This window comes from Pseudopipra pipra, chromosome 14 (genome assembly GCF_036250125.1).
Source record: "Pseudopipra pipra isolate bDixPip1 chromosome 14, bDixPip1.hap1, whole genome shotgun sequence".
NCBI lineage: Eukaryota > Metazoa > Chordata > Aves > Passeriformes > Pipridae > Pseudopipra > Pseudopipra pipra.
In genome coordinates, this window is record NC_087562.1 from 7,578,891 (window position 1) to 7,705,415 (window position 126,525).

General features: G+C 41.8%; 1 protein-coding gene across 3 annotated transcripts; it reads left to right on the plus strand.

The window, feature by feature from the left end:
• The first annotated feature begins 6,130 nt into the window (after positions 1-6,130).
• On the plus strand, positions 6,131-121,536 carry BANP (BTG3 associated nuclear protein). Of its 3 annotated transcripts, XM_064671014.1 has the most exons (14): positions 6,163-6,253; positions 8,957-9,145; positions 17,669-17,810; positions 18,721-18,815; positions 20,087-20,286; positions 32,470-32,592; positions 33,442-33,617; positions 40,633-40,872; positions 56,901-57,068; positions 63,825-63,962; positions 66,338-66,402; positions 68,341-68,385; positions 118,182-118,325; positions 120,803-121,536. In XM_064671014.1, exons 3-14 carry the CDS (start codon positions 17,741-17,743, stop codon positions 120,872-120,874), a joined length of 1,536 nt encoding a protein of 511 aa, XP_064527084.1. In that variant the 5' UTR covers positions 6,163-6,253; positions 8,957-9,145; positions 17,669-17,740; the 3' UTR covers positions 120,875-121,536. The 3 variants fall into 3 exon arrangements, with proteins under 3 accessions (XP_064527083.1, XP_064527085.1, XP_064527084.1); XM_064671013.1 differs by lacking the exon at positions 8,957-9,145 and having other exon boundaries at positions 6,131-6,253; XM_064671015.1 differs by lacking the exon at positions 8,957-9,145 and having other exon boundaries at positions 6,131-6,253; positions 63,825-63,955; positions 66,340-66,402.
• The last annotated feature ends 4,989 nt before the right edge of the window (positions 121,537-126,525 follow it).

Sequence of the window (126,525 nt, forward strand, 5' to 3'; positions counted from 1 at the left end):
TTGGGGGAGTTGTGTGGGTTTCTTGTTTATTTTGTTTAACAAACTGTTGTTTTGAATTAGAAACTTCTTTGCTTGGTGATATTTTCCTGAAACACCTGCCTGTCTGTAAACTCTTATCACAGAGGGAAATCTTCCCATGGAAGATTTTACTTCAGCCTAAGGGAAGCTCTTCTTTGATGCCCAGACTTTGCTGGGACACCTTGTGAGACTCAGTTCAGCAGCCTGGCAACCACCTGTGCTCCCTCTGGTTATTCATTCTCCCTCATTGGGGTCCCCAAACAGGACAGAACATTCCATATGTGTCCATACAAGTGCTGGGGAATGGGGAATAGTCCCTTGATGTGCTGGAAAGCTCTAATACACCCCACTATGCCATGAACCTTCCTCACTGTGAGGGTGCACTGCTGACACATGTTCCTCAGGATCTACTGGAGAACACCTGGAACTGCAGAACTGGAGAAAAGCTCTGTCTCCAGAACTTTTCAGTCCCCAGGTTGTAGGGAAGCTCAGGATTACACCATCCCAAAGTGCAGGGCTTGAAATTTGCCCCTGTTGCGCTTCCTGCAGTTCCGGCTGAGCCCGGATGGCTCCGAAGGGCAACTCTGACACGTGGGGCTGTGTGGAAAGGTGCTGAGGGGACATTCTGTCAATCTGGCACTTTATTTTACCCTCCACACCTGAAAACATAGGGTTACATTGCAAATAATTTTGAACACGTGTCTAAATAGATGCAGGTCCAGAACTAGGAGATGGTCAAATTCTGCTTAGAGTAATAGAAGGATAAAATCCTCTAAAATCAGTAGGTGTAATGAGCTCCCCTTCAGACTTTATTAATCTAGTGGATCAAAAAAGAGTCATGATGATGGTGGTACCTGACCAAGTAAACATGCTCTGGGGCAGACCTGAACAAAGCTGGGCAAACATCAGCTATGTAAGGGAGGGAAAAGGGCACAGAACCAGCTGGAAGTGGGATTCGGGGAAGATCACAGTCAGGCAAAGTGTAAATACAGGCCTGGGGCCAGTGGGAGATTTCTCAGAAGGGAAATAGCCTCCCATCATTATTTTTCCATGAGGTATTCAGGGAGATGGGAGAGTATGTAAATAAATAAGAGAACACTGAGATCATGCCTGACCCTTCTTGCCTTGTTTCTCAGACTGACAGAAATGACCCTGCAAGACCATGAACTTTGACCAGCCAGATGACAAAATGTGTAACAACATTTTTCTGTCTGCTGAGGGAATTCAAGGCCTTTTCCTTCATCCTCATCAATGAAAATTAGGAATATCCTCATCAAATAAAATGGAGTTTACTCAGCATAAACCAGAAGTGGAACAGAGAATGTTACAGAGATAGGTGAAGTAGGTTCAGGAGCAAAACCCACTTGATCCTGACATTTTTCTGTTATAAATCAAAGACCAATTCTGAGAGGACTGCAAATGGATGTGGTGTCCGAAAAATAAGCGATGAGGTACTTCTTTTTGGAGGTGGAAAACACACAAGATTTCAACAGCAGAGAAGTCTTCTGTTGATAAAAGGAGAAATCACAGAATCACAGAGTCACTGAGGTTGGAAAGCCCAACCTGTGCTCGATCTCCCCCCTGTCACCCAGCCCAGAGCACTGAGTGTCACATCCAGGCCTTCCTTGGACACCTCCAGGCATGGGGACTCCACCACCTCCCTGGGCAGCCCCTTCCAAGGCCTGACCACCCTTTCCATGGAGAAATTCCTCCTGATGTCCAACCTGAACCTCCTCTGGCACAGCTGGAGGCTGTTTCCTCTGGTCCTGTCCCTTGTTCCCCGGGAGCAGAGCCTGACCCCCACCTGGCTCCATCCTCCTGTCAGGGAGTTGTGGAGAGGGAGAAGGTCCCCCCTGAGCCTCCTTTTCTCCAGGCTGAGCCCCCCCAGCTCCCTCAGTTGCTCCTCATATGCTGCTACAGCACATTTACAAATAATATTAGTATTGTCTTGTTTTAAAAATGTATTTTATGTAACTTTTCATTAAAAATCACTGTCCCAGTATAGGACCTGCTGTGTTCACCAGGCTGGGTTTGTGTCCCTCTCCAGTTACAAGAGATGTTGTGCAGAATATGAATAAACTCAAATAAAAGCTGAATAAACAGAGGAACTTCAAGTACTCTTTTTGCTTTTAATAGCACAGGGTGTGGTTGAGGATTTTATCCATAGGAACCAAAATTATTCCTACAGAGTTCTTACAGCAAATCCTCTGGAGTTACTTCTGTGCCCTGCTCACATCTTGTGTGTTCTTCATCCCTTTGTTCCTGTATCCTCTTGCTCAGCAGTGAGGATAATTAGGAATGCCTGTCACTTGTTTAAACAAATGCTTTGTTTGGCAACCTTTGTTTTCCTGCTGCTGCTGCAGCTGCAAAATCGTGTGCACAGTGTGTTAATTTTTTACCTTTGATGCTATGAAAGGTTTTTTTTTCCTAACAACAAAAAAAAAGGAAACCAATGAATGAGATACCAATCTCTCCTGATCGACACAAAACATGTGAAAGCAGCAACTTCCTCAGAAAACAATAGTAAATGAATGCTGATACAAGGGTAAAATAAGCTGGATATTTCCTGGAACCAAATGATTCTTCTTAACATGGCAGAGAAATGGTAGCACAGAAATAAAATGCAAAAGAGAGACTAGGAAAAAAAAAAAGAGGATGGAAAGAGTGAGGAAATAAAACCAAAAAAATACCTTGTTTTCTTTGGGAACACAAACTAACAGGGCAACAAAATGTATTTTCTTCTTTAAAATTAAAAAACTAAATTGATATATTACACTCTGAAGTTTTTGCTCATTTTTATATGGGGGAAGGAAAATAAGAATGGATTTGATGTAGGCACTTGAGCAAGTTACCATGATTTAAATCAGAATATAACTTCCAGTGTGTCCTAGTTAGGACAGCTGGGACCAGTTCATCACTGGATGGCTGTAACCCAAAACTGTGTATTCTATAGCCTTCCATGCCATTTCCCAGAAACTGTTTTCATTAGACTATTTACACCCTCTGCCCAGAGCAGCCTGACTCCTCAGGCTGCAAACTAGGTGTTGAGGCCTGCGAGCAACAGCACTCTCACCAACAGGTTTTCCCCTCTCCTTTTCCTTTGGACTCAGGGGGCCCAACAAACACCACTCTGTTCATGCCCCAGGGTGCTGGGTTATACATTTGGGTTTTGTGGGTTAAAACCAATTGTTTGTCTGTATAATCGTACTTATTGTGTTATTTTATTAAATTGTTATTCTGATTTATAATCTCTCTTTTAGGTTGAGTTCATTTTCTCCTGCTGGTTTACTTTTAAACCAGCACACAGTGTATCAACTTCTTGCTGGTGTTTGCTCATGGACAGGCTCTTATCCCGTGGTGAAATGAAGCCCTCGTTCACTGAAGGGGGATTATACTGAATTTCATTCAATTATTGCAGAAAGAGTAAGGTGAGCTCATTTTTTGAAAGCTCCTAAAGCTCAGGAGATTGTGAAGCACAGAAAACAATTCTCCTGAGCTCAGTCATTCATGTGTTCATGTGAATTAAAGACTGAAAGCCAAATTTGGGCCTTCTGATTAAGCACAGTGTAGGTCTCCACTGGAGGTTGGGAACAGAAAGTTCCTCTTTCTCCTGCTGTTTCCCAAGATTTGCAATCAGACTTTCTGAAGTGTTTGTCAGGTCTGGCTGTGTCCATCTCCATGGCACAAGAGATAATGTGATAATGGAGTCTTATCATGATTTATTGGTGTAATTCAAAATTTTAAAAGGAAGCATCCCCTGCTTTGAGAAAATGATAGGAAAAAAAATCCAAAATCATTGCTGTGGTAAAGAGGTAAAAACAAGCAGTAAGTTAATTGTAGATTCCATCTTGCTGGATCAGAGTGGACTTCCTTCCTGGCACAAGGTCCCACAGCCTTTCTTAGTGATAAACTGTTATATTATTGGTTTATTGTGCTGTTATCTCTGATCAAAGTTGCAGAGATCAGTTGGATCCTGCCAGTATTTCCAGTTAATTTGACCCCCTTAGATAAATACTATAATTGGTTTATGACAAGCATAGTTTTTCTGTTTGTGTTGTGTTGAGAAATGATTCCCGGGCTCTGCAGAGGAACAGGATCTCACACCTTCAGCAGAACAGGAGTTAATAATCTCTGGGAGGGGATTAGAAATCAGGACAGCTTTTATATCAGGCTGGTTTAGGATGACAAAGGTTTTTACCAGCAGCTTCCCACCGCAGGTAGAACATCGATATTTCTATCCCTGTTTTCCAAGCTGAGACCTGGCAATTGCTTGAGTCCAGTAGACACTCTATAGCAAAACTATCACAGGGCAAATTCCTGCAGCAAAGAGTGAAATAATCCTGTGTGAAAAGTCAGTTTATAAGTAGTTTAACCTTTGAACTGCCTAATCTGCTTGTGAAGGGAGAGAACACAGTAAGTAAATCAACAGACTCGGCTGAGCAGTTACAAATCTGGATACAGGAGCCAGGCTTTTTCTGACACACCAGTTGTTAATTCCCAAGCTCATGAAAACTCTTTTAATACTGAAAACTTTGACTTGAGAAGGGACTAAAGCACTTTTGAACAAAGCTACAGCACCTGAGAACAGCATTTTGACCCAGGAACAGCCCCATTAGGTCTGGAGTTGTATCTGTAGGATAACCAGTTACAGCTGAACTAGAGTGGATTAAGCATCTTATTTAAGGAATATTTTTATACAAAAGTCTGAAGGTCACCACTGAAGCTGAAAAATGACGTATGGTGATGGTCTTTATTGGGCAACACTGTGATATATAAAGATATAAAACAGTCTAATCTCTGTCTTTTTTCAGAGCCACTTGCATACTTCCTCCATGCTTCTTTTTTGTGCTGTTGCATATTTTTATCCTTCCCAGGAGGTGAACAGACCGTTTCCCACCTTCTCCCTGCCCTTCTGTTCCCACAGCACATGGAGGAGCAGAGCAGCAGCAGGATCAGGCTGCTGAGTTCATTTAGCAAATTCCCACTCACTGCCTCTCTTCAGCTGTGCTCTGAGCACGGGGACATTATCCTTCTTAACATGACAGCTCTCACCCAGCTCATCCCACTTCAGGTGTTCAGGAGCTCTGGGAGGAATTTGATGGAAGGAGCAGAGAAAGGAGTAAGGGATGGGAATGTGTGTGAGTGGCTTTTGAGGTGCAGATACACTTTGATCTGCTGGGCGACAACTTGCTGGCCAAGGACTGTGGCAGGTCTGGAAGCAGTAAAAAAGACATGGAATAATGGGGTTTGCAGTGGTCCTGAGAGCGCTGTTGGGGGAGGAACAGCAGGCCGTGACCACAGGCTGGAGGATCAGTGCACACAACACTGGGCTGCGTTGTCCAAAATGTCCTGGGGAGCACAGGGGGGCTCCTCTGAGCCAGAGGGTTGTGTGGAACTCTCAGGGCTCTGTGTGCGCTCAGGGTGGGCAGAGGGTGAGGGGGCAGCTGTGTGGGTGAGGGTGTGGGGTGGTGAGGTGTGGACTTCAGGAAGGACATGGATGGGCTGGAGTGTGTCCAGGAAAGTGAACAGAGCTGGGGAAGGGGCTGGAGCACCAGGAGCAGCTGAGGGAGCTGGGGGGGCTCAGCCTGGAGAAATAGGAGGCTCAGGGGGGACCTTCTCCCTCTCCACAACTCCCTGACAGGAGGGGGGAGCCAGGTGGAGGTCGGGCTCTGCTCCCGGGGAACAAGGGACAGGACCAGAGGAAACGGCCTCAAGCTGTGCCAGGGGAAGTTCAGGTTGGACATCAGGAGGAATTTCTTCCTGGAAAGGGTGGTCAGGCTTTGGAAGGGGCTGCCCAGGGAGGTGGTGGAGTCCCCATGCCTGGAGGTGTCCAAGGGAGGCCTGGACATGGCACTCAGTGCTCTGGGCTGGGTGACAAGGTGGGGATCGGTCACAGGTTGGACTCGCTGATCCCGGAGCCTTTTTCCCACCCTCAGTGACTCCCTTATTCCGTGATTCCGTGACTACACTTCCCGGCACGCCCCGCGTCCCCCGCGCGTACTACAGGTCCCGGCGTGCTCCTGCGGGGGCGCGCGCGGTGCCCTCTGGGAGCTGTAGTCCGGTTCTGCCCCTCGCGGCGCCTCGGCGGCGCAGGGCGGGGTGGGGGTGATGCGCCCGGCGCGCGGGCGCGGCGCGTGCGCGGCGCGGGCAGCGCGGCGGATCTCTCGCGAGGAAGGACGCCATTATCGCAGCCGCCGCACAAAACACCACGAGAACTCGGCACCCGCCTCACACGGTAACGCGGCGCCCCCGCGGGCGGGCGGCTCCGCGCCCCGGGCCGCCCCACGGCCCCGCACGGCCCCGCACGGCCGCACCCGCCGCACACCCGGGCACACGCACCGCGCACCCGCCGCGCCCCCCGGGCCGCGAGCCCGGCGAGGAGGGAGCGGCCGAGGCGGGGGGGCCGCGAGCACCCCCCACCCCCCGTGGCTTCCCTGTCAACCCGTGGTTTGATATTGGGGAGAAATCCTTCGCAAGGCCCTGGCACAGGTTGCCCAGAGGAGCTGTGGCTGTCCCATGCCTGGAAGTGTCCAAGGCCAGGTTGGACCGGGATTGGAGCAGCCTGGTCTAGTGGAAGGTGTCCCTGCCCGTGGCAGGGGATTAGAATTAAATGGTCTTTAAGGTCCCTTCCCCGGGGCTGGAGGTCACCCCCTGCAGGGTCAGTGCTGGGGTCGGTGTCCCCCCAGGGGTGTTTGGGGCACGGGCAGGTCGGAGCCGGCGCTGCAGGTTCGGGTTGGGATGGATGGGATGGGGTGGGAGCGCTCCCTCCATCCCTTCTCCTGGGGCAGGACGCGCTCGGTGCTGCCGCTGCTCCGGAGTGGTCACGGACAGGGAATATCCCTGGGATCCCTCACATCCCTCAGCGGGAGGAAAACCGCGTCCTGCCGTGCTTTAGTGTGTGGTCATGTAGTGCGAGAGGGGGTTTTTTGCATCCATATCGGGGTTGGTTTCTTCTACCCTCTTCATACCAGTGAGCTGTTCGACTAAAGAGAGTAGGATTAGATGGGATATTGGGAAGAAATCCTTCCCTGTGAGGAGGGTGAGGCCCTGGCACGGGTTGCCCAGAGAAGCTGTGGCTGCCCCATCCCTGGAAGTGTCCAAGGCCGGGCTGGACGGGGCTTGGAGCAACCTGGGCTAGTGGAATGTACAGGGGATGGACCTGGATGGTCTTCCAGGTGCCTTCCAACCCAAACCATTCAGCATTCTCTGAACATACTCAGTCTTCCCTTTGCCCTTATTTGCAATTCAAGTGTTGCCTTTTTTGTTTTTTGTTTTATTTTTAAATCCTTGCACAGTGGGAAGCTGTGTACTTCACCAAATATAGCCATTTTATCCTGCTATGGCACGGATAGTTTATGGATCAGTTTATTTTTGGAGCTCTCCAGGGAAGATTTTTTGAAGTAAACAAGTGTTATTCGCAACTGAGCAATTGCTACAGTGGAAGTGGCTTTAAATCATTATTAAATTAAATTGGGAGTGGTTTTTTTGCTATTTTTTTGCCTTCTCTATGAGGTATAGTGCCCTGTCCATGGCAGGATTTCAAGAAGCAGAAATTTTGAATGTTTAAATTAAGAATTTAAAATATCAAGCAAAAAAGTGTCTTTGTCTGAATTTCGTAGTGTAGTCACTGAATTTCAAGTGATTCTTGAAACTGTGGGATTTTCTCTGTTAGAAACTATTTATATGTATATAAATATATTGATATAAAACAGATGTTCTTAGAAATGGACCAGAATATGAGGGATTTGATTACTGTGAGCACCTTGGCAGTAGTTCAGTTTTCACTACCAGCTGTTAGGAAGAAAGATTATATATTTATTGAGAGAATAAAATGATTGAGGTTGGATTTGGGAAACATTTTGTCTCCTTCAGAGGAGGAAAACACTTTGGGTTTTTTTGTTGTTGTTGTTTTTTGATTTTTCATCTGTTTTACAGTAACTGTGGCCTTATCATTTTCATTACCCAGCCATGTGTAAGTTTTGTAGTTCCAGGACAGGTGTTAATTATGGGTTTTTTTAAGGGCTAATTGATTAATAACACCCAGAATAATTGAGTAATACCATTAAGAGGGGTACTAATTCTCAATGTCCACAGCTGCAGGGGCTCCACCAGCACTTGTTCCACTAAATGTGTTTGGCAAAGGCTCATTTCCTGCCTGTGCTGGTTGTAACAGGGACAGCATCCTTGTTCTGGAGTTTTGGGGTGATGAGGAGAGGAAAGATGAGCTTTTACTCCCAGCTCCTGTCACCAGAAACTCTAATTACAGATTTGCTTTGACTTTGCAAGGAGTTGGGCTGTCCCTGGGATTCAGATCCACGAGAATTTTGGGAAGAAACTCCCATTTGCAAGGACTTGAGGTGTCTCTTTCTTGAGCTTTTCCCTAAATTGGTAGAACACCATTTGTGCAGGAACGACACATGTTTTTATTTTGTCAGAACTTGAAGGTTTTCCTCTTTTTTCATTGGAGAAATCCTTGAATTGGAGTTGCTGGGATTGAGAAAAGATTAGAATTAGAACCACAAAAGGTCTTTGTAGATGAAACTTTGCCAATAAAATTTTGGTCACAGATTTATTTCCTTTAGTTTGGAACTTGATACTTAGTTATTAACAGTAATTGAAGTAACTTTATTTTCTGTTGTTTGTTTTTTTTTTTTTTGCTTATTCATTTAAAGACTAATCTTTTTTTCCCCCCCAAGTAAAAATAAAAAGAATCAACTGTCTTCAAAGTCACATCAAACACTTGTTTCCTTGCAGTTTTAGGTTTTTAAAGCTGCTGTTCAGTGCTGAGTTTTCCCTACCAGTTGTTGGACTGCAAAATACACAGAAGGTTTAACTTCGTCACATCCTTTGCCTTTAGGACTTGAATAAAATAATTTGTAATGTTGTCTGTTGAACAAAATCATTTTATCTTGTTTCCTGTTTGTAACTCCTGACTTAGAGCACTTAAGGGAAAAAATCCGTGAAGTTCAAGTTCTCCTGTGAAAATGGGAGCCTGTGTTATGGTGGAAAGGAATGGAGGGAACTCCTGGCAACTGGGAAGTTACTCACCCTTTATGTCCCTGCTTCTCAGGCACAAATGTGTTACATGTGCCAACCTACCTCCCATATCCTGGGAATTTATAATGTTGTAAGTTTAAAGCTGAGTTTAGTTTGTTTTTTTTTTTAACTAGAGGGGGGGGGAATGACAAACCAGGATCAAAAAAATGAAAAATTGTGAGGCAAGGTGGGGGTCAGGCTCTGCTCCCAGGGACAGGACAGGAGGAAATGGGCTCCAGCTCTGCCAGGGGAGGTTCACATTGGACAGAAGGAGGAATTTCTTCCTTGAAAGGGCTGTCAGGCATTGGAAGGGGCTGCCCAGGGAGGTTTGGAGTCCCCATCCCTGGAGGTGTCCAAGGAAGGCCTGGCCGTGGCACTCGGTGCTCTGGGCTGGGTGACAAGGGGGGGATTGGTCACAGGTTGGACTCGATGGGCTGGGAGGGCTTTTCCAACCTCAGTGATTATGAAACTATTTCAGAACATGAAGAATTCACTCTACGTTTTCCTACTAAAGTGATCTCCAGTTTATAAGTATTTTTGGAAGAATGTTAAAATCCTGGTATCCCTGTTTTAAAGCAGTGCTCAGGTCTGTTTGGGCAGCGGGAAAGGCTTCTTTTTCTAGGTGGCTACAGGACAAAAATCTGTTAGAAGACTGGAGTAAGCAGGTTACTTGTGTGTTTGATATTGGCCATCCTGCTTTTTGTAGTAGCAGCCTGTGCCAATGCTGGGGTCTGTCCTTGACACCCCTGGAATTGCTGGATCAGGAAGTTTTCCCAGTGTATAGAAGATGAGCAGTGCATTTATCAGGAAAGATATAAAATGATAAAAAAAAAATTATTCCCTTTTTTTACTAAAGTTTCTGTTTTAAGTAAGCTGACAGAGGGAATTGCAGGGTTAGATGGAATATTGGGAAGAAATCCTTCCCTGTGAGGGTGGGGAGGCCCTGGCACAGGTTGCCCAGAGAAGCTGTGGCTGCCTCATCCCTGGAAGTGTCCCAGGCCAGGTTGGATGGGGCTTGGAGCAACCTGGGCTAGTGGAAGGTGTCTCTGCTCATGGAATGAGATGAACTTTAAGGTCCCTTCCATCCAATTCCATGATTTTAAGGGATGCTTTGAGTCTGATGTTGTGGACCTGCCTTCACTATTGGGATACACTCTGTCAGCATTGCTGTCATGCTGATCATCTTCCAGAAAATGGGTCTTTCCCCAACAGCTGTAGGATGGTTTGGAGTTTACTGAGGTGGAAAAGAAAAATACTTTTATATAAACAACATGAAACTAATTCTGGAAGTTTGTTCTTTGATTCATGGAATCATGGAATACCCGGAGTTGGAAGGGACCCACAGGGATGGATCATCAGTCCAACTCCTGGCCCTGTCCAGGATGCTCTAACAATCCCCCCCTGTCCTGAGAGCATTGTCCAAACATTCCTTGAGCTCTGGCAGCCCTGGTGCTGTGCCCACTGCCCTGGGGAGCCTGTTCAGTGCCCAACCACCCTCTGGGGGAAGAACCTTTCCCTGTTATCCAGCCTCACCCTCCCTTTAAGCAGTTGCAGGTTTTTTGGAGCTGCTATCAATAAAATTCTCCATTTAGTGGATGAAACCAAGAAAACAACAGGACAGACTTTGCTGTCTGGGCAGGTCTTGTCTCCTATTTGCTGGTTTTCAGCAAACTGTACAAACTGTACCCGCAGTGAACGACCTGTGTCTGGAATAATTCCAGCAGGATGGTGAGAGCTGAGCTCTGCCTTAAGGCCCCCAGTCTGGAAACACTTAGGTCCAGTCCCTGGGCTCGACTCATGGAGTTCAACGGGGTTAAATGGCTGTAAAATTAAATTCAGCCCTTTCTGTGTGTCCAGGCACCTGAAAGTGCTGCTGCAACAGGTGTGAACAAATCCTTCCCAGCTCCCTTGGGAATAATTCCATCCAAGCTGTGGCAGTGCAGGTGTTGGCACGTGACATCAGCAGGACTGTTTGTGCAAGATCCACAGGGAATTTGGGCTGGAATTGCTGGTGTGTGACCACCCACCGACATTCCTTGTTACAGAGCATGTCCAGCACCTGGGAGGACACTGGGAAGCAGGGAAGTGTATTCCTGGAGTGCTTGTTGTATGTTGTGTTGGGATTGTGGCCAATGGCAGTGTGGTAGAAGAGTTGGGAAAAGGCATCCAAGCAAAACAGCAGCTTGTACCAGGTGGAATGAAAAAAACACCATCCTAAAAAGCTGAATATTTTAAGAGCAAACCAATAAAACAGTACTAATGATGTGAGCTGTCCTGGTAATACTTGAGAATTTCTGCCTCCCTCTGAGATTTTGTACACTAAAAGTTTTCAGCTCCTTTGTTCCTGGAGCAGCCATTACATTTTTTGGGTTGCTCTCTGAATTTAAGGACTTGCAGTGGAGTCCATGAGCACAGTATCCCTGGGAGTGAGATTTATTTTATTTATCTATCTCCAGGATGTTGTGGCTGTTGTCTGGGCTTTCCCAGATAAGGAATGTTTCTGTCATTTTTGGGGACAACAGATATTTTTTTCTGATCTTTGGCTGAACCAAAGCTGCCTTTATATTGTTGCACTCGTTTTCAAACTGTTAAACTGAAATGCTTGTGCAGTTTTACTATGAAATTTGAAACACTGTTTTTACTTGCCCTTTAAGGTGGATTGAGCATAAGGATGAAAGCTAAACAGATGCTAAGGAAGATAATTCTCCTTTGTAGTTTTTGATAGTAATAAAGAAGTGTAAATCTGATCTCTTATCCCCTAAAAACTGATTTTCAACCTCCCAGAAAAAGGAGCTTCTCTTCAGAGAGCTGGGGCACAAGGGAGGCTGGCAGCTCTTGTATTTACAATGCACTGAACACTGTATACTCTTAAATTGTTGCTTTTTATCCTGTTATTCCTCCTTTGTTACAGTAACATTTGCACTGGTGAGGCTTTTTTGAGAACCAGGAATTAGTGTAGGAAGGCTCGGTTCCAGCTGCCAACCCAAGTGACTTTATCCTGGGGGAAAAGCCAGGCTTTGGGGTATTTAATTGTTGCAAGTCTGAGAGCAAGAGTAACAGAGCCTTGTTGGGTTCTGAGCTGTGTAACACCCAGGAATGACTTCAGATTATCCCAGTTCTGTCCCTGGGACTGCTCATGGAGGTGGTTCCTCTGAAGACACCACAGGGTGGTCAGAGGAGACCCATGTCCAGGTTAGGGGGTTATTCTTCAGGAAGACCTTCACCTGAACAATTTTTCCTGTCCTTGGGGTGCTTTTTGCTGGGATTCCATAGTTTGCTTCCCGAGTGGATTTAACTGAGCTGGGGATTGTTCCTTGCACAGAGACTTAAAGCTCAGAGGCCCCTTGGGCTGGTTCCCTGCAGGGATGAGTCTTCAGGGAAGCTGGGCTGACTTAAATAAAGTTAATGAGTGTTTTGTCCTCTGAATCCGCCCTGTCAGGGGGTGGATGATCTTTCCACTGGAATCCCTTTATGGCATAAGGTCATTTTACTTCCTCACTTCTCACAGAGCACTAATCCACTGCCATGTGTTGAATATATTCCCATCACTGAGCTTGGCTTCCCAGTCACCTGCTTTGGAAAACTTTTGTAAGTGCCAGGAGATCAGAGTTCTTGGAGGATGAGGAACTTTGTCCCATCCACGGTATATATTGGGCTCAGAAAAATGGGCTGCTGGGCTAAATTCATTGGGTGAATTCATTCAAGGGGAATAGTTTTCCACTGCCAGAGGGCAGGGTTAGGAGGGATATTGGGAAGAAATGCTTCCCTGTGAGGGAGTGAGGCCCTGGCACAGAGAAGCTGTGGCTGCCCCATCCCTGGAAGTGTCCAAGGCCAGGTTGGACAGGGCTTGGAGCAACCTGGGCTAGTGGAAGGTGTCCCTGCCCATGGCAGGGGATTAGAACTCAATGATCTTTAAGGTCCCTTCCAACCCAAACCATTCCAGATTCCAAATGTGTTTGTATAATGAGGAATATATTTGTGACAAAAATGACATTTGAAAGTTGACTTTAACTGATTTAAAGGAAGAGTGGAATGAAAAAGGGGAAAAACATTTGGGGCTGTGGGGTTGGGCAAAGGCAAATGACATCCTTCCCCTTTTCTCTCACAATCAGCACTAGATATTGGCATTGTTGGAGTATGACAGAAGTTTGTTTATTTATCAATAGCACTGAGAAATGTTATCCAGGAAAATGATCAGCTGCTCCATAAGAGAAGTCCAATAAACACTCCAAGTAGACCAAAGCTTTGGAAAAAATGTATTTTTTTAAAAAGATAATATTTACCCTCCCTAATTAGTATGAGAGACAAGATTTGTGTTTTGTGCATGTTTTTCTGTGTTAACAAGGCATTGGATGATTTTGATTATCCACTTTGGAATGCTGCCCCAGGACTTTGTAAAGCCATCAGATATTGCAGTAAATAGGTTTGTTTACAAGGCACTGCTCAGAAGAATTATTCTGAATTACTGTTTTAAAATAGATTAATTAAATTAAATTAAACTTGTGTGTGGAAAAGCTAATCTGGAATTCAGGTGAATTTAATTTAGTTGCTTACTAATATTAATTTGCTTAATTAAACAAAGGCTGATTTAATTCTGTGTTAAATGTATCAATTCTGAGTAAGAGTATTGGCAGATATTTAGTGCAGTTTATCTAATCTGCTTTAGATTTATACCTTTAGTTGTCTGCGATGAGTTCTTCTGAGTGTTCCAGTACTGGAGCCACCTCCAAGCAAGTGATTGTAGGGAGGGATTTAAGCTTTTTGCTCTGCTTTTTGAGGCAACATGAGATAATTTTAACTTTGTGCTTATTTATCCCACAGGAACAGGGATCTGGTGGGTTTGTTAGGGGAGGGGATCAAAGTAGGATCTGGGGTGGGGAAAGGGGGACAGTGAGAGCTGCTCTGGGAATGGGCTGAGTGATGCCAGAGGTCTGAGGGGTTGCTGAGATTTCACAGAATCCCAGAATCACTGAGGGTGGAAAAGGGCTCCAGGATCATCGAGTCCAACCTGTGACCAATTGCCCCCCTTGTCCCCCAGCCCAGAGCACTGAGTGCCATGGCCAGTGGTTTCTTGGACACATCCGGGGATGGGGACTCCACTATCGCCCTGGGCAGCCCCTTCCAGTGCCTGACAGCCCTTTCCAGGAAGAAATTCCTCCTTTTGTCCAACCTGAACCTCCCCTGGCACAGCTGGAGGCCGTTTCCTCTGGTCCTGTCCCTTGTTCCCTGGGAGCAGAGCCCGACCCCCACCTGGCTCCCCCCTCCTGTCAGGGAGTTGTGGAGAGGGAGAAGGTCCCCCCTGGGCCTCCTTTTCTCCAGGCTGAACCCCCCCAGCTCCCTCAGCTTCTGCTGGTGCTCCAGCCCCTTCCCCAGCTCCGTTCCCTTCCCTGGACATGCTCCAGCCCCTCAGTGTCTCTCTTGAAGGGGCCCAGAACTGGACACAGCACTTGAGGTGCCTCAGCAGTGCCCAGCACAGAGGGACAGTCACTGCCCTGCTCCTGTGGCCGCACCATGGCTGGTACAATCCGGGTGCCATTGGCCTTCTAGACCACCTGGGCTCATCATGCTCACTCTGTCACCAGCACCCCCAGGGCCTTTCCCAGCGTTCCAGCCGCTCTGCCCCAAGCCTGGAGCGTTCCCTTGTTGCCACCCAAGGACAGGACCCAGCACATCCCCTTGCTGACCTCCTGCCGTTGGCCTCAGCCCGTGGATCCAGCCTGTCCAATTGGAAGGCACCCACGGCTGGAGTGGGAATGGAGGTGGAAGGAGATCCCCCCAGTACACACCATAACCTGGTTTTGGTGTTTTCACTGAGTGAGAGTCGAAGGAGCCTTTTCCAGCCCCAGAACCCCCGGGAGAAGCGCTGAGTTCAGTGGAGATCCATCCGGAGTGCTCGGCTGGTCAGTGTGAGCTTGGCTGGCCAAGGCCTCCAGAGCCAGTGCATTAATGGGATATTTTCTATTGCCTGGGAGAACCTGCCTCTCACACCCTCCCCCAGATAAGATAATTGACTGTAAAATATCTCTCTGTTGATCCAACTGCCACATGCTGGCTGTGGGAGGAAGAGTGGGCACGTTCCATGTCCCTGGTGTAGTTTATCCTCAGCTTCCCGGCTTTCTGCTAATATTTCTGTTTTATAACTTAATATTTGTTCCAGGTAATAGTTCAGCACTGGCAACTCAGTGCCAATGTACATATACTTAATTTAGAATTAATAGGCACTAGAGCTTCAGCCAGAAGAAAAAAAAGTAGGGGAAAAAAAAAAGAGAATATAGAGCAAATTTCAAGAAGAGAGGTGTTTTACGTGGAGCAATGCTGGTAAATACTTCACTGACTAAATATATGGAAACTGTATTGGGAAAGTTATTCTGAATTTGTTAACTGAAGCTTTTTGCAGCTGATAAACTGATCTAACTCTCATCCTGTTAAATTTTATCTGGCTTTTACCCTTGGTTCTGAAAGCAAGGTCAGCCCACTGCTAAAATTTACTACTATATATTCAAATTGTGAATTTGGAAGAGGGGCATTCTATTCACGGTGTGATAACTGCTGTGGTTGCAGTTTCCTTGGACACTGCTTTTCTAATCCACACATCCAGTGTTGATACCAAATTTATTTGGTTTTCCCTTATGTTTTGATCCAGGAGCTCACTGTGACAGCACAGGGGAATTTTGTTCTGCCTGTCGAGAAGGCAGGATTGTGTCCATCAGGAGGTGGCTGATGGCTACGAGATGTCTCTAATTTAGTGAAATTGTACTAAATTTGTTTAAATGGCAGTAAATTTTGATGTTATGGAGACTCATTGCTGTGTTGTAGCTGTTCCAGTTGTAGTTGGTGGTTGTGCCCTTGTTTCAGGGCTCTGGGCCAGAATATTTCAGTATTTCTGGTGTGAGGTTGAACACTTTCAGACCATGACCCGTGAGAGGGGGAGAACAGGTGTTGGAAGTGTGAAATTATTTTATGTTTGTGTTGAAAAAAGGTTTAATTCAGTGATATTTTATAATTAATTTTGAAGGCACATGGTCTGATTCTTGGGGTATCCTGTGCAGGGCCAGGAGTTGAGCTTTAATCCTTCTGGGTCCCTTCAAACTCAGAATATTCCATGATAAATATGTGCAGCACATGAAATATTAAAACCATTGCAACACCTTCAGAATGCTTTAAAAAATACTGGTATATTTGTAGCTCTGACTGATTTAAATGCAGCACATCAGTGAAATCTTGAATCCTGTAAATAACAAAGTGTTCAACAGTTGGGTTTTGCTCTAGTTTGTCCTTTTTTAGTGAATGTCTTCCCTCAGGTTGAGGAGTTCTGACTCTTCCAGGCACTGTGTGACATGAGGAGCCAGCTGCTTTGTTCTGTCCAGCCTGGCTGGGCACCAGGATTTCTCAGAAATGGCAAATGGAATTTGCCAAAATGGCATCCATGTGCACAACTGGATTGCCAGGGATTTTTGGGAGTCCTGCCACAATCTGTGCTGGCCCAAGAGTTTTCACCATGAGCAGAATTTCAAATGACTCAGTATTGGCAGTGCTGGTGCCTTGAGTGAACACTTTGGAGTCCTCTGAGATGGGCTTGCTCAAGATTCTTCTCCTAAAAATTTATCCTCCACCTGTCTGGCTTAATGGATTTCTTGTGCTCAAGTGGAAGAAGGGAAGAGGAAAATCTGTGTCAGCGTTAAGGGATGAATTATCATTTCCATTGGTAAACCTCAAATTATATCCAGTGTTTTTTACTTAAGGTTAAAAAGGGAAAAAATCCACTGATCCCTTGGTATTCCTTGTCCATCCCTTCATAAACTGTGGGAAGGCACAGATATGAGTGATTCCAGTGATTTAAATTCAATTTTACAGGCTGAAGGTTTCTCTTAAAACACTCATAAATAACCTTGACAGAGAATTCCAAGGGAGCAGGGCTGAGAAATATTTTGGCTTTAAAAGCAGGACCATATTCTGAAAATGAATTAATCAGAGTTGAGCTGCAGAAAAACCAGGCAACTTCATACTCAAGAAAAAAGGTCAAGTTTTGCTTCAAGTCTAGTTTAATTTGCTGTGAGGAACTCCTTGTTCTCACTGAATTTGGGAAGATTTTAGAGACCTGTAAAGATTCATATGTGAATGTGCAGTAATTGCAAATCTTAAGGGGCTTGGGAGCTTCATGTGCTTTTGTGAAATAAGACTAAAGTCTGATCACTTCTGAGAACTAAGGAATAATTCATAAGTTAAAACTTTGCAGTCCAGGAATGGTCTTGTATGTTCTTAGACCTTCTAAAAGAAAAAAAAACTAATTTAAAAGAAAACATTTCATTTTGGATGTTGTACTAATGAGCTGCCAGGTCTGTGAACCTGAATGTTCTCTTAATCCGTTGGGAAAGTGCAGAAAGGTGGATCAGCAAGGAAAGCTTGAGCTCAGTCCTGGAGGTGCTGCAGGTTGTGCAGTGCTTTGCTCTTTGAGGTGGCTGGGTAAAATATCCATGGATACCACTGGATAATCACTTTGTAGGTTGGTCATTTCTTTGGGAATCAACTTTAATAGCAGAAGAATGGAAAATAAAGGCAGTGTTGTTGTATCGTGGGTATCTGTGTTAACATTCTCCCTGCTGCTGTTTTCCAGGGTTGCATGACGTGTCCAATTCCTGCCTTGGGGCCCTGCAGTGGTGTGTGAGGGATTTGCTGCTGCTTCTGAATGATGTCAGAGCAGGATTTGTCAGATGTTGTTCAAATTGCAGTTGAGGACCTGACTCCAGATGACCCAGGTACCACTTACAGCTCTGCCCTCAACGAGGTGGAAATCACTGCTGGGCTTTACTTAGAAATACAAACCAGGCTGCAGAGTTTTTTCCCAAATGTGCTTCTAAAGACCACATCCCACATTTTCAGTACCTTCACCTGTGTATGTTCAAACCCTTTAGATGAGATTATTTGATTTATTTTGCTTTCCTTTTAAAGGCTTTATTGCCTGGGGCTTCTTTTTGTGCAGGGGTAGATTAGTCCCAAAAACTGAATGAAATATGACCTCCTGCAGTCTTTTGTTTTTTTCCTTTCCCTCAAATGGGAGCTGTCACCCATCTATTAGGGATTGTTGTTTTACTTGTAAAATAGTTTCTCTCCTACCTTATTAAAATTCTTTGTACAGTAAAATTGAAACACACTTCTGAAAGCAAATATTATGATATCCCTTACTTAGAACTTGACCTACTAAGCAAAAATATATTGAGATCAGCTCTAGATCTTGATCCTTTGTGATGAATGATCAACGTGGCCTTTGAAGTAAGTGAAAGAACAGTAACTGCCGTTATGGAAAACAGAAACACAGACCAAAACCTGCTTTTCTGATACAAAATTAAAAAGTTCCTTCAGAAATATTCCCAAATATTCGGAGGAGAAGCCTGTCCCTGCCTTGCTGATGACTTGGGGTTCAGGATTGTCTGGTGGGGCGTGGACAACCTTCAACAAGTCTTTGCTCTGTTGGTACAGGAACAAACCTGGTCAGATCCCCATTGTCAGATATTTAAGAGAAAAGCCAAGTAAATGTAAGAGAATCCCTGCAATATGTTAATTAGATACATTCTACATTCTTTTTTCTTTCTTCTTTTAATGTATTTTTGATTTCAGCCTTGTCCTCTTGTGTTGTGAACTCTGGCAATGCTCTTTTTTTCTTTGCAGTTGTGTTGGAGAACCATGAGGTGGCAGATGATGATGTGGAACCTGCTCTGAAACGTCAGCGCATCGAAATCAACTGCCAGGACCCCTCCATTAAGGTGACAATGCCTTTGGTGTCATTGCTAATACCAATTAAGTTCACTTTCTTAGGAAAATATGTTAAAAGAATGTAAAACAAATTGTTTATACAGAATGCTGGAATTATTCATGGCCTTCTTGTAAGTGCTTGTTCGTTTTTATGCATGAATTTTAAAATCTGGATGACTGTCTAAAGAATTTTATATGTAATATAAAATATCTGAATAATTCCAGCGACTCAAACATCACTGTTGGTGCATTTTGTCATGAAGCCAGTGAAGTTGACTGAAAAGATAAACTTGAGCATGTATTTATAGTACAATTTGTAGATAATTTCAGCGTGTTTTAAATTATTATTTGAAGCCACCAACGTTCTCCTGACAGATAATTCATATTTGGTTCAGGCTCAGTAGCTCAGAACTTCCCCCGCTGTTCTCACTGGTTTGCTTTAAGGTTGTTTCTTGTCTTGGAGCATGAGTTTATGACTAATATTTTGTGCCACTGTCACGGTTTGAGATAGTCCCAAAATCCAATCCCCTCGCTTCATTAAATAGTGGGTAATTCTGTATTTTTGGAATGTTCATGGAATCTGAAGCTCTGTTGAAAGAGCAGCAGCTCCGTGAGCCAGTGTGGTTTGGGGTGTTCAGTGAGTGCAGGGCCACAAGATGGCACAGCTGCTGCTTGCAAAGCACAGTGTGTGTGACTTTTCCCTTTAAGGGCCTGCTTTCCCAAGAGAACCCGAGTAGAATATGTTTTCTTTTGCAAAAGATTGCATAGGAAAACAGATTTTATTTATTTGCTTTCCTTGATTTGCTGTTGAGGAGAAAACTGAAGTGAGCAGCATTAATTGTCTCGAAGGTTATTGGTGTTGATACAATTTCCACTGCGATCATCTGAATTTATCTGTTTGGACAGGGAAAAAACTTAGTTAACTTCATCCAGGAGGATGCATTCATAGATTTATAATCCTTCTGTTTTAACATGTGGAATGGAAGGCTTTGGCACATCACTGGAAATGATTTTTGTGGTGTATGAAATCATCCCTACAAAGTGCTTAGGTGAAAATGCTTTTGGCTCGTGTGCTTTTGGCTTCTGAATAAAAATCTGGATGAATCTGAGAATGCAAAAATGCTCCTGAATGTCATCAGGTTTGAACAGGTCTGAGTTTTGTCACTGCTAATTCCTTTAGAATTGTTTCCCAGTCACGTTTATCCGGAGTTTCCTCCCGCGTGCGTCGCCGGAGATAAATCCGTGTTTCAAATGAGCTTCTTCTGCCTCCTCCCCTCTGCAGTCATTCCTGTATTCCATCAATCAGACAATATGCCTGAGGTTGGACAGCATTGAGGCCAAGCTGCTGGCACTGGAGGCCACCTGTAAATCCCTGGAGGAGAAGCTGGACCTGGTCATGAACAAGCAGCACAGCCCCATCCAGGTGCCCATGGTGGCCGGGTCCCCGCTCGGCGCCACCCAGACCTGCAACAAAGTGCGATGGTAAGGACACGTCACTCACCACCGAGCTCTTAAAATAACAGCAATCCACTCTTTGGGCCTTTCCTTCTGTCTGCAGAGCTGTCAAGAGGCTGTTCGTGGAGGTAAAATTAATTTATCTTGGAGGTAATTTCTGTACCAGTTTCATGATGTTACTCAGAACGAGTCCGTGGACACTTTGCAACTCTCACATTTCATTTTGACTTAAACCAGGCTCATTCATCCATCCTCTGGAAAAGCCTCAGACAGGTTTTTCAGGCTTGCTTTGCTTTTATTTATGTAGCTGTTTTGACTTAATGAGTTCATCATCATTCTAATTGCTTCTCATTTTACTTCTATTCACCAGAAGTACAATGGAGTTTGTTTTATGGGCTTGTTTTCTAAAGGCTCCTGCTAGAAAAATATCTGTGCTTATTTTGGAGTTAGAATTTGGAGATGGAAAATCTGGTGTATAATCTAATGCACTTTGATGAAAGAGCAGGCTTGACCTGCAGTCCCTTGTTGTATGAGCTGCCTAATATGGTTTTAAATATCTGAATCTTGATGTTCCTGTCATTTTACTGTGGAGATGAATCCAGACACAGGAAGCTGCTTATGAAAATACTCTTTTCTCTAATAACTTTTTCCTCCTCATTCATATTTTTATGGATAGAAAATACTTAATGCTTCTCTAAATACCTACTTTTTATTCTCCATTACAAAAGTGTTTAGGCATTTAATTTTTCTTTAAAATAGGTGCTGTGTCTACCTTTTCCTCTGCCCTTGAAAGCTTCACAGTCATACATTGAAAAGGTCAATCATGGCCAAGTTCTATAAGAAAAGAAATAAAGTGCATGGAATAACTACTTGGATCACACAGCAAGTAACTGGAGTATCACACCAGTGTTTTTGCTAAATACTCTTTTATCAGTATTTCTTAAAGAACCTTCTTTAAACCTGGGGTGGGTTTTTTGTCATTATTTTGGAGATCTTCAAGTTCTTGTGCATTAGCTGAACTTACTGTTTGTGCACAAAAGACTTGAGAAGCCTTTTTAGAAATGGCCCCTTTGGGACTCTATTAATTCTTGTTCAGTGAATGCTTTCCTCTGTAAATTGTACTATTTTGAGTTTCTTAAGGGATTTGTCAGACCTGAGCTGTTTTGGTTTGGTTTGTTTTTTTTTAATCTCTGTAACCATCAGAAAGCTGTCCTGTGTAACGGGGAACTTGGCATTTAATCTTTTGCTTTGGGTGTACAAATTTTTGCTGACAGCTTCTCAGACAGTCTGAAAGTAAATTTAGATAGAATTCTTGAAGACTCTGAGATTCTCTGCCCCAAATATTTGTTGGTGTTGGTCTGAAGTTGCACATTATCAAACCTGTGGTGCCAGTAAAGCACTGAGGGCTTTTTGTTCCTGAGCAGGCTGTGGCCTCTGTGACTCAAAGAAAATAGGGCTGGATGTGTTTAACTTGGCATAGATGACACTCCAGTTTCACAGGGACAGAATGTTTCCCTGAATTCCCTGTGTCTCATTCATAAAAACCTTTATCACTTGTTGATTGTTGCCAATTAAAGCCTGGTCTGGTTTATCAACTCTCTGTATCCTTCCCTCTTCCCCTTCCAGCTCAGAAGGCAGAGCTTCCACTGAGAGTCAGTGTGGTCATGGAATCATGGAATGCTTTGGGTTGGAAGGGACCTTAAAGATCATTGAGTTCTAATCCCCTGCCATGGGCAGGGACACCTTCCACTAGCCCAGGTTGCTCCAAGCTCCATCCAACCTGGCCTTGGACACTTCCAGGGATGGGGCAGCCACAGCTTCTCTTTTCCTGCATAAAACCTTTAGGAAAACAAACAAACCTAAAGAAATATTATAAAGGTATTGGTATAAAACCTAAAATACCCAGAATTCTATTTTTAAATTTTTTTATATATTTCTTTTTTCTGTGAGTTACAAAATCCTTTACCAACCTAATTGCATTTTTATCAGAAGCATTTTTATAGATTATAGTAAACTATCCTCCTCTGCTAATCCAGACTTTTAGAAAGAATAGTAATTCCTCAGCCCTTATCACAGAGTAGTTCAGTCTCTGGTGGATATTGTTCACCGCTTTCCTGTGTTCACTGCAGTTGATACTATAACTCATTAGGTGATTTAAACCACTTTCCAAGTTTAATTTATGGCTAATTTTTCTTTCCTTTTATTTCATTCAGTGATGAATAAATTAACATTGTAAACCTTGAGGATTCTTACTGCCTTTAACTGAAGTTAAGAGCTAATTCTCCCTTCCTGGAAATACCCGAGGACCCTCAATTTTCAGGAATATTTTACTTTATGTATTTGAAGTAGCCAGTTTGAAACAAAGCATGGCTTGAGGAGCAGAGTATCCTGCAAGATGTAAGGTTTATTTTCAAGTTGCAGGTACATTACTCAGCCTGCTGTGAGCCTGAGCTCATACACTCAACTCAATGCCTGAAAAAATATTTCCCTGGAAGCAGATTCAGCCCTGGAGATAACTCATGGATATATTTTGGGGGTGAGAGGGAGTGGAGTGCTCCAGATAATTGAGTCAGCAATTTGGGGTGTTAATCAGAAGGTATTGTAAAGGTTTTATTTGGAGAAGCTTTGGAGTTCATCAGGTTTTCAGAAGTTCCTGCCATTCTCTAAGCAATCCAGGTTTATTTATCCTGTCTTAGGTCAGAGCCTTTCCTGGGGCCTCATCCAGCAGCGTTTTTAGTGTAAAAATTGAAGTTTGAAACAAAACCACAAATAGACTTTTGTCATTGCTTTGGATAGATCCTTTGGGATCAATAAATTCTCAACCTTTTCCTTTCTGTCATCACTCAACTGGGAGCAAACATTTATTTAAATTCCCAGTTCAGGTGTCCCATCTGGAGCTTCCCACAGTGAGGGTTCTGTGTAACGGGGTTTTTCCTCAAGGACTGAGGAGGAAGGGGCTGAAGGAAAATGGCACAATTGTCTGGGCTCTGTTTTCACAACGTTCCCTTTGGTTACACTCACAACTGGGGAACAGAGTCAATATTTACACGATGTAAGATCTTCACTGAAACTTCATGACTTTGGAGGATTTTACCCCTTTTTATGTATTTACAAATTCTGTTTAAATCGCAAGGTTTTTAAAGAGCGCAGAAATAGAAGCCAAATTTTGATATTTTTGATAAATTTTGGCAAAGTGGGATTTTGAGTGAGGGAGTCAGAACTTGAAGTGATAATTGCATTTATTGGGCTGCAAAGGTGTTACTTTCCAGGCCCTTTGGGGCCTCTGTTTTCACTTCTACTGATAAAGAAATAAAGGGGTTTCTTACACTTGCATTAATATATGAACACACCCACTCTGTTTTCAAGCTGAATGTATGAAACATGTTTTGAATGGTTTTCTTCCCTAAAGGAAGTCGGTGACCATCACCTTAACGCCAGCAATGAGCAGCATTTCATCCTGGAGGAATTGTTGGGGCTTGAAATATGTAAGTGGATGGATGAACCCCCCAGATTTCTTCCTGAGGTGCAGAAGACACATTTATCTGAAAACTACAGTGCTGACTTGCATTCAAAAATTCAATTTCTGAAACAGAACTGATGAAAAAAGGAATTATTTGGTTGTCTGTCAGCCCCTCTTATCCTGCTTATTTTAGTTTCTTTGGCTTTGGTATGAAAAAAACCCAAATCCAAATTTGACATACTTAATTCCCTGAAAACCATGACAATGCTTTCCAAAGTCTCCTAATTTGTCACGAAACTTGTCAGCCTCAATCTCTGGACATTTACAGATTTTTATTTTACCCACAGAAGAACATGGTTTTAACTCCCTGCTGGGAGTTAAATGAACTTCTGTGATCTGTTATATTTATGGTCAATACAACCTTATATTGAAAATAGTGGCTGTGATTTTTATATATTTAAAATTCCCACAGGACTAAGAAGTGGCATCTTGGATGTGTCCAGCAGTGTTTGCATTGGAATGTCACATTCCATTTTTGTTGCACTAAGATATTGGGGAGCCAAGTGTTTAGTAATTTGGTGTTGGGATTTGATAAATTGAGAAGCAATGTCTGACTTCCAGACAGCATTAGGGGGAGAGTGCAAGGTCAGGCATGGAATTAAAATAACAATTTAATACCAGCAGTTCATCTGTGTCTTGGAGAGTGCAATAATTCCTGCGTGGATGGGGTGGAACTCAATGTATAAAACTTTGCAAACTGACCAAGATTTGAACTGTGGGCTCATTCTCCCAAGTCCAATTTTTCTGACGTGAATGGTTTCTCCAGAAATATCATTTATAATAATCCAGTGACTCAAGTGAGAGCTGAGCAGAGTCTGAGAAATGGGTGCAAAATGTGTGGCTTGAGTGTTTTCAGTTGTGATGGTGGTGTTTAAAATGGGCTTGTGAGGCTTAAAATGCTAGAAACGAGCTTTTAGAAAGATATAATTTTGAATTCTTAAATAGAATATACACTGAAAATCAAGTTTTAGGTAATAAAGTTCCTTCAGGTTTTAGACAAAGGTGTCAGATGTATTGCAAGGTTTGGTATTTTGCTCTTTGCCAGGTAATCCTACAGTAAGTTTTCCTGGTTGTTACTCTTAGCCCATGATCAATGTGAAATCCTTTAATTTGGGAGGTTTGAAGGATCAGAAATAATCCATGATCACTCTGAACCACATGTGGAAAAACAGTTTATTTATTCCCACTCAGCTGAAATCCAGGAACTTTGGGTCTGAGACCTCTGTGAGTCCTTTTAGTTTCATTTTAGAACCAATATCCTTTAATTGTGAGGGTTTCTGGGAAGGGAAGGAGAGGAATAGCTGGAATCAAACAGGATTTGAGTTTATACACAGATTAGGGGGACATTTACTGGTCTAATTAGTGTCTAAGAACATTTAAACCCAATTACAGTATTAAAATGGGGGTTAACCTGACCCCTTGCCAAATCCCATAGGATGATATTAGCTGAATTCCAGGGAAAGCAGAACATTTAATTCCATGGCTCCATGAGCACAGGCAGCTCTTGCTTTCCAGGAATAAATATAAAGGTGCATGACTTGGAATTTGGTTCATATGGCTCGTGCTTTTCCTTCTGCCTAAATAAACAATTAAAAAAATTCTTGTATTTAATGAAATTGGAGAGTTTTTACCTCTTGAATATTGTAAAATGGGATTAGAATTTAGTGAAACTCTAAAAATCTTAATATATATGTGAAAGTACGTGTTACATTCCGTATATTTTAAGAAGTAATTTATTAAGCATATAATAAACAGAAGGGGGCAGAAAAGCCCTATATATTCTTTCAGGTTCCAGTCTTGAAAACTTAAATATTTTGGCTGTTCCAGTCTCTGGGAGTTTGAAAATCCGACGGTAAGAAACTTTTCCTGTAAATTGGGTATTTAATTCTGCAAGTGCAACAAATGAAAGGAGTGAAGAGGAAAGCAGATAATCAAATACTGATTAAAGGGCAAGGTTTCATCTGCCTTTGGAAATGGAACATTTAGAAATTAGATTATGAAAATTTAGAAATGCAGGTTGTCTTTTGAACTAATTTGCATACCAGTTTATAGCAGATTGAAGTACCAGTAATTCTGTTTTTAAAAATTGCAAACTCAACTGCTTTTCTCTTGGAAAATAATCCACAGTAGTATAGTTTAAAAAGAAATAATCTCCAGTGTTTTTGGAGAGTCCCAGTTTTACTTTAAGCAAGAGGGAAAAGAGCAGTAGAGGGATGCAGAGCTTCCCAGGCGTGGAATGACCTCAGCAGCTGGACTTGATGATCTTAAAGGTCTTTTCCAACCTTTTTTGGTTCTGTAACATCTCTCAAGGTTGGTAATGTGGCAAAGAGCCAGAGTTCCATCTGCTTTCTTTGGCAGCAGGTGCCATTTAACTGATACATTTCCAAACTAAAAAACACACTGGTTGGAGTCCGAGTGTCTTTCCAAACAGGATTTTTTCCTTTTTGGGGAACTGTACATTTTTGCATATCTTTAGCTCAATCTCTTTGTTCCATAGCACAGGGTGGAGTATGAGGCAGGAAATCTGCTCCTAATAACCTTTTAAATTGGATTCTTCAGACAAAGTGAAGAGTGGCATTTCTTTAAATGCCTTCAGGGCATCTGGAAATTCCAGATTCCGTCCCAGCTCTCAGAGCAGCATCCTTGGCCTTCCTAGAAAAATGTGTGTGTGGTGGCAAGTGGACAGAACTGGCTGGGGAATGAGGAAAAGCAGGAAAACCAGAGGTACCTGATGGAAATTATTTACAAACCACTCTGTTTGCAGAAACCTGCTGTTGGATTTATTGGCAGTTTATCTGATGATCGTCAGGGCTTCACTTATTATGATTAGTGTCTTGAAAGCCAGTTCATAACACTGCCTCTTTTCCCCTGAGCTTTTAGTGCCTAAATCAGACTTATGCTGATCTTAGAATTTGTAAGAAAATTATAAAAATAATGTAGAAGTAGTTAATTGTATAATAAAGTATTCCAAGTCTTTTGTTTCACACAGACTTTTCTAAACATGAAGCAATTTGTATTTTAGTAAATAATTCCATTCATAGTGCTCAGGATCAGTCCAGCCTCTCTCATTTTATACTCAATTCAATCTCCAGTTGCTGCACTGCTCCTACTTATCTGGCTCAGGAAGTTAAGCCTCAAAGAAGGGTAATAACTGCAAATTTCTTTCCATACTGTCTGCAAACAAGATCTCTTTGCTGTTGTATTTTTATGAGTTTATCTTCAAAAAGGCTGCTATTAACCTGTGAGTTTTTTCATGACCTGGCCTTTTCTTGTCCATAAGCAAAAGCAGAGGACTAATAATTAATGTAATTTCTAGTATAGTATTTTTCAATCCTGGTTATGTCACATAAGGCCTGGATGTTCTATTTTTGCTGGTTTTGTGTATTTGTTTAAGGCAAGAGGTTCATTAATGTGTCACCACATTAAATTTTTGCAGAGTTTCAGTTGTGTTCAAAAGAAGAGATTTTTAAATTTAGTTGCATTTTTTGAAAAACGAGGTATACATTTACTTGTGTACCCAGAGAGGTGGTGGAAAATGCCTGAAGAAATGAGCCTGGCTTTGTAAGAGGTGGTTTCTGGGGAGTTTTGGGTCACTTGAGGTGTTACCTGGTTGTTGGGGAGTTGTTGAACTCGTTGGGTGTTGTCATTTATGACTGATCCCACTCGGTTGTCCAGGTGGGTTTAGCTTTTCTCAGGGCAGAATAATCCACAACAGATTTTTAACAATTTTTAAAATTGGTGAATAAAGTTGATCTTAAAGCTGGTAATTGATGTTTTTCTAACTGAGCCAACTCAGAGGCTCCTCTGTAGGTAAGGCTGAGTGCAATGAACTACAGAGATGTATCTGTAACGTGGAAAATGTCTGGCTTGTACTTAGTTGAGTTCAAAATTTGATGTTGACTGTTCTTAAATTGTTAACAGTATGTTTTAATAAATCCTCATTTGCTTTATCATTATTATTAATTGAGTGCAACTCTCCCAGGTCTCAGATCCATGAATCTCTCCAACCATGGCTGGTGTACTTTGGCTTGTCTTTTCCCCTCATCCTTGGGGCTGGCTTTGCAATGTCTGCTCTGGGCTAATGTTCCACATGCAGGGAATCCAAAGATAATTCTTGATGGCTGAACTCTCCCTGACAATGATGGATAACGCTGCTGCTTTTTTGGCAGTTGGCTGTAACGAGGCAAACGGATGGGCTGGGACTTTAAAATTTTAACTGCTCTTGGTTTCCCACCTGCTTGGGGAACAGTTTGCTTGTTGACAAGTTTGCTCTTTAGAGGAGCTGCATTAATTTTTAGGGCATAAATCCAGTATAATTTCATGTATTCTTTGCCAGTTTGTGGTTTTGTTCGTGTAGTGCAAGTTCATAAGTGGGTTTTCTCATTCCTCTTTGGATAGGGATCCTTAACTGTGTGTGCAGAAGGCAAAGGAAGCAGGTGGCCATCAGGAGGAAGGAGCATTTTAACTTTATCTTCCTAAATAGAGATGAAAAGATGCAAAGAGTGGCCGTTCTTCCAGATGAACACAAGTGTTACTGAAAGATAAATCAGAAAAAAAAAAAGGAGGAAAACACCACACTTTTAAAAAAGATATTTGTCTATATAATTTGAAAAATATTTAGATTTAATATAATAACTGTAATATTCCTCCAGAGCTCCGACACATGCACGAACTATACATTTAAGTCTTCATGTTCATCTGGAAAATACCAAAGTTCAAGGTCTCATTCCCAGACTTGCTTTCCTTAAGGCTGTGTTTGGCTGGAGGCTCTGCCAGCAGGAACTCCAAGTCCTGCATCCTGAGCTCCTCTGCTCCTCCATTAACTGCTCCTTGTGATGTGTCTCGGAGAACGAGGAGAACAACTTGTCTGAAAAGTTCAATCCAAGTTTTTCCAAGTAATTTTCATCCATTTGGAGAAACACTTTTGATCTTGCACCTTGTGGAAGATTTTTCCCTCTCTCCAAATGAAAACCTCAGCTGGGAAGAGGAGGAGATGATGGGCCTGGTACTGCCAAAAGTTCTTTTCTGTCACTGGCTGCACTCTCTGTGATTGGCAGGTTATTGGCAATGGAAACCCAGCCAGGAAGATTAATGAGCATTTCTGCCTCACACGTTTTCCATACTCAAAATGACCTTTGGCAGCAATTTTCTTATGCAAAATATAGAAGGGCCTTTTAAAAAAAAATATCAGAGCCTAAATTGAAAACTACACTTGAAAATCATTAGTTGGTATGTTAATTTTTTTAGAAATATTTTCACCTGTAATTTTGCAGATTATTCAGTAATCAGTAAAAAATCCCCAAATATTATTATATCTGTACATTTCATGCATTTATAACTTTTTACTAAGTTGGGTCCAAGAACAGGCAAATTGCAGAGCCAGTCTCTCCAAGTCCTAATGCTTATGGGGAAAGGAATATGTGAGCACAAGTGGAAAGTTGTGCAGCCTGTGCAGACACGCTGGGCTTGGGAAACACTCCCCCTGACCCCCTGAATATTTTCTTTCCATCTTCTCCAGTAGTCCTGGCAGCACTCAGAGAAAGAATTGCTTCACTTGGGATCTCAGTGAATATCAAAAGCTTTCCTCCTCCTCCTTGGTGTTTTCTGTATTTCAGTACATAAGGAGTGATTTAAAGTTACTTCATCTTCAGAGATGGACAGAGTGAAAAAAGAAATTGGAATATTAAGTGAGGATGCACTTGTCTGTAATGAGTTTTAATGAATTCCTCTGATGGATTTTTGTCAGCTTGGCCTGATATTTTGATTTTATGTAGAATTCTGTGTTTATTTTGTGTATATTTGGTAGATTTCTAAATAGATCTGAAAACAGAGATTAGAACATCTCACAGGGAAGTCAATGGGAAGCAAATTCCCGTATCCCTCTCTGCAACTCCCTGACAGGAGGGGGGAGCCAGGTGGGGGTCAGGCTCTGCTCCCGGGGATCAAGGGACAGGACAAGAGGAAATGGCCTCAAGCTGTGCCAGGGGAGGTTCAGGTTGGACATGAGGAGGAATTTCTTCCTGGAAAGGGCTGTCAGGCATTGGAAGGGGCTGCCCAGGGAGGTGCTGGAGTCCCCATCCCTGGGGTGTCCAAGGAAGGCCTGGACATGGCACTCAGTGTTCGGGGCTGGGAGACAAGGTGGGGGTCATTCACAGGTTGGACTTGATGATCTGGGAGCCCTTTTCCAACCTCAGTGATTCCATAAATCTGTGATCTGCAGGGAATGTTGTGGATCTGTGGATCTCCATTTCTCACATGTACAAATTGGAGTCCAGGAGAACCCTATGGAACCTTCCTTTTCAAATTTAGTGGGGCCTTTATGTACTGGTCCCAATGATTTCCTTTTCTCCCAGCTCAGGTTTCACAGCATCAGTTGTGACAAATTTCTGCCTCGATGGTGCCTCATTGTCACAATTTGTCAGCGAATTCCGGGGCTGTTTTTGTTCCACGTAGAACACGGACCGGAATCGTAGTTTCTTGATTAACATTTAGGATGTTTTCAATGGAAATGTTCCCTCCTCCTCCTTCTCCTCCTCATGCAGACTTTTGACAGCATCATTCTTCAGGAGTTAAACACAAGAAATTCCTTCTCCTTTAAGACTGAGAAAGAATTGAGCGACTTCATAAAAATGAACATTCCTAAAAAAAGGCACCACCCCCGCAACTACTTCCTTTTTTATGCCAGTTTTTAGTGCTAAGGCTTTTTTTCAAATATAAACTTAATAAGAGCAAAATGCTAAGGACTTTCTAAATGTAATTTTTATTGCATTTATCTCTACAGTTGAAATTAATTATTCAGAGTCTTCATTAAAAATAAGCTTTGGTAAGTGACATTTTAAACAGGCAGCCAGAAGTGATTGCAGGGAAGATGGTGATAAAGAACAGTGTCTAAAAGGAAGTGTAAAATGCTTGAACATTTTAAACTGGCCTGTAAAAACTTCCAGTGGAGCTGTTTGGGCAATTTGGGAAATGTAATGGGAGCACACATTGCTGCTGGACAGCATTGCCACGTATTGCTGTGCTGCCAAGTGTTTGATGGGGTTTTTCATTCAAATGTTCAGTGCTGGCATTGAGAAAATGGAAACAAGTTTCCTTTTTTTAAAAAAAAAATACAAAATATGTGAGTGTTTTTCCCCTTGATAATGGAGAAAATTTTGCACAGGTGACTATGAAAGTCATTTTAGACGATATTTTAGATGGCAACGAAAGGAAACCAACAGAACACCCCATTTATTGCTTGCTAAAATTTGAGCTTCACGTGCACATGAAGAGCTCTAGTACAGTCTGTACTTGTCTGTGATCAGCCAAACATCTTCCAGAGCATCTGCAGGTTTCAATCCAGCAGCTCATTGGCAGTCCATGAGGAATCCCATATGTTGTTAGGAACAGATGCAGTTACTGTAAGGGGGAGGCAGGGCATTAGAACCCGGGGCTTTTTGGAGCCAGAAAACCTGTGGTCAGCCCTCTTACCTGTGCCAAAGTTGGGCTGCATTCATTGTTTGCTCCTGTGACAGGTTCTTATCTTTGCTTTAGATCTTGATGATGGATAATGTAGTGCTTCAAGTCTTGTGTAGACACATGAGTGTTCAAGTGAGGGTGTGCTCTGTTACAGCTGAAGTAAACACAGTTCTGTCATCAGATTTGTTTAATTTGTGTTTCAGCTGTTTGCCAAAGGAAAATAAATGACCGTCAGTCATGTTTGAGATGCTGGACCAGTAAAAACAAGAGTGGACTGTTTACTGAGGGAAGCAGAGGGAGAGAGGAAAAGCTCCCCTGTCACTGAAACACAAGTTTTCTTCCAAGTCCTTTCCTTAAGTTCACCATGAGCAGAAACAGTCTTAGCTATCAAACCCTCAGAATATTGAGTAATGGTGTGGGAATAATGTCCATAATCTCTGAAAACAGATTAGATGCTGGTCTGCATGTGGAGACAATTGTTTACTTCATATTTCCTTTTGCAGTACAATGTAGACAACATTTCTTTAGTTGTTTCCTTCTATGTTGTCATCAGGAGTGATAGAGGTGTTCTGATTTCTCACACACTAAATGCTTTTCTGTTGTTTAAGATTTTTTTGTTTATATGTGTGAAATGCACACAAGAAACAGTTTAGTCCTGTTGTTATTTAAAGCTCCAGCCTGGCCTTGTTTGCCCTGATGCCCCTCGTGTCGCTCTCGTCTCCCTGCCCTGGAAGAAAACACACGCTCTTTAATCGAGCTCATCATCCAGTTTTGCAATAAGTCCTTTCAAATCTTTTTCCTGAGAATTACCCTACTAAAACTGGTGCATTCCCATGTAAATTGGCTGTGGTACCTCTGAAAACGCTCACTCAGACTCTCCAAAGAAGAATTTGGTGGCTCTTCAGAGCTGTGATTTACAGACTTCCCCCTGCCTATCTCGAATTGATGAATTCTTTATTGCTTTGCCAGGGGTAATGGACTTTTCTATAATTCCATTGAAGCCATCCATCCCTCCCTCCATCCCCTGTGAAGAAGGGAGTGCTTGGAATGGTGCAGGTGTCAGGCTCGATGGATGAGCAGCTTTAGCGTCTGATCTGTGGCCACGATGCTGGAGAAGGAGCCGGGCCTGGAGGCCGTGTCAGGACTGTTTAAACCACAAAGCTGTGCCAGTGTTTTATGTATCAGGTTTGCTCCTTTCCATTCTCATTTCCTCTCTGATCTCTGTCTTGCAGTGTTGTCCCTCAGACCACAGTGATCCTCAACAATGACCGGCAGAATTCCATCGTGGCCAAGATGGTTGGGCAGGAAGAGCCGTTGAGCAGAGCAGCGGATTCCCTGGAAAACATCCTTAGCAAGTTAGTAGCATGCCCAGGAATCCTCCCCTTCATTCCCTGCTTTGACAGAGCAGTATCAGTTTAAAGTTTGAAGTGCAATTTGAAGTGCAAAATGAGGAATACTCGAGGTAATAGTGATGGAAATGATGGAAACATTGAACCTAGACTTGGATGTTTTCTCAGGCTGACAGTAAAGGGAAAGCAATGCTTCACTCTTGATGGGAAAGACCGTCCTGGAGGATCTGGGGTTGGTCCCATGTTATTTGACAGCTGACAGTTAAAGACAGAGTGCCCACAGCCACGTGTTTCTGCACGATCACTTGAGAAGATGCCAAAATCCTGTATTTAACCAGCTGAAGGAAGAATGAGGAGCAGCCCAGGAAGGCTTGTACTATCTTAAGCAAATTTTCAATAAGTAAAACTGGGGATTCTGCATAGAAAATGGTCTTCAAGAATATGTTTTCATAAATAATTTAAATACTTTATTTGTTTTGCACACTGGGCTGAGGCTTTTCCATTAATGCAAATTTAGACAGTGTATCTAAGACTTTTTGATTTCTTCTTCTATTTTCCTTCCATTTTTATTTTGCTGGATAGCTCTGGGTTATAAACAGGATTAAGGAGTTTAAAGGAGTTCGTTTAATAAATTATTTAATAATTTATTTAATAATACATTTAATTTTGTCAGTTAGGGTTTTTAATTCCCTTGTAATGATGTACCAGGGCCATAAGTTGGACTCGATGATCCTCCAGTGCCCAGTCATTCCTTGAACAAGTTGTGTCCTTTCCAACTCGGGTTATCCTGTGATTCTATGCTATTCCCAATGAAGGTTATGTTTTCCCAAAGTTCCATCCCCTCCTTCCCCACAGTGCCGTTCCGGGCCGTCGGCAGAACACCATCGTGGTGAAGGTGCCGGGGCACGACGACAGTCACAACGAGGACGGCGAGAGCGGCTCCGAGGCCAGCGACTCCGTGTCCAACAGCGGCCAGATGGGGAGCCAGAGCATCGGGAACAACGTCACCCTCATCACCCTCAACTCCGAAGGTACCTTGGCTGTGAGGCCGCTGAGCAAAGTAAATGTGGTGGTGCAATGAACTGAGAATCAACTGGCAACTTCCAAGATCATATCGTGGGTCTTCCTTGGAATTTTTAGGAAGCGCAGTGAGATCAGATAAGGGTGGATGTATTTGAATCATTTGCTTGCTGAAAATATGTTCTAAGACACCTGAGCTCAGGATGCTTCAAGTTTTATAGGTATTCAACCAACACACGTGTGTTGTAAAGAGCTTCTAGGTTCTGTTTGTATGTTGTGAAACAGAGTTGCTTTGAAGGTGTTTTATAGAATCATGGAATGGTTTGGGTTGAAAGGGACCTTAAAGATCCTCTTGTTCTAACCCCTTAAGTGGGCAGGGACATCTTGCACTATCCCAGGTTGCTCCAAGCCCCATCCAGCCTGGCTTTTAACACTTCCAAGGATGGGGTATTTCTGTTTAGGTCAACGGGGAATCAAAAGCAGATTGAGACTGAGAAGTTCCTCTCAAAAAATGTTCAGATTGCAGATAGTGCTAGTATTTCAATGTGAAAAAAAATATAAAATGTTCTTTCTGTGGAGTCTGTTAATAGTTCTATATCAAGCATAGTGTGGCCAGCAGGACTAGGGAAGTGATTGTCCGTCTGTGCTGGGCACTGGTGAGGTCACACCTTGAGTTCTGTGTCCAGTTCTGGGCCCATCACTGCAAGACAGGCATGCCAGGAGCAAAATTGCCAACATCAGGAGGATATTCATTGTCTAATTCCCTTTTTGACTTGCTTTGGCACAGATTTGCACACACAAACGTGACATTGGCTCTTTATGCCATTGTTGTACATGTAAATTTTGAAGGAACGCCTAATCCATTAATGTCTTCAGATCTGATTTCCTTCAGACCTTTAGAACACTCATCCATTAAAAATCTCCCTGAGATGGATGAATGCTCTGAGAATCAGATCAGTGATCCCCACCTCCCTCTCCTTGCCCTTGCACAGGAGGGCTGCTGAGTGACCTCTCCTGCAGGGTGTCACAAATGAAATTATTAATAAAGCAAGGGATGAAGAATGGTAGGGCTGCTGTGCAGACTTGTTTTTTTCAGCAGTAAAAGGCAAAAGTCACAGCAAAAGGAAAAAAATCATCAGCTTTCAGACTATGACAGTTTTGTGAATCAATTCTTTAGGCCTTCATATCTCTGGAGATATTGAATCAAAGAATGGTTTGGGTTGGAAGGGACCTTAAAGCTCATCTCATTCCAGCCCCTGCCATGGGCAGGGACACCTTCCACTAGACCAGGTCCAACCAGCCCCATCCAACCTGGTCTTAGCACTAATTTAAGTAAGGTCTGATGAACAGTCTCTTTTCACAACAGTTGTCATCCTAACATTGTGTTCTTTTGGATTTTGCCTTCCATTGGAAAAAAATAACACTGGGAAGAACATTAGATCCACACTAGCTTTAAATTAGAGGAGTTTTAAACCCATTCTGTTCAGTACCTGTGTTGTTTCCTGACTGCAGTGAGCTCTCCCGTGCTGGAATGTGTCCATAATCCTGCCAAGGGCTGGTGTTCAGTTGACTAAACCATGCACCACCACAAAGCTGTTAGAAAACATTCTGACAGTCTCAAATATATTTATCTAAACAGCTTCTCTGGGTAACCTGTTCCACTGCCTCACCACCCTTTCAAGGAAGAATTTGTCCCCGTTATCCCATCTAACCTTGCCCTTTGGCAGTGGGAAGCCATTCCCCCTTGTCCTGTCACTCCAGCTCCTGATGAAGAGAATATCAAGTTAGAAATGTAAATGTGTATTTTTTGAGAAGGCAAACTGCTCTGCATTGTGTGGTAACTAAAGGATGAATATTTTTTGCAAAGAAAATTCTTTAGTCACATATTGTCTCTTCAGCTTGGCATCTGAGTCATTTTACAATAGTAGCATTAAACAGTGCTCAGGATTTGCTTTCCAAATGTGAATCCAAGCAGCTCTTTGTATGTGGCCCAGACTTATTTATCCACAGGATTTTCCAGTTCATGGCAAGATCAGATCTCACATGTTGGATGAGCATTTGCAGCCCTTTCCTGCCAAGCCCCTCATGACCAGATACAGGAAGAATGAACCATATCAGAGCAAAAGGGAACCATTTGTATCCTAAATCAATATTTTAGAGCTGGGGTGAAGGCACTGATGGGATTTCAGGAGCTGCAGTGTCTTGTTAAAGCCAAAGAAAATGATAGAACCTGAATTGCTCTGATGTTTTTTCAATTATTGGGAGCCAACAAATGACCGATGGTTTCTTCCAGGTGCCTGTCACGGTTATGTTTGGCATTAGCATGGGCCAGTGTGTAAAGTTAAACGTAATGAAGAGGCAAGAAACAAGGAAAAGTGGGCAAAATCCAAATGAGCTCTTTAACCTTTCTTTTAGCACAGCTTTAAACCCCATTGCTGGATTTGTAGGTTAATCTCCAGCCCAGCTGTCGCTCCCTTTCATAGATTTAATGATTGCTAATTAATAAAGTCAGTGCTCTATAGTCTCTGGCAATTAATCACTGCCCCTGTGAACTCTTGCAGGGGCTAATTGACAGAAGCTTATTTAAAAAGATCACAGAATCATGGAATGGTTTGGGTTGGAAGGGACCTTGAAGCTCATCTCGTTTCAACCCCCCCACATGATGATGTTGAATCTTCTGTACATCAGCCAAAATGCTATTTAATTTCTCTAGAAATGGAAGTTTATTTTTGTAGGTTAGGATCTGGGATTTAAAAAAAATTTTTCAAAGATTAATTCATCTTTCTGCCTTTCTGTACCTACCAGTGGTTTGCTACCACTGCCAGCTCTGCACCCAGCCTGGATAGTAAAATAAACACAATACTGGAGTAGTGGAACATGTTAATTCAAGTGCTTGTGTGGGCAGGTGTCTTCTTTTGTTTTCCCTTGTTTTAAAGGAATGACTGACAGCTCCCAGAGAGAGAGCAGAGCCTGGCTTTGCTTCCAGGCTCACATGTCAAAGCAGGGGAGTGTATTCTGATGGAAAAACGTGAGGAACAGCTCGATTGTCTCTCATCTCCCTGGGTGGGAGAACACGTCCAGAGGGAGCCTGAAAGCCTCAGCAACTCCTGTCTGGTTTGTGTTCTCTTGACAGGGGTTTTCTTGCTGCAAACCTCAAAAGGGCTCCTCCTATTCCCACAGAAATCCTTGTTTGCGTGGCAGCCTCGGCGCGTCCCTGCCCAAGCACCGGGATGGTCAGCGGTGTTGGGAGAGAAAAGAATGGATTTAGTACAGGAAAAAAGATTCAAAAATAGCCTTGAAAAGTGAATTAGTTCTGGCTTCAGTAGAATGGAGATAAAGGGAAATTTCCTGATCTTAAAAAAAAACCACTGAGGGGGAACTAGAAATTAGTGTGTCCTGGCAATGAGGTTCTGAGTGCAGAGGGGGAACCAGCTTGAACTGACAGCTTTGCACTGGAAGTAAAAATGATCAGGAGCCACTTCTGTGATGATACAATATTTGGTGTGAAAAAAGGCAAGGAAGTAGCTTTCCATGTAGCACTCCAAAGGCAGGGAGGTCATTAGGAAAATTCACTGAATCCCACAATAGTTGGGGTTGGAAGGGACCTCTGGAGATTGTCTGGTCCAACCCCTGCCAAGGCAGGGTCACCTGGAGCAGGTGACAAAGGAACACATCCAGATGGATTTGGAATGTCTCTAGAGAGGGAGACTCCACACCCTCCCTGAGCAGCTGTTCAGTGCTCTGCCACTCTCATGTAAAGAAGTTCTTAATTAATTAGGGAAAGAAAAATACTTTAGGGCAAAATAAGAAAGGTGATTAACTGAGTTCCAGGTGAGTGTGTAAATTTTAAGAAAAGTGTGTTCTTTGAATGTGCTTTTCCTCCCAGCTCCCAGTTATTGATTTTTTTGAAGTCTTTAAGGAGTAGAAGCAGCTGAGTGTGGTTGTGCAGAGCTCAGTCAGTGTGTGGATATTCCAGTGAATGTACTAAATAATTCAACTCATCCAGATTCTCTCTAGGTATCACACACAAACCTGATAATACAAATAAAGAACCATTCCAAAAGCATTAAAGGATGTTTGAGTGTAGGAACTTCAAATAATGCAGAGTTATTAATGTGTTCATGTACTTAATTGTTCAGAGGGAATTTACATCCAACTCCCAGTCTCTTTTCCTTTATTCATTCCATCTCCCCCCCACACACCAGGGCTCAGAGTGTTTCTGCCTCGCTCAGAAGTGGCACTGCATTTTCTCTTTTCACCAGATTTTATGTGCCAATCCTGTGTTTGCTCCCTGCAAAGTGCCAGATGTGTTGGCAGCCTGGTAGGCATGATTTTTATATATAATAAAGAATAATTCAGCTTTTGTGCCCTGCAGTGAGACAGTAGATTCATGGTTAACTCCAGTCATGCAAGTCCTGCTTAATGCAAGATGATTGTAAAATAAATTCCCTTTCTGTCGAAACTTTTCAAGCAGGAGGAAAATACAAGAGATAATTTAATGGGGGGATTGTGGTCATAGGTCAGAATAACAAGATAGTGTCTTTTTTTCCAGCCTGTGAGCAATAAAAGAACAGTTGCATGTGGTAAAAACAGTATGTTCTGGACTCAGTGCCAGTAGAAAAAAGAGATTATTTTGCAAATTGAAAAAAAATCTTTGGTTCACGTAGGTTAACAGGGTTTGTTAAGCAAGTCTGCAGGCAAAAGGTGTTCCATGAGGAGGAATAGCTCCTATATCCCATAGCAATCCTGTCAACTGGTAAGGAAATAAGTTTGTGATAGGATGAGAATAATTTATTCAGGCTTCCTAGAATGTCTTTGAAAAACATACACATTTATCCGGAGATGGTTTTGCTTTGCCAGCTCTGCCCAAATTTTTAGAAACCAGGCAATTTATCTTCAGGAACAGCCTGTTGTTTTCCCTGATAATGTTAACCAGACTTGTGGTGAGCCCAGACACAGTGGCATTCAAAACAAGCTGGAATTCATCCCAACTACCTTATTTTTTTGGATGGCACCTGGTTCTGGGAGCAGAAATCAGCCGGTGTGCCCTGTTACATGCTCAGGGTAAAAAGGAAGGCGGAAATGAAATATATATATATATATATATATACATATAAGGTCCGATTTCAACAGACAGAAGTTTGAGGGATGACTTGCTGCATACATCAGTAAAAAATATTTTTCCTTACCAATTATTAGATATTGGGGATAAATTCTTGGCTGTGAGGGTGGGGAGGCCCTGGCACAGGTTGCCCAGAGAAGCTGTGGCTGCCCCATCCCTGGGAGTGTCCAAGGTCAGGTTGGATGGGGCTTGGAGCAACCTGGGCTAGTGGAAGGTGTCCGTGCCTATGGCAGGATAATCTTTAATGTCCCTTCCAACCCAAACCATTTTAGGATTCCTTGATTGTCTTACAGCTGATAATCTGCTGTCCCAGTGATATCTCAGTGTTGCACAATCCAACGTTTGCTCCATCCTGTCGTTTTTCATCACAATAAACCTGCCCCTGACATGTGCTGTGACTCAACCCAGAGGTCACGTTGGAAAAGCAGCTTTTAGTGTTTGAGTTGCTTTTATGTTATATTTTATTTACTGCTTTTGGCTTGTAGTCTGATAAAGCTCAGGCTGCTTAGCCCAGGCCAGGGTTTGGAAATACAGATGCTGCTCAGGGTCCTGCTCACGTGAAAAGGAGGCGCTGGTCGCTGTGAGCTCTGTCACCCTGTTTAGTGACAAGGGGTTGTGGGTCCCAGGAATTTGTGACTGTGCATATCACCAAGCTCTCCTTTAAAGTCACTTAATGCAAGATCAGTCATGTAACTGAATGGCTTATTCACAATAAATTACTGTAACCCTCTGGTATGGAAGGGCTGAGTAACCCCTGAGCCAGGAAGCCTTGTTTTACTGCACAGAGTTGAGTAAACATCGAAATCAAATCCAAATGGTCCCTGTCAGTGAACACTGAAACACTACTGGGATGTTTTTCTGTCCATTTCTATTATCACTGTCAAGAATTCTACTGGAATTTTTGGTTTTGTCTGGAATGAGTCTCATCCTCAGTCCTGTGTTCCATCCTCCACTTGAGCAGGAATTGGTCCTGGGCTCTGTTCTAGTTTCTGGTTAGTCTTGAATCCACTAACTTTTGGCATTGTCTGCACAGATTAATTTTAAGTGAGAGCATAGTATTCCTTTGAATTTAATTAATTTTATTTAATCAATTTAATTCCTAGTGTTTCTTTTTTTTTCTGCCAAACTGACAAGCAGGAACAGAAATAAAAAAGCTTCTTAATATATAGAATGTATGTGTTGGTGGGTATAGCTCTGCTCCTAATGAGCTTACACTTGAATAGAAAGGAAGAGTCACTTGGCAGATGATTAGTGATTGATAAATTATCTTTGTGCTGGGCCTTTTCCTTGGTCAACTGGTTGTTTAGAAAATAATGTAGCCGGTAAATTTGAAGAAAGACCGAAATTTTTTGGGGGAATCTCTGGCTACAATCTAAATGATTGTCATTGCTTGAGATACTCATTTTAAGTGATTAAACAAATTCACTATTGATTGTAATTTCTTAAATTTGTTATCCTGCTTAGACTCCTTTTTATCTGATACTTTTGGGGGGGGGGGAAATGTGGTTCAAAGCTGTTGACTGCTTGAAATGAGCTGTGCTTTCAGAATAATGTGGCATTGCAGTAATCTTCATTTTTAGGGGATGACTAAGGCTGCCTGAGAACACTGTGACTGGAGTGTTTTCTCTGGTGTGAGACACTTTAAAAGGCATCTGAGAGTGAGTTGGACATCTGGACTAACTGCACCAGATCCTGGCAAGGCCAGAATGTGAATGGCAATAATTTGGTCTGAATTTGAGAGTAATTTTTATCAGTAGCAGATCCCACGAGCCTCTTTTCATGCTTAAATTTGAAAGTTTATGGAGACTGGGAGGAAAACTTGGAGAGGTCACAATAAGAACCGTTGGCTGTAAGTTGAACCTGACTGGTGGCACAACCAGAACGTGTCTGATGTGTGTTTGCAGAGGATTATCCCAACGGGACGTGGCTGGGGGACGAGAACAACCCCGAGATGCGGGTGCGCTGCCCCATCACGCCCGCGGACATGCTGCACATCAGCACCAACTGCCGCACGGCCGAGAAGATGGCCCTGACCCTGCTGGACTACCTGTTCCACCGCGAGATCCAGGCCATCTCCAACCTCTCGGGCCAGGGCAAGCACGGCAAGAAGCAGCTGGACCCGCTCATGATTTACGGGATTCGCTGTGAGTGTCGCGCCGGGAATTCCGAAACGCAGATTGGGTTTTGTGAGAGCGGGGCCTGGGTTGGTGTTGCAGCTTTTGGTGGGTTTTGCTTGTGAAGGAATCCCAGTGGGCTGGTTTCATTCAGTTTGTTGTGCGTGTTCGCCGCAGATTCCTCGGTGTTGAATTCTGAATTTGGATTTTTTCAGAACTGCCATCTGTGAGCACAGCAAATGTGGTAGAAACATTCCTTTTTCACATAATGGAACAAAAAATTAGGCAAATGATGCAAATTTCAAGTGCTCAAAGCAGGATGGTCTTGAATCTTAGTTTTTGACTTCCCATTGCTGTGTGTTATTTCCAAATATTTGCTGTGATTGTGATGGAAGAAATTTGCAATCTCAGTATCATAAAATCTGTGGATTCGTAGCAGGGACTCACACGATGCTGATGGGCTTGTTTCTGTTCCAGTGTGCACGAGTCTTTTGATTATTTTAAATATTATGGAGTAATGAACAGATATTACTTATATTGAAGGCACAGTTTTTGTTAATTTAAAAGGAGTCAAACATGGTTTTATACAGAATGTGGTAGGCACAGCCACTGGCTGTATAAGTGAAGAAGGGTCTGGATGTGCGTGACTTATAGCAGAGGATGACTTGGTGAATACACTGAGGTCAGCCAAGTCTGTTCTCTGCAATTCAGTTCCAGGAAATTAGAATATCCAGGATACTGGGAAAAGGTTCTTCCCCCAGAGGGTAGTGGGGCACTGACCAGGCTCCCCAGGGCAGTGGTCACGGCCCCAAGGCTGCCAGAGCTCAAGGAGCATTTGGACAACACTCTCAGCACATGGTGGGATTTTGGGCTGTCCTGTGCAGGGCCAGGAGTTGGACTGGATGATCCTTGAACTGGATTCTGATAAACCAATAGATCTTGTAGTTAAAAGATTCTTTGTAGTCACATTTTATGTTGGTCACCTGAAGTGGGAATAATTTGTTATACCAGAGAGCTTTGTATGGAATTGCTAGTTTAAAATTCCAGTGAAGGCTTAAAAACATGGCCAGAGAGAGCCTGTTTGGAGTGGTGCTTGAAGAATTGGATGTTTTTATGCTTCTCTTGGGACAATGTGTGGAATAGTTACAGGGAAGGAAATGTGGAGAGTTTGATGATGCCACTGCTGTGCTTTGCTTACTGAGCTGAGGAAACACAGTCCTGTTGACCTGCTGTTGTTTCTAGTGGTTTTCTGGCTATTTTGGGCAAACTGCTTCCCAAAACTAACCCCCTCAGTTGGCTGTGTTAGGCCAAGTTTTGTCTCATTACTTACCTGAAGAAGACTTCAGGCTTCTTCTGCAGATATGTTAAATACATATTTTTAAGAGATATAATAATTTAGTTCTGATCTCCAAACCCTTTTTGTCTATTGATCTCATCAAAGTAAATGATGCTTTTCCAGTGTGTTTTTAAAACTTAGATTTTTGTTGACAGTAGTTTTTGGAGACATGAAGAAATGGATCTTTCTCCAGTGCTAAAGCAAGTCCCAGGCAGCCCTTTTCCCATCACTTTAATCCTTGAGCACAAATCACACGAGTCAGTTTGGAATTGGTTGTGTAGGAAAATCAGATTTTTGAAGATGTGAGCAAGGGGAAGGAATGTGCCCATGTGACCAAGTGCTCCAGCTGGGAATTATGTCATTTCTGTGAGGCATTCTGACCATGAAGAAACTGGATTATGGAAGTGGTTCCTGCAGCTGGAAAAGGTCTGGAATGGTACAGATGTAGGAGCAGTGCATCATGAGCACTGAATGACTGTCTTTGATGTCATGAGCACGGTTTGGAGGGTTTGAGATCCAGGTGTCTGAAAAACACCTTTATTTCTTCTTCACGTTGATCAGTGTGTTGCTTTATTTTGGGAACCAGTCCATAAAAAAACAAGGAACTGTGGATATCCTGTGCAAAAAATCCCTCCTATGTGGGTCTGACCAGAGTTTACTGGTTTGGGTACCAAAATATTAATGGTTCTTGAGATTTGCTACCACATGACAAAGAATCCTGTGGCAGCAAATGAAGAAAACTCATGTTAACTTGATGAAGCAGCAAATTTAAGAGTAGCAACAGTGGTCCAGAAATGATGATTGCACAGAACAACTTAATTTGTCATCACTGGGAGTAATTAAGTGGAAGTGAGATTGGATTTCAGTGGTCTGTTCATGGCTGTGGATGAGTCCCAGCTTTCCAGGGGAGGTTGTGCCCGTGCTCAGTTCGGTGGCAGAACTCCTGGTGAGTTCATCTGTGCCATGATTTCATCCCTCTTCTTTGCCAGAGGGTTACTGGGAAGAGCCCTGCTGTCCCACATCCCCCTCACCTCTCCACACACCAGCTGCTTTTTATCAGGGAACTGTTGTTCCATAAAACTGACCAAAATCTGAGTGCAGCTCTGCCTCAGGTGCATTTCCCAACAATGTGGTTTGATTCTGCTCTGGTGAGACTTCAATGCATTAATTTAAACATAAATGAAAAATCCAATGTCATCAGCCTCACCCTTGCCAGTCACAGCTGGAGGAGCTCAGGCCAATAGAAAGGATTTTATTTTTCTTGCAGTTTGTCAGTGGAAAGATATTCCATCCTTTTTTTCTATAAGAAAAACACCAAGCAAATCTGTGTTTAATAGAGCAGATATTTTGTATAATGTGCAAAAAGTATAGAAAATGAAGAGATGTGTGTTTATTAAAAATTCTTGATCCACTGCACAAGGTTCACCACAAGAGAGAGGAAAGTTTATCTTTGGAAGGATAAATTTTCACTTGTGGGATGAATTTGCCTGTGGGGTGGCTGTGGTAGAGGAGAGAGTTTTTGGGCATGAAACCAAAATGACTTAAACACAATATATGTCATTAAATAGCTCATTACTTCAGCCCTACTAAAAATGGAGACTTTTTCTGGTGAAATCTGATACAAGAACATCCTCAGTTGTAATTTTCTTTGCACAACAGAAAATACAGGTTTAGTTCTTTGGAGATTTTGCAGCGATTTCCACGAGTGAGTTGGAAAAAATAGATTCCAAATTCAGAAATTTATAAGACATTTGGTAATACAAAGAATGATTTTACATGTCATTGGCAAAAATTGAGAGGGGATTTCTGAAGTTCAGAAAAGAAAATCTATCAGTGGTTCTTCTTCTTCACGATAATCTAATTAAATGAAAACAAAATAACATTAGTTATATATATAATGTATATTTTTATATTTACATATTTTGCATGTGCATATTATATATACACATATATTTTATATGTGTAATGTATATGTTTATATATATATATTAGTGTGTATAACGTTGTTAATATGTCATTTCTGTGCAGGGGTTTTTGCAGACTCTCACCAATCGTTTTTTTCCCTCATTTGTCAGTTTTGGTTAATTGATCACTAACTGCATTAAGGGGAGACTGTGCCTTGAGTTCAGTTGTGTTTTGGGTCCCCAGAAATCCTCTGGCTCCATAAAGCATCTCTTGGTCAGGGAACTATTTATGTTGAAATAACTCTCATGGCAGGGACATGATTGTTGCTGAGAAAAACCAACTCAAAACCGTAAGTACCCCACCCAAACCCCCAGTGCTGCAGAGGGCAGGAAACTGTGCTGAAAGTTGTCCTGTTGTGTTGAATTTTCCCATCTGCTCCCAAAATTACCATGTAGAGTGAATTTTCCCCATTTTCCTTCATGAGTTAGCATTTATCTCATCCAGAATCCACCCCTGTCATCTAAATGCCATAGGAATAAAGTGTTATCTGAGAATACCTCATGATAAAGTCTGATTTTTAACTGTAAGTGATGTATATTCTGCTTGAAATGGCACATTTTCACTTTTTAAGACATAATCAAAAATATAGGATAGAAAGAAATTGGTGATCAAAGCTCAGTGTTTCTGTTCTGTGTAATATTTTTTCCAGTCAGGATGGGACCACTTTCCTGGTGGATTAGTTGTAAGAGATGTTAATCCACTGTGAGAGAAGTTGTGTCCTCAACAGAGGCCAAATGGAATTAAACACTGGTGCTGCTCCACACAAACTGACACAACAGCAGCCCACACACATTTGCTTAATAGGAAACATATTTGGCTGGGTAATTTATGTCACTTAGATGAGATATTTATATATATATATTATTGCACACAGCCCCAAACATAAGGCAGGTTGGGCCAGTTTAAGCAGCTGGTCACTGGTGTCCTGTAAAATGTGTGGTCAGTCACTGCTGCTCCAGCTTCTTCTTTGGAATGAAGATGTTGATCTTTAATAGCCAGGCAGGATAAACAACAAATATACTCCATTTCTGTCTGTCTTAAGTATTATTACTTAAATATTGGAGGAAGGGCAGTGAGTTCTTACAGAGGAACTGTTGGCTCTGGTGTTTTCACCAGTGGGTTTGTTTTATGAGATCCTCCAGGCTGTTGTTATTTTATAGAATTGTTATCATGGAATCATGGAATTGGGTTGGAAGGGACCTTAAAGCTCATGTCCTTCCACTCCCTGCCATGGGCAGGGACACCTTCCACTAGCCCAGGTTGCTCCAAGCCCTGTCCAGTCTGGCCTGGGACACTTCCAGGGATGGGGCAGCCACAGCTTCTCTGGGCAGCCTGTGCCAGGGCCTCCCCACCCTCACAGGGAAGAGTTTCTTCCCCAATATCCCATCTAACTCTGCCCTCTGGCAGTTTGAAGCCATTCCCAACTTGTCCTGTCACCCTTGTAAATAGTCTCTCTCCATCTTTCTTGTAGTCTCCCTTCAGGTACTATAAGCAAACATTTCAGTTACTGAAGATATGCCCTATAAATACAAAATATATTTGGTATTTTTATTTTTTTTTAGCTTTATAATTAAAAACCCCTTTTTATTACTGTATTCTTATTAACTATACCCATTTTTGCTTTTATATCCTTATTTCCTTCCTAACCTTTGTACACTTTTTTTGCATTTTCTCTGTCTTCCTTTCATTTCCTGTTTATAATTTTGGGCTCTTTGTGTCTCATTTCTGAATATCATTCTAGTCACTGACTTTTAGATACATAGCAACATACAGTAGGTTACCAGTATTACACCAAGATGCTACAATTCTGGAATATCAGCAGCTGTAGTTGTGCATCCAGACCTTGAATTCCATCAGGAGACTGTTGGAGAGCTCCAGGAAAATTATCCAAATTGGCATTTTATCCTATCTCTAATTTAATCTTTCATCAGCACTAGAAATTGATGGATTTCTCTAATTTAGATTGCTGGAATTACATTGTTAATTGTCATTTCAGTCCATCCCCTTGATGGGGGATGACAGCTAACTTGGGAATCAGTCATACCTCTGGATAATCTGGGGGTCTGGGGGGAAGAGAATGGGCTATGGGATAGTGGCAGTGCTCAAACTAATGATTTGCTGAAGATCTCTGATCTCTTTCTTCATTCTATAGGATATTAGTTAACCTTCCAAGCTGTAGTAGCCTGAACAGGAGTTATGTGGTTTCTATCTGGTGGATGAGCTCATCTTGTGGTCCCTGGAAATCCTTTTTGCCAACATTTCTTCTCCTAGTGATAAATCCCACGGACTGTAGTTCTTGGGAAGTAATTATTTACTTCAGCCTGTTCCTGTGGTGTTATCAGGGAGTCCTGGAATGGTTATGTTGGAAGGGACCTTAAAGCTCATCTGGTTCCACCCCCTGCCATGGACAGGGACACTTCCACTGGCCCAGGTGCTCAGCTCAGGTGCTGTAGCACGATTCTCCTCAGCTGCCAGGTCACGGCTGAGGGGGGGACAGATGTCACTTCAGTGGGGAGGGTTGAGCACCAGCAGAGAAGAACGTGCCCAGTTCTGCAGCATCGTGCCTGTGCCAGATGGGGAGGGCAAGAAGGTCCTCCTGAGCCGTCTGCTGGTCAAAACCTCTGCTCTGAGTCTCACCAAGAGGGCCTCCTCCTGCTGGCAATGTCCAAAAAGCTGGGTTTGGTTCCTTGTGAAGTCCATAAGTGGTGTCTGTTCTTAGGGACAGAATTTGGGGACAGAGGAGGGAGAGTTTGACTATCTCATACTCAGGAGAGTGAGAAGCAAAGTCAGGGAGTTCAGCCCATCTTCAAAAAGAAAGAAGTGACAGAAAGCATTTTCTCCTCTGTGAAAATCCTTAACTCCTGTTGGTCCAGCACCCTGGGGAAGGGCTGTGTGCTGCAGCAGAGCTGCTCCTTTCACACATGTTGTCTTCTCAGAGCTGCAAAAGTCTGGCTTCAGTTCCAAATAGCTGCTGCTTTGTGAATCAATTAAATGCTGCCACATGGAGGGCAGTGATAACCTCTTTTGAGGTTGGGCAGGAAGATAATGGGAGAACCCATTGAGTTTATCTCAGCACCACAGTTCTCAGAAATGGCATCACTGCTGGCACTTCCTACGAGCTGGAATTTAGTGCTGCCTCGTGTTTCCTTCTTTCCTGGGCACTTCTCTTTATTTCAATTACTTCCCTGGCCAGTTACTGTTTATAAACTGAAAGAAAGGCAGCGATTTTTGGGATATAAAATCAATTGTGTGGTTTCTCTCTCCTTCTCCCACTTCTCTTGTTGTTCTTGTGTTATACAAGCAAGGAATTACATTTTCCACTCTTGGATGTAGCAGCTGCTGTCAGTCCCAGCTGTGATGTGTGTGACTTGATGGTGTGTGATGTGCTGTCAGGCACTGCTGAGTTTGCAGGCTCTGCAGAAAATAGAAAATGAATGCATGAGGTCACTTGGACCACCTCTTGCCACAGTTGTTCCATCCTTTGATACTTTCCCGCTTTGGCCAGACTTAGTTCAAGTACGTGCTGAAGTGTGCAGGTCTTCACTCCTGCAGAGGCAGCTAAAAACAGTCTGGAAGCATGAAAGCAGCTTTCTGAGTGACTTTAAATGCTGCTTCAGGAGTGAGGAAAAAACCAGCAAGTTGGGCAACTGGAAGATGTGCTCATTGGGAAAGTTATTGCTACAACTGTTGGAACTCAGTTGAACAAAAGCTGTTTTTTTTCTAAGGACAATCAAGGGAGTCTTGTGTGGATTTCAGACATCATTAGATATTCACATATTAACAATCCTGGTGTGAGAACCCAGACCCTGTGAGAGGCATTGGACTGTTTATGATCAATGTATTGAGTGTGATGTCCAAGGATCATCTTTATCAGCACTGCAGATCCATCGGAACTCTGAAGTTACAAGTGGAACAGAGAACTCTTTGTATCACCCTTGTATTAATCACTGTTTTCTTTGGGCTCATTCCTCCTCATATGGAACTGCTCCAGTGTTATGACTGTCTGCAGAGTAGTTACTCCAGTGTGCACTGGTGGTGTCTCTTTAGGGCCTAATTCAGATGGATGCAGGGTGTGCTTTACTGTCACCACGTGGAGAGGAGGCTGCTGGTTACTCAGTGTCACTCAGGCTCAGTCCTGGCATAAATAAAATCTCCTACTGAACTTCCAACAGGCTCCAAACAAGAATTATTTACTATTGAAAGCCTATAAACGACCAAATTGAGCTTTTACGGTGTGGTTTTAGAAGACATGAAGAGTCTAAGAAAGTGTTTGATCCCTGACATTTGGAGAGGAAAAGCAGCTCAGCCACCAACCACGGATTGATCCACACAAAACTTCTGTATATTCATCTGGAAAAGGCATTGCTGCCTGCAGGGAGAGCGGGGAGCTCACAGAGCCTCCTGAACTGAATTCCAGAAAGTCGCAGACTTTCCTGACTTTGAACTTTCCTTTCTCCATCTCCCAAGGGTTAAAAAGCCGATGGCGGAGGTGCCTCCGGCCGCCTGCGAGGAGAATGTCGTTGGGGTTTCTGCCCGGCCGGTCCTTCCCAAAGCCACGAGCTCCTTGGGAAGGGGGGAGATGTGCATTGTTGATCCACCAGGGAGTTTTTCTTGGCAGCCCCTTTGCCATCCAGATGGGCTCCCGAGGCAGCGCTTGTGTAACGGGCCGGCTCGGGAAGGGGTGGTGGGAACAACACCCCCCTTTTCCATGGGCTCTGCTCCTCTCACAGCACACTGTGCTGCTCCACGAAACACAAACAGCTGTTTAATCAACTTCTCTGTAAAACTGTGCCTGTCAACCCCCATGTTACGTGTGGTTATTGTTATATGTGCTTATTTGTTATATGTGGTTATTGGCAGCAGCTCCCTAAAATCAGAAGCGTTTATTTATTGCCTCGATTGAGGTGATTCCATTTGTTTGGAGCAACAGGCTCTGATTCCAAGCAGGCAGTTGATCCTTTGGCAATGATCACATCATACACTGAGCTGTGTCCCATTGCAAAGCACAGAGACAACCTTGTGGGATTTCTCCCAGAGAAATATCAGGGCTATAGCAAGGAGTAGCAAGGAAAAGCTGGCTGTGATCACAAATGACAGTTCTGACATTTTAAATGTGCAAAACTAAGAGGTAAATTTAACTGAAGGCTCCAAGTTTGATATCCTGTGAGGGCATTTTAAAAATGCAGGAGGAAACTAATGGTTGTCACGAGCTCATTAGGTGTTTTATCTGGAAGGAGATCATTAGTGGCTGAATAAGTCAAACAAGTGTCAGAGTCGTTAGGTCCTGATCTTCAGGAAAAGCCATTTGGGATGAAAATGCCTGTGCAGCCCATATGGAATTGTGCCCCTGCCATTTCCAGCTGTCCAGCTCCAGCTGTAGGGAGTGCAGAGCTCTGCTTTCATCCTGGGACCCGAATGTTCCATGAGTATTTGGGGAGGAAATGAAACACAGATCTTCTCTTTCCAAGGTATCTCCTTTTATTTGCTGGGTGTTTGGATTTTTGTAAGATGGTTTTTAAGGCAAGTAACGTCTTTTTTAAAAATGGGGCAGAAAAATAGAAAGAAATGTTGGACATTTTTTAAAGATGGGGGAAAAAATAGAAGCAAATGTGGGACATTTTTTAAAAATGGGGAAAAAAACTATAAGAAAATGTCCTTTGTCCAGTGTCAGCGTAGTGGAGGAGCTCTCATGAAACTTGTGACCTGTAGCAAGGCTATAGATGACAGGAAGACTTTTTTCAGATTATAAACCCTTTGATTTCAGAATTATTTTCTTGTGGGGTTGGTTGATTGATTTCTGATAATAGTTCCGTTTATGCAGCTGTTGATTATCTGTCAGCATCAGAGATCTGTGGAGCTTCCACCCAAGGGTGCACCAGGAGCATCACAAATATTCCATTTCTGCAGTGATTAATTATTTCTGCAGTGATTAATTAATTCACTCAGTCCCATTCCACAGCCCTTCTCTGGTCCTGCAGCTCCCTGACCTTTCGTAGCACTTGGCAGGAGCCGGGAGGGACTTGGGAATGAGCAAACACGGGAATGGATAAAAATCCGTCCGTTCTTGCCAGAGTGGGAATTTGACACCCCACTAGATGGCAATATTTGAATGCTTATGGCTCTCTCCATAAGGCAGAACAGAGCAGGTTCTGCTCGTTGTAAAACAGGTAAAAACAGCCTGACTGCTTTTTCAGAGAAGTGTGAAGTGTGTCTGAGTGTAGGAGCTTTTCTGCTTTGGAACAGGATTCCTCGGTGGAATTTGGAGATTCTAGATCCTAATTAATTTTAATCTTTTATTTTTGAAACCTCTGGTAGGGTTCTTTTAATGTGAAGAAGAAGGGCATTTAAAATAATTTTAATTTTCGCGTTTCCTCTGGTTCTGTAATTTGTTAAAAATTAAATATTCAGACAAATATGGTGAATAAATATTAATTAAATAATCAGACAAAGTAACTTTTAGTAAAATTGGCTTTTAGCTGAAGGAGAGGAGGTTTAGATGGGATATTGGGAAGGAACTCTTCCCTGTCAGGATGGTGAGACCTGGCGCAGATTGCCCAGAGAAGCTGTGGCTGCCCCAGCCCTGGAAGTGTCCAAGGCCAGGTTGGACGGGGCTTGGAGCAACTTGGGCTAGTGGAAGGTGTCCCTGCCCATGGCAGGGGTGGGACTGGATGGGCTTTGAGACCCCTTCCAACCCAAAGCATTCCAAGACAATTGAATTAGCTGTTCGATATTCCGGTAATTGGCAGCTGGTTGTTATTTCTTGCGTGGCCAGAGCGACTCCTGAGCCAGAGACCCATCGAGAAGGGCTTTCCTTTGCTCATGGAATGTTTGATTTCAAAATCTTTGAAAATCCAAACCCTTCTGTCTGTGTTTTACAGAGAAACAGAGACCTCCTGCCTTTGGGATGAGAACTGTTTTCTCCTCTCTTCACTTTCACTTTAACCTGTCCCTCAGACCCAGCCTGGCCGTGCAAACACTGCGGTTGCTGGTTCGTGGCAGTTTAAAAGAAGTTAATTTCAGAATTGTTTCCTCAGCATGATACAGTAATTTATTATTATTCATCATGTAATAATATACAACTTATTATATTGAGGAAAACTTTCTTGCCTGTTCTTCCAAGTGTTTTAGTGTTCTCTGGGCGTGGAATTGTAAAACAGCAGTTTGTCTGAACAGTGTCATTGGCATTTCAGAAGTAGTTGCTGATTGTAGTTGAACTTTTCTGCATTTCTTTGATCCCAGAAGATATTCCTACCAGACAGGTAATTAATTGGAATTTGGTTTAGGAGTTGGGATGAGAAAACATTGTTTTTAATTGTTGGTTTGCTTGAAATATAGCTCAAACATGCTGTTTTCTTACTGGAGATAAAAAGTTTCTAGATATTTGTTGTAAAACAGTTGTAAACTGAGCAATTACGTGCTTTGTCACAAAGTTGCCCAAGGTTTGGAGTGATCTCTAGTCTGGAGTTGAGTTCCTGTTGTCCAAACAGAAAGGGAATAGTGTGGAATTTTGAGGTTTATTTATTTTTATAATTTACTTCAAGAGTATAATAAAATAATTGGCTTTCTATGGAAATTTATTTGCAGAAATCCTCTTAATCATATTGTCCATAAGTAGGAAAACAGAGAATCTCATTCCTTTAACAATGAGAGAGCATTTCTTTTCTTTAAAAGCTGACAATTGGAAAGTTCAGATTTTTATAAACATTTCATAAGTATATATTTCACTGTTTAAAATATTCTGGTTGCTGACACAGGTTAGTAAATCCTTCTTTATGTGTGTGTAGTAAAATAGGAGGATCTCAGTTGTATTTGGGGCTGTTTGGAAGTACCCCCTGAACAGTTTGTACCTCAACACGTGGTGGTTATGGATTTATGGCTGAAAGGGATGATTTGAAAGGGTTAATTTGAAAGGGTTGATTTGAAAGGGTTGATTTGAAAGGGATAATTTGAAAGGGATAAATGTAACAATGAAACAAAGGAACTGTTTAAGAAATAAAAAGAAATAGGAAGAAATAAGATGCAAACCAGACTAATTACTTGGTAGCTGGATTTTCCTCCCCTCCTGCCTCTCTCCAAGTTTCTAACAGCTCTCTTTTTGGCCACTGTGGATGAGAACAATGGGATGGAAAGTGATTATTCGGTGACATGATGGATGTGACTTGGAGGAGCCTCCAGGGCTCTGCCATCCCTCCGGAACGGGCGACTTTTCCTTGGAGGAGGGCGACGCTGCATCCCTGTGCCCAAACCTAAACATTCCGATTTTTGGAGAGGGGGAAGAACTTCCAGCTGTGGAGATCCTGTCAGAGGAGTAAACAATTACTCCATTTAAAATGATTTCAAGATGGGCAGTGCAAGCCCTTGATTCCGTTGGAGAAGTCGGAGCCTGAAGGCGCAAGAAGGAACTTCGGAGGTGCTTCATTTTTCCCTCGGCCGTTCCAGTGTTTAGTGCAGCAGATTCTGTTGTCATGTGCTATTGGTTTAATAAAAAGGCCTCCAAATGTATGACCCTGCTGAGGAAAAATGCATTTTGTGAGCCAAGGCCCCGAAGAATCGCCCCTCTCCACGACTCGGAGCAGGCAGATCTGAAGCCCTTGTTTTTCGGATTATCCATCATGTTCCTGTCAGTTTAAAAAAGATTCTCTTCGTCACTTCAGGATTTGAGTGATGAATATGACAGCCTGTTGTTTTTTCTCTAAGCTTTAAAAATTAGGTTAAATTATTAAATTACTGGACTATTTGAAAGTCTCTGGTGTGTTTTCATAGAAAGCTTTGTTTAGGAAGTGAGATTCCCAAAAAAAGCGAACTTTGGCCCTTTAGTGTTTAAAAACAAGGACATCCTTTGTTTTGAGTGTTACCAGCAACGATCCATTGCCCTGCATGAAAAGATCCCTAAAAACACAGTCAGCCAGCCTTAAATCACCTAAATCCTGCACTTCCCCCTTCTTTAATGGGCATCTCTTTGTCAAAGTGCTGAATTATGTTGCTGAATGTATTTTTTATGTGTGTTTTGTGGCTCAGAGACACTTTGCTGTTTAAAATCCCAGCGTTTGTGCTGCTTTTGGGTAGGAAATGGTCCGAAAAAGTCAAATCCCTTCCCACTTAGGTATTCCTGCCTTTTCTGCTACGGGCTTCCCTAAGTTAAACATCTCATTTCCAATATCCTGCTTTAGTGTTTGGGCGTTTGACATGCAGGGAATGAGGCAGCTGAAAGCTCCCCTGCCTGGGATCGTTTATGGACAGGGAACAGAGGCAGCACGCTTTGCTTTTCCAGGATTGTTTGCACATGTTTTCAGGATGTCCTTCTCCACTGCAGGTAAATCACATTTCTAATGTCATGGTGAACTTTTTATCTGCTTCAAAACTACTCCACTGTCATTAACATTATATTTTCCTTCAGTCACCGGAGGACTGTGAGGAAGTGTGGTTGCTCAAGACCTGAATAACGTTTTAGATTGTGATCCCAACTTCACAGATTTTACTGCTGAAATTTATTGAACCTTTTTATCAACTATCTTTGGACTTAAGGGCTGACTTTTCATGCCTAATTTGTATGTGCACATGCTGTGGCTGAGTCTGCAGTTGGGGTAAAAATCAGTGCAAACAGCACTGGTTGTCTGGACCAGTTTTACACCTTTGATTGCTGTAACAGCAAGTGGGAATTTGAGGAATTAAGGGAAAGAAATATGAATGCCTGGCTTGGAAAATCTGCCTGATGGTTTAGATCTCTGTAGTCTAAAATCTTCTCTGAATCTGCCCTGTTTAGCTTGTTACCTGGTTTCTGGGCTTTTCTCTGGAGCCATGTTCTTTCCATGAAGGGAATGGTAAACCCTTTAGGGCCATTCCTTATCACATTGATTAAATTATAGTGTTTGTGATCAGTGGGTAGAATCATCGAATGGTTTGGGTGGGAAGGGACCTTAAAGCTCATCTCATTCCACCCCCTGCCATGGGCAGGGACACCTTTCACTATCCCAGGTTGCTCCAAGCCCCATCCAACCTGACCTTGGACACTTCCAGGGATGAGGCAGCCACAGCTTCTCTGGGCAACCTGTGCCAGGGCCTCCCCACTCTCCCAGGAAAGGATTTCTTCCTAATATCTAATCCAAACCTACTCTCTTTCCATGTGAAGAAGGTCTTTTCCTGCCTTCCCTGGCAGCAGTTTCTGAGATGTTTTATGTCACAGCTCTGGCTCATCATCTTCCTCATGCTGGGAGACCTGAGTATGAACATCTCACTGCACCTGATGATCTCTTGTCCCAAATAATTGATATTGCTTTTGATTTCTCCTTGAATTAAGTGACATCCTGGAATATCCCAGGGATTACACTGTAGTAGTTAAAATTCCAAACCAGACAGCTTTTCCCTGAGAGTTTCCTCTGACTACACTTGATCAGTCACTTCTCTAACCAGGGCAGCACAACGTGAAAGTCATTAAAATGTACTTATGGATGAAATATGGACTTTTTTCCCCAAACTAACCACAGAGCACATGATCGTGTTTTATGTGGGACTCACAAGTGCTTTTGTACATCCTGACAGCTGAGGGTGGGTGAAGAGTTAAAGCACAACTATTTTTATTGGACATCCCTGCAAACATTTCTGAGCCCATTTCTCTGTGTAATGCACATTAGTAATAGATCAGGCTGAGAAACGTGGGCTCAGGATTTACAATATGGAATGTGCTTTCCTTTTGCTGACACCTATGGAAAGGGAACTGTTGCACAGCAGCAGATGGTAATTTCAGCCCATTTTCCTCCTTTCCTACTCCCACCCCCTTTTTGGAGACACAACAAGAGTTGTAAAGTTCTTGCTGTCACTTCAAAATGAGAAACCATGGGGTCTTTGAGGCACTTTTGGAACCAGTCTTTTCCCCCCTGTATATTCTCTCCTTTATTCAAATGGCTTCTTAAACAGATCTACAAAAAAACTCAGAGCATCAAAAATTCAACATATTTCAGAAATGATGCCATAAAAGGTACAGTTCTCTACTTGGCTGTGTTAAGCTCAGTAACTGCAGCTTTCACATTCTGAGGACTCTGGTTTCATTTGTAATACAGAGGAAACTATGAAGCTTTTAGCTTGTGCAAACCTGGAATTTTGTGGCTCCAGGCTTCAAATCATTTGTCTTGCAGTCACAGAGCATGTCCTGTTCTATATATTCTATATACAACAGCTTAAGCAAGTACTTCACAGGATTAGGGTCCCATTTGAGAGGAAGATTGAAAGCTCAGTAAGTGGAAAAGATTATTTTACTGTGCAAGGTATGAAAGGAACTGATACCAAAAAGAAAATAAGAATTTTAGAGACACTTCAAGCATTGTTATGTTGAGCAAAAGCTCCTGTTACAGCTTTGGCTTGTTTAACTGTGGGATTGCACATCTGAATCTGAGAAGTTTAGAAGCACAGTTTTAGAGACTGTTAAAAATAGATCTGCTTGAATTCAGGGGTTTTGAACCTCATAGAATTATAGAAACCTAAAATGGTTTGGGTTGAAAGGGACCTTAAAGCTCATCTCATTCTATGGGCAGGGACACCTGCCACTATCTCAGGTTGCTCCAAGCCCTGTCCAGCCTGGCCTTGGACACCTCCAGGGATGGGGCAGCCACAGCTTCTCTGGGCAACCTGTGCCAGGGCCTCACCACCCTCTGAGTAAGGAATTTCTTCCCAATATCCCATCTAACCCTGCCCTCAGGCAGTTTAAAACCATTGTCCCTTGTCCTGGCACTATCTGCCCGTGCAAGAAGTGCCCCCCCATCCTCTCCTTCCTTCTTATATGGGCAGACAGTGACTGGATTTTCCAATTGGTTTTTTTTTTTTTTTTTCTGCAGCCATGAGCATTATCAATTTGTTGTAGTATTGATGCTTTTAAGAAAATCCAAACCCCTGTGAAACTCACACTGAAATGGCCACAGTCTGTAGTAATACAGGAGGACCTCGAAGCAGCTGACACTGCTCAACATGTTTCCTTCCCACTTTTAAAGCCATTTGTGCAGATGTTGAACCAAGTCTTTCTTGTAATCATTTTACTCTCTCTGTTCCTGGTGTAGCTGGGCTTTCCCTTCGGGTTCAGGGGCTGCACGTGGTGATAAAGCTGGTTTGAGTTGGCAGCAGGGCTCAGTCTGGGTCAGCTTTGCTTCCCAACGCTCAGCTCAGCTCCTGAGTCAGCGCTGTGTTTATGGAACACTTTGGCAACTTAACACCAAAGGCTACAAAGTGCATCATGTGGCTCTTGAAATGACTTAATTCCAGGAGTAACCGTTGCAGAAGGGTCTCCTTTTGTGTTGTTTTTATTGGAGTCTGATCAATTTTGAGCTGAGCTTTAAAAGATTTTATTATTTTTGTTTGGTTTAATAGGAGTTTTATATGGTCTCCTGCTTATCAGACTTATTGTGGGGCACTATCAGTGAGAAATAAAGCTGTATCCAGTTTTGGCTTCAGAGTGCTGGATCCTCTGTCAGTGTTGCACAGTGTGGATGTAACAGTGCAGCTCCCGTGGATGGAAGGGCAGATTATAAAATTCAGTGGACAGACAGAACTGTGCATGTATGATTACTGAACTTTGGGAATAAAGTTTGTTGGAATCACACCACTGTACAGCTTTGGGGGTCTTTGTTGAGGTCACTGTATTCCTTTAGGCAAAGTGGGCAGTTCTTAAATGATCCTTCGTTCACCTTGTGTGGGACTGGGTGTGTCATCTTGGAATTCTCTGGAAATACAGGTTTATGCCGATTTTTGACTCTTTTCTTTGTAATTCCAGGCCACCTGTTTTACAAGTTTGGCATCACAGAGTCCGACTGGTACCGCATCAAACAGAGCATCGACTCCAAGTGCAGGACAGCGTGGAGGAGGAAGCAGAGGGGGCAGAGCCTGGCTGTGAAAAGCTTTTCCAGAAGAACACCTTCATCATCCTCTTACAGTGGTTCAGGTAACAAACCAACACCCCCCCCCAAAGCCAATCAAACCCCAACTGAAAGGAAAACTTGCAGTGATAATAAATTCCATTTGTTTTTCATTATACCTCAATGTTAATGGGAGTGTTCAGCCTCACTGAGATGCTGAGAACATACAGTCAAAAAATCATGGAATGCTTTGGGTTGGAAGGACCTTAAAGATCATCTTGCCATGGGCAGGGACACTTTCCACTGGTTGCTCCAAGCCCCATCCAACCTGACCTTGGACACTTCCATGGATGGGGTGGCCACAGCTGCTCTGGGCAACCTGTGCCAGGGCCTCACCACCCTCACAATAAACAGTTTTTTTCCTAATATCTCATCTAACCCTGCTCTCTTTCAGTTCCTGCACATGTGTTAACTAAAAATTTCAGCTCATGCAGCTTTGTGCTCTCATATGTTTTATTTTCACCACGCTCAGTTCTTTGAGTAGAAAATGAAGATGTTGCTGCAATTGTTGTTCCTCAGAGGAGTCAGTGACTGGACCTTTCACACCAGTCACTGGGACGTGCTAAGGGTTGTTCTTGAAGGATTTTCCTCTGAAGGAATTAAATATGTTGTAGGTGATTCTATATTTCCATGTAGGTATGGAGGCAGGAATAATAATAACAACTGAAAAATCCTGACCCAAGAAGTGTTCTCAGAGGACATTTCTGGCTCCTGCTTTTAATATAAAGCAGCGTTATGGGACATTTGTACATTAGATATTAAAACCAGGGGTTTGGAAGGGAGCCCAAGGAAAAGGAAGGAAGTTTATTTGCCTGCATAAAATTTTTGGTTGCATGTTAACACTAACCACTGTATCTCATGCAAAGAAAGCCAAAATCTGCTTTCAATGGAAAATTTTATGTGCTGGAACAGAGAATCACATCCAAAATCCTCAAATTAAAACAACTAATCAACCTAATGATAACCATAAGCCTTATATGTTGATGGGATCTTTATTTTCAGTCTCTTAGCAATCAGTATTTTAGAATAAGTGGATATTAGGGGCCTGTGCTCATTAGACTGCACCCTTTGAGTGGTGTTGAGATTTATTATTGAAAAGTATTATTTAATCTCCTGCTTTGGAGATTTGGAGACACCAGTGTAGAGATGGAAAACACAGGCTAGGCTCAGAGAGTTCCTGCCTTCAGAAGGCCATAAGATAAATTTTGGTGGGTTCTTTTATTGTGGTTAAGCTGAAAACTCATTTTCCCCCTTAATTCCACTGAATTAATTTGTGAGTAAGATGTTCCATGGGTAAAAGACCACCTGAATTAACTCCTGAACAACCTGGTCTAGTGGAAGGTGTCCCTGCCCATGGCAGAGGGTTGGAACAGGATGAGCTTCAAGGTCCTTTCCAACACAAACCATTCCAGGATTGAGGGATTTCAGCGTGTGCTGTCTGAGAGGTGGGAGATGAGGTGGTTCTGCAAGAGCCACCTTGGCATTTTTGGTGGTGTGCCTGTGGTCCAGCAATCCCCAGGATTGTTTTTATGGCACCTGCATCTCTCCCTGTGCAGGATCTCATCTCCCAAGTCCCCTAAAGAGCAAAGAGGTGGCTGCATGTCTTTGGTCCTGATGATGCTGAAGGTCAGCTGAGGCATCTTGGCATGTCCTTGGCAGGGCTGTCCAGATGTGCAGCCAAAAGCAGAGTCCAGGCAATAACAGGAACAGCTGCCTTTGGTAACAGAGTATGAAAATGTTCCCATGGAGTCAGAGGCTTTTGATAATTTTCTTGAAAATATTGCTCTCCCTCAGAATGTCTTTGGCATCATTTTCTGGGAAGCTGGAAAGGTGGGAGGTGAATTCACCCACTGTGGAAAAAACAGAACCACTTTATAAAAACAGAGCACTTTGCAAAATCAGGTGATCCTTTGAAAAGTGAATTTGCAACCCCAACCCAAGCAGGAGTGGTGTTTCACCTGGAGAAAGAGGAGGAACAGGAGAGCAGGTTGAGAGGCTCAGTGAGGATATTGGGAAAAGAAATGGAAGAGACAATGTAGATTCACACATGTTTTGAAAGGTGGCATGACAGGGCTGTAATTCCACCTCTGTGTTCAGGTAACTCCAGGAACTGCTCAGGAACTGTGGTTTGACATCCCAGAAACCCCTCAATGGAATTACAGCCTCAGAATTCCCAGGCATCTGTTCCTGATTATCCCCCCTGTACAGTGGAGGGAGCAGAATTCCTGCTGCCAGCTCGCAGTAATATTTCACAGCTCTGAAGTAAAGGAGGTCTGTATTTCACAGTTATGACAACAGAGCTGTCAAATATGGCTTTGGAAAGTGTTCTATATGAACCCAGACAGTTTTTATGGGAGCATTTGTTTCAGGGGGCAATTTAAGGTGAGCCTTGAACACTCTGGAATTCAGCTACTTGAGAAACTGCCTTTTCCACTGCTACAGCTTTAAAGTCCAGCTTCCAGGTGCTCCTGGGCAGGTCTTCACCCTGCTGTGGTTGTTGCAGAAGAAAACCTGTGTCAGGTTTCACTGGGAAGGATGTGGGGATATAGAATTGTAGTTTTTTGCATATTCTATTCAAAGAATCCCAGAATGGTTTGGTTTGGAAGGGACCTTAAAGCACTTCCCATTCCAACCCCCTGCCATAGGCAGGGTCACTTTCCACTGGCCCAGGTGGCTCCAATCCCTGTCCAGCCTGGCCTTGGACACTTCTGAAATACTCTCAAATCCACGTGGTCACTGCTGTGCTGGACATCCTCCCCTAGGAACTGGGAGACTTGGATTTTCAGGGCTGGTTTTTAGCATCAATTAATTTGCCTTATTTAAAAAAAAGTATATGAATAGAGCAGCCTGAAGCTCATCTGCCTCTGACCTGACTTTGTTTTCTCTGGCTCTGAGGAATTTTGATTGCCACCACCTTTTTGAGACAGTCAAAATCCACCTGGATTCAGCCCAAAGAAACTGGTTTTGACTGCCCATGGTTTGAGGAAGGACATTTGTTTAGAGGATCTGCAGAGGTCACTTCAGCCTCGTCTATTTTGTGATTTTTTTTGATTTTTTAAAATGAATTATTGCACACATAATAAATAATTCTGAATTATTACATCAGAAGAGGATTGTTCTTCAGCTTCACTCTCATGTACTCATTGGCCGTGTTAAAACTTTGAGGCTTTTTCTGCTTGTTGTGATTAACAATTGGAGCAGCACGTGGCTTTGATTTGAGTCATGGTCAAAATGGCAACAGATTTCCTCTCTGCTCTGGTATCATATGGAAAAATTAACTGTACAAATGACACAGAAAAGCAGGAGGCTGAGCCCAGAGTCCTTATGGAGCCTTAGGAGGGTTTGGTGTTGAAATCCAACGATTGTGTTCAAGAGAAACAGATTTGCAAACGAGCGTGTCTGAGGAGGGAAAATACAAATGGATATTCCTTCTTTATCCTTCACCCCCGAAGATATTGATTGAGGTTGTTCACATTTAATTGTCACAGTAGCCACAGGATTTATGTGTTGCATCAAGCAGACTTATATTTATGGAGAACTTGGTTTTCCTTATTTTAGCTGGTTCTGCTGTTGCCTTTGGTTGGAATTGAGGTGTTGATTGCAATGGTTGCTCTGCTCTTGGAGCCAACATTTCAGTACCTAATGGATGTTTTCCTTGTGTTTTCTCCAACCAGAGTGGCTGCCACGAGAATTTAACTGGATCTTCCTTTTAAGACCTCGGCACTGTGTGGAGGGAGGGCCGCAGGAAACGAGGGGTTTGGGAGGAGGATTAATTGAAAAGTGCCTTCTTCCTTTCTTTTAATTTCTCTTAAGATTGTTCAAGCTGTTATCACAGTTTTCCATGTTGGAATTTTTAATTAGTTCTCTGACTTTGGGATTTATATGGAGATTTAGGCTGAAGTGCTCAGCCTGTGCTGAGGTGTCACACAGCAAAATGGATGTGCAGCCAAATCTTCAAAGGTTTTTTACAATATTGGAGGTTTTAGCCCTGGCTGAATCAGAGGGAGATAATGGTTTATAGTGCACAGGTTTATTTCCATTGTTCTAGGATGGGGTTTGTCCTGCTTTTTGGGTTTGAGGATTTCTGATTTATCCATTAACCTTTCCTTGCTGGGACTGCACAACCAGAAAGCAAGGAGAGAAATCTTGGTTTGAAATGTGAGGATGGGAGGCCTCTGCACTAGAAAAATACTTTATCGGTACAAACCATGAGGACACTGAGCAGGAATTCCCTCTGCCATAGAATCTGTCACACCCACTTCCAAAATGGTGCCAGTCCCTTCTCCCGGGGAACAAGTGACAGGACAACAGGAAACAGCCTCAAGTTGCTTCAAGGAAGGTTTAGGTTGGATATCAGGAAAAATTTCTTCATGGAAAGGAGAGGTTTGTCCAGCATTGGAATAGTCTGCCCAGGGCAGTGGTGGAGTCCCCATCCTTGGAATTGTTCAAGAAACACGTGGATGTGGCACCTGGGGACATAGATGGTGGTGAACATGGTGCTGATGGTGGGACTTGGTGATCTTAAAGGTCTTTTCCAACCTGTGATTCTTTGAAAATGAAAACTCAGATGCTCAACGGATAAATATGAAGTAGAATAGGAATGAATTAAAAAGGCCAAAGGTTTTGCCTTTGTCTTAAAACTGATTTTAGCTGAGAATTAAACACATATCCCTGAAATAGTTAAAAATTACCTTTGGGAAATCCAGCCTTGCTCAGCAGTGTCTGAGGAGGGTTGGCACTGAGAAGAAACCACTTCAGTGGGATCATTTGGCCAATTCTTGACCATTGGGTTGAGAAGACACACTCAGCACACTCAGCCTCAATTTTCTTTGACTCATAAGCACAAGCAGCAAAGAAATGGAAAACATGAAAGAATCATGGAATGCCAGAGTGGGGTAAGGGGTTTTTGGGAATGCCATGGATAAGGTAGCACTACAAAAGCCATTTGGTTCATGTTGAACTTACCCCTTTGGAATTAGTGGAAGATTTCAGAGCAGGAGCTCAGCTGTGGCTTCTCTGTGCCAGGGATGCTCTAAGAGATCAAAATTGTAGATGTGAGGCTCGATGCTTTACAGGACTGTGATTTCTGAGTGCTGACACATCCTCTCTTCAAGCTGTGTGTGCTCCTCATGTTTGTGTTTGTTTTTAATGGGGAATGTTTAAAAAGGGATAAATATTCCTTTTGTCTGCTCAGAGATGTAGAGGGGAAAAACAATACTCAGAAAGGATGTTTTGTTTTTAGACACTGGTGAGTCCTCTCTCTTCTTTCTTCCTAAGAACTAAAAAACACCAAAAAATCCAACAAAATAAAGAAAAAAACCCAACTGAGGTTGTTGCAGTGAAGCCAAAGTAGAATCTATTTATAGGTGACCACGTGAGATGTACAGTGGGATTCTATTCAGGCTGTGGCTCCTCTTCCCACCTCTGAAAAACACCATAATTTCTGGCTTATGAAGTAAAAAATGACTTACAAATAAGGACTTTTGGATTTACAGTTAAAAATGTATTTCAGTATGTGCGTATAATGTATATATTTATCTGCTGCAGCTCATTTTTCTTTGATAGTCTTTGCATAATTTTCCTAATCAGAAAATAAATGCTCATTATAAATGAAGGATTAGGTGTTTGGACACTGTGGTTTGGTAGAAGTCGAGTTCAATTCAATTCAATTACACAGTGAGAGACTGGGAAGCACAATGGAAAGACAAAATCAGGAGGGAATGGATTCTTGGGAGCCCTGGAGAAGCAGCTGCATCACAGTGGCCTTTCTTAGCCCTTTGTAAAATAAAAAACACAGAAAATGAGAAGTAATGAAAATGGGAGAAAAGGGGAAAGACGGAGGCTTAGTAAAGATCTTTGTCCAGCCTGGAGGAGAGAAGGATCCAGGGAGATCTTAGAGCCCCTTCCAGTGCCTAAAGGGGCTCCAAAAGAGCTGGAGAGGGGCTTTGGACAAGGGCCTGGAGGGGCAGGAGTGGCTTCCCACTGCTGGAGAGCAGGATTAAATGGGATATTGGGAAGGAATTCTTCCCTGTGAGGGTGGAGAGGCCCTGGCACAGGTTGCCCAGAGAAGCTGCCCCATCCCTGGAAGTGTCCAAGGCCGGGTTGGACGGGGCTTGGAGCAACCTGGGCTAGTGGAAGGTGTCCCTGCCCATGGAATGAGATGAGCCTTAAGGTCCCTTCCAACCCAAGCCATTCTGGGATTTCATGAATATCTGTTCCTTTCAGTGCCCCTGACACTGGCAATGGAGCATCTGAATGGGAACAGATCCCATTTTTATTTGGTTGATGGGACAGGTTTTATACTCAGTCCAGGACTTTTTGGCCAATTTGTTAATCCCGTCCAGAATTCTGTACAGCAAACTTCCATTGTACAGCAGTGCAGGAAATACTGGAATTGCACAGTAAGAACAAGACCATATTTAAGGAATTCTAAACATTCTGTAGTTACCTGCTCATCAAACGTGAGGTATTAAAGGTGTGTGTCCAACAGGCAGCAAAACCATGGATTTTTGTGTTTTCCTCAGTTCCTGCAGAAGTGCTGTGGTTGGAATTCTGTATTTCACATCATTAACACAATTAGAGCTTTCACAGAGACAAACCAGCCTTTGGAATTCCTGTGGAATTTGTAGCACATGCACATTATGCAGTGAACATGCAGAAGAATATGAATATAAATGATGGTTAAATTTGTTTTCCATGGGTTTTAGATGTGGATAGTTGTGTGGCCACTGGGATGGGATGTACACATGTAATAAAGGTGAATTTTTGTCTCTTTTTTCCAGAGGGATCCCAGAGTTCAGTGTCAGCTTCCAATGAGATCCAGCAGAACCAGCCCCAGGCCCTTCACTACGCCCTGGCCAACGCCCAGCAGGTCCAGATCCACCAGATAGGAGAGGATGGACAAGTCCAAGTAGTATGTCCTCAGCTTTTTCTAAATCCCTCCATTGAAACCCTCTAATTTCTTGCAAACTTTGCTTCAGTTGCAATTTAGTGTTTTATTTTTAAATAGTAACTTGTCCTCACTTAGGATTTTCGGTAAATAAACATCGGAGGCTTATGGGGAAAAAAAATTATTTGACAAAACTCTTCCTGCAGGATTTGCTCACACAGTTATTGCAAAGAAATGCTCCTTCATTATTTTATAGAATTTACCTGTTTTCCTGCACTTGCCATGACACCAGCAGCCCTACAAAGTGTAGGGTTTACACACCAGAGTTGATTTTAGCTGTGAATTACACAACAGAAATGCATTTATTTATTTATTTTTCTTTAAAACTGCATTCTCAGCTGGTTTTGAACATCTGTTGGCTGAACCTTTACATGTGTATTCGTTTAGCTACGTGTATATAAGTAAAAGTTATAAATATTGACATTTTTTAAGCCTGAGACACATTTCAGGCTGTGATTATTTCTGTACGTGGTTTTAGTGTCCTCTGAAAAAACCCACCTTCACTTTAGTCCCTCTGTCCCATGGTTTGATACAAGGATTGTTTGAAATTCAAACTTCAATTAAAATTCATTTAAAATTATTTTAAAAAAGTGTCCTCAGTGAAATAATGCTCTTTCTGCAGGAACTGGGTGCAAAAGTTCCACTTCCACACTTCACTTTTGCCATACTTTCCAGTATTACCATGGGAATTCCCTTGTCTCTTGGTTTCCCTGTGGATTTTAAATCTTCTTGACTCCTCGATGGATCTTTCTATGAGATATAATTGATGACTGTAAACCATTTTTCAAGTCTTGAAAGACAAGGTAGAAGGGAAAATTATATGAAATACATGAATATAATAGACAAAGTGGTTACATTTATAGGTGTAAGTGATGCAAATTTGCCTCATTAAAAGCTCCAGACTCGTTAATGATCCTTTAAATCGCTTGTAGAATCCAGGAAAAATCCTCTGTGACCCACAACCATTTTCAATGTCATAATTTAGACATATAGAGGTTGAAACAGGAGAAAATGGCATTGTTTTTTTCAGTTCTGTGGAATAACACATATAGATCAGGCTAAGAGTCATTAGTAATGTAGTAGTTATTTATAAGATATATTAAAAAATCAGTATTACAGAAGGACTGTCCTTGAGGGCTGATTCTGTGTTTGCAAAAGATGAGTGAGCAGGTTTTTTTTGGTCATAAAAAGGTGAATAAAATCACCTTCTCCCCGTCCCTCCAGCCAGAAAGGATTCCTTATACTTAAACCCACTCTACATGGATCTCCCAAATGCTCCAGGCTTTTTCCTGGGAGCCCTGAGAGCTCCATGTTAAGGAGGGGAAAGTGATTTTAATCTGCACACAAACTGGGCAGTGCTCTAATTTTATATACAGCCCCTATTGTCAGAGTGAGACTTTCAGAGTGTTTTTTCTCCCTATAAATAGATGGTTTCCTTCCAAAGGAAATGAAACTGTTTGAAATAGAGGGATCTGTGTGTCTTTGAAAATCACATGCAATTGTTCTTGTGTTATAAAATCAGAAGAGCCTTTGACAGAATTCCAAATGATTATCTTTAATCTCATGCAGGCATATTAAAATGAACACAAAGCCTTAGAAACCCTCAAGGAGGTTATTTAGAATCCAATCTCAGGTAAATCACAGGAGCAAAGACTTGGCTGGGCTAGTCAGGATACACAAGGAATTCCATCCACTCCTATCCCTGTTTGGATCAGAGGACAGGCTTGGTACCAGTCTGGAGTGGGGACTGTGGTCAGCAATGTAAAGTATTAACATGATTAACACTATTAGGGCAGTAACTGTGTTCAAATTAATGAATTCTTCCAAAATCCCAGCAGTTTGAGAGTCCTTGGCATGGTCTGGGATCCCGCAGAGCTGTGTGACTGTACACAAATCCATGGATAATTAGATGCCTTTGAATGCCTCACTCTTAGGGATATTTAGTCTTGCTGTATCTGTTTAAAGAACTGAGTTTGCAAGGTCTTTAAATTGGATTAATGTTTCAGTCACCAAGTCAGCCCCAAGCTTTGTGTGTCAGTCAAAAGCACAGATCCTTTGCCATAGAGAAATTCACTGCATAAATGTTATTTATTATTATGCCTGTTTTCTTCCCCCTTCAGTGAAAATGAACCATTCTTTGCTCAAAGTCACTCTGCTTATGTTTGACAGAAAAGGAGGGGGAAATACAGTTGCACTTTATTTTTTACAGCTATTTTTAATGGTTTTCACTGAATAAACACTTTGCTTCTGTACCTTGAGCTGTGCTGATGCAAGGTAGTAGCTGCTTCCTCTAGTCCTGATTTTCCTCTGATGCTCCTTGGTGTTTTCTTTTGTTGTGGATCCCACAGGGCCATCTCCACATAGCCCAAGTGCCCCAGGGGGAGCAGGTCCAGATCACACAGGACAGCGAGGTGAGCAAAAGTTTGGGTGTCCTGGAGCACATTTGGGGCCCTGAGTCCAAAACTGCACCTCTGAAATCTGAGTAAAGTGAGAGGATGTGGTGGAACCAGAATGAAATGTGCTTTAGGGTGTTAAATGCAACCTGCTATTTCTCTCTGTTTGTTTTTTTTTTTTGGGGGGGGGGGGGGTGTTTGTTTGTTTTGGGATTTGGGGGTTTTTATCCTCCTTGACCAGCTCTGTGTGTGTTACACTAATGATTGCTCTATAAAGCTGATGGTCTTTGGAAATTTAATACAGAATACTAGAGGAAATCAGTTTAGCTGCTTGCACTGCCTTTAAAATGAAATTATTTTGTTTAGGTTTATGAACTAAATGTGTCCAGAATACTCAGTGCCTTTGCACGTGGGAACTGTTGAACAGGAGTTGGAGAAAATTCCAGCCACCATCTAGTAAAGAGATTTTGCAGAACCAACTTACCTTCATTACTGACTAACTAATTTAGCACTGCAGTGTTTGCACTCTTTGATTTTTTCCATAAAAATAGTTCAGTAGAATGGAAATGGATAAATTCAGTCCTGAACCCCCCAATTTTGACTCAAGCAAACCAGCTCTCAAAGCCAGGTGGATTTACCTGTGTGGGACTGCAATTGTTGGTTATTTGAGAATGTATAGATACTCCTAATTGCTAAAACTGCTGTTAGATTTCTGTGTTCTTTGTTTGAATAAAGAAGGAATAGAAAAATAAGGTTAAACAACAGTTTTAATCTGTACCATTTCCCTGTAGAGGTTTTTCCTCACTGTTAAGAATATCTGAATGTGGGTTATTTTAATCCACTTCCAAAGTACCCAAATCACATCTCATAAAACCACTTTGTGAAGGAATATTGTTAACACAGGCAGCTCTTGAAGAATAAATATTATCATAAATATTCTATAAATATTAGAGTTAAAGGCTTCTCCTTTGAAGAGCTTGTCTTGAGAGAAATAAAAAGGGATTAAAATACTCTGGGTCTGAAGGAATGCAAAGTGTGCTACAATAAAACTGAAGGAGTTTTGGATAAAAAAACCACTAAAAAAATTCTGATTCAGCAGATCCTGTTGTGATTGGTCCTGAGGTTCAGGCACCCCCTGTGTCCATCGGCTGTTTGTGTCTCTAAGACTTTCAAGGGCTGCATTTGAAAACATCTGGGCTTTAATTTATTCCAATGTACAGCTTCAAATGAGAGCAGGAGCTGCCAGGAAGAGACACTGCCCAAAACATGCAAATCAAAGAACTGGGATTTTTTTTTTCCCCTCCAAGAAATCTGGTATTTCACTGTTTGGGAAGCTGGTTTTCCTTAATCCAATTGTGCTTTTGGAAAGGCATCTCTGAGCATACGAATAAAAACTTCATTTTGTAAAGATTTCCTTATTAGACTTTGGAGCTACAGTTTCCTTTAAAATCCTTCCCATTATTGAGAATTTTTTTGTGATAGATGTAATTCCTGTAATAGAATTGTTAGTCTTCGGTAGTGAATTTTTATAAAACAAAAAACAATTAGTAAATAACACCCCACACATATAAAAGTGTTAAATTCTAATTCTAGTTTAGTAAGGGGTTGACTTAAATTTGCAGTTTTATATAAATAAGGAAACTCAAATATTTTACCTCAGAAACAATACTGAGAAACTTAACATAAAAATGCATTATGTAGTAGCTTCCAAAAAGCAAAATATGCTGGTGCTGAGACACTTCCCTGCTTTTGATCTGTTTATCCCTTGTGGATGCAGAGCTGACTATGGGATTGGAGCTGGATTGCCAAAACAACCCTCAGGACTTCCTAAATTAATAGGTTTCCTTAATATTGAAGCTGTTTAATAATAAGATGAGAAACAGACTTTTTTCAGCATAAAGCAACTCTTTTTAAATTCCCAAGTTTTATTTATTGTCAATGCTCTTTTTTTTCCAGGGAAACCTGCAGATACACCAAGTTCACGTGGGTCAGGATGGACAGGTAGGAACAGAACTGAGTTTAAGCAGCATTTCCTTTGGTCTTTAATGTTGCTGTTGGAATTATCCCAGATTGTAAGTGGCTGTTTTAAGGAGGAAAATCTGTTGAAATAAACAGCTTGCAAAATGATGACATGCACATGAAATATTTTAAATACAAAAAGTCTTTGTATTATTTCATCATTCCTGCAACATATTTCATCCCTCTGTTTTATCCCTCCTCGTCTTTGGCCTCTCCCCCCCTGCATTTAGGAACTGGATTGATTTTGGTGTGTACAGTGTGTTCTTGTCTCTGTTCTCCACTGTCCCCATGGCCAGATGTGGACTCAGAACCCCACATTTATTGCTGATTTTTAAGCAGTTCTTTTTTTCATTACATGGAGAGGCTTGGGAGAAACAGATCTTTCCCATCTGCTTTTGTTCTTGCTGATAAAATGGCTTTATTAGGTGCTTATGCACACATGAGAGAAGAAAAAGCAGCTTTTACTTGGAGTGCTGAGTCACTGAAGGGCTAAATTAGCAGAATTCCCATGTCAGGTGGCAGCAAAATTGCTCCCATTTGATCTCAGACACACTTTCCTGAATGTTGAGCTCTCTTAAAATACCCACAGCACAAAAACCTTCCTGTGAGAAGCTTTCAAGCCAGGCCACTTGCTATGGGTTTTTTTGGTCCTGTTGAATATGAGTAAGTTGTGAGACATCTGGGGAGAACTCGAGTCCTGCCCTGCATTGAACAGTCTGACATCAGGAAGGTTTGGAACTCAGGGAAGCTCCCAACACTCTGAACTTTTGACCACATACAGGATTTGTGTGGGGGTTTAAAAACAGCAAAATTAACCACTTTTAAGTCTTCTTTACTGAGGTTTTCATCAGCAGTACTTCTGCAGAAGTGGGACTGGGGAAGGTGATTTTTCCTGTGTGTCAGAACTTTTGGTTTAGTGCTTACTGTTCTTTTTTCTTTTTTGGTGAAATATTGCTGCCCAAATTGCACCTTCTTACAAGACAAATATTGGGTGGTTTTATGTCTCTCTGAGTGAGGCATGTAGATTAAGTTGAATTTACTTTTAATTAAAACCTAATAGCTTTATTTTTCTCCTTGAAATATCTATTCAAGTGTAAATTTGTGTGCCTGTGCATATATATGGATATATGTGTATTGTTAGAATGTGTGAGAGCACACCAGATAGGGAAGAAAACCATGATTAATTGCCCTTTTTTTGTTTAAATCAACATCATGTTATCTATATCTGCACTATCACACAGTATATATATTTGGGATAATCTTGGTTCTGCCTAAGTGGTTGTTGGCTGTGCATGTGTATGTAGAAAATCACTTTAACATCCAATTTTTGTGGTTTTTTTTAACTAACTGTGCTCTGAGCTCTGCTTTTAAACTTTCATTGAAGAAACAAATAGTGAAGTGCTGGTTTTTTGTTTTTATTTCCTGAACTCAGCTGCATTTTGTGTTTTGAGTGTCACCAGCCAGGTATTGTCACACTTCAGCTGGTGGCTCTGCAAATTCCCAGGAATCCTCAAACTCCTCCAAAAGGATTTGCTGGGAAATGGTTATTTTTTCAGTGGACCATAAAATAGGAGCAAGCAAATATTTAGGGGATGTTTAGCTCCCTCCTGCATTAATTACTGAAAGCTTCATCAGCAATTTGGGCCCTGAAGTGGGTGAGCAGCACTCACATGATCCCTGTGCTAAATGAGCTCTGTGGCTTCTGCTCATCAGCTGATCTTTGTTTATCTGAGCTCCTAAAACTGCAAAGGAGAAGGAGTTAAACTAAACTCTGCTTGTGGTTGAAGAAGGGGAGTTGAAACGAAGCCATTTTCCTTGGCACTGGGAGCAGGATAAGAGCACAAAAACCTGTCAGGGATCTGGGGCAGGGTAACTTGAGTCGGGACAGTCCAGTAGCTGTTCAGGACCTGGGATCAAAGAAAAACTCCTGTAGTTTTCCAACCTGTCCATTATTTTTCAGGAAATTGGCTTTTCCTTGCATGTTTTGAACTCTAATGCACCAGCAAGGGACTCTGGGGGATATTGATAACAAGGAATATCGTGGCACTTACTGAGTGTTTTAAGCTGATTAATATATACTTATCAGTGGCACTAAATCTTAGCTTGGATACTAAATATTCCCCTTGAAAATTCATCTCAGGCTGCTGTTTTCCATGTATTCTGTGCACTGAGCAGGTGTAAGTGTTCCCTCTGCCCAGGTGAGGTTTGGTCCTGCTGCTGCTGGAGCTTTTCACTCTCGACCACAAGTGAAAGGTTTACAAGAAGCTGGGGCTGCAAAGCATAGATTTATAAACTCCATGTGAACTAAGGCATAAAATGGCATAAATGTACCATGAAATTTTATCAGGAAAATCCCCAAGGTGACACAGATGTTCAGGTACTAAATCCTGGCTTCTCTGCACAATTCTGCCCTTTGATTTTAACTTCCCCCCCCTTTGTCTGTCCTGGTAGTTGCACTGAACTTAGATTTTATTTTTCTGGCATCACTGTCCATGGAATAATGAAATCATTCCAAAAAGAGCTCTGTCTACCTCCACATGTGTTCTATTAGCTGGGAGTTTCATATTTCAGTGCACGTTTAATAAAAATACCAAACTGCAAAAATAATTAGACTTTATATTAACGAACACTCGAAACCTCGGAATAGTGGGAATTTTTTGGACTTTGCGTTTGATCCTTATGAATTACCAGAAGTTTTCTAATTTGTCTGCTCTGATTACCTGCCTTCCTTTCTCCCTAACTCCATCCTTTTCTTCCTTGGAACATCCCAGGAGATGTTCGTGTGTGTCCTGCACAAGGTGAGGTGTTGCCACAGTGTTCAAAGATAGGGATATAAAGAGGTAGAACAGGACAATTCCAAGGCCATTCCTTGATCCTGCATTTCAGACATTTTGTTCATCCTCCCAACCAGTGTTTCTCCAATTTAGGCATTAATTAAAATGACACCAGGCAAATGGTCTTCAACTAATAGCCTTAGTTCTTAAATTGAAAAGTTAATGTACTTTAAAATCTCAAATAGAATTGTTCATATTCTGGAGAGCTGACAATTTGTCCTGCTGAGTGACTGAAAAATTAACAGGAATTGCAGCATTTAGTTCACTTGGAGCAGGATCTGTAGGTAAGGTAGAAAAAGCAGGAGAACTCAGGACAAAGGAGCATGTAGGAAAAAAACAGTCAGTGTAAACTGCTTTTGTGGGATCTGTCTGTATAGGAAATAAATGTGCAGAATTGGCATTTTATATGATCGTAGACAAAAGTCTGTCCCAGGGAAGTTTGTGATCAAAGAGGTACAGTGAGACCCCTGAGTAACTGCTGAGTTACAGGTACAGAGAGAGGGAGGGGATCTGGTTCCTACGGGTTTTCCTGCTGTTTTCTGAGGAATTTGAATGGAGCAGGGATTGTTTTATCTTCTCCTGACCTTCTCCTCTGAGCTTGATGCTCTGAGCTTTACAGCAGCTCCAAGGGCTGGGAGGGTTCAGACTGTGGAGAAGGGAAAGCATCCTCATGTGTGGAATGATTGTAGGAGAGCAGATCCATGACTGTGAAAGATATCTTGGAAAGCTGCTTGTGATGGAGAAAATAGTGCAGAGTTGAGGGTGGGAGGTTGGGCCTGGAAGGCTGGGATAGAGAGATGGGTGGATCAGCCAGGGTTTGTCTGTGCTGCCCTGGGAGGAGTTGGAGCTGGGTCTGGGGCAGGTCTGGGTTAACCCCCACAGAGCCTGTGGTGGAGCTCAGGAGGAGAAACAACCTCATCACCTCTGTCTGAAACATCTGTCCTGGGTCTGGGCTCTGCTGGAGTCTTGGGAAGGGCAAGAAATCTGGCAGGGCTGGAGAAGGGGAAGAAATGGTTCCAAATGTTCAGAGGGAAAAACCCCCTATCCTGGTAATTCCACATAAAATCCAGTGAATCTTATTTGTGATTGGATCAAATTTAAATGAAAATAGGTTGGTTTGTCGAGGAAATCACAGATCCCAGAATCACTGAGGGTGGAAAAGAGCTCCAAGACCATCAAGTCCAACCTGTGACCGATCCCCACCTTGTCACCCAGCCTAGAGCACCGAGTGCCACGTCCAGGCCTTCCTTGGACACCCCCAGGGATGGGGATTCCAAACCTGCCTTGGCAGCCCCTTCCAAATTCTCTACAAACCTGTGGGACAGTCAAAACCAACACTGACATCTGGGTTTTGTCTCTCTGTTTACATCCCTGATCATTATTGAGACATTCACAATTTTGTGGTGAGGGCACCACGTTTTTTAAGGTCAAATTGAATCCATAACTCAGTTATAATTTTCATTTATACAAACAAAAATGTTGTTGACATTTCCATAATAACTTGGCTGCTGCTCTGTTTTGTTTGTGCATTTTCCAGATGTCATTTTTTTGGGAAAGAAACATATATTTTCTGAATATGCTTTTTAATTGCCTTTGGAATAGATCTTGTAGTTTCCATCAATATTAACCACTTCAATTATAATATATTATCCAAGACAGAGAAAAGAATAATCTTCTGCAATTTTTAATTTTCATATAATGCATTCAATTAAAAAGTTCTAGATTTAAATATGCTAAAATTCTTTATTCAAGTTGCTCAGGCAATAATTAACACAATGTAGGAAGTTTTTTCCCTATCCCTGATTTATCAGCAGTAGAGGGCAGTAGAATTAAGATGATTCTGAGCTATTTGCTGAAGCTGGAAGGAATGAGGAGGAAATTGAAGTGGGAGAAATGAACTGCTCCGAAGTCACCCCTGGAAAGTATTTTTTGTGGGGACAGGGATGGTCTGAGTGAGAGTCTTTGTGCTTGTGGGGTTGGGAGAGAGAGGAAGGATTGGAAAGGCTTTGAGTTCTATTAATTCCAATTTTTTTTTTATTATTGGAATAACACAAACAGAAAAACGGCTGTCAGAAGAAAAATAATCAAATTAAAACTGCAATATCATTCAGCTGGAACCTGAAAACTCCTTGATTGGATTTGGAAAAAAATAAATGATTATTTCTGACTGAGACTTCCTCAATAATTGGACTAAATTCTACTGAAGTCTCGCAGGTCTGAGCCTGTTTTTAGGAGCAAAAATTAAAAGAATTGTTTGGAAACAACATTTGTTTGTGGATATTTCAGGTAAAATCAGTGTCTTTGTGGAAACACAGAGTTTTTATGGGAACACTATTTATGATAAAGTAAGAGTGGTTAGATATTTAAGTAGGAGCATTTTAATGACAAGATTTTTTGGTTTTGTTTGAAGATTTTTGTGCACATGCTCTTTAATTCGGTGTCTCATACAAGAGGTGTCTCCACTTCGTTCCTCAAAGTAGTTCGTCAAAACCACAACACTCTTAGTCTGAAAACTTAGTTTGCTAAAGAAGGTGGTATTTTAGCAAAAGAAAATGGAGAAATTTCATTTGAAAGCAGTGAAGTGCCCTAAAACTTACAGATATGTATGGGTTAAAAAAAGCTTAGGGGAAAAACCTGCTACTTGGGGATCAGTAAAATACGAAATATCTCTGAAAAAATTAATATTAATATTATAAGGGAAATTTGTGTTAATTCTTGCTAACTAAAAAGGTGTAATAAAATATTTAGTTTATATGTATATAAATGTGTATATAACACACATATGTGTGTTTGATATGTAGATTAAGGGCAGAATTTAATTGGTTTTTGGGGAAAGGAAGGAAGCAGAAAAGGGAACAGGATTATCAGGAGTGGAAGAAAGGAGTTGCTACTCTGGTGATAAAGCAGATATGAAGTTGGTTTAGTGTATTTAGGGTTTGCTGTGGAGATATTTATGTTTTAGTCATCAAAGGTCATTAATTGTTGTTAATCTGCAGTTTAAAATGTGAATATAGGAAATTATGGGCAAGGCTGCCCTTTGTTCTGTGTCCACTAAAGTTCACTGAGACTTTTTGTGTCTGAGGTTTATAAAGCCATTTTTGCTTTACTATTCAGTAAAAGAACAAAGATCTCCTTGGAAAATGCTCAGTTTTATATTGAATTCCCCATCAGTCACGATGTGATTGTTATTTGCTGGAATTTGCTCTGTTTTTATGTGAAGTCCTTAGAGCAGCTGTAATTTTGATGCCTTCAATTTTACTGTGATAATGCTTTGTCCCATCCAAGATCTCAGTGTAGCATCTAAGAGGTGACATGAGAAAGTTTGCAGGTGCCTTTCAGTTCAACTTGTTTAAGAAGTTTTTCCTTATCTACTAATTATTATTAACTCCCATCCATCAACACAGTGGTTTGGGGGTTTTTTTGTCTTTATATGCTGAAAAAAGCAATCTCTGCTGAAGGCAAAGGTAAGCAAAGTCTCCAGCAGCAAAATCTCATATTTATGGTATTTTTTTGTCACTTCTGCTTTTGGCAAAGTGTGACAATAAAGGAACAGCTTCCCAATAATAACAGGATCAAATGTGCCCCTTTCAGCCCTGCAGTGACGCAGGTGAAGATTTGCTTTGGGAGCAAACAGTGAATTCCAGCAGCTCCTTCCAGCTGTGAGCACAGAATATATGGCTGTGTTTGCAGCAGAGGCTTTTTCCTAGTGCTCCTTGAGATTTAGACATTATGTCAGGCAACTATTTCTGTCTCCTGCTCAGAATTCCCCATTCCCAGTTCAATGTGTCTCTGGTTGATGGAGCCTTTCACCGATACCTTTCTCACACCACAAACTTGTTTTTCTTTGCCTTGCTGATCAAAAGTAGCAAAATGTCCAGAGAGATGGTAAAATCAGCCTTTATTTTAATACTGATATGAATTAGGATTTTTTTTCCACCTCTTAAATTACTTCTTTCCATTTGTAAAAACCTTCTGACTGGTGGAAAGAATTAATAGAGGTGATTTGTTAATCTCTTACAGGTATTTCTTTGATACAGTCCCTCAGTTCTTCGAGTGATCTGTGGTAGTTGTAAAGCAAGATTGTTTAATTAAGGTTTTGGAAAAGGATAATATTTTCTGTCATCTTTTTTTTTTTTATTTTTCTCCTAAGAAGGTGGGTTGTTCCATTAAAATTCCATTCAAGCAGACAGGAGCATTTATAATGCTCCAAAGAATATGTGCTCTATTTTGGAGTATATTATGTTCTTTATTCACCCAAATCTTGTTTTAATATTGCTGTAAACTTAATAAGAAGAGATGAGATACGAAATGATAATCTTTTAAATATAAGGAAAAATAATTTTCTCCACCTTGATAGAAGGCAGAGGTCTAAGCTGCCTCTTATTAGAGATTTTGGTAATAAAATCTCAGCTTGTAGAATAGCAGTGATCACAAAGCTATCTTGCTGGGCTAATCTAGAGAAATCATTTCTTTTTTGTTTTGTTTATTCTTTTTAGTGCTCTTCATTTATGATTTTTCTCATCATGTGATGTGAGCCCTGTTTGTGCTGCAGGTTTGCCCTCAGCCCATCCCTGTTCTCTGCCTGGGCTCCAGCAGTGCTACCTCAGTTATTTCAGATATTAGGGAGGTTTCATCATGTGCTCAGAAATCACTGCTCCATGTTACAAATTCCAGCCCAGGAAGGATCTGGGGAATGTTTAACCTGGAGAAAAGGAGGCTCAGGGGGGACCTTCTCCCTCTCCACAACTCCCTGACAGGAGGATGGAGCCAGGGGGGGTCGGGCTCTGCTCATGGGGAACAAGGGACAGGACCAGAGGAAACAGCCTCCAGCTGTGCCAGGGGAGGTTCAGGTTGGACATGAGAAGGAATTTCTTCCTGGAAAGGGCTGTCAGGCCCTGGAAGGGACTGCCCAAGGAGGTGATGGAGTCCCCATCCCTGGAGGGGATCCATCCATGGAACAACTGGATGTAGCACTCAGTGCTCTGGGCTGGGTGACAAGGTGGGGATTGGTCACAGGTTGGACTTGCTGATCCTGGAGATCTTTTCCAACCTCAGTGATTGGTACAGTTGGGCTGTCAGTGCCCAGGATGGGTTGACACTGGGTTCACTGAAATCCTGAAATCCATGCCTGAGACCAGCCACTTGCTCCTGGCAGAGCCTGAGCTGTTCAACGTGGAGAGATCTCCCTTCATCCCCAGGAAAACCCAAGTCACGTGTAGGTGAGATCAGGTCACTTAATGGCAGGTGCATAATTCAGGCCATTAATTTAATTAATCTTTCCTCTATGTTAAACTGGACAGTAAATCTTGATGACTTAAACCTGTTTCCAGATTGCTTGTCTGGGTTAAATGGGATTTTGGAGAAGTTCCCAAATGGTGGTCAAGGCTTTTGGAAACCTTTTGAGACCAATTGAAGTATATGAAATTGGGAAATGACTCCTCTTTTTTGTCTCCCCTCTGTTAAAATAGTTGCTTTTGACCAAGTCTGGGGCACCAAACCCACTCCTTTTAAAATTTCAACCACAGTGGCTCAGCTTAAGAATAAGTTTATCTTTGTAGAAGAAAACCTGTGTGATTTACAGAGAGTTTTCAGGGTTTTAACAAGTTAATGTTAAACAAAGTGTGATTTGACCAATTGGTTGACTTTTGTCTGTTGTTCATATATTTAATCCTTTCAGTAGTTCAACTTTATTTTCAGGCCAATTTTCCAGAATCCTTAAAATATTTCAAACTAGCTAAGGGAATAAAAAAATTTCATCTAATAAATTCTAATAAATTGAATAAGAATGATCAGAGATCCTAAATTTGAGATTCCTTAGCTGGTTGGAACACACCATATTAAAAAAAAAAACCACTACAAGATGACCACCTTGTTGCTTAATTTAGACATAAAAATTCAACATCAACAGCACAGTTTTAATTTCTGCTCTATTTTAATTAGCTGAGGTAGATTTCCTTTATTCAGAGCACATCAGTGTATTACTCCGAGGAACACTTGGAAAGTCTGTTCGGAAAACCATCGGCCGTGGCCGTTTCTTTAGTGCTCTGTGAACAACATAATTCTTTGTGGAGTAAGTATTTAAAATGATAAACTTGCTTCACTTGATTTGATCCGGTCTGCTGGGATTAGTTGTTGTATCCTGACTCCATCAATTATCCAGTTGGATCTATCAGTTCCTGCCCTGGCTGGAAGCAAAACTCCTTCACACAGAGATAGTCTTTTCCTTTGATACAAACTCTGGGCTCCAAGCAGGGTTGATTATGAATGAATCTGGTTTATAAATTGCTTCTTTTTTTTTTTTTTTTTTTACAACTATTTTTACTCCTAAAATATGTCATTCCATTCTGCTGGAATGTTGCTAAATATTTGTGTTGAGCAGCAGAAGTGTCACGGAGTTCACCAGGAGGAAGTGTTGGAATGGTGTTACTTATCACGTTAGTGGGGTTTCTAGTTAACTGTTTGTTATGGGTTGGGGTGACACTGACCACGAGGGATCTCATCCCACAGGAATCACACAGGAGAGGTACCATCCTCAGAAAGGCTGGAGAGGGACTTTGGACAAGGGCCTAGACTGACAGGACAAGGGGGAATGATTCCCGCTGCCAGAGGGCAGGGTTAGATGGGATATTGGGAAGGAATCCTTCCCTGTGAGGGTGGGGAGGCCCTGGCACAGGCTGCCCAGAGAAGCTGTGGCTGCCCCAGCCCTGGAAGTGTCCAAGGTCAGGTTGGACAGGGCTTGGAGCAACCTGGTCTAATGGAAGGTGTCCCTGCCCATGGCAGGGGGTGGGACCAGATGATCTTGAAGGTCCCTTCCAACTCAAACCATTCCATGATTCTGACTCAAATCCAGCCCATCTTGCATTCAGTTTGTGTGTGGTTTGTGATGGATGGAATTCAGTTGGAGGCTGATGTTGGTGGTGCCAGGAGATGGAACAGCAAACAAAGAAAAAACACTGCTCAGGACTTCTCAATTCTGGAACTGTGCTGGGAGATTTTTGATCTTTGAGTTTTTCTTCAACAGAGTTCAGTTCAAGGCCAGGACATCTGGGAAGTGTGAACAAAGGAGTTGTCTGGGTAGAGAGGAGAAAGTCAGACTGACCCAGAGACCTTGCTCTGAGAAGTCAATGACAGTGTTTCAACAATGGCACAGGGGCTGTTGGGGGTAACTCCGATGGGATCATGTTTTCCTGCGAGGTTTGTTCATCATAGGTCAATCCATAAAAAGGGTGTCAGACAGCAGAAATGGGTTGTAAGGGTCGAGAGAGGAGAACAAGTCTGGATGTTACACCAGAGCTGTGCCAGAAGTCAACAGTGAGGATAAATTTTTGCTGTGATGCCCATTCTGTGGGTGTCTGAGGGGGTCCCTTCGGTGTGAAGTCACCCAAAGGAAGGACAGTTCTGCCTCTGTGTGCTCTCCCAGAGAACAGGACGTGATCTCCAAAGCCACGTGGGCAAACACCACATGGTTGGACTCTGGTGTGTGTTTTCCTGGTCGGTGGTGATGTGTCAGAGGCACTGTCTGAAAGCTGAAGAAAGGAGTGATCAGTGGATCATCTGTTCTGAATTAAACCAAATATGACTTGGACTTGTGTAATGGGAATGGAGCTGTCAGAAACATTTGTCATTGGCCACATTCTTTTCCAAGTGATGTGAAGAGATTTGTCAGGATTTGGAGGCCATTTAGTCCAACACTGGACTTTAAGAAGGACCAAAACTCACTCAGGAGCTCCATGATTGTATTACAGAACCATTTCTGTCAGTTTAGAAAAGCCCCAAACATGGGGGCTTTTCATCTTCTGTGGAGATTTTCCAAATTAAAATCATTTTCATTTGGCTCCATGTACTTTATCTGGAGTAGAGAAGTAGCAACTGAGGAAATCCAGGATTCTGAATGCTGGAAATCCAGGACTCTGGATGATTGACCTACAAATGGGCAGCTAAAACTATTCAGGAGTCACTTTCTTATGTTCTTTTGGAAAATATCACTATACAAGAATATTTTCTAGATAGATCAGTTGCAAATGTCTTCATTAGACATTTCCTTTGGGAAACTTGAATTTAGATGTCTTGCTTTGATGTTCAAGTCTTGGTTTAGCAATATCTGGACCTTCCTGGATTATTTTGTTAAAGATCCACAGGTGCTTCAGTTTTCCATGCATTGAATGATGTCTTGGTCATTGTTATGGGAAGACACTGGAATAGATTTGGAGATTGTGTCAAACTTGATTTCTTCAAAAATCTGTCCCTAATCTTTAAAAGAGCCGAAATGTGTCTCACTGATGACAGTAAACCAACACTGACTTGGTTGTTGAATAAGGAATGACATCCTTACAAAGCCAGAGTTTTCCACAGTGAAGCACCAACATTCCCTGTTTTTAACAGAGTTTTTAATCTTTTTTTCCTGTTCTGTTACATCAGACTAAGCCAGATTGTTTCATAAGTATTTATTTTTAATTTATCTTTTCCCTGCCTGAAATATCAAGTAGAAAAGCTTTTCCTTTCAGTCTCATGTCTAAAATCAATATAAATTGTAAAATTATAACAGTGGAATCCAGGTTCCCAGACTTTGGCAACATGGACTGAGGGAGATTTTAATCTTCCTCATTGTTTTGTTCCTTAAATAATTGACATTTCCGGAAAAATATGTATTTTTTTCTCTTCAGAATTCCCTGTAATGAAAAACTCAAATCCTTTAAGATGTGGATTGTGCATAATTGTAAGAAAGGGAGCTATAATTCATAAAGAAATTTAAATTATTCCCTAGAAATGAATAGTATTTCTTTAAATCTGTTTTGCTTAGACTGGGAAAACACAAATGCCAAGTTGGTTTTTCGCAGCTCCCATCCTGCTCTGGCACAGGGGCATCCAGCAGCCCTTATTCCAAGCATTTCCAAACATTAATGATCAAGCAAACGGACTTAAAAGTCACATTCCTGAGCCATTGCACTTAATTGGGTTGAGGTTTATTAAGCCAGACCTTGATGTCAGTACAAGAACTGACATTTCTTTTGGATTTTTTCTGAATTCCTACAAATCCCAGATTAATTCCAAATGTTGAATTTGTTGAGAATTGTTTTCCATTTCAAGTAAAACATTCTATTAAAATCATAACTTGCTTTGCCATCTGTTTGCCTTTGGCCTGTAATTATTATTATTAAAGCAAAAATTGGTGCAAAGTGAATGAAATAAAAACCCTTGAGTTGCTTTCAACCCGACCAAGTGCAAAAAGCAAAAGATAAAAAAAATTCCCAGACTTCCTTTTTTTCCTGATTTAAGAAGTTCTTGCAGTAAAAAGCTGCAATATCATGGAATCATGGAATGGTTTGGGTTGAACAATTCCAGGAATGGGACATCCACTGCTTTTCTGGACATTTCACTCCTCGTAAGCAGTAAAAGGAGGGAAATATGGGAGCAAAACCACACATTTACAAAATGCTTCATTTTACAGCATTCAACACAGAATTAAAAATTATTTCTTAAAAATTAAATTTATTTACATTTAAATCAAGTTTTAATTAATTAATTAAGTAAAATTTAGAAATTATTATTAAGAAACTATTATTTTCAGTGTTAAAAAATAATTTAAAATTAAATCCAATCTGCCTTGGAATCATCTTTTAAAAGAGAATAAACTTGCACATACTGAGGGAGCAGCTGCCTGGGAGACTGATATGTTTGGTTTTATGGTCCATTAATTTTTATGGTGGATCTGACATTATCTGTCCAGAACATCCCACTGGAAGGAATGATCCAGGACAGGCAAAAAGTTATCTGTGTTCAATTTTCCTGACATACATGCTCCTTATTCCCATGGAATTAAGAGTAGGTGGAGTGCAGGTGGGCTCACACGTGGCACTTTTAGATCTATTCTGGAGAAAATTGCTTTAAAATTCAACTTTTTCCTTCAACTCTGCAATTCTGGACAGTGCAAAGATGTCAGTCCATAGATAAGACAAGAAGGGAAAAATTGGAAGGAACACTTCCCATTATTTTTTCCAATCAGTATTGCAAGGAATGAAAAGAACAATTCCAAGGAATATTTGGGAGCTCTGGGTTTTCTCAGAAAGATTGTGAAGGAAGTATTTTGTTTCAGTGAGCAAAGTTTTACAATTCACTCATAAAAGAAGGGCTGGAGGTTAACACAGGGTGGGATTCTAGAGCATCCCAAGGCAAGGGATATTTTGGAAACACGTGGACTGTGCTTCCTAAGCAGTTAAATCTTCACCTGCATCGTGGTTCAAACCAGCTCTCAAAGAAAATTGGGCTTCCTCCATTAGAAAATACAGAGGAAATATGTAACACTTAAATATATATATATATTATATATTTATATTATATATATAAATATAAATATATATTATATATATTTATATTATATTTCATATATATTTTTTTGTGTATATATATATGTGGATAGAAGAGACTTTCGGTATCTGAATCCCAAAAGAAATTTGTCCTCATTTGTTTGCAGCACAGATGGGTTTGTTCCTGTTGTTTGCCCTTCTCTTCCTTGCTGAGACTTTTCAGTGTTAATTATTTCCTTCACCCTCCTATAAACTGACGGACACAAGGCAACATTTCACATCAAATCTCTGGTTTAAATCATGGAAGAGTTGTAACGTGTCTTTTAAGGTCTGATGCCTCAAGAATTATATAAGAGTTGAAGAGGGAACTCACTGAAATGGAGGCCCCAGATGCTTCTTGGATCACAAGAAGCCCAGGCCTTGTTTCTGTGCTTTGGGCTCAGTGCTGACAGGTAGCAGGAGCCTTTGTTTTGGAGAGTTCACAGAGTTTTTTGGGCTTGACAGAACCCAGGCTCAGTTTTTGCACAGACTTTCTGAGACTCCAATATTTTATTCAGTGTGAGCTGGAAACATTAAAGTTGTTGTAGAATTATTTTCATGCTGGGGTTGTTTTACCTGTGGAAAACCAGGTCAAGAATGAATCTTCTGTTCTCAGGAATATATAGAACTGTCTGGAGATTTAGCTTAAATAAAACTTGGAGTTTTGTCCTTTGATGCATTTCTGAGCTGCTCTTTTTAGGTCAAAAACTAGACTTTCTCTCCTACATTTTATTTACAGTAGTCATCCATACATTTAATCAGGGGCTTGTTCTTCCCTCAGGAGAGTCTTTGGCATCTTTTTTCTTGGGTTGCTCCAGGAAAAGTTTGGCTCCTTAAAAATCTTTATATTTTGGCTGTGCTTTGGTTTCCCTGGTCTGTGTTCTCATACCCCATCAAAGGCTCCTGCCTGGCCTCACATTTCCCCTGGATCGTGCTTTTAGCTCAGACTTCATGGATAAACTGTGTTAATGCCTCTGGAATATGCTGGTGCCACTTTTGGGGAACGGTTTTCAAAGACCTCAAAGCCTTTCTCAAATTCAGAGGGATTTGGGCAACTCGGTCCTGTGGGGATTCCAGGTAAAACCTTTTATCCCAGAGCAGCTGAAGGACAAAGGGTCTGGCACAACACCATAAATGTGATCTCAAGTTATGACTTCATGTAGGAATCAGTGTTGGAGTGAGCGGTAATCGAGATTAGAAAATACAAAGGTACCACTGGGATTTTTCCTTCTCATTTTCCTCGTGGTGGTTTGATATTCTCATGTTAGTGGTGTTTCAACTGAGCTGTTTGAGACCACTTCAATATCATATTTTTTATTATAAATCAATCCTGTCCTGTTATATAATCAATCCATCCTCCACAGCTTCACTTGGTAGCAACATGAGAGCTCCCAAAACCTTATTTCAGGAAAAATCTGAATTGTGGCCCTCACCAGCAAGGTGCAATAATTCAGCTTAAAAGCTGAATTTTTGAGACAAAATACACGTAGCAAAGGTTATGTTGGTTTTTTGTAAAGCCAACTTGGAGCAGGAAACAGAATTTTTAAAAGAAGCAGCACAAATGTGCACATGGGATTTTTCAAGACTCTGCTGTGATGGCTGAATTCCATGTGGTACAAGGCATGAAAGGAAAACAGAAAATATCCTCAGTGGGAGAGCAGAGGATGTAAAACATGCATTGGATGTAATCTCTGAGGTGGACAGGGAAGTTTAAACAAAAATGGACTGAGCCCAACACAAAGGAATAGGGCCGGGCAGGAATAGCTGCTTTGGACACACTTGAGACACTTCATTTTCTTTTAACTCTGAAAGACAAAGGTAAGTGGGAAATTGGATCAAAGGAATGGGAGCAGAGCTGCATTCCAGTTGGATTTGAAATACAGGGAAAAGATGCAGTTTTAGCTCTTAAGACAAAAGGCGCTAAAAGTGGGTGAAATCATAGAAAACCCGGTGACTGATCAAAGCTTCAAGAACCACTTTTTTCCATTATAAAGCATTTTTTATTGTCTCTATAAGAGATCAAACTGTGATAACGATCAGATGGAGGAGCCTCAGAAGCAAAGTGTTGTTCAAAGCAGGAGCAATTTGTCCAGCAAAACAAGGCTCTTGGTTCGGGGTAAAAGCTGCAGCTGCAGCTCTGCTGCTGTGGGCATGAAATCATGGAATCATGGAATGGTTTGGGTTGGGATGGACCTTAGAACTCATGCAATTCCAACCCCAACATCTTCCTCTAGACCAGGTTGCTCCAAGCCCTGTCCAACTTGGCCTTGGACAATTCCAGGGCTGGGGCAGCCACAGCTTCTCTGGGCAACCTGTGCCAGGGCCTCACCACCTCCCTCACAGGGAAGAATTCCTTCCCAATATCCCATCTAACCCTGCCCTCTGGCAGTGGGAAGCCATTCCCCCTTTTCCTGTCCCTCCAGGCCCTTATCCAAAGCCCCTTTCCAGCTCTCTTGGAGCCCTTTTAGGCACTGGAAGGCTACTGGGCATAAGGGAAAATATACCACAGGAGAAGAGACCTGGAGCCACAAACCATGTGGCTCAGAGAGCTGGAGTGGAGCAGAAACCCATTTGTTAAATATTTCATTTTGGTGAATCCAGCAGCTCTGCCTCCACCCCAGGACAGGAGGGTCACAACAATAGCCCCTAAAAAGCATAATTATATTTTCATTTGTGTTTTAATCTCTTTAAAAGAAACAGCTTTCTCAGATTATCATTTGAGTTCAGTTGAACCCCAGAGATGCTCTGTTGAATGTTACAGCCTGGTTTTGCTCACACAAAGCAGTGATGGCCAAGGGACAGCCCAGGGGGACAGTTTTCCCTGCCAGAAGGATTTATTGACTGGATGCATGTTTGTTGTCTGTATTCTGTGCTAGAAAAATTTCTTTTGAGCCTCAGCAGCTCTGTCACTATATTTGGATGTGTTCTCAGCTGGGAGGAACGGCAAGAAATAACATTCTGGAGTTGTGGTGCACTGGGAAGGGCCCCATGGAGAAGGCAGGAGCTGGTGTGGGGTTTAAAGCCAAGGTTGTGGGTCAGTTTGTGCGCTGGGGAGATCTGGAAGCAGAAGGAAAGGTGATGCCTGGAGGTGGGTGAGCCTGGGGCAGAGGGAAGAGCGAGGAAGGAAGGAGCACTGCTCTTCCATGTCTTTCCAAAGAGGTCTTGGGGCTGAGTTTAAAGTTTAAAAAAAGAGACAAAGAAATCTCCATGTAGAGCATCAAATTCATGCAATGGGTTTGTAACCCATGTGGAGAAGCTCAACATGGAGTGTGCAAAAAGGTTATACTGAAGGTGTAGCTACGACTCCTGTGCTGTCCTAGACACACTAGGGAGAGATGCAGAAGAGATTCCTGAGTGAGGAACTGTCTGAATCAGCAGCCAAAGAATGCTGATGGATAAAGATAACTTGTGGAATAATTATAAATCCAAAATTCTGCACCCTGCACCTCCCAAACCCCAAAGAACCAAACACAGGAGCCCCAAGGACTGTGACAGGACAGGAGTGGCTTCAACTTCCTGACTTTTTACGTTTTCCCTGTGTGTAATCAGGAGCCAGAGCTCAGGGACTGGGATGTGAGGTTGTTATAAAATAATTATGCACCAGTCCAGTGAAAAGGAGGAGGAGGTTTGGCTCTGATGCAGCTGTGAGAAAGGTTTCCATGATCCCTTGGGAGAGTCCAGCTGAGCCTCGGCCATGCTGGTATTGCCAAATAGAGCAAATGGGTGATGTCCCACCAGAGGAGAAGGGTTGTGTTTTGACTGCAGATATATGATCAGCCAGTGGAACTCACAACTGTGAGACACTTTGTGTTTGCAGACGTTGTTTCTCGAGTTTTTGCCAAAAGCACAGTGGAACAAAGACCAGAGTTAAATTTAGTACATGTCAACCTGATCAAAACCAACTACACACAAGCAAAGCCTGGCCAGATCCAGACCCAGCGTGGCTGGAGCTGCCAGAGCTACCACAGAGCTTGGGATCGTGCAGAAAATACTCCAAACTATTACAGCAGGAGGCAGCTGATCTCCAGTGAGTTCAGTAGGCCTGGTAATGGCTCGAGGAGATTTTATTTGAGGTAGAAAACCAGGGTTTTCATGGAGTGGTTGGGGTTGGAAGGGAATTTAAAGATCATCTTGTCCACCCCCTGCCATGGGCAGGGACACCTTCCACTAGACCAGGTTGCTCCAAGCCCTGTCCAACCTGGCCTTGAACACTTCCAGGGATGGGGCAGCCACAGCTTCTCTGGGCAACCTGTGTCAGGGCCTCACCACCCTCACAGGGAAAAACTCCTTCCCAATATCCCACCTAACTGCCCTCTGGTAGTTTGAAGCCATTCCCCCTTGTTCTATCACTCCATGCCCGTGTCAGAAATTTTAAGTGTATTGTTTAGAACAAGTGTTTGAAAAGACACACTGAGATTGTTAAATCTTTTGTAATCCAGAATTTTCCAGTAGCCTCAGACCCATGCAAACCCTTGCAAACCCTTGTCCTGGGTACTGTTAAACTGCAGAATAGCAATTTTGTCCAAGGGAAGAGTGAAAACAAGGATGTCTCTGTGGCATAGGAGTGGTGTCTGACAGGCATGGACTCAAAGATCTGAGGAGCCCAACATACTGATGGTGGTTCTGGTTTTATCTTATGGAAAAGGCACCAGGTGGGGCTGCAATAGGAAAGGATTACAAGGAGCAGGGATGTCTCATGGACTTGTCCCGTGGTTGTGTGTGAGAGGCAGCCCAGCAAGGCACAATATACAGTAGTGGGAGATTAAAGCACGAATTCCAGGAGGAAAGAAGGTGATTTTGCCAGAAATCATTTCAAACAGGCTGGGGTGTAGGATGAGGTGATGAATTCCAAGGCAGTGAGAACCCCCAGTAGCTCAGCAGCACCAGGGAGCCCAGAAGGTTCCAGCAGTGGCACCAAGTGTTTTCCTGACTGGGAAATAAATAACAACAAGCACAGATTTGACTGGAAATATTTCATATGATGTTAATGTTGGGCTTGAAATCTTTTTAATTTCATGTGTTTCTAAGTTCTCACTTGGAAGGGGGATGTGATGTCAAGGCCTTGGAAGGGGGATGTGATGTCAAGGCCTTGGAGCAGCTGCAGCCTGGGCAAAGTGGTGTGAAAGTCTTAGTGCCTGCATGGAGCCAGTGGGGAAGAAAAGCCCAGCAAGTGTGTCAGCACTGGGGGAGCACAAAACCACCCCACGGGGCCAGATTGTCCATTAATTTAGGAGGAGTAAAGTCTTCCAGCTGTGCAGAACAACCTGTGTTCTCCTGTCACCTTTTTGAGTGCTGCCTGCCTGTGTCTCCTCAGGAGGAGAAAATGATGTTTATTGAGTCCTTGCGCTTTCATTTCTTCCTTCAGAAGAGATAAAGGTGTTGATAAATGTTTTCCCTTGTTTTGTGTCAATTAACACTGTGAGGTTGTTCTCCGAGGAACTTGGGCCAGCCTTTATCTCCTGGATCTTCAGGGCAGGGTTTGTGTATCAGTGTTTACAGGGAATTGCCTTCACGACAGCCTGTGGATTATCTCTGGAGCACATTTTATTCATTAGGCCTCTTTCAGCCCCAGCACTGATCAGAATATGAAGTATTTCACAACAGAGTAAACAAAGGCGAGTTTGTGGTCAGAAGGATCCGACATGTTCTCCCAGGGAGGCTGGGAAGCATTGGCTCCACGTTCCTGTCAATCCTGTGGCTTCCAATTCCCATTGCTCCAGGCTCATCGGAGTGGGCAGGGTGAGGATGGAAGATACCACAAATTTCTCAGCATTTCAGCTTGGGGAGTGTGAATCATTTCTCTCTTGGAATAACTTTAATAGAAAACTCCAGTCCAACCTGATGAGAAAAACGTGCTAAACCTTTTCTTCCTTTTTTTAAAGCTCGTTGAAAGAGTTTTTTTTTTCCAGACTATTTTTATCATGAGCACTTTGAGAAACATTAGAAACTTTTGAGTTGTAACACTTGTGGAATTAGAGCACTGGAGGGGTTGTTTTAAGGAGCAGTGAAGTTCCAGCCAATTAGAAAAGAAAATTATTTGTGTCTGGGATGGTTTACTTTAGATTTTAAACAATTTCTGCAGCTTATGGAGGGTTGGATTTCCTTCTGAAGAGATATAAGATAATTTCTAAAATATTTTACAGCAACATCAGAAGTTAAAAGCATAAGGGGGTTTATGTGTCACAGAGGCAATGCCAGAAGGCCAGCAGTGAGTTCAGTAATTCCCTGGTTTTACATAAAGCAGTGGATTATATTCCCTTGAATCTCACTCAGTTACTGTGTCATTCTTTGGACCTTTTATCCTGCTTTCAAAATACTGAACAAGCGAAAAACACGACGAGTTCAGTGAAAATCAATGCAGTGACTGATTTGTAAAAGAAATATTGACAGACTTTGTTTGTTTAGGACTTGAATTTATGGTTCTTGGGGATGGAGGCCATTCCTTAATGCCATATAATCCATTGAGTGTTGGACAGGAAGCCAAAATTACTACTTTTCAGCTCCTTTGTTGCCAGTGTGAAGTGGAACTGTATGAAAAGTCCCCTCACTAATGGTATGAGGGAGTAGAGCAACTAAAAGTGTTCACAGAAAATCTGAGGCTGTTCCTGCATTGGGAAGCTCCTTAATACATAGAATTTTATTGTTGTAAAAACTGAGTTGCTCCAAAAGTTTATGTACAAAACATGAATCCTTACAATGTGCAGCCTGTCCTGGCATTGTCCTGCCCTCCTGGCATAGCTGGAGGTGGAAGGTTCCCCTCCTCTTCCTCCTCCCTTGTGAAGGGACAGGAGAAAACAAAGAAGTACCTCGAGTGTAGCTTAAGGATTCTGAAATTCTTACCTTAAAAATGCTTGTGGTGTTCTTCATTCTTGAATTCATTTTGCCAGGTGGGATTCATTCCAGCAAGTTGAAGGAATTGGGGGCAAACCCAGTATTTTCTAACAAATTGAAATGCTAACATTTCTAACTCAGTGGAAGTGACCCTGATCTTTGGCCTTCCCTGGCACTTGGACAGGACTGGTTCTTTTGGACAGGACGAGAGGAGGAAGAGAGGTTTAGATTAAATACCAAGGAAAATTTCCTCGTGGAAAGGGTTGTAAAGCACTGGCACAGCTGCCCAGGGCAGTGGTGGAGTCCCTGTCCCTGGAGGGATTTAAAAGCCTTGTGGATGTGGCACCTGGGGACAGGGGTTAGTGACAGTGCTGGGGATGGTTGGACTCAATCTTGGAAGTGCTTTCCAACCTTAAGGATTCTGTGATTCTGCTTCAAACTTTGGTGCTTTGACACACTGACAGTAAATATTCAGGAGATTGTTCATATCAATGCCACTTCTTTTTGGGTGTCAATCTTCCCTTCACCACCCTGTTTTTAGGGCACCTCGAGCTGGGTCGAAAAAATTGGAAAATATTCCACATAGTATTTAGCAAAGACCAAAGAAAATGGAGCAAAAATTCCCTTTGATTTCCAGGTTTACAGTGAGTTTCCACATGATCTTTTACTCCTCAGGCACTCGAGACAAAATCCCGGCTTTGCTGATGAGCCTTGGCTTAATGTCAGCTGGAAAACCTTGCTATTTATCCATTGAGGAAGTAGCTTTTAAAAACTTTTGGGAAGGAATTTAGCTAAGTGTTTTCTTTAAATCAATATATTTCCAGGGCCACGCTGTGGTTGTTACAACATCTTGGACTTCTGGAGGTGCTCTGCTCCTTGTTCAGCTCCTTTAAGATCTTTAGCAATTAGGCTGAGCTGATAAAGCCATGTGGGCTTATCTTGTCTCTTCTTTTAGCTTAGAGGAAATAATTTGTGCATTATATCAGGGATAAGAGCTGGGAAGTGTGAAATCTGATCCCAGTTCTGCCACTTGGTGACCTGTAGGAAATTGGTTCCCCACAGCATTTCAGTTCCATGTCTGTGTGACAGGTAAATGCTGGGCTCATCTTCCAGGGTATTCTGCAGCTCTTTAAGTATTTAAAACAACACCAAACCTTTTAACAAGCTCCTCTGTATATCATTTTTATTGAAATCAACTAAAAATTAGGTTATCTGGAGCTTACAACAACTGTGAAATCTTTCTGCTTGAAATCAGTGTATCCCACTTGTTTGGAAAGATTTTCAATTCCATTATTCATTACAGGGGCCTTAAAATTATACTCCAGTGACAAAGCCTCTATTTATTTTTAGACAATTGGCATCCACTTCTGGCTGACCTAGAATGTTTCTTTGATGACAATGCCTGTGATCCAGCTGGGTTTGCTGAATGGTTGAATAAACAAAGACAGATAGTAAAATGTGGGAAAGAAAAGGCTATTTTTATTGTATTAGAGAATCTGTCCAGCCAAGTCCAGGCCTGAATCGAAATGTCATATCTGTAGCACTACACTTCAATTAAATGCTCTGCTCATCTCTGTAATATCTCTGGAATTTTATCATTATTGGATTGCAAGGTTATGAGAAGGCTAAGGGAAAAAAAGTCCAGAGTGGAGGTGATTCACACAAAAAGACAATCAGTTTGTTATCCGGCCTCTTCCTGCCTGAAGAATGTAGGTTAAATACACAGAAGGAGGAGGATAAAGCTAAGTCTGAGCTTGCTGTTTTCTCCCTTCCTATTTTTGCATTTTGTTTCATTTGGTGGCCAGTTGTGTTTCATTGCAACAACTTCAAGAGCAACTTCTTTTTTGGATGATAATGTTGCCCCTATGGGCAAAGAGCTCCAGGTACGAGAATAAACAAACAGAAGTCTTGTTTTAACTAAAATCATGGAGTCATGGAATGGTTTGGGATGAAGAGACCTTAAAGCCCATCTCCTTCCAGGGGCAGAGACACCTTCCACTAGCCCAGGTTGCTCCAAGCCCTGTCCAACCTGGCCTTGGACACTTGCAGGGCTGGGGCAGCCACAGCTTCTCTGGGCAACCTGTGCCAGGGCCTCCCCACCCTCACAGTAAATCCAAAGGGTGTTTCAGTGCATGGCATCATGATCCCAGTTTCTGTCACTTGTTCAAAAAGAAGAGCCTGAAACAGTTACTGGTGCAAGGAGGTGTTAGAGGGCGAAATTTGGCCATGATTCAAATTTCACTGTAAATGTAAGGGATGTTTATTTGTCATGTGAGACTTAAGACCAAGTGGCAGATAAATTTTTGACATGTATTTAAATTTAGTTTAATTGCAATTAATAGATAGTATTGGAAAGGAACATCCTGAAATTCCAGTTCTGACCTCTTGATTGTCAGTTTTAACCTGTTTCAGAGAAGGTTTAGGTTGGATATCAGGGAAAGGTCCTTTGCCCAGAGGGTGGTTGGGCACTGAACAGGCTCCCCAGGGCAGTGGTCACGGCACCAGAGCTCAGGGAATGTTTGGACAATGCTCTCAGGCACAGGGTGGGATTTTGGGGTGTCCTGGGCAGGGCCAGGAGTTGGACTCAATGATCCATTTCAGCTCAGGATATTCCATGATTCCATGAACTTCCAATTCTCACTAGAGCTGCCAGCAGAGCAGGAGACCCAGCAAAGCCCATCCTTCTCCAGGATGTAGTCTCAGCTTGGGCCTGTAAAACCCATTCCTGCCACTGGGAAAACCAATGGCACAGTTCAGGAGTTCCAGCAGGAATATGCCCAAATTATTTTCACAGGAAAACTGGTTGGTTTCCCAATCTTTTTTAGTGGCCATTGCACAAGAAGCCATTTTAAGGGTGTATAAAATCCCCAGATGTTCTCCAGCTTTTAACTGTGGTCTCTGTCCTGTCAGGAGGGGTTTATTTCTACCCCATGAAACAATTAAAGTACCCAACAATGCTCTGCAGGAGCATCCTCCAATCCTAATCATCATGTTTGTCTTGGATTAGGAGCTTTACAGGATTTATTTAGAAGCCTTTCTGTTTATCTGTTAAAAATGGCCTTTCACATCCCTGCTAAGCTCGATGGCTTCGGTGTAATTTTCCATGGTTCAGACTTCAGTAACAAATAAAATGTAATAAGAATAAATTATAAATATTTATAAGACTATTTTCATCTTTTATGAGGTTCTTAGGATTTAGAATTTAATATCCCAGCCAAAGCTTCAGTCAGGGCTCTTCTCTTTAACATCAAACTGCCTGCTCAGGGTTTTGCAGAGACTAAAAAACCCTCACCTGTCCTGATGCCAAGGAAAGCATCCGGTGAGACAGACCAAACAAAGGCTGCAAACCTGACATCCAGCCCAGGGTTAGGAGTTCATGTGACCCAAACACATTCCAGCTTCATCCTCCTACCCTTGTCTCTCAATTAGTCACTTTTGGTTGCATACCAGGTACACCAGATTTTCTGAAAAAGATCAGGGGGAAAAAAAAAAAAGATAAAGGAAAAAATATTTTTAAGGGGTCAAGAAAAGTTGTTTTTTTATAAAAGGCTTTCTGTGCTTAAATTTGTAGCACAAATAATTCTACAGAATTTGCTTCAAGAAGTGTCTTCTCGGTGTTTTCCTTTTAAATTTGGACTTAATATATTGAATAATTTATGGATTTTTTGCCAATAATTTATGGAAAGAATGGGGTTGTTGGTGCTGGAAAAGCAATAAACACACTCTTCATTTGTCCTCTTGACTTTAATTGAAGGACTCAATCCTTGCAGCTCTTCTCTTGGACAAGTTGATTGCATTAATTGGGTAATCAGCAGATGATTTTGTGGTGGCCAGGCCCTTTGTGAAGACATGGAAGCTCGTGTTCTTTACACAAACGGTTCCCTGGGGGTGGGGAGGAGCTGCTTGGCTGCTGCTGAGGGGTCAGTTGGCACGCTGGGCTCTGTGTGTTCTCTGGTCTCACATCACGGATGCTCCGGCGGCTTTTCCAGCCAAAAATAAGCCCTGGGAACTTCCTGACTGAGGTGTCCAGCCCTGGACCTGCCCTGGGGGGGGTCACAACCTTGAAGACCTTTGGGTGACCTGGGGAGGCTGGTTATGGGCTGGTGAAGTTGGGTAGTGACTGCAGAAAGTCATCTCTTAATCATGAGCTTTTCTGTCGGCTCAAAGCATCTGCACAGCTGAGGAGCTCACCCAGCTCCACACGTCCGAGGCTGTTTGCAGTGATTAGAGCTACAATTAATTATTTATTTTGAGTTGTAATAATTGAAGCCCAGTTGTCACTAATGTTGGCAGCACTGCAGACAAAAAACTGACCTGGCAATAATTAGGCTAACTGGGGATAAGTTCTGGTTCCATATTTCAGAGTCTGTGCCCTGGGGAGAGCACAGTCTGAGCCTGGGGAGGCCCTGGCACAGGTTGCCCGGAGAAGTTATGGATTCCCCGTCCCTGGAAGTGTTCAAGGCCAGGTTGGACGGGGCTTGGAGCAACCCCGTGTAGTGGGAGGTGTCCTGGATGGAACAAGATGGGCTTTAAAGTCCCTTCCAAGCCAAACCATTCCATGATCCCATGAGATTTGAGGGATGATGAGATGCCCATCAGAGCTCTCAGCCTTTCCATCGTGTTGGGCAAAGAAGATCCTTCAGCCTTAGGGAAGACTCTTGTGTTCCAGAATTATCCCAGAAAAAGACACCACTGGCATTTAGTACATAATTAAATCCAAAATCTAACAATTCATGTTAACTAACCATTATTTTGGGAAAAGAATATCCCCCAGCCTAAGTGGGAAAAGGGACACTTGGCAATCCCTTTATTAAAGCTGATTTTTGCAAAGCTTTAACACATTCCTGCCAAAGCAGAGAGCAGGTTGGATGTTCTTTTGTTGTTAAGAAATGGTAGAATAACAAATGTTTTTCTGATCCCTTAAGTAATTTATTCCCTGGACAACATTCATTTTTGATAACTCCATTTTTTATTTTGAAGAATGATCCCAAAAACGAGCCAGGAGTTAATGGATGAAAAGAAACATTGCAAAAATACCCTACTGAGTACATGCTTTCTGTTAGCGTTTTCTTATTTATTAATATCCTGTATAAAAATGTTGAAACCTCATGTGGGTGGAGGTGGGATTTTGCTGTATTGATAAAATCCATGGACTTGCATAAAAATCCTCTCTAATTTACTACCACTGGTTTTACTGGTATCTCTGGGCTGAAGGATTTGAAAATAGAAATTTTCTTTTCTTGATGTCAAACAGATGTGTTAAAAATAAGTTGGTTTTTATTATTTTCTGTGGATTTTCCTGATAGAGGCAAATATTTTTTTCATGGATTGAACTCTGTGATTTTATCTGCTGTTGATACTTGTAGAACATGAGGGTTAAGGGGTTTTGAAAAAGTGTTATGTGGGTAAAAATTCATAATATGAAGGAGGAATGAGATATTTTTATTAAACTTAATGATGACATTTTTCTGTGATACAGAGTGATTAGAAAATAACATTTTCTCCTCTACCTGCCTTGCAAGGAGAGTTATTAATGCAATAAATAAGAACTTTGCACACTAAAAACTTGAGTCTATAATGCCTTTAGTTCTCTGGGAGCTGCATTTCCAGCTGGGTCTGTTTTGTTTCAGTTGACAATGTTTAACTCTGCTCAGCAGTGCAGGAAGAAATATGGATTTGGAAGGAACATCCTAAAAATTTTAGCAGCAGATAGTGAAGTACCGGGCTGAGGGTGCTCACATTTCAGGAGGAATGTTAAGGATGAGCCATTTGAGAGTGAGGAATTCTTCCTACACTTAGTTTAGCTTCTGCATCCCACCCTGTGATAGTGAAGAGCATGAAAGTGGTAAGAGCTTATTTTCTAATATCTGATAATTGTGTTTTAATCTCAGTTTTCCCAACTGTTTGTTGTTGCGGGCGCAGTAAATTCATCTGTCAGGCTGTGAAAAACAGTTTTCAGTAGTCTCAGCATTGACCAAAATGAATGATTTGGGGGTTCTTTTTGTTTATTAATTTGCTTTTTAATTAATGAGCAACTAATATTGTTATTAATCCCTTCAGCTGTCCCCAGCCATCTCTCCCTGTAGTTACAGGCGGCTCCGCGGTGTCAGCAGGAGGAGTTTTGTCACATACAAATATAACTTCATATTTATTTATACAGAGCTTAGATGTGGCTTTCAATGCCACGCTGAAATCTTTCCCTTAGAAAACAATCTTCCTGCTGCTCCAATTCCACTTGGAATTTGCCTTAATTTGCACCAGCAACGCTGAACAGTCGAAGCCTTTTCCAGTCCTTTCAAATATGGCCTCGTTTAAAGAATATTCTGCTTTTTCTCCCAACAACTTTTTGCCCCTCTTGTCCTCTGTTCCCTCAGCTCAGCCCACGTGGCTCAGGTGGTTTTGGAGGTGGTTTTTGTAGCCAGGGGACTTCACCAACATTTCAGTGTAGTGGGACACTGAAGAGCTCCGGAGCCGTGGTCGGGTCCGTATCGCGCCGTGGAACTTAATATTTGATATCTGGAATTGCTCTTTGGGGATACAGAAACCATCTGGGCTGCAGTAAATGTCCATTTGCATTTGGGAAAGACTTAAAATGCTGCACAAAAAGCAAAGCTGAAAAGCTTCTCCTGATGCTGAACCAAGCGAAGTATGGGATGTTTTCATTCAGTACCACGGCGCGGCAAATCAGCCCCATCGCGCCTGTTTGTCTTGGGAATCTTTAAACTCCCCGGCCTCCTAAAAAGCTTTTAGATCTCCCATATATTTTACTACTTTCTTCTATTCTTTGGGTTGGTTTCTCACATTGAGAAGCTAAAATTGGACACATATTTACAGGCACAGCACGAAATTCGATTGTACGAAATGGCATTTCCCTCTTTGCCGTGCCTTTCGCAGCGGTTCAGCTTGGCATCCAAACCTCCGCTTGGTTTCTTTGTCATTATTTTACAGAGCTAATTTAGAAATCCACGTGGCATTAACTTGGGGATGAATTTCACCTGCATTTTCTGGGATGCTTTTAAGGGTTGCTCTGTTGGTTTGGGCTCATGCTGGAGTTTCTGCTCTGCTTTATCAGAATGGTTCAGTGTCTCTCAGTGCACTGTCACCCACCTTTCTGAAGGTTAAGGCTAAAAATATTCCTGACAATTTCAAAACCTCAAAGTGTTTCTCCTACTATTCAGAAATTAATACAGAGTTTTTGACTAAAGATTTGACCTTTCTCACGTCTTTCACATTCTCATCACAACTTGTACTTATTAAGATATATTTGAGAAGAAAAATATTCTGTAGACAGTGTATTTTGAGTAAAAATATTGTGAACTACTTTGCCATGTTCTATTTTTCACCAGTAAATACAATACAGCTGAAAAAAGGACTGTTTTCCCCCTTTAAGTTGTTAAACAGATCCAGTCTGAGCCTGATAAGTTGTTTGTAAATTCTACATTTCTGGCATTTCTCTTGTTTTTGGTGGTGGTGGGGAATCATTCCAAACCCCCCTGAGAAATTAATTTTCTTAAATCACTTGTGGGGAATTAGGTCCATCTGCTTAAATAGTTCAGTCCCTAAATTCATGCACACAAGAAAAGCCAAAGGAGTCATTGTTTTAATGCAGGGGATGCTCGTGCTCTAGGCTGGGCTGGGTTTTTGTAGCACTGGCTACGAGGTTTTGGAGGCAGAGAATTGTTTTTCTAAGTGTCTTTTATCTCCCTGCAGATAGAAGTAAGTTCTCAACACATTTTTAATTCTGTGTGTGAAGTTATGTGTGGAATTACAGGCAGATGATGTGCAGGATCAGAGCTGCGGGCTCAGAATTCCAACTAAAGTAACACAGAATTCAACATAAGGAAGCCCAAGTCCTGCTTGTGTCTGTAATTATTCCTGTACACTTACTAAAGCAGGAGTTAAAAAAATAGATATTTACCTAATCCAGTTCATATGAAACATAGAAATGAAGCAAAATTCAATTTCTGGAGCCACGGCTGAACCCGGGGGGGTTTGTAGATACAGAATTAGGACTGAAACCCTTCAAAAGACCTTACATTGTTAGTTCAATATAATGAATCTGCTAAAACCCATACATATTTATATATTTATATATATGTATATATGTGTGTGTAAGTGCAGCCTTTGCCCCAGCCATCCTTTCAGGTCTCTTTTCACTTTTTCTCTGCTTGCTGAACCCCTCGAGCTGTGCTTGAGCTCTGACAGGAGGGAAGGCTTTGGGGAATCGATTCCCTTTGCCTGAAGCCCCATCCCGTGACACTCCCCTGTTAAAATCCCACATTTCCAACTCAGATGCAGTTCCCAATTAAATCCCTGTTTGCCTGGACCATCAGGGCAGAAACACAATCCTGACTGGTCTAAACATGCCGTGGTTCATGACCAGATTTTAAGGCCTAATTAACTAATGGCTGAGGGGGGTTGAGATCCTTTGGTTGCAGCTGGATTTCGAAGGGCAAAATAACAGTAGCTGGGTGCTAAAGATTGATTTTTTTTGGCTTTGTGTGCCTGTTGTACTGAACTGACAGTTCAAAACTTGGCATGAAATGAAAAGATGAGCTTTGGATTTTCTCCAGTGTCACTAAAGTCCTTGGATTCAGACTTTGAAGAAGGTCCTTGCTAAAAAGGGACTTAAATTTCTCTTAAATTTCTTGAATTTTCTGCTCCCAAAATCGAGTATTTTTTCCTTGTATGTTGCTCTCTCTCTTTTCATTTGTGTCTTTTCATGGAAAAAAAATCACATATGTAAAGCTTTTTTCCTCTGAAAACACTTGCCAAGCAAATCCTTACTGAAGTTATCCAAAGGAAAGGTCATTTTTACAGTGAAACTTCTCCATATATATTTTTTCAGACAACTCACAAACACTCAGCCAACAATAGCAGGGGCATCTTTCAACTTTAACCTTGTGTTCTTTAGAATTTGTTTAACAAAAAAAAAAAGAAATTGGGAGGACTTTCATCTTTTCCATGAAGTAATTCTTTGGAAAACACAGATAATAAAGAGGAGGAGAAATGGGAATGTTTGACTTTTTATTTTGAAATAACACACAAATTTTTTAATTTTGAAAAACATGAAATTGGGAAAAAAACAGGAAAAATCCTATAGGAAAAGCATTTTGGGTAACAACTTAGAGAATATTTGACTATCAGGAATAGTTTGCATAGAAACAGAATAATAAAAACCTGATCCAGAGGATAATTTGTGATTTCTTTAGTATTGACAGTGTTTCTTCCAGGCAGAAATGTTCTGGTCTTGCATATTAAAAGAGAACCAGGAATCTTAGAGGGCCAAGGTAGCACAGGGAATTGATCCCTTATGGAAACTCATCCCTCCCACAATTAGTGAAAAATAAAATTCAAGCCCTAATGAGTCAAGAAAACAGGTTTGGTGATTATTAGACACAAGAAACACCCTAAAAAATTCTCAAAAAACAACTTTACATCAATGGAGAGTCTGGCAAAGGTGAACTGGGGCCCAAAGAGGCCCCAGACAGCAAGAACGGGACAGAAATCCCCCCTCAGAGAGCTTTGGGCTTGGTCTGTCCTGCCTTTTTATGAGCTCTGGACAGGGAATTTTTCTCATTAATAAATCATCCTGCAAAATTTAAAGTTATGTTCATATCTCTCCATAAATTCAAGGAAAATCCACAAGACAGCCATGAGCAATATATAACTTGCTCCTGTTTTTTTACTCATGTGACTTTAAGTGGTGTTTATTTGTATAGATTAATGAATTAAAGTCACAGCAGGTTTTATTCCAGTTTCTGTGTCAGAGTGCATTGAAATAAAAAACCAGAACGTTTCATTCTGAAACCATAAACCCAGTATTTCAGTGAAGCTTCTCTTGAGAAGATACTTTCCCCTGACTTGTTTCTTCCTGCCATTGGCTACAAGTGCTTGAAACCAGAAACAGAGCTCGAGAGTCTCCTTGAAAATAATTCTCCATCGGGGACAGGCATCAGCGTCCTCGGAGAAAAGGAAACCTGAAACATTTCATGCCTTTATTAATTAAATTTTCAGTAATTTCTCAGGCTGTTGAAAGTGTGGAGATGTGTGTGATGGAAACTCACTCCAGGAGGCTTCTCGAGGTGGTTTAGATTTTGCTTTGGCTGCTTTTCAAAAGGGATTTAAAGGAGATAAGTGGAAAATACGACTGAAAATACTTGTATGGGTTCCACTCACAGAGGTGTAAAGTGCTCTTGGCTGTCTCTGCTTTTAACACCTGGAAAACTGTGTTTTGCTTTAGATGGGAGTAAATAAATAGTAGATCTGTGATCTGTGGTAATATTTTCTTGCTGTATATTTTGCTCTCCTGCTGCTGCTGATTTATAGAGCACTGGGCTCTATATTTGTGGTTTCTAACGTGGCCAAACTCTGTGGTTATTAAAGGGTAACATCAAGACTTGAAGTTATCATTTGAATATTAATCTTTCCAGAATGCCTTGGGACATCCCCTCCTTTATTGAACCTCGTGTTGGAGGTGTGAGAGATGAAGGAGGAAATCAGGATGTCCCTGGGGATCTCAGGGGCATTTTTAATCTATTCCTCATAAAGCACAAGGTGCTGGTTCCCACTCCAGACCTGGACTTGTCTTTGGCGTCAGTTCCCACATTCCAGGACCATTTTGAGGGGAATACCCAGAGAGATTTGTTTGGATGGAGGGAACATGCAGCACTAACAAAGTTAGAGCTGGGGCTGGCTGGGCTCCAAAATAGCCCATATGATGTGGTTCCAAAAGGGTGGTGGTGGGATGGGAGTCCTTTTCCATAAAAATCTAAGAGAGTGACAGAGCCAAAGTGGAGAATTGGAGCCAACAGACATGGCACTGCTGTAAATAAAGCTCCTAATAAAAAAGGGAATATAATTGAATTATAGAGAAAAATGTTCCTGGTGGACATTGGTTATAATAACCTTTAAGATGATGTTCTAGAAGGGCAGATTTATTACCCAAAAAAAGGGCTTTTCCTGTATGATTTTGTGAATTTGGGGACTTCGGTGACATGGAAGAGTGAACAATAATGGGGCAAGTGTGAGATTGGGTGAAGAGCACTTGGGTTAGTGTTTATTAAATGTTGCCAAGAGTCCCAAACTCAAGCAGGTGATGGTTGTGTGACCAACCTGCATTAAAATTGTGGAGAGATGAATTTTCATATTATGTTTTAAAACCATCATCTAAAAATTGTAGATTTGTGTGCAAAAATACCTTTGATAATTCTCCTAAACTTACCCTTCCCAGAGAACCTGTGTTCTTTTGGTCTGCTCTGTCCAAGAATATTCCCAAAAGCTTATCTAAATTAACAAAGATTGACATCCAGTGGATTATTTTAAACCATAATAAACCCCTGTGTGGACACTATTTTACAGAATTGGAGCAGATTTAATCCATGTATCTTAATTCACTTTCCAGTCTAATTAGATTGAATTTAATGAAAGTCACTTGAATTATAAATGAGAGCCTGAGGGATTTAGTGGACTTTAGCATATCCGTTATATTTTTTCCCTATGTCCTGTTATAAATATTTACTTTTCCATGTGACAGGACAATCTGTGTGGTAAGAAGAAGCTTTTTGGAGCTGGATAATTCCAGCTGATCAGAAGCACCACAGGATTTCTTTTCTTTGCTTAGTCAATATAGAATCAACCAAATATTCAATATATACTCACTGTTTTCAGAGTGTGTCACACAGCAGTTGAAAGAGGAAATAGCCAGGATTTTGTGTGGTGTGTGTTTGTATATATATTTTATCTTAACTCCTCTGTGGCTGTACTTTCCTAATAATGTTATTTGAAGTCGGGGAATCGGGAGGCAGAGCCGAGGAATTCCAGAATCTATAGTTACACACTTGCAGAAAAAGCTGCTCAGGGCTTGGACAGGAGACAAGTTTCTGTGTTTACCTTAATTCCAGAGGTTCCCTCATGCTCCCCCAGCTTTTGGGAAGGGCATCTTGGGTTTCCCTGACTTATCTCATGTGCCTGTTACTCATATTCTCAGCCGAGTTGTTTTTTCGGAGCGACCCTCGGTTCTTCGTGCTCTCCCTGCTTTTGTTTCGTGCTGTTCCCTTTCAAGCTCTCGGGAGTTTTGCCATAGATTTGACAGGACGTGGATTGGACCTTGAAGTTTTCAGCTCCAGCTACAGAACTCTGATTATTGGAGGTATTTCAGAGCTGTGTGGGCGCGTCACTCTGGGACACAGTTCCATGGGGGACTTGGCAGGGCTGGGAATGGTTGGACTGATGGTCTTGGGGGACTTTTCCAACCTAAACCATCTTCTGATTCTGGGATTGTTTTAGTTTTGTGGTGTTTTCTACTTTGTAGAATCAGGAGTCGTTATTGAATCCAACGTTTGGTTGTTGGTTGTTGTGTGATCCAAAGAGCAATGGGGATGGGAAGGGGCTGGAGAACCAGGAGCTGCTGAGGGAGCTGGGGGGGCTGATCCTGGACAAAAGGAGGCTCAGGGGGGACCTGAACAAGTCCCTGACAGGAGGGTGGAGCCAGGTGGGGGTCGGGCTCTTTTCCCAACGCAGAAGCGACAGAACAAGGGGAAACAGCCTCAAGTTGTGCCAGGGGATGTTTAGGTTGGATATTGGGAATATTCCTTCCCTGAAAGGGTCATCCAGCCCTGGCAGGGGTGGAGTCCCCCTCCCTGGAGGGATTTAACACTTGGGCACTTGGGGACATGGGTTAGTGGCCTTGGCAGTGCTGGGGGACGGTTGGACTCGATGGTCTTGGAGGCTTTTCCAACCTCAGTGTGATTCCATGTGAGCTCAGGGATGTGTTTATAACATATTCCTATGTTGTGTTTCATTCTTGGAGCAACACAAATCCTATTCCTGTGGGCTTTAAAGCCTGTTACCATCCTTTCTTTCTCTCTGGAGCTGACAGAATCCTGCATCCAGCTCCTGGCTGTGTTCTCACTGCCTTATCAGCCCAAACTTCAAGCATTCCCAAATATTCCCTGACTCCTTTCGCAGTCCCTCGGACTCAGGAGTCAGAGCCCAGGAATGAAATACGTGTGCATTTCCCTCTGGGTTTTGGGAGGAGGGAGAAAATGGTTCAAATTGGCAAAATGTGAAAGTCTGACAACAGCAGGACTTAAAAATTTATTATTATTGTTTTAAAAAGAGAAATTGGGAGCATCTTGAACCACTTGCCCTAATTGTCCGAGCCAGTGAAATATGTATGGACACATTATCCATAGAAAAATCTGAATATTGGAAATATTTTCACTCTGTGACAAATGGAACCATTTGTTCCTAATTTTTCCTATCTAAACAATGCTCCCGAGGCTGGAAGAATCACGGGAAGGGGAGAGGAGGGAATTTATTGTCACAAAAACATCATCTCTCTTTGGATTTTTGCCTTTTTATTTGCTATTCTTGCAAGTTACCTCTAAAAAAAGAAAAATATCCCCAAGATAAATCAAGCAGAAGATAAAACCCTTTTATTCTTACAGGGGGTTTTATGCATAATCCTGCAGAACACATGGAATAAATGCTTTATAAACCTTCCTGTGTTTGTTCTCAGAGAGATTTGGGGGAAAAAAAGTGGAAAAAAATGATAGGAAAATTATAGAAAGTTCATAGTGCCCTGACCTGGCAGGTGTGTAAAAACCTTTGGATTTTTGCATTCCCTTGTGTTTTTGGAGCTCTTTGCCCCATGCTCCAGGTTCCAGGGCAGCTTTTCTGCAAGTTGTTCAAATGCTGTGGGATTCTTAGCAGACCTTGACGTATTTGTGACAGTTTTCCCCCAAAATCTTTGGGATTGATCTGATTTCCATGTTACATTTCACATAATTTTCCTTTGTTATGCTGCAAATGGAATCATTTCAGGAAAACTTTCATTAACAAAACAAAGTGACTTATTTATTGTGATGGAAAATTTGGCGTTTTACAACTTTTGTGTTTGATTTCCCATCAAAATAATCTGCTTTTTATGCTGTTGTACCCTTTTAATTTATGGGGTTTCAGCATTGGTTTTTGATGGATTTTTGATGATACTCCTTAAAGCCCCTGCAGCAAATTCGAACCTCCCTGAGAACAACTTGTTCGCGCTCAAGTGAAGTCCCAAGATTTTAGAAATATTTTGTGGATTCTTGGCAGCCCTTCTGAAGTGTCAACCAAATGTTTGCAGGAACAACCCAGGGTCACCTATTGGTGTCTTTTAATGAGTTTTGGTTTTAATCTAAATAATCTGAACTAGAAAGATTTGTTTCTTGTTAGAAAGCAGAATATTCCGTTCACTGAGCACTTGCCGACAGCTGCGAGTCAGAGAAAGAAAGAAGCTCAAAGGCGTTTGTTTTCAGCTAAAATAAATACTTCAAAATGGTTTTATTAAAAAAAAAATCCACAACAGCTTTGATTTATCTTCATCTTTGTTTTTTACTCGCCTTCACATCAGTGATTTACAAGCAAATGAAAAGGTTACAACCACAATAAACCAACGCGGAGCAGTAAATTCGGAAGTCTATAAAAACACTTGGCAATATTTAGTGAGATACAACCAAAAAAAGGGGTAAGGACAGGGGACCCACCTGGAATTTAAGCTTCAGGTCCCCAAAGTCAGTGTTAAGCTGGTCTTTGAGTGCCTGGTTTAAGCAAACTCAGGTCGCTGGGTCTGGGTGAAACGGAGCCGGTTTTTTCTTAACAGTGAAGTGCAAGAAATAAGAATTATTTTACTTCAGTTGTAAAGATAAATAGTGGCAAAACCTGTTTCTGTCACTGCTGGTGACGTGTAAAAGAAGTGTTTAGCACATGATTTTAATTTTAAAGATTTTCCCTTTAAAAGTGACTTATTTTTACTTCATTTTTACCTTTAAACAATTCTGGGAATGGGGTTCAGTGTCTGTCCTTAGGAGTCTCTGCTCAAGGCTTTTCCCCTCAGCTCTTCTTTTATTTGCTTTGCATTCGTCATTCTGACTGTGCTGCTTTCCCAGCTTCCCCCAAAATTCTTTATTCCACGGGACCACTCTGGAGAAGAAAAGCAACCCCCCCATTTAGGCATCTCTTTAAATGACAACGTAATTTACATTACAAAATGCAGGTGGTTTCATTATAAAATCAATCTTCCTTAACCTTTGAACGTTCCTTAGCTCAGCCTGTCCCATAGGAATCCTTCTCCAAGTCCTTCCTCTGCCTCGTGTTTCCGAAAACACGCGGCTCATCCCGAGCCAGTTTCCACTGGAAAAGTGTCCGGTCTTGGCCACTTTGCTGGGAACATTCTGTATCTGGGCAGTTCTTATTTACCTGGAATTCCTGGGACTGAAGTCATGGAGTTAGTCCACAATTAGTCACTCATTAGGCAGAGATTTCAAAATCCTTTTTCAGCGAAATCTTTGGTCCTTGTGCCGCCCCGTGAGTCAAAAAACAACAATATAAACGTGAAATAACCCCCGTAAATATTCTCTCTTTTAAAATTCTTGGCTTTTTATGAAAATAGACAGTAATGCTGTCAAAGGATTTGAAAACAGAATTTCAAAGTCAGGAAAAATCCCCCCCCAAAATCGTTCATCTGACTTTTAGCACTGTTAGTCCTTAATGACCAGCACACACGATAAATTAGTAAAGAAATTTAACTTTTGTTACCACTGAGTGAGGAAAAACTTGGAAATCTGCAGGAAATTAGCAGCTTATCCTTCATTTTTGTTTCTGCCTTTGACGTCTGCGATGGATTTTATCTCATGAAATTTCGAAGCAAAATTCCCCTCCCTTTCTAAACATCCTAAATCATAAGTTTAAACCCGGCTTAGCTGGTGCCTGGCATTGCTCAGCCTGGTTCTCCTGGGGGTCCAGGATCTGCACAGAGAAGGATTGAGGCCAGAAATATTCGGAATATGGGACAAGTGTGAGAAATTTTGGGACTGAACGCTCTGAAAAGGCTCTTTATTCCCACATAATTTACCATGATTTGTCTCCTTAACATCACACAGGCTGAAATCTCCCTCACCCTTTTTTAGGTCGGGTCTATGACTTTATTTTCCTTGGATCAAAACCATATTTAGACATAAAACCCACTCTGTTTGTCCTTCCCTTTCAATCTGAAATCGAATTTGCAGCCGCAGTAAAAACAATAAAACTCATGTTTGCTTTTCCCCTCCTTTTCTTTTCCCCCTCCGTGATAAATTTGGTGTATTTTGAATTTTATCTGCATATCTAAAGTATTCCATTGGAAGCTTTTGAAGGATAACATTGTTTTCAGTGCACAACTGGCTGCTGCTCAAGGGGTTTGAGCTGCAGGAATAGAAATTTGGTGTTTATCATGATGTGCTTTGGAACTTCCATTTAGAATTAAAGCAAATTTCTTGCATTTTTAACTATTTCAAATTGTTTCTCAATACAGATCTTTTCCTCTCTTTTTTTTACACCAAAAACTAATTCTAGTTCTATGTTGCAGAATTGTCCTAAACTAATATTTCAGCAACATAATGTCTGCATTTCTCAGCTGTTTATCAAGATATAAATCCCATCCACTAGATATAAATCCTATCCCCAGTGCTCTATATATTTGATTTTTAATTTTATTTTTATTTTAAAATTTACATGTATGTTTTCGTTATTTTATTTCTATTTTTATACAACAACAATAATGTAATAACAATAATATATAATAACTAGATATATAATAATAACTAGATAGAAAACAATAACTAGATAATAATAATAAATGGAAGATATATAATGATATATATAAAATAACTAGATATATAATTGGGACTAGATATATAATTAGGACTAGATAGAAAATAAGAACTAGATAGAAAATAAGAACAAAAAAAATAATATTAAATATACTAATATATAATAATAACAAAATAATAATAATTATTATAATTATTATTATAATAATTATTAAATGACATATATATATAATATAACCATTTCCCTGTGCCCTAAGGCGTTAGAAATCCCTTCAGGAATGGCAGCAGCTGTTTTAGGGAGTGAGATCTGGAATGGTTCAAGCCCTGATGGATCTGTAGGAGCTGCTTTGTGCTCTCACAGGGGCTCTTTGTCCATGGAGCTGTCCCAGGGCTGGGAATGGCCTGGGGGGACTCTGGAAATGTCACCACAACGTGGGTCCCAAATGGCAGCACATTTTCCAGGGGCAGGAATGAGCCCTGTGAGGTTTTGTACCGAGGGCACAAATACCAAAGGTTGCCAGAGGTTCACACTGTGGGGTTTCCATTGGCAGCAGTGCTGAGCTCACCCAAAAACGTTGATTTTTTTTCCCTTGAGCTGCCTCTTGACATTTTGGGGGATGTTAATCCAACATTCCCGACAAACCCAGGGTGAACCCCTCGATCCAGCAGGTCAGGAGCCAGGACAGTGCTGGGCTTTGCTGCTGCTTGGGAGACTCAGGGATTCCTGAAGGGAGAAATGGGGAAACCCCACAAATCAGATCCGACTTGAGGGGGGAAGTTGGGAGTGTGGTTGTTCAGGAGTGACACAGCTCAGCTGAATTCCCGGGGGTTCAGCTCGGCTCCCACCAGTGCAGAGGAAGAAAATGTGGGATTGTTGAGCCCTGAAACTAAAAATGGGAGCTTTGCTCCTCTAAAACGAGTGGGGAGATGGACTCAGGGGTGACCTGCCCATCCAGCTGTGGGACAGGATGGGACAGAATTCCATGGGCTTCCTCAGCTCCCATTCCCATCTCTCGGGACACTCAGAGAGTATTCGATTAAATTAACCCCCAATCAGTCACAGCCAGGGTGTTACTGTATAAAAATGACCAGAAATTTTCCTTTACGTGAAATCTTAAATTTTTCCCAGTTGAATTTTTAATTACATTTTGAATTAAATTTTAGTTAAATTGTTCACACTCAGAGACTCCCAAGCCTTTTAAAAAAGTTTTCCTGCTCCCTGTTTGCCTGCTCCATTCTGTCTACGACCATTTAAACTTCAAACTCAAATTAGTAACTATTATTGCTCTTTTTATAACACTGACCAACCGTTCTCTGGGATGTGCAGTGGTTTGTTATTTAACTCCAAAGATTTTTTAATCTGACTACAGTTAAAAGGGGGGAAAAAATTAAATTGATCTTTTCCAGTGCTGTTTCCTTCCTAATTTTGTCAGTTTATTTACTGTACAGTGCTTTGTGTGATCTAATTTCTAAGTGAAAATATGAAAGGAATTATGTCCTGAAATACACAGGAAAAAACAATATGTAGGTAAATAAAAATATCAGAGGGAATCCTTGGTATAAAGGTGTAAATCTCCTTGGGGAGGCTTTTACCTCTTTCTTCCCTGTGCTTTTATCTTCTTGATATTACAAATGCTTAAATACCACTTATTACCTCCTTCTTAAATTCCATTTTCCCTTTCTCTCCTAGAAAGCATCAAAAAGTGTGAAATTTGGATTTAATGGGGGTTGTGAAATAACTTGGATTTTCCTCTAAATTGTTCCAGAGGACAGTGTCGGAACCAGGAGAGGAACAGGCTTCAAAGAACGTGGGGGGTGTTCAGAAATTATAAATATTTCCAGAAATACTGTTTTACATATTTTAAATATTATAAGTATTTCCAGAATATCCTGATTATCTGGGGATTCAGGGTCAATCCAGGTGTGTGTCTTATTAATCTGTTTTTTTCTGGAGTCTAATAAATTGAACTTCTAAGAGGAAAAAATAGCATGTTCTGTGTTAGACATGAAAAAAATGCTTTTTATGAGCACATGCTCTAAGAAATCTTTACATTAATTGTGTCTTGGCATTTTACACTCCCAAGGCAGTGTCTGAAACCATGTGAGGGCTGGAAGTGCCATAATTTGTGTCAGGACCAGAGCTGATCAACTCCAAATGTGGGGTTTTTTATTTCCTAAAATGCTGAACCCATTTGAAGCCTTTATTCCTCTCTCTGAGCAGCCAGACAGAGTCAGGCTCAGGCTGAGGGTGTGGAATTATTGTGTGAATAAAAATCTGGGAATCTGAGGCAGAATAATTCATTCCTTAATGGGCTGGGGGAGGAATAACTTTTACTGCCCCTCTTGAAACATCTCAGAAATCCCTGTCAAGGACCCTCCCTGTGCTCCTTCCCTCTGGGATAACATTATCAGGTTCTCACTTTTATTGCTGCCCCACTTCTGATTTATGTTTTGCTCATCAAAGCTGCCAAAAGATGATGGTTTTCTGTACAATTATACATCTTTTATACACAATTGTTCTTTCTTTGTTCAGCAATTTTCCTCTGCACACTCCAGAGGAGTTTCCTAATTCACAATTTTCTTACCAGACATTTGTACTTCCCATGGATTAGAAAGAGGAGAGTTTGGAGTTGGTCAGGGGAGAAGATTTTCACCTGATAATTCCTTCCTGACATTGTGAGAAAACCACATTTTAAATGGCTTTGCTTGAAGAACTCAGGGTTTGATTGCAAAAAGAAATCATTTTAACCTTCTAAAAGCAGGATTTTCTGCTGCTCTGCTGAGCTTTAGTTCTGGTTTCCAATCTGTGGCCACACACACACACACAGGGCCTGGTTTGGGTGGGATTTTCCCCCTCCTCCTCTTCATTGATAGAAACTTTTCAGTGGGTAGAACATTAGTCAAGTTGAGCTTAATTTGTACAAGTATTGCTGAACACAAATATGTGCTTCTAGCATTTATTTCAGGTTATAGACTAGTTTTACATTATCCCAGCTGGGTATTAAAGGGAGTTCCAGAACTGGCAGCATGTTGGGGAAAAGCAGATGTGAACTGTAAGAAAACAATCCTTCTGGGTCCCAAACTCTCCTTGATGTCTGCTTCAAATTCACACTCCATATTCCAGGGAAAAAAATTGAGAGGGGTTCAAAAATGCAGCTTAAAAAATGCTAATGCTGATGGGAAAGCTTAATTTCCCTCTCCAGATTGCATTTGCATCGATGCTAAAGACCTTTGGCTGCCCCGGAGGCTCAGCTGGTAGCAAAATATATATTTAGGGAGAGTCAGAGGGAGGGTCAAGCACAGGCTCTTGGTGTCTGGGAGCTCCACATAGGTGAAACTTTGAGCTCTACAGCAAAGTTGGGATTTAGGGCTGGAACTGCTGGGCTGGTTCCTCTCATTCCATCCCACAGCCATGGATCTCCCCGGACACGGATGGGGAAAAGAAGCGACGGCACAGAACCTTGGAGAGATGCTCTGGAAGGGTAAAACTGCCCTGACAACACACATATGGTTGGAGTTCAATCCCCAGGGGAGAACAGGCACTCAACTACTGTGCCAATTGTTTTCCATCCCCAAAGCAAAGAGATTTTAATGATTTATGGCAGAACAGGGTGGATGTGTTACCTAATGGGGTTAGAATGACTCGATGCAGTTTTCTAAGCAGTGCAGGAAGTGAAGGGGATAAACAAATCCCTTCTTGTTCCTCTTTGTTCCCATTTCCAGCAGCAGAGTTTTGGTTATCTGCTAAAATAGTAGTTTCTCTGGGAATGCTTTCCCGTGCAGAGCTGGTATGTGGAAGCAAAAAAAAGAAAATAAAAAAGGATTTTAAAAATCACCACTTTAAAATTATTTAAAAATCATCACCATCATTTTAACATTATTTAAAAATCATTTTATTTGTGTTCTCAACGTGGAATGTAGCTGGCAACCCACATTTTTTTAAGGGTTTGTGTAATTCTTACATGTTGGGCTACTTGAGAAAAGTAAATAAAGGAGGGAATTAATCCAGTAACCAGGAATTCATTTGGAAAATTGGGAAAGTATCATGTGCAGCTCCATAACTACACAACTTAGGCAAACAAAGTGACACTCTGGTAGGATTCATTTTCATTTTATGACTTGAAATTAGAGAAAGGCTGTTTGCATCATCCCAAAGGCTGCTGTGAAAGAGGCACCAATTCCCAAGCCTTTCTCCAGGGGATTGGAAACATTTGGCCACTTAGTGCCTGGGTTAAAGGGAAGCACATGTGGAGCTCCAGTGCTGAGCAGCTTCTGGTGCCTGGAATGATGTGGCTTTAGGTGGAGAAAATATATATAATTCATGTCTTATCTGTGAACCTTGGTGGAAGTCAGGGAGTGGTGATTTGTGGTGGTCTGAGGTTATTAAATCTGTCAGAAAGATGATAGTTTTAAAAATGACAGTGCATATGTGTAAGGACATCCACCTCCATGAAGGAAATCCATCATCTTTCCTAATTGCTTTTCTTTGGGAACTCTTTTCTGAAAAAAGAATGACATCAAACATAAGATTTGCTGAGGTGGAACATGATCTATAACATTTAATATCCATCCCATCTGCTCTTGGTTTGGTCCTCACTGGAGCCCACGGAGCAGTTCACAGCAACACTTGCCTTTTCAGTGCCAATAATTGAAATAAAGTGGATAAAGCTCCTATTATTTTGGATTCTTTTTAAGTGAACTTTCCTAGGAGATAAAAGCCAAGATTAGAGCTATAGTTGGGTATTTTAATTCCTTTCCTACCGATATCCTGTAACCTTTTGTAGGAGTATTTGGAGAAGTCCAGGTGTTCTGTCATATGTTTTCCATTCTAAAAACCAGCCATTTCATGTTTATTTTTAGCCAAAATTCTGGAATTCATGTTCCCCTTACACAAGGACATACCCACTAGGACATGAAGAGAACTCCTCGTGTCCTGGTGTCTCCCAGCTCCGTCATTCCTGCCATGGGACTGGGGGGGAAAAGGGAAACTAAAGACAACAGACAGTTCCAAGCTCTGGATGCCTTCTCTCTCTGTGAAATCTGGGACTATCTTCCCTTAGGTGGGGGAAAAACCCCTGAGGGTTCAAATGTGCTCTTTAACTTGTTCAAGTTGCCATGTTTTCTTGTCCCTGGGATGTTTTTTTCAGGAATTACATCCACAGTGGGTTTTTTTGGTGCAAGTTTCTCTAAGCAACTTATTAATGTAATTCAGGTAATTCTCCAGAGCACTGTTTTCTCATTTAAGTGCTCTTTAATTGACAAGTTCTGGCTTAGAACTTTCTCCAGCTGCTGATTTATAGTCCAGGCTCCTCGCTGGGGTTGTTCCTGCCATCCTCCTCCTACTTTTCCTTTGAATCCATCACGTCCTTCTGATCCTGATGGATAGAACTTGAGCTGGTTACATCATTCCACAATTAAAGTGGAGGAGGGAGAATATTAATTTGCTTTTCCTTAGGACTTTTCCTGAGCATTGCAATCCTAGAACTTCTCTGTCCCTCTGTGGACGAGCCGTTGTCGCTCGTGCTTTTTTTTCCCCATCCATATTTCTCCAAGTTAATGGGATCCTGCCGTGTACAGTAGGAGCAGTGTTTTGTTACCCTGGCTACAAGAGTCAAACTTTCAGATGTTATTTTGCTAGAACTTAAAAAAAAAAATCCCTGCCAGTTATGATGTAAACATTTGCAGTTCCCCCCAAATGCCTTTTCTTTCTGGAATCAAAGTGAAATCACCGTTCCGAGGGCAAAGTGAGGAATTGGTTTGGACATTTGAAAGCAAAATAACAGCTTTGTGTGATTCTGGGAGATCCTCAGTGATCTGCTCTTCCTATTTTTAAGTGGCATATTTACTACCAGCCTCATTGGAAGGGAAGGACCTTCTCATCAGCACTAAGAGTCCAAATCCTCCTTTAAGTTTTTTATGAAAGGGTTGGACGCTCCTTCTGCTGAAATTGCCTCAAGACTTGAGCAGAATTTCATAGTAAATGCTCAAAGTCCTTCAGCATTTCTCCTGACCTTTTGTTTTGAGCATAACTAATCCCGCCAGGAATTGGAGCCTGGAGGATGGGCCCAGCAGGGTGACATTTAAAGCCGTGTTTACATTTATTGGAGTAGCAGGGATTTGCCACAGCAAAATGTAAAGGGAGGCAGTCCTTCAGAAGGGAAAGATCCTCTCCCTCTTGGCTGGGTTATGTCACAACAGCAAATTTCCCACAGCCAGATGCTGTGTGAGTCACGTTCCTTATCCACTGGGGTGACCTCTGGCCGTGCTGGTCACTTGGAGGAGTCTGTGTCACTCGGCTTTCACTCCTTCCTTCAGCTTTTGCACTCGGCAGCTCCACTTCAGGAAGATTTCTTTGACACTGGAGTATTTTGCTCTGAACTATCCAGCCATTTCTTAACAGCACTCAGTTGTACATTGAATAAAACCCAAAAATAACATTCTGCTGGAAAAAAACCATGGAAGCCAAAGCTTCTTTAGTACTGCTCCAAGAGTGGATTATCATGGGGAGATGGAACTGCCCACTCCGAAAAATCTTCCTATTGGAAGTAGTTCCCTGATTTTACCCTACTTGCTGCTGACACTGAGCTGTTTCTTCACAAAATGTTGGGATTATGTAGATTTGTGGCTGCCCCATCCCTGGAAGTGTCCAAGGCCAGGTTGGATGCGGCTTGGAGCGGCCTGGTCTAGTGGAAGGTGTCCCTGCCCATGGCAGGGGGTGGTTTGTAAGGTCCCTTCCAACCCAAACCACTCTGGGATTCCATGATTCCATGAGATTTGAATAATATTTACTGTTCTCAGATTGAATTAACTCCAGAGTTTTTACAAGCTGTAACAGAACACAGAAGGCTGAGCAGAAATGCTTAGTTATGTATTTCTGACTCTTTTTTTCCTTTCTTGCCAAAAGATTATGGGGATATATGGAAGAATTTTGGGTGGATTGACTACCTGGCAGTCCCATTCCCATATGTGTGTGGAGTTCATGTGATATAATCCATGGGTTCACCAGAGAAGAGATTGATTAACCAGGGAAGGTGGGCAGGAAATACCCAAATTCCTAATTCAGGGAGCTCTGGCAGGTGCAGGGACATCAGAGCACCTTTTGTGGAACAACTGACATCAAACTGGGGGTTGTTTTTGGGAAGTTCAGCGTCTGAGAAGAGCTGCCAGTGAACCCCAAAGCTGTTTGAGAAGTTTCCATTTCACTGAGAGGATCTCGGTACAAAAGCTGAGTCAGATGATCCAGATTTCCTTCCTTCCAAACATCCCCCAGGATTTGATACAGTGAGTTTAGATGAGGTAACTCCTCTTTACATAACCAAGTCACTTTTACTGAAATTACATCTGCTCTCAAACTGCCAATTAAGTATAATTAAGTCTTGCACATGTGCTGGTTTAAAGTGGATTTTCAGTGAAACTCTGGGTTTGGTTTTGGTGTATTTTACATCCTTTTTTCAAGGCCTGAGCTCATCCCTACTAGAAGTCAAAGGAAGGGCCCTGCTTGGCTTTCTTGGGATGTGACTCCAAAGCATCTTGAGACAATCCCTCTTCCTTCCATGACTTTTCTTTACATCCCTGTCTGTCCATCTGGGATATTGAGTTAAAATCAAACGCTGCTGATGACCATGTGAGCTTCCTACACCCGGGATTTCCTGTATCTCCTTGTATTCAGATCACATGATGCAAAGCTTGATTTGGACTTTTATTTCTCACTAATTAACTTGGCATCCCTTTCAGCCTGTAAAAATTCCCAGATAAAGTTTAAATTACCCTGATGATGTTCAACACCAACCACTTCTCAAGGAGCCGGTGGGCTCTTGAGGGACCCTCACCTTGCCCTGGAAGAGTTGTAGACCCAGTGAAAGTCTGAGACACCTTTAATAGCTTCACTTTTGTCTGTTGGTGTTCACTTAATTTTACACAGGTTGTATTTAACCTGGACAGAAATAATGCATATAAAAATATTCTGTGTTTTTAAATACTGTACATGGAAAAAAATGGCTTCTTTTAGCTGAGCTGTGCTTAAGAAAAGCTTGGGGGGACAGTGATGGTGAGAGCAGGTGCTTTTTAATGCAAGATAACATAATATATATTAATTTGATCTTTTTCTGCACCTTATGTTTTGCAGTTTATTTCTCAAATTAGATGTGAACAGTTTTCAAAGTCCACAGAATATTTTATTTGTGTTTTTCTTTCTTTGTTTTGGTTTGATTTTTTTGGGGGGATTGCTTCTTTGGAGTTTTTCTCTGGTTTTTTTTTTTCTTTTTTAAAAAAAACCTTGTGCAGGGAATGTTCATAAAGATCAGGAACCTCTGCCACACTTTCCCTTTCAAATCTCCCCTCAGTTCTTCACTCAGCACCTCATTTTTCTTTGCTCAGGGTCTATTACAGCATTTCCCTGATGGCTGCAAATCCATAAAACCCCAGTGCTGGGAAGTATCGGAGCTCTGCTGACCAGAGTCACTCTCCAGAGGCAGAGGCTCATTCCTGGTGCTCCCAGCCATGTTTTCCTTTGGGATCACCAAAAGGGACTTCTTGGGAAGGAAATGGGTGTTGTGAAAGGACATCAAGGCCAGGTTGGACCTGACTTGAAAAAGCCTGGTCTGGTGGAAGGTGTCGGGGGGTGGAACTTTCTGAGCTTTGATCTCCCTTCCAACCCAACCCATTCCATAATTCCATGATTCCATGAAGATGCAGAAGGTTTACATCCACCAAGACATACTTTGCCATCACTGATGTCTCTCCACCCCACCTCAGCAGGCAGAAAAAGGGACATTTTGGTGCAGTTGCAGTTTGAAAGTTCCAACCCCAGTAGCTGCGGTTGTGTCCGTGTGTTTCTCCAGGCACATTAAGGGAATGTGGGAGCTGACAGGGCTGAGCAGAGCTGTGGCCACAGCAAAGCAGCTGAGATGTTTATTCCTTGTTATACAAGGAAATATTGCCCCTGATAAAAACACTCTCTGGAATGATCCGTTTCATTTTTCCACCCTCTGCAGAGCTGAAATCCATTTCACTTTTCCTGCCTGTTATTTAGGGAATGTCAAGGAGGTGCTCCCAGTTCTATGGCTCTGCAGGGGGTTCCCTGATGAGGTTTTGACAGATTTAAGGGCACTTTTTGCACGGTTCAGCTCCGAACTGCACAGCAGGGACAGTTCCCCTCGCTCTGAACTGCTCTGAGTTGGGCTTTTATTTATGCTGAGTTTATTTTGGTATTGGCACATTTCATGTAAGGAATAAATTGCAAATTTAGGTACAAGTTTTTGTTGGATAAGGGAAGGTCCCCAAGTAAAGCTTTAGGACGTAGATCAGTAAATTCCCAGTGATATCAGCTTTGAGAGCAGTCAATAATTTTTATTTTGTTTTCAGTTACCTTAATTCAACACACTTTTATTTTAAGAGAAATTAATTAGGACATTAATTAAATAAAGTACCTTCACGTTACCAAAGCTTCTGTCAAACCCTTACACCACAACACTATATATTGAATTTACAGGATGATATTGTAATATTTGAGGATGAATGGGTGAAGCAAGTGTCCTCCACACTGGACTTGTTTCTTTGTGTTGGGTCTTGCTCTGCTTCATCAAGGGAAATTAAGAACTACAACATTAAACTTTTGGACTTGAGTCTTGGATTTCTTTTCATTCAACTCCATTCTTTTGGCTCTGCACTGCCTGCTCCTTAGGGAATTAGCTTCCTTAGGAATTAGCTCCTTAGCTTCCTTGGGGAATGCCAAGATGTTGGAGACCTGGATTAATCTAAACCTCTGATGTTTTCAAAGAACTTATTAATTTTTGACTAAACAGTTTTTGAGTTCTGGACCTAAAGACAGAGTCTAATTGCCCCAGATAAACTCATCCATGAGCCTGTAAATCCATTAAATAAATGTTTTGTTGGCAATAAGATGGTTTTAGTCTTAAGGCTTTGTGAAGGAAACTTTAAGACTGGAAAGAATCAGGTAGAGGGACTTATCTTTTTGAAGGGAAGGTGTTTATCAGCAGAGCTGTTTATCTTTTCAAGGAGCTGTGTTTGCTGTTTGAATGTGTTTTGCCATCAGTGCCACAGGATTTTTAGTGAACCTTCTATAAACAACCACTCAGCAATTCAAAACCTCTCTTTATTTAAAAAAAAAATCATATTTTTTTGCATTCCTGCAGTAGAAATGGGAAAAAAGACACCAAATTCTCAGAGTGTCTTGGTTTTGAGCCTTTTATGGGTAGGCAAACATTTGTGCTTGCCTAGATCAATAAAAGGGCTCACAACAGTAGCAAGAAGGTGTTTTAAAAGGTTCAAAAGTGTCTTTTAGAATGTTCAATCTGGCAAAGAGCAGCCTGAGGAATAGGCCTGGTTTTGGTAAAGAATTTCCAGCTATTCTGAAATATTCATCTGGTTTGGGAATTTAAAGGCTTAAGTTATGAACTTCCAAAAGAATAATTGTCAGTGATAAGTAAAATCGGCAGAGGGTGTGATATGTGTTGAACCATGCTTGGAAACTGTTTGAATAATTTTGGAAGAAACTGAAAGAAAGCATTAAATTTTAATCTTTTGAAGAAAATTCTATTTCCTGCCCTGGCAGTTGAATGTTGAATGGGAACAATTAGTTATGGGATAAAATGAGCTTGACATGGAAAGAAAGGAGGCAGAGAAGGTGGCTGGTTTTCATTATTAAGACTAATTTTATTAAGTTTTGTGTGGCAAACATCTCACTGAAGAAGGGATGAAAAACAGAAGTTTGGGAGATCAATAATTTGCATGTCCCAGACCATAAGATTTTGAGCGATAAAGAGAAAAAAAAGGGGGAGAGAGGAGGTAAAAAACCCAAAGAGAAAGGCAGAGATTCAGGTCAGCGGGATGACACAGTTGGTACAATCATAGAATTCCAGAATGGTTTGGGTTGGAAGGGACTTCAAAGATCATTTAGTTCCAGCCCCATGGGCAGGGACACCTTCCACTAGCCCAGGTTGCTCCAAGCCCCGTCCAACCTGGCCTTGGACACTTCCAGGGATGGGGCAGCCACAGCTTTTGTGGGCAACCTGTGCCAGGGCCTCCCCACCCTCCCAGGGAGGAATTCCCTCCCAATATCCCACCTAAACCTCCTCTGTTTCTATTTGAAGCCTTTCCCCCTGAATCTGCTGTGAAAGGGAGTTTTTTTTCCAAGTGCTCTGGAAGGTCACTGGCAGGTGAGAACGTGCAATAAAACAGGGAAGCTGTTGGAAATGTTTGGTTCTGTTGGAAATTTTCGGCTCCTTTGTTGTAAAACAGTTTCTATGTGACAAGAACTGGGGGATGGAGCTTAAAACAACCTGGTCTAGTGGAAGGTGTCCCTGCCCATGGCAGAGGGTGGAATGAGATGAACTTTAAGGTCCCTTCCAACCCAAACCATTCCATGATTCCATGATAATGGGGTTGTTTGGTCACTCACAGTCATTGTGAACTTTATAGTTCAGAAATAAATGAGAAAAAACCCCATTGCAGACCTACAGGTAATGAATAGAGATGTGATGTGATCCCAACAGCCTGGATCATTCAGTTCCAACACTAACACCGTAGGGTGGGAGAATTTTGCTCACTCCTGTAAAAACAAAGTGTAGCATCCTTTGCAGTTCGATGCCAACTGTATCCCAGAACACCCAAGATCTCATAAAATCCTGAGCACACCCCTGAGGTCATTTATTGGGGTCGCCTCTTCTTGCCTCCCACGCTCCCCAGAGAAATTGTGGTCCACCCCCTCCTCCATGGCCACCCACCCTCAGATCAGCTGAGAAATCAGACTTTGGGAAGCAAAACCTTTGTTAGGAATGTTGTTTTTGCTCTTTGTTCTCCTGCCTTCCTTTGAAAGGTTCCTTTTGTTCGCTGCGGGTCAAATGCTGTAGTTTAAAAATACATCCCTCATGGCACAAAGAAATTAAATGAATATTAATTAATGTGCCTATTCTAGCTGAATGTCAAAAATGGCAGCGGGGACTTGTCATTATTTACATACATGTATTTTATTCTGACCTGTGTGTCAAGAAGTAAATTAAAATTAATCTAAAGAGAAGCATGTTTTTAAGAAGCACTTAAAATGGATCCACTATTCTTTGGTTTTGAAGCCTTTGGGAACTTAGGAACTGTAGGAACTTAGAATTAATTAGTAATTCTTAAATCTACACCTTCATATATGACACAAATATAAACATTGTTCTAGTAAATGGTCAACACTGGGATGCCTTTGGCTGTGAGAAGGAGTATCTTGGATTTGGGCCTGTTTATGCAGCAGTAAAATGTTACTCAGTGACATCCCTGTGCACTACTGATAGTGTCACTCTCAAGTGACCTGTCAGTCTGTCCCAATTAGTCTTTGTCATAATCATTAACATAATTATGAATCCCAGAAGGCCAAGTGGATTGAGCACCTTGTGTGGGAATCCCTGTGTTCCATGTCCACGTGGCTGAAAGAAGCTGGTACTGATGGACAAGTGTTTTTGGGGTTTTTTTAACCGTCTTTGGTGTTGGATCTGGTTTGGTTCAGGAGGTTACAGACACTGAATGACTGGGGTTTATATATATCTATATCTATCTATCTATCTATCTATGTAGGGTGTATTTTAGAACAATTTGGTTGCACTGGAAAAGATACGTGGAGCCATTTTGGTTGTTATTATTATCTATAGTAATAAAACAATATAAAAGTAGCTGTTTTGGTTATTATCTGTAGAAATATAGGCATAAAAATAACACTTAGGAAAATGTATAAGGAAAAGAAAGGAAGAGAAAGGGAGGATAAGAGCAGAAAGATGTCACCACCGGGGGGTCCAGCTACGAGACCTGATCATTGCAATGTCAGTGTCTGTTGGTCAAAGACTTGATCCCTTGGGGTGGGGGAGGACCCCAAAACACGAAGTCCAGGGGGTTGATATGTGCTCAGGTTCAGGGGGAGGTTTTACACTGATGGAACATGTGGGTCATTCACAGTCCTCTGGTGGAAGAGTCTGGACCTGCTGCTCTTGCAAATGGCCCCTTGTTGGAACCATTCACCAGGAACATCCCAGCCTCTCACAGGGGCTCTGGGATGACCTAATCTGAGGAGATGCCCCACTGAGGTCCCTTCCAGCCTGCCCCACCCTGGAATTCCGAGTTATGACTCCCTGCTGTCCCCACAGGTGCTGCAGGGTGCTCAGCTCATCGCCGTGGCGTCGGCCGAGCCCGCGCCCGGGGGGGTGGATGGATCCCCACTCCAGGGAAGTGACATCCAGGTCCAGTATGTGCAGCTCACACCGGTGACAGACCACTCTGCCACCAACCAGGTATGTCCAGGTCTCTATTTTCACCATCTGAATGTGCTTAACTCGAGTGAAATATCTATCACACGTCCTGTATATCTACCCACAAACAAGGACTTCATGATCCTTTCTCCAAGCCATAAAAAAATATCATTTACATAATTTTTTTAAAGATATAAATGGTCTTTTCCTGCTCCCTCTTCTGTGTTCCTTCTCAGTGCCTCTAGAGAACAGTTATTTCGGTCATCATTGTTTTCCTGTGCCCTTGAAGGCTAAAAGCCATTGCAAAGGACAGGGCAAGAAACGTGCCTGAATGCAGCCAAAAAGGATATTTTAGACTGAGGTTTCAATTAAAAATGTTATACCCTTCCTGACAGCAGTTTTCCAGTTGTTTTGATCAACAGCCTGGATTTCCCACAGCATCTGTGAGTGAACACTTGATCCCCTCAGCTATGGTGGAGGAATTACCGGGTATTTTTGTCTTTCTAAATCAGTTTGAACAGTTGTGTGGCTGAGTCTAGAAAAAGCTTGTCATCAACTTGAAGCTTTGGTGACAACGCAAGAAAATTGACTTAGAACAGTTGTAAGAAGTTTTTCTGAAGATGGTCACGGGTTGTTTTGCAAATCCCACTTCCTGGGCTTCTGTTCTGGAGGATGCCAAGTGCTTGTGGAATTTTTTTTGCCTTCTGAAGATTTTATTCTTAGTCACTTGTAAGACTGCTCTGGGCACTGAGAGTGTTGCTACAGGGATTGTGCCTTATTTTTTATGAATCCTTCATCACTGCTGGTCCTGTGCAATTAATAAATCATGGAGTCATGGAATATCAGGACTCACAAGGATCATGAAGCCAAATAAGTGAAGTACACAGGCAGCAGGTAGAGAGAGGTGTTTCTCCTGCTGCTGCTCTCACTCCAGACCTGGAAAATACTTAAATTTACCTCCCATGGAGCTTTCCTGGGTGTGTTCCTCATGCTTGTCCTCTCAAATTTAGCAACTTGATTTATTCACCACTTTGGCATGAATTTATTGAACAATTTAAGTTTAAGCAAACACCAAATTACCTTTGAAGTTGAACAGGATAAAAGTCTTGTAGCCACGTGCAATAACTGACAACAAGGCAGAGATGGAGAGAAAGAATTTGAAAAAAATTTTCTTAATTTAGGAGAAACACTTCATGATTTCGAGCCTCTGGTATTTTTATTTGAATAAATAAGTTGTGACTGTGTAGTAAAATCTGAAGGATGGGTAATCAGGAGTTTCCACCCATGTGGATCATCCTGCAGATCCAAGGCTGAGGGCAAAAAGCAGGACTTCCAATCAGACTGTTTTACAACAGAAATACTGTCAGAGATGTAATTCTGTATCCAGGGTGTTACATAAAGCAAATATTAGATGTGTTTATGGGGGGAAAATCCATCAAGAGCAGATCTCTGGAATGTGGGGCAGGAAAATCCAGAGAAATATCATTAAATCCTTGCCCTTTGCTTGGAGTTTTATCAGTGCTTGTGATCCTGGCTCTGTCAGGGGAAGGTTTCCTGGGTGTGAGGGGCTTTCTCCAAGCCAGTCCAGCTGTTCTTAAGTTTATCTTTCAGCTCCAAGGATAGAGTTTGTGTCAGCAGCTCCTTTTCCTTACTCCAAGTAACTTGGCTAAAAGGGATTTTGCAGTGGGATTGTCCTTCCCCAGCATTGTCAGCCCACTGGGAGGAATTTAATTTTTAAGGAGACTTCCCTTGAAAGCTGAAATCAATTGTCTTTACTCTCAATTCTGTCATGAGGGCTGTTCTTCCTTGGAAAGTGAGGAAAATCAGGCCTGCAGGAAGGATTTTATTGGAGGAAAAGTTGACTGTTGTAGCTTTATTCTCATTTTACACGAAATAAACACAGACTGCAGTGGGTAAAATCAGCATTTTTAGACCATATCCTGCAGCAACTGAGAAATTCCAAGCACAAGGCCAACAGGGAATTTTACTCTCCTTACCTTCAGCAGCTCTGTCATTCCAGGAATCCCTCCTGGCTCCTCCATGATCCCCTTGGTGGCCTTTTTATCCACAGTTCTGCCCAGCTCCATATTCCCAATGTCTCTCCATACCTTGAGCTGAGACCAGCCCTTCCACAGCTTCATGTTGTGCCAGACAAAGGGTTTATTTTCTTTATTTAGAGCTGGTTCTTTTGGGGGAAGAGAGGGGGAATAACTGTTTCCTATGTGCCACTCCTGATTGTGTAAATCTTTATCATAATTGCATTATTTCAGCCTTCTCCTTAGAGCCTGAAGGTCTATTTAGTCTTCAGAAGGACTCTTGATGTTATTTTTGGTGCCTTTGTAAGTGTGTTCCCATTCCCACTCCATCACAGAGCCGATATCCAGGTGGATTTTGCACTGGGATTTTTCCACTGGTACATACAAGAACTTTCTATTAGTACAACAAGTTCACATTCCCTTGGTTACACCAGTGAAAAGCACTTTTAGATTGATTTCTTGCTGTCCTGTTTCCCTTTGCAGGGCACTGACAGCCTTCAATCAGCAATCCAGCCAGAAATGCAGATAGAACACGGAGCAATCCAAATTCAGTGAGGGAACTGGGGAACATTGGGAGCTGTTGGTGAACTACAGGCAGAAATGAAGTGCAAGAGGACAAAAATACCTCTTAAACCAATGGTCACACCTCAGACATCTCCAGCCATGGCCTGGTTGTCCTCACCTGGAATAATTCACACCCTTTTACTTCAGCTGGAGCTGCACCACAACAGCAGTGAAGATCTGACCTTCAGGACAAAAATCAATAAAGAGGAAAAAAACCAACCCTTGCAGAAAGACAGAAGGAGATTTAATGCATCCAAACTGTGAGACTCAATTCCTACTCACCCATTTCTTCTGTGAAAAAGGCCCTTTGAATGTCTGCAGATACTTTAGGAGGTGTATTGCTGCTTTGCAATACTTGCTTTACCACATAGAAAAGTTCCAGAGCTCAGCTATTTTTCACTGTTTAAACAGCTTTTTTTTTATTTGCTATGGTGTTTATAACAAAAAATGGAAAATATTTAAAAAGAGGAAAATCCCATGACAGCAAGTATTGGCCTTTTGCTGGTGTTTTCTGTTCAGTGTAATGAAAACTGTACTTGCAGAAGACTAACAATTTTGTTTGTACTGTTGCTTAACTACTTTTCTAGGGGAAAAGGCTTTTAAATGCTGTAATTATGCATTTCTAATGGAAAATAAATGTGTATTTATGAATAGTGCAGCTCTAAGTTGCTCTGCCTTGGGATGAGGATGGTTTGGTGGCTGCAGGAGTGAAGTTCTGGAGGAGTTGATGCCACTTGCAAGCTCTGCTGGAAGTCACTTTAAGTCTCTGAGGAAGGTATCAATCTTAGATCGTTTTATTATCTAAATTTTCAGTGCAAGAAAAATGGGATAGTTAAGCTTTGAAGTCTGCAAATCATATTTTATACAACAAACTTATGAAATCTATGGTAAATGTGAACGATTCTTCTGAGCTCTCTCCCTTTTAGTTCCTCTGCCTCCTTTGTCCAGCAGTGCCTTGGTCTGGGATTCATCCATCCAAAAGTCTGAAATCCATCTTGTTGTTCACCATCCAGAGCAAGGTGAAACCCTCTCTCCTCTGAAACTTCTGGGAAATTTGATATTGATTTCAACAAAGCACCATTTTCCTATTTGCTAAGCTTGAGTAGGAAGGAAACCTGTTGCCTATAACCTGATTATTATTTAATGATTTTTAAAAAAAATACAGAGTTTACTGGGGAAGGTGTTCTTTGTATTTGATTTTCAGCTGATTTCTATATGCTTATTGCCAATATATGGCTCATAATGCATTTAATGAATGAGGCACAGACACAAATTAGCCACAAATTCCATGTTGTTGAATTCAGGATAACTTGAATTTTTATTTTTTTCTTATGAAAGGAAGGGTTAAGCACAGCCAGTTTTTGGGAATGTTGTCCCTGGGAAATGTTACACTTTATATAAATTCCTCCCTCTCTTTAGGATGTCTCTTGACTCAGGAGCACAATGCAAACTGAACCACAGCTTATGGAACACAGGGTTTGCACCAGGCCAAGAATTTGGCTGCTCTTCAGTTTCTTTTTATAAAAGTGTTTCTCAGTCTGGGGGATCTTTGACGAGCTTGGCATCCAAATAGAGGCCTAAAAATACGCAAGGCCTGTACATTTTGCTGTGGCTGGTTAAACACAGAATCCTGGCATGGTTTGGGTTGGGAGGGACCATCCCATTCCACCCCCTGCCATGGGCAGGGACACCTTCCACTAGCCCAGGTTGCTCCAAGCCCCGTCCAACCTGGCCTTGGACACTTGCAGGGATGGGGCAGCCACAGCTTTTGTGAGCAACCTGTGCCAGGGCCTCACCACCCTCACAGGGAAGAATTCCTTCCCAATATTCAGTCTAAACCTGTTTTCTTTCAAATCCATATTTTCTTTTAAATCCATTCCCCTTGTCCTGTCAGGTTGAGGAGGAGAATTCTCCCCCTCTGCTCTGCTCTGTTTCGTGGTGCAACTAAGAATTCTGTTCTCTTTGCATTTTTCAGCTCAGGTACGAGATCAGATTGAGTTCAGGACATGAGATTGAGTTCAGGAGAGGTTCCCTTTAGCCACCAGACCTGCTGCAGGCTCAACTTTCTTCTAAAACTGACTCTAAAGGTGTATGAAGTGGTGAAGTAGCTGATGTAGATCCCAGCAGAAGGAAATCTGCTCCAGTGTGGAACAGAGGGTGTCAAATCAATTGGAATAGGTAAGGAGAGCAGCTTAGAAAGATCCTCCACTGCATCCAGACTTTGAGGTCCTCAAAATGTGAATGTTCCTCCATGTTATGCCCATGTTTACAGGAGTCTGAGCTGTGCTTGTACTTCAAAGAAAAGAGTCTTCACCACTGAGCCAGGTATTCCAATTCCAGGTAATCCCTGTCCCTCTTCCCTTTCTGTAGGTTCTGTGTCCTTGTCCGGGGAGGAAATGTCTCCAAGAATGTTTGATGTGTTTTCTGGGCGTCACAGGGTGTGTCACCTACAAATAAGTCATTCCCAAAAAGAGTAATTCAGGAGTGAATTCCTTTTTGGGAAATAGTTGTGAATGGTCTGGGAGGTTCTGTGCAGGGTGAAGTTATGTCCACACAGAGTTTATAACACAAACATTTCCACAGAACACTAAGAAATCCTAAAAATATTGTAAGGTACCAAGTAATCAGCATCTCCCAGGGGTCTGAGGGTTTGTCTGGCTCTGAGTTCTGGCAGGTTGGTGTTGTTTGACCACAGATGTGGTTCTGTCCTTGAAGACAGCTTTCAGTGGGTCAACTACAATTACACTCCCATTATGTCTCCTGTTACTCACAGCCTCTGCTTTGTCACTAATAAGGTTCTTTTCCCCTCAGCAATCCTTTCAAAATCCTCATTTTTAACTGTTCTTTTCCTCCTCGAGCTGCTTTTGTCCAAGAGAGGTTGAGGACATATGACCAGGAGTCTTCAGGGAGACATTTCTTGTAAGGTTAGACTTGGATCGGCTGCGTGTTTTATTTTTAATTGATAGTAATTCATCTTGTGACCTGCAGAATCTTGTTTTCATGGGGTTGATTTGGTTGAGTGCAAGAATATTTCTGTGTCCAGGCTTAGGGGGAGAAGAGCCTCTGGTTGCCTTACTTGGTCCTTGGATTCTACCTGAAAAGGTGAATTCTTGAGGGATTCCACAGTCCTGATTTAAAACTGATCAAAATATTACACTTTGGTGGATTGTACAGCCAGAAATTGGTCTAAAAAAAGTGAGGGAGTGGGTTATTTCTTTCCTGGTTTTCTCTTGCTTTTATTCCTTGTTAGTTTTATGCATTTTGTCTTGCAAAACAAATCTATAAAAACCATCACCCCCCTGTGACCCAAATAAACTGGAATGTCTTCATTAGCTGCATTTTTAGGCATTTCAGTATTGACAGTGTGCCTGTAAAGGAAGGAATCGTGGCCAAAATGTTGCTCTGATGCTTGTCTCCCTCGTGGAGATCCTGGTGTGTGGATATTCCCTGGTGGCCCTGGATTTTATTATCCACTTCTATGGATGTAGAGTTGCATGTTAGAAAATAACCAATACCTAAAAAAACCCACCCCCAAATCACTCCATAATGTCCCTCTACACAAACTTCTGTTAGCAATCAGTATTCCTTCTGAATTCCTAATTATCCAGGCACTGCAAATTCTGACTAGAATTCAAGCAGAACTGTTTCCCATTATCAGGAGTAAGAATGTTCCTTTCATTCCCGGCGATCCCAAAGCACTTCTGGAAGCTCTGCTGGTTTAGATGAGCCCTCAGCAGTCAAAGCTCATTTCCTTGGATGGAGCTGGGAATAAGGAAGTCATTCAGCTGGAATCATATTTGGGTAAACTGAGGTGGCTGTTTAATGTTCTGCTACAAACACACAGACCTGGGGTTGCTGCTGAACAAGGTTTGAGTCATTTAAAGGGTGTTTTATACCCCCAAAATAGGAATATCAGCAGCAAGTGGAGGCAGGAGGAGCCGTGCAGAGCCCACAAGCACTTTGGCCAAGGCAGAGGGTCAACACTTCTCGTTCTAAAGGTGATTTTTAATCAAATCTTCTTCTTTCTCATGCTAAATTGGATGGAACTGGATGAAAACCTATTTTTCCCCATTTACAGCCTCTCATACAAATTTTAATTCAAATCTCTCTGTTCGACTGTTTTGCCTGTTTTTAAACCTGGGTGAATTCAAAGTTTTCTCCTCTTTTCTTTCTCTTCAATTTTTCTAAATTTCCTTTTGGCAAAGGAAAAAAAGTCTTTTCATGATACTTTATAAAATTTTATATTTTGGGCAGAAAATATATCTTATATCTCTTTTAAAGGGGTTTAATTCATCAGTATGGATTTTTTAATTAACCAGGAGGCTGGGAAAAGTTCTATATTTCTTCCGGTCCCTCAGGTTAATAATCTGTGGGTTTGAATGTTTAATTGAACAGTCCAGTTTCATCTCTGTCCATCATGTTGGGTTATGAGATTATATGTTATTTAATATTTTACTAAATAGTTTATTCCAGGTTTTTCCTATAAAACAGAACAACAAAAACCTGGATGGAAAACTGAGTTTAGTCAGACATGGTTTTCTTTGTCCCTCACTGCTCCATGATCTGGGTATTTATGGTATTTAAAAATTAATGAAAAATATAAACATCCCCGTATTCCACACTGATTCTCTGCTTTTCTGAAGGAATCTTTGGGATTTCTATTTTCCAGATGCCCTGGGCTTTGTTTGCCAAGCAGGATCTGAGTACTGAAGCAAATACACTGAAATCAAAGGGACTTTACTCTTTTATTATTCCCACAGGGAAAACAGATCTGCTGGACTTATATTGCAAATAATTCAGATTTTAAATGAGGAACTATATGTTCAATTTACCACTGGCTTTCTGGGAAAAGCAGGAAAAAAATTGGGAGCTGCCCAGCACCATTTGAGTAGCTGAAAGGTGCATTTCAGCTTGCTTGATATATTTAGTTAGTTAGTTAGTTAGTTAGTTATTTTTATATATATTATATAAAATTATATACTTAATCATATAATATATTTTATACATGATATATACACATATAATTTATATATACTATATTGTTTATATACATATTTATATGTATCCTATATATCCCATATATGTTATATATACTATAGGTATTATATATTATACATTATAAATACTATGTTGTAAATACTACATTTAGTATTTATAGTGTATATTACATCAATACAAATATATAGTTATATAATATATACAATAAATATATCACATATTTTTATACAATAAATATTATCTATTTATATATACATAATGTATACAATGCAAGTATTATATATATATATATTTATTTATTTATAAAACCCTTGGTCTGCTGGATTCTAAATTGCACTTAACAGGAAAAATCAAGCCATTTTAGACCTTAACTTTGTGCACAGGAAGATGCTCTTCTACTGGGCTTAGTTACCAAAAATGCCCCAGTTGGAAAGTCAGTGTTTGCTGTTAATTAATAACATTTTCACTGAATAACCAGATTTTTCCCTGCTGTTCCCTCGTGGCAGCAAAATGAAACCTCCTTTTGCCGGCGCCAGGTGAATCCCAGCAGCTGCTCCTGGGAATTCTGCTGACTCCCAGTTTAGGTTGACTATGGCTAAACTCATTATTTGATGCCGTTTCTCCCTAAAATTCCTGTCACAGAC

What these genes read in the sequence shown, in the direction of transcription:
- BANP (XM_064671013.1), top strand. Translation starts at nt 17,741, where the DNA reads ATGATGTCAGAGCAGGATTTGTCAGATGTTGTTCAAATTGCAGTTGAG. An exon ending in AGATCACACAGGACAGCGAG is followed by an intron (nt 66,403 to 68,340) that starts GTGAGCAAAAGT and finishes TTTTTTTTCCAG; the next exon opens with GGAAACCTGCAGATACACCA. An exon ending in ACGTGGGTCAGGATGGACAG is followed by an intron (nt 68,386 to 118,181) that starts GTAGGAACAGAA and finishes CTGTCCCCACAG; the next exon opens with GTGCTGCAGGGTGCTCAGCT.